This window comes from Aptenodytes patagonicus, chromosome 10 (assembly GCF_965638725.1).
Source record: "Aptenodytes patagonicus chromosome 10, bAptPat1.pri.cur, whole genome shotgun sequence".
NCBI lineage: Eukaryota > Metazoa > Chordata > Aves > Sphenisciformes > Spheniscidae > Aptenodytes > Aptenodytes patagonicus.
Window position 1 is genome coordinate 9,687,078 of NC_134958.1, and position 130,786 is coordinate 9,817,863.

Below are 130,786 nucleotides of genomic sequence, written 5' to 3' on the forward strand. Positions count from 1 at the left end.
ACACATTAAAGCTCAGGAACCCCCTCTCCTCCCTGCCCTCTCAGTTGCCACTGTTCGAAACAATCTCCTGGAGGATAAATTCTTCAAGAATAATAGACTTTAAAAAGGCCATGAAGATAAAACTTTGTAAAGAAGGAAGGAAAACCAACAATGGGAAACTGCCCTATCTAGGTTAAATACATATTTTGGTATACATACTATTTACGCAATAGAGCCTAATGGCTTCTTCAAAAGCCATTAATGTGTATTAAGTAAATACATAATTTGGTACGTGAGCTAATTTTGAAAGCACATTATTCTGTTTACAATACATTCTTTCAGGTCTGAAATCTACTCTTCTGAAGTGCCTGAAGAGTGACTCACAAATGGATCCTTAATCCATAGCAAGGAAATCACCTCCTAAAACCAGACCGGCTGTCTTAAAGTTTACATAGATGGTTGGAAAGAAAAGAGAAAAGAATCCAAATGAAATATTAACCAGCTGAGTGCTCTCTAGTGTGCTGAGTCTATGGGATAAATCATACCACCAGTGATACTCTATCCACCTAATACAGAACATGCCATCTGAAATACCACTGCATGTGAGATCCACATGTGAGGGCATGCACTCAGATACAGCAGGAGAAGGGTTAGAGGAATGCTGCCTTTCACTGTGAAGTAAAATAAATGAAATGAAAAGTGATGTTTCAGGAAAGATCTCTTTTGTATTGCATAGTATGTGAATCAATGTAATAAATGACAACAGTAATTCCTTTTTAGGGATTCATCCAAGCTAAGACTGCAGATCCAAATACTCAGACTTTCAAAAAGTTTGGATCTAGGTCTGAATTTTTCAGTTTAGGTCACCTGTAGTAACAGTAAACATGCTGCTTGTCTCTTACATAGAGGATTGTGTACCAACGCTGAGATCTCCATGAACCTCCTAACTTTTTTTTGAGGGTGAGACACAAATATCCTTTCTTCTTACGGTGTGCATTTTGCAGCAGGAATTCTCATTTCATGATGAGTGTGCACATCATTACAAACGTACAACTTGGCCCAGTCCCCAGCTGTGCCTATGATTTAAAGGTCAAATAAAAATAAGGATAATCCACATGCATTTCTGGGGAAGGTTATGGACTTCCTTCCACTGATGGCAGCACACATGGCCGTAGATTGTAGACTGAAGAATGAGTAACTAATCAATCTGTATTTTATGACAGAGGGGAGCAATATTTGTTTTTGAAAGCCATGATGCGGGCTGAGAGATAAAATTTTAATCTCCTGATCTGTCTGAGCACAAGTTTGGGAGCCAGGAAGTTCTGTGCTCCAAATCCAATTATCCAGAAATATGGATCTGTCCTCTTATACAGATGACTCTAGCTATTTATCCTAAAACTTATCACGGTAATATCTGATATACAGAAGTACTATTTTTCCATTCTACAGATGGGGAACTGAAATAGAAAGAGATGAAATAACTTGCATTAAGTCACATAGGAAGTTGTTAGAGGATCTGGGGACCAGATTACCTCAATTTTGCCTGAATACCTTGATTACAGGGCATTCCTCAGAAAGGCCATGCTGGTTAGAAAACAGCGTATTAAACCAGATGTGATTAAACTCAATATAAATGATACGTACTAATAAAACAGATTTCTTTGTCTGAAAAACAGGAGAAATTTAAGACAAGGAATGGGGTGGGAGGCCTAGATTGAAGGAATAATATTCAATGTTAAGAAAATGAAGTCGTAAAATCTTTGTCAAGCATTGCTCAACTCTTCAAACCATATGGAGCATGACTGCTGGGCTTCATATAATGCCCCAAATGTTTTTCATTTTCTATTCCACCATTCAGAGCAAAGGCACAGTGCTGTAATCCCATCCTTCCGTTAACTACCAATTGTTTCTTTTGCCAACCTTTTTGCTTTAAAATATCATTTTTTATGAAAGATAATGTTATATAGTGGAAAACTGTAAAAATTTTATGGATAGCCTTGGTGCTGAGAAAATGCATTCTTTCAACAGTTTTATTATATATATTTTTTTTTGTCCATTACACATTTACAGGTTTTTCTCCATTGTATATATGTGTGTTTTATAGTTCATTCTAGACAAAAGGCATTATGTTAACAGTCCTATCATTTAGAACTTTAATTCACTATTATGTTTTTACCTTTTTGTGGAAAGAATGATATTTTTTGTCCTTCTTGGTAGTGCTCGCTGTTGTTAATAAGAATAATGGGTGATCCTAAAAAGGGTTAGGTGTGAATAACCACTCAATGGTTCAAATGTGTCTCTGAGCCACAAGAACAAGTGTGGAGATCCAGCTCCCAAAGCATCAGATGGGATGATTTGACTCCAGTATAAGGCAGGCTTACACGTTATGTGCCCTCAGTCAAATGTTAACCGGTCTCCCAGTCTCTGTGCTTCCCCCATGTCATTTCAAGCATCTGTTAACCAACTCTAGCTCTTGTGACGTTCATTCACAGGTAAATCAAGAAGAACTGTGGTCATATCAAAGGAATTAAATGCATTTATTTCAACTTTAGGAGAAGTCTATAAACTCTCTTTTGACATTCCTTCCTACTCACCAGCCCAGTCCGCTCTTTTAAAGACTGACATTTCTTTGCTCTACATCAGGCCTCAAGCCTTTAAATGTCAGCCTGGACTCCAAAAGTCTACTTATAATCTCTGCTGGTTCACAACCACCCCACTGCAACCCCTACCTTTCTTTGAAGCTGAACTCTGAGGCACGGCTGAGCTGCTGGTGCCTCTTCTCTTTCCTGCGTGTTCTGTTGAACAGTCCAGTCCAATGCAACATGAGCCCATGGAGGATTTCACACTGGTAACAGAGCAACCTAGCCCAGAGACAGCTAGGGTACTACAGCTAGAGTGAATCCAGAAGATGAGAAACTGAGACAACAGAGGGTCAAGAATGCCAATCAGAGAGCATGACCTCCTGAAAGCCTCCTGTTATCCGAGTTCTTTGGCCAAATGGTTTTGAAACTTTTACAGTGATTAATGGGGTCCAATTTGAGAAGAAAATTAAGAGCAAGTTTCTTTTTATGGTATGGGATTTTGATATGATATGGTCCTTAAGTTTTCAAACAGCTAATCACATTCACAAGTAATTAAATACTGTAACTTGTCTTCTTTCTTTTCACCATAAATTGATATTTGCAGCAACACAGAACAACTGTTATACTTATATGGTTGTGAGCTATTTTTAGCTCCATTGTTCATTGTCTTTCATAAATGCTAGTTAATGGGCAGTCCCTGAGCACCTTCTTTCCCCCACTAGCAGCAAGGGAGTCCATGAAAAATAGTCATGGCAGATAAATCCTTTTTTTTTCCTTTTTTTTCATGAACATCTAAGGGAAGCAAAGGACTTTCTGATCATAAAAAACATGAAACCTTAGAATCAAAATATGATGGAAGCCAAACAGTGCACTAATAAACATAAGAAGCATACATTCATAATAACTTTGATATACTTTATTTGAAACTAGTTAGCTTGAATTATTTACACAAGGGTCTGAAGAAAAAAATCTTCATAAGCCCAGAGTATGAATTCATACACATAACCTTAAAAATCACTCACAGAAATCTGTGAAAACAATTTTTACTGTCTCAGACTCACAACATTGCACTATTTACCACCAGCAACTCTTCTGTTACCAGACATTGAGGCAGGGAGAAAAAGCTTGTCCAGACTCATGGACAATCTTAGTGACTAGTTGCTATATTTTCCCTACTAGCCAGAATTACCTTTAACCACTTCAGTTATCTATGTCCTCCAGTAGTTATTCCCACTAGCTGCCTCTGCAGCTCTGCTTTTATATGTTGAGTCACTCCAGCTTTCTGGAGTGTTTCTGTTATTTCAGAAAGGATGAAGGGTGTCCTGAATCCAGACAGGGTCTTTATCACAAGGGTATTCTTTTCCATCTTCCTCTTTCACCTTAGTGCTGAAGACTTTATTAGGATGAGTGCCTCAATAGTGACACACTGGGGCTCTTCACAAGAAGACATATGTCTTATCTTCCCCACTTTTGTAACTTAGCAGTTTGGAACAGAAGGATGCAAAGATATTATGAAATGGATGTAAACCAAATGGATGTTCCACTCCAACCCTCTGGTCCTTCAAGAGAAATCAACAGAATGTTTCTGCACCTATGGACCGATGATGTTCCACCCCTCGCAGGAGGGAATCAAACCCCTGCTTACATGAGCACACAATAACACAATGTCAGACTCCACCAGAGCAAGCACTGGGCCTGGAGAAGGCTAATGCAGCAAATCAGAAGATTGTGTTAAATTCCCTTCTCATTTAAATATGCCCTCTGTGACAGTTGTTCTACTTGGTTTGTGCAGGCAGGACCAATACCTTATGATGATACATAGGGACCATACTGTCTGATAACCAGTTTCAGAAAGCTTCAACCTCTACTAGGATAAGTTGACCATGCAAGACTCAAACACAGAGGTGGGAGACATCAGTTGGATTTCCTACCTAGAGGTGGCTAAATCATCAAGAAAAATTTCACATAGTAATTAAAGTAAACGTAGCAGGATATTTGGAAAGGAAAAACCCTAAATTTCCATTTGCACAAGAAAAGACTTGCACTACTCAAGTCAGACTCTAGTTATGTGTTCACTTCATTGAAGTAACAGGAGTTATAAATTGTGAATACTCACAGCAAACTGTTCTCAAATAACCTACAAGCCAGATCAGAAATTATTTAACTAATAATTTGAAACAACAAACAGAACCAAAACAAAACCCCAGCAGGGTATTTGCAGACCATTCATAAACAGGAGAAAGAGATTAAATGTCAGATAAATGATTCATTATGGATTATTCATTCAGCCTATGTGTGAACATGTGACCAGAGAAAACCAGTTATATCCATTCCCTACTTTTTTGCTTTAAATGAGCATGCTCAGTATAGGCTATTGTTTACTTGGGTTACAGAAGCATTTCATAAGAAGGGCTTCCCCATTTATCACTCAAAAAAAAAATTAGAATTAAAAAAAAAAAGGTAAGGACAACGATCCTTCTGGAGTCTGAATGCATATGTTCAAAGTAACTCTGCTGTATAAGCCAACAGAAAATTGGCCCCCAAAATGACTTATAAAGGGATTTTGTAAGACATGAACAGAACAGCATGGGATCTGGCTAGGCAAAGAATTCAGAGTTGTAATAGAAAACATTTATTTGGCTACAGCTAAACATCCCAACACATGTTAGCATTTGCTGCCAATATGCTTCCTAATTAAGAACAACATAAAATCATAGGAAATCCTGTATCCCTGTCTTCATGCACTTTCCTTGTATCTTCGGTGTCCTGGCTCTGTTTCTCAAGTATAGCCTGCACAAGAGAAAGGTTAATTCAAAAGTAATGTTTTGCCAGCCATTAACTGTGTTGTCATTAACAAGATTAATGTACATTCCACTATGCATCACCAAGTGCATTCCCCCTCCTGCCCCCACCCACCCTTTAAACAACTGCTCCTATTAAAACCTAATGAGCACAGCACAATTTAAAGAATAGCACCATTTCTGCTGGGCAAAGTGTCGTCTGTAAACCATATAAAGCTGCAGGATTATTATGGATCTAATTGAAGGGCAGCTGAAAAAAAATCTGTTCTCTCTTGGACTGTGAAATCTTGGCCATGTTTATATATTTTATCACAATGAACAGATTTCAAGACGAAGGACAGACTAGTATCTGTTTTTCTTCCTACCCCCCTCTTCCTTCAATCTCTACTCTTTCTTCATCTGAAACCATTCAGAGACTCCCGCTATGCAGAGTCCCACACCCAGGCTACCTCCAACTCATCATCCAGTGATTACTGCACAGATAAACAGTTGACTGGATCCTTCTAAACAATCATGAGATACATTTTTTTATAAGCTGCTCTTAGGGGACCTTAATTCATCACCATGGATGGAACCTGGACTCTCTAGCCCAGCCAAACTCACTCTGTTTTTTTCCAGCGGAAGCAGCAGACAAATTGCTGGGCAATTATACAGAGTGCTCCTCCTTCGTTTTCATATTGAAGTGGCCACCAGTTTGGAGATCAAGAGATCAGCCATGAGATGCTTCCAGTTTTTCATCAGGCTTTTGAGAAATTTCAGAATTTTTTATTTTATTTCCAGAAAATCCATACTCTCTGCCCTGCTCTTTTCCTGCTTGGTCGCTTTACATTTCTGTTCCCCCCCCCCAACTTTTTTCTTTAATCTATTTATTGCCTGTTTTTCTTGGCTCATTCTCACTTTCCATTTTTCATTATTAGTTCTTTATGATCTTCTGTTTCCTTTTTTTTTTTCTCTGTCATGGCTGCTCTCCCAGTTGTTCTCCTCTGGGGCCCTGAGTTTCCCTTAGCTAATGAAACAAGAGCTGCCTACCTCCCTTGCTTTTGCAATCCAGCTGTTTCCTTTTTAAAATATAAACTCATCTTTATTCAGTGAAGTTCCTGTGCGGGGTCTGATCCTTTAAGAGGAGATTGCATTTTGTGACAGCAAGAGAGAGGGAAAAAATAAACTTTGCTGGAGGAAAAGCCCTTTGGGTAGAAATCCAACCAGCTTGCTCTTGAAAGGCAGAGCCTTCTCCAGTAAAACTGGGTCGTTATTTTACTTAGCACCTCTTGGCACCTTGACATTGCAAAAGTCTCCTTGACAGTCTCCCCTCCCTTTTCCTCCTTTAGCTCCTAAAACCTCCCACCTTGAAAGCTTAACGTTTCCTGGCCTCTGTGAAAGTGTAGTCTAACTAACACCACAAACCTGGATTTTATATGATTAGTTAGTGAAAACTTGCCAACTTTAGATGCAGCCTGCCAAGTCAAGTCAATTTACTGTGATGCTTTGACTGTGCAAGTAGGCCTTAATCCCCCTTTAATCTCCAGTGTACCCTTGACATCATGGAAATTACTTACAAAGCTAATGTCATCAGATGATCCATGTTAGCTATTTCAGTGAATGTTCTTCTGCACAATAGAGCAAGTTTACCTTGTAAGACACAGGCCCCAAAATATTTTTGCTCAATGAGCCCAGCAGATATCATCTTACAAATGGGGAATGAAAACTCCCTCTTCTGCACTATAACTCCCCAGGCCTCATGTGACTTGGAATTTACATGCTAGCCAAGCATCAGGTCAGTGTATTTTATTTCATGTCTGATTGATTGGATAAAGAGATTTACATAGTAGCCACAACAGCTATGAGTTATTAGGAAGGCAAGTTTCCCTTTTCAACTCTGCAAGGCCCCTCCTGTGCCGAAAATGTTTGGCCGACACAAAAATTTCTACAAGAATCATTTTTGATAACGTGTTCAGCCATCAAGAGCATAAAGGAAATAGAAAAATAATGCCATGTTGTGCATGCGGCAACCAAGGTGAAAGTTAGCATGTCTAACAGCAAGGAGCTAACTCTGTTATTATTTATTGATTTAATAATAAGGACTTCCATTTATATAGTACCCTTTATCTCAAAATGACCCAAAGTGCTCCATACAACCCAAAAAAATGATGTGCAACCTGTGTAAAAGGATCGTTTCGCCCATTACAGGAGTGTTGCCAGTGCTGGAAGAGGGACAGGAGGCACAGCAGTCTCCTGGGCAGCCTGCACTAAGGCTAAGACCAGGGTTTAAGACAGGAAGTGAAAAGAATATTATATCCCCTCGCATCTCTAGGTTGAGCTCATGATTTGGAGAGGAGCAAGGTCACTGGGGTCAGCTATCTCCTGTAAAAGAAAGAAAGCCTAGAGGACTTATTTTAAAGGTCTGCAGAGGTGAAGCTTGCTCTTGTGTCAGGAGGGTAGTGCTCTGCATAAACAGTTTGTGATTAAGGAGAGACTCATTAGTGTCTTAGAGGGAAGAGGAACACTTACGAATGCTCTTTCCTGGATTACTTAAGAGGCTTTTAGGAGTGTCTCGCCCCAGCACCGTTCTAACTCTTCCTCATTTAGGTTTGACATTGCCCTTTGGAAGCCAAGGAGATGTCTAACATTCATTTGCACGGGAACAGGACCAGATACTTCACTTGTGATACAAGATGAGAAAATAACACACAGCAGAACATCTATAAGCAGCCAGACACTGAGAAAAAAACACGTACATCTTTCAAAATGAAGGTGTAAAAGATTATATGTGCTCTGTATCTGTCTACAAAGCTGCTTCTTCACTTGCAAAGTGCAAAAGTGGATGTGCAGTACCAGTATTTACATATGCTCTTAGCCCATTTGAGAAAAAAATGCCAACTTTGCTTCAACATATCTCTCCAGTCAACTAAAACTTTGCCCACTGTGAGAGGAGATCTCTTTTCTTCCCCAGACATGGGGCCCCTGGAACAGAAAGTGGCGGCTCCATGTCGAAGGACCTTAAAACATTTGAGGAAGAGAGCAAGATATGAATTCAGATTCAAAGTTTACACAGTGAATAGGTGTCTCCATCGATAGCACTAATCCATGTCAGCTTGTGAGAGAAAGGGGAAGTAAAAATTAACCTGAGCAACAAAAACTAAGAGGGAGTTTAATTAGGAAGGTAAAGTGCAGCCACCCTATTTGAGATTTAGCTAAAATACTGAGCTAGCAGCCTCCCAAGCTCTCACAGCAATTTTTAACTAACAGATGCAGTCAAGCTTTCAGTTTTATATTGCCATCATAATTCATGATACACAATCTTGGGCTGTTTTCAGAAGGTCCGTAGAATGAGCCAGCTTGCGATTTCATACCAGGGGGCTGCAGCGCTGCTCCGCTGCCAGCACCTGTGCCCGACATTTGATCTTAGGGCTGGAGCACATCCTCTCCCCCCTCTTGCCTCTGCGGGACTGGCTATGCCAAGCCAGCAAAGAAGCATTCCAGCAGATTATGAAGTACAACTATCTTGGCCCTCGCAGCTCAGAAGAAACTGGACCTAATAGGAATTTCGCACGCCGTTCTCATGGATCTAAAGCGAGCTATATGGGTAGGTCTGTAAGGCAGTTTCTGTCCATGTGCTCATCTGTGACCATGAGACACGCAGATCCCTAAATGCTATGATTAGGTCAAGGATAATGGCAGGGACAACTGCTGTGTTGAAACATGGGATCAATGAAATGAACACATTCTTAGAAAAGGTGGCAAAGACGTAAATGGGAGTCACTGATGCTTCCAGAGAATGGCTTGGGTTACTGAATTCATACGAGGAAGAGTGTACCAAATATGAGGGAGAGAGGCAATGTGAAAACACATCACCTCAAGTACTGCCTTAGGAATATTAAGGCCTCCTAAACAAAGACCGTTATCTCTGAGGCAGGCATTTGGATAGAGGGAAGTATGAGCCTAACTCTAAGCTTCCGCAACTCTAATCCTCCTGGGACAGTGACAGGAACGAAACAGTCTGTTCAGAAATCCCTCAACACTCTCGCTCTTTTTATAGATCCCAAAGCGATGGAATGAAGAATGGAAAAGCACTTTGGTGTCACTAAGTGTACAGGAGGGGTCACGACAGATCAGATGATTGAAAAGAAAAATATGAAATTCACCTTCTCCTGAACTGTAAAAAGGGGGGAAAAAAAGGAAGTTCACCACCCTCTCCCAACTGAAGGATCCAAAAAGGGTTCTTCCCTGAACACTTTATTACAGAGTCCCCACAAAAATTCAACAGCTGTTTTAAAGGGAATCAGTGGGCATTTCCCATCAGTTTTGGAGGTCAGTGCTCTGACTCCTGGCTGTCAGGCAGGTGTGCTAAATGCAGTTAGGGCCAGTCCCACAAAAGGTATTCAGGCACCTCATTCCTATTGAAGTGCCTAAATATCTTTCTGGATATGGCTTTTAATCTTTGCATGAGCTGCGATCCCAACAGAGAAATCTGAGTCCTCTAGACAAGATCTTCACTTCTGCCTGATCCAGGGTAATTCCAAGGATTACTACTCAGAATATTGGGAGGATGGGCTGTCATGCTGTTTCCAGGCAGACAGCACTTTAAAATACCCAGCTAATACTACATGCACACCAAGCTCCAGTGCCAAGCTAAAGGATAGGAATTGCAGTGAAATCCTATTAACCAAGGGCATTACAGTCATTAAGTGAACCACTGAATGCAATTTTGTGTTGAGGAACAAGGGGAAGGAGATAAAAAAGGAAACTACATCTCATGACGGAAGGGAATTCCCTGTCCTCTCAGAGGTAAACTTCAGGCTTCGGTGACGTCTAGCAGAAGTTTCAGAAGCTAGACGTACAAGAAATGACACGTGCTATTTTTCTTAATCTCTTTTTTTTTAGTGCAAGACTTCATGCTTGGTCTTGTTTGCAACCCTGATACTTTATGTTCCCTTGTGCCCTTTAATGCTAAGGGTACTGATAGGCTTTATAGTAATGCAAACAGAGAGCATTCCACCTGCATCTGCCAATGCATTTAAAATTCTATTAATCTGATGTCTTAATTGTTTTTGAGATTAGGAAACAGCAGAGCCTTTGTTCCCACAGCCTGGGTGCTCTCCTAGAGAAGTGGCAGAGGTTGTTTGGTTTTTGTATATTGAGGTTGTTGATATGACAGGGAAAGGAGCATGACTCAGTGCAGGTGATTCATAAGGGTCACCGACTAGAAGCCAATTTCTTTGAAAGCTCATGACGTTTTACAGATCAGGAATAAAAATGCTCTACTGGGTTGTCTCTGCACAGTAGCTCTGTGGCCACAGTGCTCCTGTTCCACCCGTCTATCTGCTGTTGTCAGCCAAAAGTAGAAATTATGTTGGCTCACAGTTCAGGGCTGTTAAATTAGGAGCAAAGGACTTTCCCTCTTGGATCTTACTCCAAGTAGGACATTCAGACTGATCATGACTCTTTCCTAATGTCAAGACAGGGTCAGAGTGGGATGAGAATGAGATTACCAGAGGGAACAAGAACAGAGAGGGATCAAAAAGAGAGAAAGAAATAGTGTTGGGAGGAAAATGGAAACCAAAGCGGGAAAAAGTAGGCTACCAAATCGCCTCCCTCGGGCTGTTCAGGCAAGAAGGCTAGAAATTAGTGAACAAGATAGTCCATAGCCACTGCATAAGCAGTGTCCCTGCTATTCACCATAAAGGTACTGAAGCAAGCAATAACAAGAAAAGGACATCGTAAAAGTGTTACCCAACTTGGGCAATGCCCTGCTCAAACCAGAAGAGAACATGATGGAGATAAGGAACTGCAAAGGGAGGCAATAAGAAGATCTAAGCATCTGTAAAATATTTCATGGGGAGGTATCTAGCAACATAGCTTGGATGAACCAGAAATGATTTGGCATTGGGTCTTAGGTGATAGTGGTGGGTCCTGGGCCAGAGTGAAGAAGTTGACTTTCCAGATATCACCTGGAAAGATCAAATAGTACAAGTAAGATCAGATCTGGCTGCTGTATGGACACCACCTGATTTGTAAATGTACCTGTGAGCTCCAGGATGGTCCCTCCTTTTTCCATGCTTGTCTTTTTCTACGAAACCCAAGGTGAATTATTTCACATATGGGGTAGTCCAAGCTGACAACATTTTGAGTGTCACTTACCATGTATGCATGAGCACCTGCTGGGTTTTGTTGCTAGAAATGCTTCTCAGCCATTATCCAGCCACAAGGAGTTTTACAGTAGAGCAGACACTTTATGGAGTGGCATAGCTAACTCACCCTGTAGACTTTCTAGTAGCAATAGATTTTTTTTTCTTCACTTGAGACGCCTATGAGCTTATTTACAGAGTCAATTAACAAAAGATAACCTCCCATTGTGCAATCATCAATAAATCAATTGTGTTAATACTATCTTGGAATGTCCTCCACTATTTACTTTAATATTGTTGACTCTTGGCACTTAAGAAAGTCAGCAACTTCAAGTTTCACTTGATTATGGGTAAATGGATTTTGTAGTAGCCATTAATAAATATAAATTGTTTTGGAAAATATTTAAGTTTGTTGAATTTAACCGCTTGCTGAGCATTAAAAACTACCCCTTATTGACAGTGTTTGACAATTATTTCAAGAGAGACAGTCCTACATTATAAGATTATGCTACTGCACGTATGTATTTTGTTGGCTTACTATTGTTACAGCTCCTTCCAACTGTGAAGTGTGATTATTGACATAAATGTGTAAGTTAAGACTTAATTAAACCATCCAGCTCAGTAAAGTGCTTTTCTATTATTTGGCAGATTCCTACCCCAAATAGTTTACTTACCCACAGGTGATGTGTTGCTGCATTTACTCACAGTGAGTAGCACTTTACTCCATGAGCAGTCCCACTGATTTCAGCTCTACAAGCATGTATGATGCCACATCCATTAATGTTCATCAGCACAGAAGGGTCCGTTAGTCACGCTGAATTGTGCCTGTTTCCACAGCAGAATGATTTATATCTATGGGACTGCTCAGCATGAGCAAGGACAGTGGAATGTTTCCCTAAATAGACAATATATAGGCATAGGAATGGGGCAGGGTCATGTTAAGGAAATCCGATGCCCTCAGCTCATTCTGCAAGGACCTCCACCCAAAACTTCAACAGGAACATGCTGTTTTCAGGGCAGGATATAATTAATGCCAAAGGGGCAGTTTAGATTCTGTTGCAGGCTGTTTGCAGTCTCAGGCAGACAACATAACCTGTTTTTTCGTAGGCATATATTTTAGTTTTTTCTTTGCAACCTTGATACACTAAGAAATTTTTTTTTCATGGTATGGCTCCAAGATAGCCTTAAGAACTTCTACTTTTTCAAGGACTAAAATAGAATCAGGAAAGTTGTTTAAAAAAAAGACAACTGAACATAGCTAGTGTAATTCTGATGCCATATTACCTCTGAGGTAAGAAATCAATTATTTCACTTATTCTTCTGTTGCTTCAGAAGTCAGTAACCTTGGCAGTAAATTGAATATTATGCTGCCACAGACAGCATCTTCCTTGTCAAGCATCTAGCTCCATTCTTCTCTTGATGATGATTGGTGACTTTAAAACTCACATGACTTCCAGATAATAAATGAAAACTGTCATTGTTCTGGGGCTGCTGGGATTCATTTTTTTTCCGTTTCCTCTGCTTTGACCTCATTGTGATGTATTGTCTACTTCAGGGTGTTTGGAAAAGTAAGGGAAATACTAAGCAAGGACTTTTAAAGAAAAAACAGACCTCTAATTAGATCCCTCCAACAGACCCTGCAATGACCCTGTTTAGACAGACATTAATGGATAGGCCTAACTTCCATGACTGTAGTGCTGTCCTGGCCAAAACTGAGCACAGACGGAGGCTTTTTGCTGGTGCCCAGGCTGCTGCCAATCTCATCTTCATCTTCACCACGGGCTGCATGTCCCTGAAGTACCCATTGTATCAGTGCCGGCAGTTGTGTGAATGCACACTCAGCAGGGTCAGCTCATTGAGTAATCTGAAAACCAACCTTACTGAGGGATAGAAAAGACAGTAGCTCTCAGTCAGGTTAATCTGGCCAGATAACTGGTTTAAATGCGAATTAGATTGCAAGAATATGTAACTAAGGCCAGAGCTGCCTTTTATCAGCAGCCTACAGCTAGATTGACCATGCACTGACCATGTAACCACTCCTGTAACTATCTGCACACTTCTGCAACTCAAACATTTGACATTCATCCATTCCTCTTTCAATCAGGAAAAATTTTTGCTTAAGTAGTTTTGTTCAGAGAATACCTTTGGCTCAAACCCCACACTAGACAGTCCCTGTACTTCAGGAATTTTCAGTTCTTGTAACTCAGTATAACTTCAAAACCCAAACTATGTTTCACTGTTCATATGCTTTTTGAGTTGCTCATCTGGGATATAAATCAGAATGAGCTCTCTAGAAGAAAGAAAATATTTTGTGTTTTTGGAGGCCTGTAGTGGAGCTGGAACTGAACCAGCTGAATATGGGGAGGCATGAGCAGAACATGACAGAGGACTGGGAACTTGCTGACAGGGCATTTTCTTTGAAGAAAGGGGCTGTGGAAGAAAGGAGTCACAGAGCTGGAAGAAATGTATAATGTGAAAAACAAGAAATTCAACAGTTTAGCCATCCTGCAGTTCAGTCATCATCACATGTAGGCGAAAAATGCAATCATACCATGCAACATCTTTGGTTAACCTCTTAAAAGAAGGAAACCATGGACACCGCATATGGCCTTTACCTCTGCTTGTATGGCTGCATATTGACAGCTGTGAGGACATACTGGCTAAAGGAGGTGCAAAGTCTAGAAAAAATAAGTTAGAGAAGGGAATAAGCTGATGGATCGTATCTTTCATCACAAGTTAAAATGGGTTGGATATGTATTGCTCTTAGTTCCATAATGGTTACATTTGACTCTCTGTATTAATTCATTATAAAACAAAAATATTAAAAGAAATCAAAGGAAGAATAAGTCCTGATCAAAAATAAGGGAATATGATGCAGATAAAATGTTTCTTTTAAATATGGGAAGAGAGATTATGAATTAAGTGATATAAAAGGGCATGTAAAATATATGTAAATAGCCATCGTTTAGCATCAGGGAACCCCAAGGCAACCACTGATGACAATGATAGTTGTTAATTTTCCTCGGTGGGTAAATCAATCCCCAGGTTTTTGAAAGTCTAAGGCAGCATTGCCCGCACAAGAAGAAACCACTGCAGCAGTAACATCTCCGTTATACCACTAGGAAGTGCTTCTGAACACGTATCTCCTCTGCTGCAGTCCATATGGTATCAAGCACTCTGTTGGCTCTTCACAAATAAATAACAAGATAGCGCATATCCCCGCTGTATGGATTTATGCTCCTGCGTTCTGACGTCATACAAAAATAAAGCAGGAAAGTAATAATCATGGAAATTATACTTGTGCTTTCATATATATATACACACATGCACATATATATGTATATAATAAAATCATGCCCTAACCACTCACCTTGTCAGTATACAGGCATTTAAAATATCTCCCACCCGCAATGCACAGAACACATGGCTGAATAACCCACTCTCCCACTGAACTAGATGGAGAACTGAACGATACATTATAAATAAAAATAGTCATGGAAGCCATCAGTTCTTAATCTCTTCCTATTACATCTAGATCTTTGAACAGTGTTTCAGAAGATGATGGGATGCATGAGACAACCCCTGCCCCTTTTACTTACTCACCCAAGTGATTCCCATCCACTTGGGTACAAAATAAGTAATGCAAGCAGAATGTATTTAAATAATTGTGGTATAATAGAGGGAGTAAAGGCTAAGAAGGAGCTGTTCTGGTCCATTGGGTAAATATTATGATCTTTATAGAGGAAAATAAATGCCCAGCTATCTATGAAACCAATAGAGCTGTTCCAGTCTATCAAATTATAATTTGTGTTTTTAAAAAACAATTTTAAATGGAGTTTCTCTGATCTATAGAGCACATTATATAGCTTGGAAAGACTCTGAATACATACTTATCTGGAAAATTTAAACAGCTCCCTATAAATAATAAGCATCTTGAGGGGCGAAAAAAACCCTGATTAAATATGTCATTGTTTTGCACAGAAAAGCAGATGAACACAGAACACCACTTCCCACAGGAATATTACATTTGAGCCTTGTCCCTTGTCTCACAAGCTAAGATGTGTCAAGTTAGGTCAGTCTTAGATGAGACACCTCCAAGGAAGACCTAGTTATTGCAAAGAATGGTGCTGACGATTCTAGTTTATGCACTGTCCTCTGAGTCAGCACTGAATTCATTTTCTAGCTTGATGCTGAGGTGTGCTGAGTTGTTGTCTTTCAATGATATCTAAAAGAAAGCCTACCCTCTACAACTGCAGCTCATTAAAGTTTCCACGGCATGCTTTGCAAGACTGGGGTGCCAAGCCAATGTTCTGAAGAAGTTCCAACAGAAATAATTAAATTCTCTCTCAGGTCTCCCTGCAGTTTCAATCGGATGTGGTATGCTTCTTCAGTTTCTACCCTGGTGTGTAGTGTCACTATACAGCATTAGACAGCTGTTGTGCTTGAACCTTGGGATAGCTCCATGTCAGTGGCGGGTGACGCTAATTCAATGTAACACTTATCCAACTCACAAGGCTTTTGGCGGCTTAATTAAGGTGCTGGTTGAAAGATTCTTGAGAAAGTGTAGCGTATTATTATTTTTCCCTTTTAGTCATATATTCACGTTTATCAAATAAACCATGGGATTATCTCAATAAAAAGCAAGGAACGCAGCGTATATTAATGGCTGCAGCACCACTTGTCCACATCTCTAGGCTAAGATGGATTTGACCAAGTCCTGCCCCTCAGTCTTTCAAGATAATAATGCACATTTTAACGAGTATTTGTTTCCACAGTGCTGTAACTTCAGGTCAAAATGTCAGAAGAACTTGATATTCTTGCCTTTTCTCAGGTTTTGTCATACCGTTATTTAAACATAGGTTTTTGGATTTAATTTGACAATCTTTATGTAGTTGCTGGCATGGTAATTGAGTCTACTTGTCTTTTTCAGGACACCAGAAGATCTAACTAAGTCAGAATGTCTCAGTTACAGTCCAGATTTCTATTTATTACCTACCTCACCAAGAAAGACAAGGTGAGTTATCATTCAGTACAGAAAACGTGAAAGGCATTTATATACTTGAAGTACTGTATAACCATCCTGTACAGAAGCACAGTGTTTAAGTAAACGTGTTACAGCCCAGACAAATCCCTTTGAAACAATACTATTGAGCCCAAATGGTCTATGCCACTGAGGGTAGAAATCTAGAAAGCTTGCTTCCCACCCAGGACCAAAACAAACCCCTTCAGAGATTATTGATACAATGGCTTATGACAGATTGCTCCTCAGCCTTACAACTTCATTCTGTATGATAAATTCAACATGAAGTGACAGTCACAGCAAGTGTTCAAGGCTGTAGCTAAAAAAAAAAACCTAATTTTTACTGAAGTTAGAACTCCAATGAACGAGAAAATGTGAACATATACTTACGTATATATCAAAGCTGCAAGTTCTGTCAATGCCATCACCATTACTTATGGCTGGGATGATGCTAATATTTGAAAATATTTCAATAGGAAGCCAATTTCAGACCTGCAAATTGTAATCACAAAGACAATATTTCAAGGCTCTTCTTGGGAAAGGATGTTAGTGGACCAAGGAAGAAGAAACCTGCCTGTTCCACTTATCTCCGTAGCAGATTGGATGAGGCCATCCTACACATCAATTTGAGTGGGAAGTGCCCTCAAATTCTTTTTCGTCCTGGGCTACTGCTTGTCTTTTTAAATTAGGCACATTTAGTGAGCAAAAATATACATAGAGTTTGTAATCATGGGTAAAAATTAACGTCACCACTTTCAGCTTTAATCCAATCGTGTCCCCAGTGTAACCTTTAGCTATTAGTAGAATATATGGAAGAGATATCTTATTTGTGCTCAGTTTAATACTGAAAATCTGAAGGAAAAAAAATGAAGATTTGCCTATGGTAATTCTTTTTGAAAAGCATTTTATTATTCCTGCATGATGGACCTATAACTTTTCCTGTTGTAATGTATTTTAAAACAAAACCAGAAGAAAAGAGTATCAGTGAAGATTTTGTTTTCTTTGACTTCCACTGTGCCATTTGGCTCAAACAGCCTTGTACAAGTGTCTGTGAATTATAAGTGGTATTTAATTTCGCTTTTTCATGTCAAAAAAATTTTAGGTAGATAATCTTAAGCTATGAAGAGTATTCTTAGATTATTAAAAAATGTTGACATTTACTGGCCAAGAGCCTGGCATGTAGTTGCAAAGGTCATCAATGAGTAAACAGAAATTAATGGTTAGCTGGATAACTGGTACATAAACAGGTCATATTAATAATTAACACAGAGGAAAACTGGCAGTTTACAGCAAGCTTAGGAAAATAGCTAAGAGAAATAACTTTGGAAAGGGCAAGGACCAATATTTTAAAAGCATCTAAAAATTAAACCTAGAGGAGCCTAATTTTAAGGCATCCATTTCTCATTCTTTCTTCTCTCTCTCAACTTATGAACAAATTATTTTTTAATTCATGGAGAGTAAAGTTATTTGAATTGCTGAAAAAAGTATTGCACAGCAGTTCATTCTGCAATTGATTCTCAGACTGATGCTGTCTTGTTGACAACTCTGCAGAATATAAAATATTTAAAGACTTTATTTCATCCCCAAATATACCTCGTTAAAAAAAAAGATAGCTCCTCCCTTTGTTCATTACTGGAAAGATATTAAAATGTATGAATATTTGGATTTAACATTCCATCAATGCTCACTAGAGCTGCCTATTGATTCTAAGTGAAATATACTTTAAATTGCCAATGGTAGAAGTTTTACCAACATCTTTTTTCTAAAATATAACAATACCAAAATTACCATGAAGCCAGGCCTCACTCTTAGGTCCACAATTAGTCCTAGTTGACTTGACTGTAAATAGGTCCCTGGTTATTCAGGCTAGGAAACAAAGGCAGCCAGATCTGAGACTAATTGCATCTCTCCTGACATGTTTTCATAATGTAAACTTCAATGGACACAAATCAGTTGGCTTCTTACTTTTAATTATTATTTTAACTAAAAATGGTACAAAGCATATAGAACTGCATATTAGAAGGGAGTGGAATTTCCCAATACTTCAACAATAATCATCGTGGTACTCACACTACAGGAAAATGTAGAAAAATATTTCTATGGATAAATATTACACTTTTCTAGTGTTTAAAAAAAATGCTGCTTTTGAATATTAAGTAAAATAGTGCTATCTGAACATTGAGTAAAATTGTAGAAACATCTAAGATCATCTAGAAGGTACAGTCAGAGAGCAGAGCAGTAGGAGAGAGGACATATTAAGGAAGCCAGAGAAAAGTAGATGGAATATTTCATGGTGCGATAGAAAGGGTTTCTGATGATGGACTTGGAGAACCAGAAGTCTTCTGTGGACCTGCAGATGTAACACAAAATTCATGCTACAATGGCAGGAGAAGAGCCTTTCTCCCTGACTTTTACCAAAATGTAATTTATTAAAGTTTTCTTAATGATATGCAGAAGTCACCATCTCTGTGTGCTAGCATATGGATTTTACAAATGCAGAAGTATTTATGTGTGCATATAGTTTATAGGCAGTCTCAGGCTTACAATACAACTCAGCCTTGTAACTGGACTAAAGAACTGAGAATTAACATCATTTCTATCATCTCATGAACATGTAACCATTTTATTTTGTGGTTCCTGTTCCCTGTTTGTCAAATGAGATCTACTTCATGATACTGAAGTCTAGTTAATGATAGTGAGCTGTTAATTAATACCTGTTTTATCCACCACTGTAAAAATATTTCTTGTTACAGTAGAATAAGAGGGGACAAGCTGTAGATACATCCTTATCCATAATGTTTTTAAGATGCAGACAACTATATGCCAAATATGCCTCATCTTTCGGTATCCTGTTTGGTATGACCTGAGGCTCAATCCCACCTAAGCACTTCACTCACTCCCTCCCCTCATCCCATGAACTCTAGTTCTGTCTGAAGACTAACACATGCAAAGCTGGTACTAAAGGCCTCTGTTTGATCTAGATTTGAAAATACATATTCACACAGTAGAAATCTCTGTGAAGGATGAAGAGCTCTCCATTTGGAGTGGGTGTTTGATTTGTTAACTGCTTGTTTCTGTGGCTCAGAAGATTCATGGTCGCAAAAGGTCAATAGTTATTGGTAGGCATTGCAACAAAAGTCTGCTTAACATTTTTAGAGATAGACCATCTTCTATTTGTCCAAATTCCTTATTCAATACAGCTAAGGTTCTCAAAACATTTAATGGTTACACTTTAATATACAACCTATTCTTATCCTTGGACAGCTGTATTTCTTCACCCTGTTCTTTCTTACCGTGTATCTTTTTCTCATAGATTTACCTTTAAAAAAATCTATCTTTAATTAACTATGGCATTCTTTAATGCTTTTAACGCCACTAAAATATATACTGAAGAACTTTACAGTCTGAGTCAAAAGGGCATTTTGGCAAAAGAATATAGCAGTTGTGTTGTCCGAATCGTCTTGGAAGGTAGTGTCCACAGGGAGTGGGAGAGCTCGGTAAAATACTGACAGATGTAAATAACAGTGTCACATTTTGGGATGAAAACCAGTCCATGGTCGTGCTTATTAAGAGCAATTTCTGTGTCTCTGCGAGGCTCCACGGAAATGGGGAGGTCTGCACCCCAGGCAGCAGATACCGCAGCAGCAGAGAAAGGAGACTCGCTTTGCACTGCTAATCCAGTTAATCCTGGTTATTTCAAGGTTCCTTCTGCAGCAATGCAGAGAGTGATGTGGCTGGGAGGAAGGGATGAGCTTGAAAGAGATAGTGGGCAAGGGCAGAGGAAGCAGATCCCCCCGGTCCTCCCATTTTTCCAGGGGAGAGCTGCCGATCCGGGGTGACCCAGCCGTCAGGCCAGAACAGCTAACACGAAGCGACACTTTCGTCCTCTGAAAATTTTACTGCTCAGCAGAAATAACGAAGCTGTGCATGGTGGACACAATTTCCCCCCTAGGCCCTCATTTGGCAATCCTTCCTCTGCTAAGCCCGCCGAGGAGATCCAAAATAGACGCTCTCCGGAGGATGGGACAAAGGAGCACATGTAGGGGTTCAGCTCCACCACCCAAACTCCAGCCTCTTGTCCCTGTCAGCGGGGCAGGAAACTGCAGCACGGACTGGAAACGTCTGGAGAAAAATGTGTTCAGGACTTCAAGGAAGAAAAATAAAAAATAAAAAAATAAAAAACCCACCAAGAAAATAAACGGAGATATAAAAATGTGAAAGCCATTAAAAATGCGGTTTAAACTTAAGAATAAATGCGATGGCACAGTCACATTCTTTAAAAGCTTTGCTCCGCTCAGAATAGCTTTGTTATTAGTGATTCTTAATGCATGAGATAGTGGTTTGGAATAAATCTTTAAGTAATTCAAAACAAGGACTCTTCAGTAAATAGTTGAAATTAAAGGGGGAGTTAGAGTCATCTGGTTTCCATTAGGATGATAAAATAGTTCACTTGAAACCTTTTACAAGATGCTTTGTTACTGGGAGGTGTCTGTGCATCTCACTCCATCACTAGCCATTTGACACAACATAAAAGGCTTCAAAAGCCATGCTAGGCCTCTTAATCAAAAACTAATTGTAATAGATATTGGGGAGTGTTAACACTGTGACCGCTAGGTTGTATCTTCAGTATATAAGCAGGAGTGAACATTAAACACAACCCTGAGTTGATAGGGCTTATCAGAATTTCAGAGTTAAGTGCTAAGTACTGCAGCCCGGTATCTGCGTGCTGTTGCTTTGTACCACTTTTAGAGTTAATTGCACTGTAAGACTTCATCTTCCCAACAAAATTTATAGCATCGTCAGAGAAATTGGAAGCCCGCTGAAGAAACTGCTGCAGTTTACAGGAGTTCAGTGAAACCACAGGGAAAAAAAATGTGGTTTCTTCTTCAGCATCTAACACATTTGCTGAGGAAGAGGAGTTCCCCCCTCCGCCCCTCCCCAGTTTACCCCATAATAAAAATGAGCTGTTTCTCTCTCTTGAAGCTTTACTTGCTGTTAATGCTGTGGCAGAAGAATTACGGCACCAGCTCCCCAAAACAATGCTGCCCCTAAAATTGTCACTAAATTGGCATACATGCTTGCTTTGCATTCCCATATGCCTTATTATGATTGTTGACATGAATATTCACAGTGCTCGTGGAAACAGCTTTATTGACTTTACTGATACAGGGTGGGATCGGAGTTACTGATTTTAACTTAATTCATGCATTTTTCCAGATAACAGATGACCTTAATATTTACACACTATTGCACCATCATAAACCCAGGCCAGATCCTCTTCTGTTATATGAACTGTTGAAAATAAGAGTTCATTTTTTTAAGCAAGGAGCTCAGAACCAGACTGTCGTACAGTGAGGAAATCAGAGATATGGCAATTTACTCCAGCTGAGAATGCAGCCCACAGTGTAAAATTCCTTGTTCAGCACAGTAAAGTACATTAAAAAGACTGCTGCTGTTATTTCTCAGGAGTTCATTATAACCTGTATGCTACCAAAATCTCTAGACAGCTGTGTTCCTTTTTACTCCAATTTCAAACAATATAATTAAAAAAGCATTTGATGAAATGTAGACTCTTCTACCATTTACACTGGAATGCTGGCACCATCCAATATCAGCTAGTCTGTAAATACCAGATTAGGATCTGTGTAGCCAAGGTTTTTATTCTAGGAAAGCATATTCAAAAGAAAATCTCAACCTTTCTTGGTGAAGAATAAGCTTTATTTGTAAAACCCATAATTATCTCAAATGTTCTGAGAAGCTGGGAGAGCTGCAAATGTTAAAACAAAACATAAGGAAACACTTTTGGACATTTAAGTGGTGGCAAATAAGGATGATGTACTTTTCCCCTATTAGTTTACTATATAAATGAGAAGACATTACAGAGTGAAATTTAATTAAAGTAATTGACCAAATTGCATTTTGTAGTAGTTATTGTCGTTAGCAGCCCTGACTCCTCTGTCAAAAGGATTTGCTGAAGATTATTTCTAAGGGGTATTTATTATGAATATTAATCTCTTCAGTAAGTACCATCAACATATTAAAATTCATTTGAAGCACTTTATGGAAGACTGCAAACAGAAATGACTGGTGAAAAACAAGGTGTCTAATCATGTTAGCTTGGTTCACACATGGTTAAACCAGAAGTAGAACAGGGAGAGGAAATGTAATAAAAGGTATATTGGTTATGTTATGATGAAAATGTGCTTAAAGGGTACCTGATTTCCAAAGAAATTCAGACTGCACTACCAGGAACGCTGATGACTTTGCTGTTTAAGGCAGGTTTTTATATAGTCTTGCACTGTCTCACTGGAAAAGTCTGATTCTTCAGCCCGTGTGTTAATTCCTGTTTGATCTTTGTAGTGATTGTTTGCAGAAAGTATATAATTAAGGAGGCCCAGAATTCCTGCAGAGAACTTGGTTCACAGGTACTACCCACGCTACTTATACCAACAACAGACAACTTGGGTTCGGTATTCGATACCCCAAGTTGTATCCATCAAGCCCTTCTCTTCATTAGGGGGAAGGACACACTTTTTAATTACAGTGAATGCATGAAGGGCTGTATAGAGTTGCATCGCTGTCTCTTCCAGCAGCTTAGATGATGCAGGTTCGTCTCTTCAATGCTGCTTGGTCTTCTTGTTGAGAAAAAGAAAAAAGTGGAGGTGAGATGAGAAGGTAGGGATTGGCAATGAAAGAAAAACACAAAGGGAGAAAAAATAGGAATTCTTGACCCACACTTTTCAATTTTCCGTGCTCTGGAGACAGGGTTTGAAGACTAATGGCTGTATGCCAGAGGGAGAAAAGGCATTTATGAGACTGCCAGCGTTGCAGGTTGCAGGTTGGGTCAGTCTTGGTCCTCCTCAGCCTCACCTCATCCTTCCTCTCCTCCACCTCTTTGCTTGGAACATTTTTTCCTTCCCTTTCAACAATGCCATATGCAACTTTCATACCACTTGTGTTTAAAAGAAACTCCTGACAGCAAATAAGCCCTAAGTATACACAAGTTGGACATCCCAAGTTGTGTTGCAGCTCCAGACATCAGCTTCTCTTGTCCTTTTAATAAAGGCTCAGATCCCTATCATCTCAGTGCTCTGCCTCCGTTTTGCCAGGAGGTATTCCTTTCCCTTCCTTACGAAATAGGCTGAACATTTTCCCTGTGTAAACATTGTTCCACATCTGTTCACGCTGAAGAACATCAGAGCACCATTTCTCAGAAACCGTTCTGGCTACATGTGACCAAATGTACTGCAGAAGAACCAGCGCGAGATCAGGAATTTCCTCAAAGTCAGGGCTGGGAAGAGTTGCTTCACCCCATTGCTGCAGTTCCTACAATAACTTTTTTATAGGCTTTATCCACCTATTAGCACCAGTCAGCGTGACTGTGGCTGCACAATCCTTCTGCACAGACCAGGGCTGTGGCAGCCACTGAACTACTGACCTGGAAGTAAAAACCCCAAACTAACTCTATTCCTGAGTAGAGTAAAAAAGAGAAACCATTTCTATTGCTGAACATGGCAAAAATCCTTAAGGGAGTCCACTGATTACACTACTGAGATTTGTATGAACTAACTAGGGTAAATAATTAGACTATATTTTAATTAATATATCAGTGCCTGCTAGCACAATATAGTTAAATTTGTGCCACTATTAGAGCTGAATGAAAGAAAATTGTCCTATTCATGGTGAAATTATAATCATGACCTTTCCAAGAAAAAGAGAAGGCACGAAAAATCCTGCAACTCTTTTTTGTGCTGAAAGAAGTCAAGAGGGGCCTTTAGTTCACCAAGTGCCCATGTGCCTCTTCTCTAGGTAGCAAACCTGAATATGGCAAAAGCGTCTCTGCTGAACAGGGAAATGAGACACACACACACATATATATATATGTGACACAGATCACAAAATGAGGGCTAAAAATACAGCTCAATTATTCAAAGTATATAATTTTTTTTTCAAGCTTGACCTTGTTATTACATTAAAGCACCCATGTCACTCGAAAGGGGCCTTCTTGCACAAACAAGAAAAAAATATCTACGCATCACAACACAGTCTTTCCCCAAACCCTTGCTCCCTGGATAACATTGCAGTTTTGGGGAACAGACAACTCCCTTCTCATGGAGCATTAGCAGTGGTTTTGCAGGACCAAAAATGATCAAGCTACAGGGTGGGGTTTTTTCCTGCCTCCACTACGAATCAGACTTTCTCCTTCAGTGCCTGAGGGGGCAACTCCTCACCATCTTTCCATCAGGAGCAAGGAATGGAGGGATAATTAATTCTTTGGACTTCTCTGTACAAAAGAGGTGGCCTTTGCAACAGCAAAGTGGGTCCAGCCTGCATCCCTGTGCCCACGGCGAGGCCGGGATCCAGAGCTCTTATCTGAAAGTGAAGCCTGTTGGAGCTCATTTATCTGGGGGATCAGCAGGAGCCAAGGGTAAGGGATGTGGAGGGAGGGCTTGCCAGCAGAAAAATGTGATGGTGAGCCCTTTGCAGCTACCATTCTGATACACCTGAGGACCATGGTGGCCCACACCAAGGCTCCAAAGACATCATGGAGGTGCACCAATGGGTGAGCCTGAGACAGGGAACTGCTTTCCACCAGCAAAGAGCCCAACCCTGCAAAGCAAGCCTCGCTGTGCTGGCTTTGCAGGAGGAGAAGCTTTCTGAGCCTACACTTCCCAAGGTGGCAGCTGATCTCCGCTCTGTGGCAGCCAGCGTGAAACACGAGGGCTTGATTTTCAGAAAGTGGGAGGCTTAGCACTTGCTGAAAATAAGACCCATTTAAGTTGTCACGACAGCAGACACCTTGAAAGATTTAGGCCACGCTGCCTGGTTAGCTGGCCGTTCCCCTAGCACTGTCGCATTTATCAACCCCCCGCAACAATTCCCTCTCCTTCAAAAAGCTGTTAATTTTTTGATCTCCCCATGAATGTTAAGGTGTCACATTGGTTAATATTATTGCTCCTCCAAACTTCTCCCACTTTTGGCCCACACAAGGCAGAGGATAACCCCTTCGCTTCTGCCCCAGCATCACTTATCAAAAACACAGAGTGAAGGAGGCACCACACAATTCAGCTTTAACATTAATCTTCCCACTGGCTTCTCATTACTTTGCCAATAAGATGATCTTCCTCACACCACATTTCGATATATTTGACATCTGTCATAAAACTCAGGTCACACATATCTGTCTTCTGGTAAAATGAGTCATCCTACAGAGACCCATACTATACTGTTCGGGTCTTGCCAGAAATAATTATTGACATATTGTCAACACATCCAGCCTACTGTATTAATAGGAGTCATAAATTACCAGCCTTTTTTCTTCCCTCTACCTAGCAAGGAAATGAGGGGACATACAGCAGGAAAGCAGGTACATGACATTCAGGTGATGGATCCAGGCATGGCCATTCACTGCTTTCTAGAAGCTTTGCATGATTTAAATCGTGTTTAAGAAAGTAACTAGTTTCAGAAATCATTCAAAACTAGTAATGACTTTCCCTTTGGTTTGGTACCTTTTGGTACCATATAGGTTATGATCTCTCATTAAAACAACCAGCTACTAACTCCCCAAAACTTGTAGCTCATAAACAGTAGCTATTTAGGGGAGAGAGGTTACAGACAGATAGATGTTGGACTATCCTTAGCGTAATGTCATTGCCTGCATTGAAGAGAGAAGTTTAACCTGTTCTTGTTACTTTCTGCGCGAGACAGATGCAACTTTTCTGTTTCATAACTTATATGCAGCGCTCCCGTTGATTTCATTAACAACTTAGGTATACTTTAAGTTATTGTCCTGCTTTTTTTCTTTTAAAGTGTAAGCTCCCATAGCTAAAGGTGAAAGAACAGAGATTACAGACATAGCTAGAGGAGACAAATAGCCTTTCCCACAAGCAGTATGCTCCTGCAGAACAGTCACTGGATTTAAACACTGCCACAGTTCCTTCCTGGGGTTGCTAAAGTGGGTTCAGTTACCACCTACTTGCAGCTTAGGGTATCACAGGTTCCCTTTGCTCCACGTTTTGGTATCAGAGGCACAAGGTCGAGGTGGTTAAAGCATCTTCTTGCAGACCCAGAGAGAGGAGCACAAGCTTTGCTTTAGAGCCATGACTGAGCTGTAAATGGTACCTGGGAAGTCAGTGATAGACATCACATGATGTTCTGCTCCATCGGCTACAGAAAAAGGCCATTAGGCTTGTGTGATTAAGGTATGCCGACCTACAGCCAGGCAGGCTTTGACCTTGACCTTTAGCAGGTGAATACCGTGGTTTGCAGCACTCTACTTTTGCTCTCTGGAGTAGGGACTATGATTGCCTTGTTAGAGACCAGGGAGAACGGAGACCACCTTGGGAGGACATTCATTTTGTACTAGCAAGTCTCCGAAGGCTGCTATGCTAGAGAACATGAAGTACCCCCAGCAAGAAGGCTTTGGCATAGGGTTTTGCTGAGGATCGGGACAGGGGAGGGCAAACCTACCAAATGTCACCTGCACATAGTGGACATGTTGTGGGAGAATATTCCTTCTTGTACAAATCCCGCACAAATCCCGATCCCCAGCCTCAGTGCCAAAACCTCAAATCTTTTTGTGCAACCTTCATTTGTTTTTGTATGACCCCAACTGGCATGACACCGAGAGTGAGTTACGCAGGCAAAGGGGGTCTGCACATCACAGTAATGTTCCACAGGCCCAGCAGCAGCAAAATATCACCTCAGTATTTTATGGTTTTAGCCCTTCCATATATACAGGAGCATTGAGAGCACCTCAAACTAATTAATAAGCTGCTCTGTATCCTTGTGCATTACCTTTCTTTTCCCCCTTTGATTCACACACAAATTATTTTTAGAAAAGGGAAAAAAGTTTCTTTTTTCTTTAAAAAAGCAATGAACTGAGGTCTGGCACTGCTCATCTGCTCTGTTCATTGCCTCAGCGGTGTATTAGGTTTGTGGGAAGGTGGAGGAGGGAGAAAACGTGGAGCGTGCCTTCAATCCTGTAACCTCCCTCACCCCAAAACCTCCCAGGTCCTCAACAAGCACAACTCCCTTCCTTCCTCCCCCTCAAAAAGCCCTGGTGGTTATATTCACAAAATCCTGGTATGTATCTCTGACCTGTACTCTGTCCACTTTCCATCATTTTTGTAAGGGAAAGATGTTGTTACAAGGCAGTTTGGTTTTATGGAGTACCTGTGGGTGGCATATACCTGGGTTAACTGACTTGGTGGCACTTCTAGCCTTACGCTGTAGGCATCATGTGATGGCACAGGCACATCAAATACTCGGTTCAGGTGTTGAGTTCTTGGGCACTTCTGGGCCAAGAAAAGTGACCTGAAGAGACCATTTTAAATCCTGCTAATTACAGTATCCCTGAATTTGCTCTAGTTTTTTTCCAGGATGAATTTAGCAAAGATAGGAGTGCAGAAAGCCACTTATGCTTTTCTGCTTGGGCACGGAGCTCTGACACACCGGAGGATGTCGTCTTTCATTATTAACTTTGGCAGCATTTAAATTAAGTAATATCTTGACAGGGGAAAGGAAGGGAATGAAGGGCCCTGGGAATATTTTTTTCTCCTGTTTAATTGTACTGTATTTGATGTGTTCCAAAAAACACTAGAAGATCTGCTCTTCAGAGACAAAAAAAAAGTTTATAAACCCCCACTAGTTGAGGTAGTTTGGCAGCACATAGAAGGATAGAGAATTATCATCCGTCCAGGGAAATCCACCCCCCGCTTCTCCCAACCCTCTTTCAGCTGGTGCATGCAAGATGTTCCTGCTCACTTCATCCTCGAACATTTAAACACTTTGAGGACCACACACCTACAGTGCGTTATTTGCAGGGCTTTCTAAGCTGAAATCCAGTGTGCGTGTATCTGTGGGTGGGAATGGCTGGATAATGTTACCGTGATAGCTGATGATAATATTTCTACCAATTGCTAAGCTTCCTAAGTCTCCACTTTGTGAATGCTTCAGCGTATCGTTTTCTGAAAAATGCAGCCTTCCTTGCCTAGGGAAAGGTACAAGTCAATAATGTGTTCTTGCAAGATTATCTAGGAGCCTCTGATTTACTCCAGAGAAAAAAGTCTCCCTTACACAAATGCACCTTTCTAAACACTTCAGGGGTCGCATGGTTCACTGAAGGATTGTGTCAGTACAGCCATAAAATAAGGCGGCAGTTCAAGCTGTCTTGGACTAGCAGCATAGCAGGTACTGCAGAAACACAGATGTGGTGTAGTCTGAGCTGTTTAAAAGCGGCTGCTTGCTTGTGAGCACTCTGCTTTTAGTCCGAATAGACATTAGGAAAATGTGTGAGGGACGAAGGAGTGTGTTTCTTCAATGTTTCAGAAAAAAAAGTGTGGGAGGAGAGATAATTTCGATGAGTCAAATTCCTAATTCCCTTCAGACCTGTAAAGTCAGTAGGAGTTGCTTCACTTTCATCTTAACATGTAAAGATGGGTGAAGTTAGAACAAAGGAAGGTGGAAAAAAAATAAATGAGCTTTTTTATAAAGTGAGTTTAAAGAAGACCAAAAGAAACAGCGGTGTTCTTGGTGTAAGGGCAAAAGCAAAAGAAAACTATTATTTTGCATAACATACTATTTATCTCAGAATACTTAATCAGGCCTTGGCTTCTGGGAAGTCCTCTGCTCATCTTTTTTCCATTTCCTCTGCCATGGTGACTCTTCTGGGCTGTAGCATGCCTCGAACAAAGCACAATACCCTCTGGGACTTTGTTAAAAATACTGTTTAAGACCAACTTATGGCCCAATTTTTCTGACTTTATCATGCCTTTGCTTCATATTTTCCATCAGTTCCTCCTCTTCGTCCAGTGCATCAAGGCACAAAATTCTTGTTTTAATTCAAGACATTTACAAGTTAGACCCTCCATAACCATTCCCTTGTCTTAGTTGTTTTTGTCCCAAATCAATCAAACCTGACTCTCCACTTCTCCCTCAAGCAGTAGCAGTCTCAAAACTCCTCAAACTCCATAAATTAACCATAGTTTCACCCCTCAAAACACTCCATTGCATTCTTACTCTGCAGCACATAGAAAATCTCCATCTTAGACTTCTTGCTTGTAACCTGCTCATTACATTTACAAAATTGTACACACAATAGCATTTGGTAAAGCATTCTTTTAATCCTTCCAGTTTTCCATGTCTTTCTTATACAATGCCTTCTGCTTGCTTACCCCTTTAGGTCTGCTCCAAAATCCAGTAAGTTTTGGGGTAGGGGGGGAAATACTGATTTCCAAGGCTTTATGGATCAAGCTCTTATCCCACCAATTCTTTTGGGGCAAGGATTCTTTTACTACCATTCCCAATTTACCTTAAATTTAGTCCCCAGCTTTCCCTAACTATAGTTATGATACTCAGCAGTTTTGCACCTCAAGTTCTGCATGAATGATCTGGGTAGTCCTGGGGCAGAGAACTTCCTTTAAGAGATCTGTGGGAGGTGATTTAGAAATGTAAACCTACTGTTAGGGTGTTTAAATTTGCCATAGAAGAGAAAATTCCTATGGATTCACAATTCAAAATGAGTTGAAAAATCACAGTTGTAGATACTTGTAGATTGCCGGATACTAAAAGGTTCTGACTTTAATAAAACCATCTGGATTCTACCGTAAAATAAACAGTAAAAATTATACTGTTCCCATCATCGTGTTAGGCTCCCATACTCTTATCCTGAGAGCTCCCCTGGCTTGAAGGAGCACTCTTTCTTCTGGAGAACACTGAAGAAATAGCTTATACAAAAAGTCAGTCTATGCACAAGAGAGAAAAAAAACAGCACTAAGGAAAAGCTAAACAACAGCAATGAATCATGCATTTCATTCAGAAAGCAGAGATCTCTAGTTTTTTTATCTTTTGTGTGAACGAGTTTCTTGGTCTGGGTTCCTATTTTTTTTCAAAGTCCCATCCCCCATCACGGCAAGCCTCTTGCCCCAGCTGACAGTCTCATTGTCCCCATGGCTGTCGTGGGAAGTCATGATAGATGGCTACACCGTGACCCTTTTAGGAGGTGCGTATTCATATTATGCTCAGAGACCTTTTTTGATCAATAGTCAATTCAAAGCTTTTCACTTGTGTATACACACAAATATATTTATGTTTGTAATAAACGTATGTATAAGCAAGTGGCTGGAGAATTGTTAAGATGAGCAAAACTGCTTCGACAGGTTTCAGCGTTTTGGAACCCAAAGCAGAGGTATCTCATGAGTAAATGTGATCATTTGCAGCGTGTGCAATATTTTTTTAATATTTTAGTCAAAGGAAAAACAGCCAGAATATTTTCATTGTGGGGAGCACAGAGACTTGAAATAACTAGGTTTTGATACTAGCCATATTGCACTTCACTTTTCCTCAGCACAGAATGCCAGCTTGTTTCTTCAAATTAAGACAATATGCTTATAGTGATGAACCTTATTGGCCATCTATCTTCCTTTTGTAATCTGGCTCTCATCAAGCTGAAATGAAGCCATTTCTTCTGACTGTGGCTGATTAAACACAGAGTAAACCTAGATCTCTGAGGAGGCTCTAATGATTCTCCACAGGCCTAGTGTCAGCCTGGCACCTGTAGCATTCAGCTTCCCTATTTCCATCATAAAATGAAGCATCTGTTACAGAGAAGTGTTATCTTTTTATCATCGATGGTATCTTTCTGTTTGAATTCACCTACCCCATTTGGTATAAATTACAGCCATTTCATATGTAATGAATGGTCACACAGGATGCACTCTGGTTATTGGGGGTTAAAAGGGCAGAAAATCCTTTTACTAAACCTTTATTTAACTTGGTGAAAGTTAAGACTACATGGCTTGTGTAAAACCTTCTTTCTTACAACAAACAGGAGGAAATACTTATCACAGCTTAATGCTGAAGCATTTTGATATTGCTTATCTAAATACTGGCCTTTGAGTTTTTTGAAAGCAATTTCTGGAGAAACATTATTAGTTGCAGGGAAAAGAAACAGAGAAACATGTTAGTGCCAAAGACATTTCTGCCTGGGTAACTTGATTAACTATAAGCCTGAAATGTAAAAGTAGACAAGATTTGTTTGCTGGAAAGGGTAGTTGCCAACTTAGAACCTGCTGTAAATCCCACAGAAGTCAACTGGCATATTTTCAATGATTTCAACAGCGTCTGTTTGGATCAGGCCAAAGATCAGCTAGCTGTTTACATTTTGTGCGGTCCACATGCTCCTCTATGTTTTACCTTCTTCAGTTTTCCATCTGAGCTGAAATAGGCAACTTCATCTTAGAAACAATTTATTTTCAGCTGATGGGGATTTGGGGCATAACTTTGCCAAGAATTTCGTCTCCCACCTACAACATGGATAGTCTGGACAACTTCACATCTCAAAGAATAAAAGAAAAACTTCCAAAGATGCTAACTCGGAAGTAAAATTTAGCTCATTGCTCCTTGAAGTAGTAGTATAACTGATGGGAACAAAACAGTTGTGAAACAGCCAAATAATTCCATCTATTAACATGTAGCTACAAGATATAGAAGTGGGGGCAACAACTGCACAACAGCCTTCCTGGTCGCATGAATCTGATAGATGTTGTTGCAACATAACAACCACTTCAATAACATCTAAAGATTGCAAATAAGAGGTGGCTTTCTGTGTTTGATGTCGTAAATCTAGATACAGTCTTCAGTGAACTAAAGAACAGCATAGAGATACGCTAAAGTAGCTTGCTCGGGTATTGGTATGAGACTATTTGAAGGAGACCAAAGATCAGCACCACCTATTTCTTGGCAAATTCTTGGGGTGTTTAATCATTGAGGTGTTAGATTACACTGGGATAGGAAAGGCAGTTACAGTCCAAAGCATTTAATTTGACTCATCGTCCTATGCCATGCTCTGAACAGGACGTGCCACCACTGAAGTCACTATGATCTACAGCCCAGCATAGTTTAGTAGTCTCCCCAGGCTTCACATTTCTCCTGTATGATGAGTGTTAATATGTACTCCATCTCATCAGGATTGCCTAGGATTTCTTTTCCTCATTTTTGTTAACAGGTATAGAAGATGCAATGGACATAAAGTAGTATTGTCAATGTTCTATTGAATTACAGATGCTGAACGATCAAAAAGGAAATTGTAATCACAAAAAAAAAATTATAACCACAGCCCCTTTGGTGGATCATTTGACTAGTTATTTTTCATAGCGCATTACAGGTGAAATAATTCTACAGCATAAAAGTAACTTAAAAGCATGTGTTTTATTTTCAGGTTTAAACTTTCAAGTACCTGTTATCTACAGAGAGGCGGGGGTTGCTTAATGGACCCATTGGGGGAAAAAAAAATCATCCTTGTGAAAATAAGGAAGAGTGAACGATTTTGTACCAACATGCATTTTCATGATCACTTTGCAAGCCTGCATTATGTGGCCACTTTCTGCTGATCCATTTTGTAGCAAGCAAAATCATATTGTCCTACGACAAGAGCACACTTGTTATTCAAAATAATTAGGACATGAGTCATCTTAGTATCAAAGTTGGCATTAGTGATATATGGGGCTGATGACTGATGAGTCCAATGAACGTTTGACTCATGTAGACTTAAAATATGCAGCTGAAAAGCTCAGTTAATTCAGAAGAGACACAGCATAGCAGTGATAGCATCTTGTAAAAGCAAGATCCAAGACAAGTAGAAATGCAGTAACACTAGTGATGAAAACAGCTGAGGTCTTTGGATTTCTCAGAGCAGCTGAAAAATGGAAGAACTTTTTCATTAAAAAATTCAAAACTCAAATGTTTTCCCCTTGAGAAGGTATAAAATGTAGTAATTTTTTTTTCTACTGTTTACATATTTTTGTAAGTGCTGGAATTGTTTTTGTTCCCTGTCCATTTCCTTTCATTTTTCCTTTTTGTTACTTTAGTTGAATAAGTGAACGATATCCAAAATTTCAGTTTGGTTTGGAAAAGTTATAACAGCAGAAAGAAAAATGAAACTAGCTCAACCACTTTAGAGAGTTTCAGTTTTCCTTTGTTCCCTTCTGTAACTTCTCCAGAATTAAAGAATTGGAAGAGTGAGTCAAAAAATAGGGAAAATAGGGAGAAGAAGGATGAGGAGTGCAAAAGGAGGAAACAGAAAAATTATGGAAAAAATCCAAACCACTACTTGTTCTCTTAGAGGGGAAAAAAAAAACCCAAAAAATGAAGAAATAGGTGTTTAATATTTATTTCAAACAATAGCTAGAAATAGGAAAATCTGAAAAGAAGCTTTTGCTTTATTCCCTTCTCGTGGATACCAACCATTTCCCTTTCAGTAACTGCTTAATTGACTAATACAGTTAACATGTGGCAACTATTTTCAACTGTATTTAGCTAAGTCTGCTGCTGCGTTTCAGACATAAGGAAGGCTTCCAATGCCCAATAGCTCTGTTTTTTCCAGCTGTACTATGGGATCTAACAAAAGCCATTACACCTAATAGCCTTTGACTTAGTTTAAGAAGTAGCAATGTTTCCATCTAAATATGTTTTAGGACAATATCAAGGTATAAATCTGTGTCAGATACAATTTGTTTTGAACGCCAGCTTCTGTAAGGACTTCCACTTGGTATCCCAGTCAAAAAGGTGCCCCAAAATCAACTGTCTTCAAAGCTGCTTCATAGAGTGGTAAAACTAATAAGAGCTTGTATTTCAGCAGCTGGACACCCTGAGGGCAAACAGAAAGCAATCAGAGCCAGAGCCTCCAGTTAGTGTTTTCTTCCTTCACGGGACAGCTTTGGGTGATGCGAGGATGTTCTCCACCTTTGTGTTAGATCCAAATGTTGACTGTTATTTGAGTTAACAGGCTATAAAGCAGTGGAGACCATCACAAGCTGCATATTAACTGGTGACTGTGAGATTTAAAGGACCTTGTTTCTATCTGACACCTCAAATAGAAACCTAATTTGCAATGGGTCAAAAATAGACATTTAAAAATTGGGAGAAGAATACATTATTATCTCCCCAACAATTCTAAACACCAAAGCATCTAATTACAAGCTTAATGTTCAGATTTGAAATCTCTGGAACCAGTCTTAGGTTTATAATTAGGCATATAGTACAGTGTTCCCCTAGAAAAAAATCTGACTGTTTCACTCCTTTTATTCTTCTTTAAAGAGCTGCTCTTTTTAGGTTTAAAATCTAATAGTGACACAATCATATTTGTGATCAAGTATCTTCTTGCTGTAAGATTTTTTTCTTCACTGATTCAAATGCTCCATTAATGGACTGAGGCCATTCAACGCTTTTTTCCAAGCCATCAAATCATTCTGTACTTATTCTGGGGAAGAAAAAAAAAAAACAGCTAGAATGAAATATCAGAGGTGGGTACCAGCTTACATGATTGTGAAGAACAATATGTGAAAAATGTTGTGATCACCACAGATGAAAAAACTTTGAGATGAAGTTGGTCTTTCACAGTAATATCAGTTCGCTTCATCAACAACAGTGTATCTGACAATGAGCCAGTGTCATTGACTTTCACCATTTTAAAGGCCTTTAATACTGATTACTGCACAGTGAACAAAAGCTTTTCTTGTGAGAAGTCTGAAAAGGTTGATTATATGTACATTACAGCTGAAAATGGATCAGACAAGTAGTAAGTTATGAAAGTATTAACACAAGAGAATAAAACCATTCACTGGGCTTGAATTACTTTAGTTTATCTTCTTAGGCTGAATTGTGGCTGTGGTCTTTTGCAACTCAAATAAAAAGCATAGATCAAGATGAGATAAAGATAACTGAGTATTGCCAGCATTAGGCAATAAAATCAGTAACTGGAATGGAAGAAAACTTTGATAACCACACAGGAAAATTTTTAAATGTTACAGTAATACAGGCAGAAGTCCTCTGTAGCTACTACAGTCAAGTAAATTAGGCACTAAGGCAATAAAAAGATGCAAGCATCTGCTCTTGCATTTCGTTATAAAGATGTTTGGAATCAAAATTATTCTGGCCAGCTGAAGGGACTGTCTCTAATGTTGCAGTTAAACATGGTTTGAAAGCTTCCAAGAGATGACAGTGGGTAACAACCTTCATATTAAGGCCCACACAAGAGGGTAAACTTCATTCAAAATTCAAAGTTCTGCTTTACACTGGGGAAAAAAAACACTCCTATTAAAAAAAAGCAGTTTGTTTCTCAAAAGAATTTTCCAAGGTGCTTTAGAATCATGTTTCTTTCCATATCTTGCAAAGAAAATTAAGTTTTAATTACTTTATGCTTGTTTTAGCATGAAAGAGGCAACACAGCCATCGCTGGAAGGATGCGATATCAGAATTCGTGTTGGTAGCAAAAGCTCAGACCTCAGGAGGAACACAGTCTGGTCTGCAAGGCTGAGTAGAGTTTGCAGATTGAGCAGTCAGGAAAAAAATCTGACCATTTTCTGTAAAAACTGCATTTTTTCTCTAAAAGTCACAATAAAAAAACATGGAACCCCCAGTGTTATTCCTGTGAAACAAAGCTCACACTTTTTAGAACAAAATGTCCTAAATTAAATTTTAGCCACTACATTAAAGGGTCATTTCCAAAAGATGAAAGTATATTCTGTGGCAGTGTAAAAGGATAATAGAGGGCAAAAAAGAATTACAACACACTCGTATTGCTCAAAAAAAGCGTGAGTTGTGATATCCATGAAATGTTAAATTTTCCGCTATTCACAAGGCTCTGCATTCTTAATATCTGTAAAGAACGGTCATCTCAGTTGCTAAAATATAACCCAAACGCTCAAGCCACAGGGCTAAAATACTCAAAAGTAGCCACTACATCCAGCTGATTCTGCCATTTAGCACTTCTCCTGTAACATCAGTGGTGTAACCTTAGTCCCCAAAAATTGGAGGGCAAGTTATGCCATTGACCTCAGCCTGATCTGGCTCTAGGACAAGCAACCATGCAGTCCCTTGGGGCTACAAGCCATGGGGAAACTCCGGGGCTCTGGAAGATAGAAATAGGCCCAGATGCCTCAGCTGGAGGAGAAAGTCAGAGCTGCAACCTCTCCCTGGGGCTGTCAGGAGCCTGAAGCAGTGGGGCCAGGTTTTCACCCAGTTTGTCTCAGCTTAGGCACACGAAAATGGAGAAATCCCAAATCGGTGCCCACCTGGTGAACCACTGAAAGGTGCCAGATGCAGCCTCATGTACAAATGGCTCATGTTAGCCACCGGCTTTTTGGTGCTTATGTATGCTAAGTGCACCCTGTCATGCGTGCATGTGTTTTACACATTGCTTAGACACCAGACAACCTTGTATTAAATATTGCAGGATATGTGAGAACCCTCATGCTTTTTCACTAGATGTCACACGCTCCTACATGCACATATATACATACACATGCGCATATACTTGCATGCAACAACTATCTTCTCAGCTACAGACAAAAACTTGCTAATTAATGTTTGTTAAAATTAATATTTTTGCCAGTCAGAATTAGTCACACATGAAGCATCCTCAGTTTCCAGCAGGCTGTCTTAATTAAAGTTTTATCTGTCACTTAATGGAAGAATTATTATCAATTTTGATCACTCTGTTTTTCTTTCAGATTACAGTAGTGTTATATCAGTCTTTGTATCCCTGTATATAAAGCAAAATTTCTTTCTGATTTCAGATGCAGGCTGATTTATTTTACAATGTTTTTACTGCATCCTAGGCTATCTCGGATACAATGCTCTCAACCCACATAGCACAGAAGCCACGCAAACAGGTGAACCCACAAAAGGAAAGGACACTGCACATGCCAGATATTTTCGTGAAATGTAATACCAATTGCACAGCTTTGCTTTCACCTGCTTCAGACATTTTCAACTGCAAAAGGCCATAAGAGTACTGCTTCTAGGGACAAAAGAAGGTTCTACTTTTTTTTTTTTAAATCAACTAATCGTTCAGTAACACTGATTTCTCTAAAGTATGGTCTATTACCCTTACGCAAATCTGGAATAGCAACACTGACATGAATGGAATTAAATCTGGAGTCATTCAGGAGCAGCTGAGATCCAAATTCCCCAATCAGTAACATTTAGTTCCAGATTGAAAAACTTCTTGTTAGAACACAAACACTCTTTTTACGAGAAGAGTTTAAATGAGTTGTTAGTGACGTCTTCACAGAGAGAGCTGGAGAATTTATTTGTGCTTTACAAAGAACGTCTTCCTCTCTTTAAAAGCACAAGTTGTTTTAATTTAAACTAATACTAAAAGTTTATTGCCCTGAGTCTGGTGTCAGCTATACAACTGTACAGCGTCTCTTTATCAGTGTAGGAGTGCAATGGCATAAAGACCATGCACGTGAGTGAGAAGTATAAGTATCCTTGTATTGCTTCCCTCAGATTGCTAGAATTAATCCAGATTTTCATGCCACTCATCTATAAGGGACAGTTAGTGCCCAAGTCTTTCCTCGTAACCGTGGAGTCAATCCAAATTGCAGGGAAGACAAGCAGCTCTGTATATTTTAATAGAAAAGAGTGGATTGGCAAATCAAAATCTCCCTTTTTCCGAATAGTCACAGGTTCAGAAAGCTGAATCAAGTAACAACACGTCCCAGAAACTGCATCATCACCAATACAGCGGCATAAATCTGGAATGCTTTGGTGGTTCTTCTAGGCAGTTCTTTTTCTCTTAAAAAAACCCCACATAGCAGCCAATCTTCCTTTTGTGCCACGCTGACGTCAGTAAACACAGAAATCTACAGAATTCTCTTTAAAGTATTTTGGCTGCATGCAGTGGAGCTTTAATAGGATCAGCCCTTTCCTGACAGGTCACAGTATGCTGACTAAGTTTAGTTACACTTTATGATTTCAATGGCTTCTTCCCAAAAGATACTCCCCTCTCTCCTGCCTTTTTTTTTTTTTTTTTAAGGAGCACTATGATCAAAGTGCTTTTAAAAATGCTATTCATGACTACTTCGATTTAAAAAATGAAACCTAAAGTGATTCCAAGCAACATTTCATTTTAATTTTAGGGAGGCATAGATTTTGCGTGACTGTTCAGCTTCCCCCATTCAAACACTATAGGTAAAAAACAGTTAGTTAAAATATTTACCGTTACGTATCAAACTGCAGTTTAATATGCGAATAGTTCTATCAGTGTGAAATGGTACCACATGCACACTGAAAACTGAAGAGGTGCTCAAGAACTTTAGACCAGCACAAGGGTGCTGGCTGCCATGCAGAATTAAGCCGACAAGATACAAGTGAAACAGAGTCGTCTTCTTTGGTTTAATTGCTATCATTTTATTCAAGCTTTAAGCTGTATGCAACAAAGTTTAAAGAACTGGTGAGTTTAATTATTGCAAATGAAAGGGAGAAAGAGGAATATTTCCACCACTTTCACAGAATATCTCGAGCATGTAATGCTTAATGCAGCCAATATACAGGACTTCAGCGTAGATGACAAGCACTTTAGGCTCCACACCAAGTTTATATTTTTATGGTATTATCTAAAATACCTACTCAATGCAAACTGCGTATTTAGCTTGGAAAGAAAAGCCAAGCAGTTTCTGCCAGGATTTAAACATACTGTTCCTGGGGAGTGTGTGTTTTCCATGCTTTATGCTCAGACTACCAAACGTCCTGCACCAGCACTCATTACGTGGTCCAGTGAGACTTAAGAGCAATCTACCTCCCCCCCAAAAAAACAGATTTTTGTGCATTTCACCACTTTTTCTGAAATATAGGGCTTCTCCAGGGGACCAGCTTCGGTTTATAAGTAGGTAGTATATAATGACATAATCTTCTGGGCATAGTGACTGCAAAGGTACACTCATCACATATGAAAGATTGTTACCAGAAAACATTGTCATTCCTTTGCTATCCTTGGAAAAATGAAGGGAAAAAACACATTATTGGTTATGGTAGAGAGGGGAGAGCCACTCGCGTTTGTGCCCTTGATTGTCTCCAGTTTGGAGGCCGAGAAGTTAATGTATTCAACTCCTCCTTAATGCCAGCCTTCCCTCGCATTATTCATACAACTTAACTCCGGCTGCCTCCTCCTCATCCCTCCTGCTTTGCCTCATGCTTCTCAAAAGCCATTTCTCTGCACGGCACATCAGAAACTAAAAATCTAAGTTGCTATCTTACTTCCAAACCAAGCTGTTGTCAACATTAAACCTACACAATGCATTACAATATAATCCATTTACAGGGTGTCTTATCATGCAAATAACTCAAGGTGCCTCACAATAAAATAAAAAGGACAAGAGGAATAAAACTCGGCCATTGGAACACACAAAAAGGAAACCTTGAAATTTACTTTTAAACACACTAATGGCTCTTTTCTCCCAGTGAGGCATGAAGAGGGACGGGACAGAGGATTTGACCAAGGAATTCTTATTAGCATTTGATGGGACTTAAATGTGCAAATCCTCCCCAAGATCACTGAGAGACTAGACTCCTTAAAAGGAAAAACTTCCTTGATATCTTGAAGGGAGAAAATTCATAAAGGCACAAGCATTAGAGAAAAGCTTGGTCACAAGAACATCATCTTGTTGGCTTAGATCTAAAGAAGTGTAAGGCCTGGATGATCTGGCTTAGGGGCAGGAGCCATAAAAGCTCCCTGCAACACAGAAGCAGAAATACTGTTTAAAAGTAAGACTGGATTTGACCAGGGCTTACTTCTGACTCATTTCCAAAAGGGTCCTGGTTTAAATTAATGTTCCATTATCGGTGTAGAAATAGCAAATAAAAGGCACTTTAACCCCTTCCTACTTAATTTGTTTTCATTTTCCATAGTTCTTCCTTAGACTGTTATAAACCGCTCTTTGGAAGAGATGGATCGGTAGTTTCCTCCCTCTCCTTTGCTCCCCTGGGTTGGAGCATGAAGCAGTCAGAGGCGCTGAACAGAATGGCTGTCCCGGGAGCAGAGCAGGGGAGGAACAAGGACCAAACCACGCTTTGGATAGTTGTTCTCCCTCTCTCCCTGAAGGAAGTGCCAGCTCACGTCATGGCCCACGTTATTCCCCCAGTCAAGCCAAACGAGCTATACCAAAATGACAACCAGAGGATGGGGTAAAGCAAATATGCCTATTCCTCACGTGGGCACAGGACCAGCAATAGATGCCACACGCCTCATATGGCACCCAGAAATAAAACCACCGTAGGAGAGGCGACAATTTGAGTCACTATTTTCCTGCTCCTAAGACCCCAAATTTTAATACAGTAAATATGTCAAATACTAGAGATATGACCTAGCACTAGGAATGAACGGGTGATGGTGCCAGCTCTTCTGACAGGTTGTCTAATGCAACCACATCAAATTCAACCATTTAGCCCACTGGCTACTACCCAGCTGGAGACTGTGGCTGAAATCTGTCTGAGGAGCGGAAAGACTTGTCGCACCAAACTCAGGCTGTTGAAGAATCTCTGACTTACAATAATAGAGTACAGGTTTAAAATGGTCAGAGGTGGAGCTTTATTAGTCAAATATTAGCCAATATTAGCCAAACACTTCAGCAGGACTCAGCACTGGCCTGCTGTTCTTTGATCTAAATAGTCACATTCAAGGTATTTCCTTTATTTTCTCTTCAGCATTGACCAGATGTACATGCAGGTTCAAATTCAAAATATTTAGCGTGTGTTCAGCTTTGGGGCACTCAGGAACAGAATAAAGAGGACTGGAGCACCTCAAGCATCAGTAGATAACTACTATCATAGAATGGAAAGTCTGTGGATATCCTGGCTGAACATTTCTTCCTGCTCCCCAAAAAAACATTTCCAGTATCCAAAATTTGTCATATTTGTTTTAATTAGTGGGCATTAACACAGCATCAGAACCATAATACAGCTAGCATCCATCTATCACATTCTAATTTTACTGAAGAATGTATAACCTATTTCCAAATCTATATTAGCTGCCATTATAGAATATTATTATTATGCACCAACATTTGCTCTACTTCTGGATTCATTGCAGCCAGCCTTGCCTACAAGCTGGGTTAAGTCTACAGTCAAATAAGCAGAAATCTAAATTGTAATTTTACATTTTTAAGACCGCTTCCTTTCTTTCGGGGTCACAATAGCCATGGTTTCTATGTTGCTCTGAACATTGGCTGTACTCAGATTTGATTGATCATTTTCTTCAGGATACCCACTCCTACATTCATTCCCACTGATTTAAATCCAGAGTAATACTTAAATAGTGAATGATATTCCACATTTCTAACTGCTATCAGATTGTTGCCTATGGCCCAGGCTAAGAAGTAATGAACTCCTAAAGTTACTTTAAGAAATAAAAGACTAAAGTAAAAATGCAATTTAAATTGGAAAGCACTGTGTTGTTTGACTCCTCTTGCTTCAAAGTAAAAAGACCAATTTATTTGCCATTTGAAGACGATGAAAGCCTTTCTAAGACACTATTCCCTCTTCATCTATCATATATTGCTGGACTTGTATGGCACCCATGGTTTGTGAGAGCCCTTCCTTGGGGATCATAGCTAATTTGAGAAGAGACAGAGGGATATGTATCATCTGCCTTTCCAAGATCAGAATCAGGTCTGTCTTGGTAAGCTAAGCTTTAGCTTGGAGAGAGTTTTTATGGCTGAGTTATAAAAACCCTGGAAACAAGGGAGTTTATGATAGAACCACTGACAGACCCTTAACTATAGCAGTATTCATGGTTACCACTACAAGACAGGCATTATGTTGGAGGGCAGTAAAGTTAAACCTGCCCATAGGGCATTCTGAAATGTTAACTGCCGGTGCATATAGTAAGATTTTTAGCACAGGTGTACTCTCCAAATAAACTTGGCTTCCAGAAACCTCCTCCTTTTCAAAAAAGGAAAGGGAAAAAAAAAAAAAAAAGGTTTTCATCTATGACACTGGAAACATTTCTATAGTTGTGAACAACTACATTTGATTAAAATCTGTCAGATTTATCTTCTTAGCAGGAGGGAAGAAATATGTGTTTTCCTCTGAAAGGAAATCAATGTGTCTTTATGATAGATGCAGAGTGAAAACGGGGATGGTGTCACTTTAAATGGTGAGGGAGGAAGGACGGGTAACCCACTGGATATTACCATTAGCTGCTGGCATAATTGTTGCGAGGCAATGCCCCTGTTCAGATCTTCTTATATTCTGCATTTATAGGACTGTTTTATGGTCACTGACCCAACAGTTATTACTCAGACTCTCAAGGCAGAACATCTTCAGTGCAGAGGCACTGTGATTTTTTGTTCTTTTCACATTTCTTAATTATCACACCTTAGTGAAATCTCAGGAAAAAAGTCCTTGGCTTTTTTGCTGACATTATTAGTGCTGGAGTCCAACTAGCTTCTTTAAAACAGCAGAATAATAGCAAAATAATTTTACTTGAAATAACACAGAATTTGAAAACTGCTTACGGCATGCTGGTTGATTTAGTGGCCGAAACAAATATTCCCATTGAGATAATGTATCACTAAAATTCGAAAAAATGTATTAATTGAAAGAGTGAAATAGAGCTTGATTAAAAGCAGTAACCTAATGCCCTTATCAAACTATTTGACCTTAACAAATGCATTATCAGCTTGGATTATGACATTATCCAGAGTTACCAAACAAAATGGTTTAAAGAAATGTACATATAAGTATGCTGCCCCTATCCTGGTAACCTTAGAAGCTAAATAGAGGAGAAGGAAGAAATAAGTAATGATTGCACCCCTGAGCAACTGCACCACAGAAAGATGAAACAACTTGCTCAGTAAGACAGATTTTTAGCAGAGGAGTAGTATAACCTGTATATCCTGAATGCCAGACCACGGTCCTAAGTAGAAAGCCATGCTCTCCTTTTGAAATTATCTTAAATTTAACTAAGTAAAGCAAAACTGCCACAATTTTTAATGCCAAGAGATATTCAGCACCATTCCTTGGTCTGCACAAACCCCTTTTAATAAAGTTCTATCAAAGGAATCAGCAAATGCACGTGCATCTCCAGGAAGGTACTCAGATTTTTAGAAAGATTTTGAGAAGGTTTCACAGCAAAGGCCCTTAAACTGAGCTATTATGAGTTGGTTACAAAAATAAATACCCAGTTTTCAGGCCGCGGAGAGTTTTTGAGCAGGGTCACCCCAGGAGCCTATGTTACCAACTATGCTGATCAGATATGGACAAATGATAGAGAATTATTCAAGAAAACAGAAGAAAATTGCTGTCACTGAGTGAAGAGCAATGCAAGTATGATACAGACACACACAGGCTCTAGACACATCTGTGGCAGAAAGATCTCAGTGATTGTGAATAATTCACTGTAAAGCATCAATTCAGTGCTCCACAAAAGGGAAAATAAGATACAAGAATATGAGTAAAGAATGAAAACCAGAAAATATCCTCATGCCATGTATAAATCCATGGTAGTTCTGGTCATTCTGACTCAAAAGAGATACAGAAGATTATAACACATTGCTGTCTTTTTTAAGTAAAGAATGCCTGAAAAAAGAGAGGGGACATGATATCTGGCCTATAAAATCTGGACTAGAGTAGAAAATAATTATTTACTACTTTTCGTAATACAATATAGGGCACCTGTTACAAGAAAGTATTTTTCTCCTCAACACGAATTAAATGATGGAACTTATTTTCATAGATGTTGCAGAGAACAAAAGTATATATGGATTTAAAAAAACTTGAAACTTCACTGAGTAATATTATACATCAGCTTTGGATGTCTCTTAACTGCTGATTATGAAACCAGGAGGGTACAAAGTCCTACTTCTAATAATCTTTCCCTAAGCATCTGTCACAGACTATGCTTGGGTCAGGTTTTGCTTTGGTTTGACCCAACTTGCAGTTGACAATATAATGAACTTTATTATGAAATTTTCACATAGTACATAAAATTATGCTAATAAAATCTGTAGATGACAGGAAGAATTATTATGTTAGCAAATGATGGGAGAGGACAAGATTCTGATTCAGAGCAGTCTGTTATCCTGTATTTACTGTAATATAGCTAAATACGGCAAAAGTCAGGGAACAAGGCTACTTTTATAGAATGGGAAACTGTCTCAAAACAGTTGAACCTGAAGGATTTAATCTCCACCTCTATTCAATGCTATAGCATAAAGAGGGCAAAACCCTCTGGAGTCTAGAGCTAGAATAAAAAAAGAAAGATCCAAGTAGAAACAAGGAAATTACCTTGTCTCTGGAAAAAAAACCACTGGTAAGATAAATCATTAGGCGGCTGGGTCCAACCCTACTTTCAAAAGGGAGACAAATACTGAAGACCATAGGAGATGAAAATAATCTAGGTACTAGAAACAAGCATTATCGTGCAACGTATAAACAAAAAGGAAGGAGGAGGACTTGATTTCTAAGCAGCAGTGCCTGTATGCAGGGAGAATATTGGATAATGTGGGGCATTTGACCTTGCTGCCAACACAACAAGATGCAAAAGTGGAAACAGAAGTTACAGAAACCCAGCTTTCAAGATGCAGTTTCCCAGTACTGAAAACTGCTAAACCTGGAGACCAGTGGGCTTGAAGTGTTTAAGACAAAATTTGTTCTCTAAAAAGGAAAAAAAAAAAAGGGGTTCTGCTGTAGCTCTTAGGAGAAATTCTTCAATCTATAGATACAACAGTACAGCTGAAGATAAACATAGGTGAAGGGTGTTTACCCACTTTAATTGAGACAAAAAGTTTATCTTCTTCACGGTCTGCCTTGGAACACCCAGTGATTTATACACACTCACATTTGAGAAAATATGGGGAAAGGAGGATGCTTAAGCAAGTGAGAGAAGTGCATTGCCAGGCTCAGCATCCATAGGCCAAAGTCTTCCTCTTACTACTCCATGAATTTGGGGCCTTGCTTTCTTTTATTACCCTTGTGGTTCAACATTGAGAAAATATTTATGCTTCAGAGTCCTGAGCATTAGTCAGGTACTTGCAACATCAAGAATAATTCTCACACCTTGGTAATATAATTCAGCTTCCGCTCTTGCTTTATTCCAGTATTTTTTCCCTTGGCTACTTCAAAGATTTTGCAATGCTAGGTATGAAATACTGAAAAGGTGGTCAAAATTTTCGGGGGCAAGGGAGAGATCTCACAGGTAGTAGCTGGTGTCTGTTCTTTTCAGGATCAGGATCACGCTGATGACCAGATTCAGATCTGAGAAGGAAATTAACCCCAGATCAGATTACCAGGGACAGTGAGGGAATTCTTACTGTGTGGGATTACCTGGATATATTTCAGCCCGTTTCTCTAGACATTAGTGCTACCTTGCTATGACCTATTCTGTGCCTACACTTAATATTTGGGCAACAAGAAAGGGCAGAGCAGAGGGAAAAATTGTACGGTTTTAAATAGGTTGCAATCTCTGGTCTTATCATAGGTAATTTGTAGTATTTAATAGCCCTGATATACAGGAGGTCACATGAAATCATTTAGAAGTCCTGTCTGGATTCAATTTCTAAGAATGTATTAATCTCTGCCTGGCACAGGAAAGATAATGGCATTTCCTTCAGCAGAGCCTCAGTCAGTGCCAAGCGCAGGAGTCTGACTGTCATCAAATCAGCCAGTGAAAACAAGAGGGGTATTTGGTTGTTTATTTTTTGAGTCATTCCAGCTTGATATTGGTTTTATGCCAATGCGTATAAGTTCAGAGATAAAGAGTTATTCCTAACGATAGCAGGACAATCCATTTCTCCCCATTACAGCACAGAAATCTAGTGCTAAATTAAATCCAATCCCAGATATGCAGGTAACCTGAACCTCGACTTTCACAAGGGAGAAAAGGTTCAGGAGACAAGCTGGGACAAATCCCAAGAAGGGTCATAAAGGTGCAACGAGCCAGATCCCTGCACAAAAGTTTTGCTGTCTTTCAACAGCCCCGCGCAGATTTGAACCTGGAAAGGTCCAAAGGAAACTATTTAAACCCAGGTCCCAGAATGCAGAGTGAGCTAGTGGGATTGCTCAGGAGCCTGAAGTGGCATTTTTTCATAGAGCAAACAATATAAAGTAAATAAGGGAGAATGACAACCCTCCGTGTACTCTAAAAGAAAACTAAAAGTCCCACTGGTGTGCTCTGCTTGTCAGAGAATACAGGAGCAAAATGCAAGCGTGTTAAAAGGCTCTAGCCTGGAAGAACCTTTTTTTTTTCTTCTTCTTTAACGCAATGAAACGGTTCAACAACCTTCTGAGAAGGTGAAAAATCTTGCCTGTCTACATTTGTAAGAGAAGCCTGAATTACCTGCCTTTCCCTTTAAGCATTTTCAGATACAAATCAAACACAGATGGCCCATTATGTTTATGACCTCACTGTCAATTGCTCTAGATAGTGCATGCATTAATTATTGAAATATTTTCATAGTATACAACTTTTTAGTGTTCACATTGTCACAGATAATTTCAACTTTCTGATTAGGAGATATAAACAGTGTTATTTATGAGAATTAATCTCTCGAATGCCATAAAAGCCACAAATATACTGGACTTTTTTTTTTATAATGAATCCAGCCTAAAAGGAAAAAAAAAAAAACCAACAACCACCAAAAAACCTGGCCTCAGTTCTGAAAGTCAACATTATGTTAACATTCCCTGCAATACATAAACGATGCCAAAACCTATTACAATTGCAGTAAATTTTGATTACCGGAGTTGTTTGTTATTTATGTCTAGAAGATAAAGATAATATTGGGAATAGCCCTCTTCTTTTCTGTGTATAAATTACATCCATAAAATATTGTGTTTTTTTAAACAGTAAAAAAACTTGATTGAGGTTTTGAAATTGTTGTGTCTATTCTGCTTCAAGAAAACCACTTTTGGCGAGTGAGCAGGCAGTGGCATTCCTTTAATTCTCATTTACTTTCATTAGTAAAAATTGAGCAACTCTAGACCGACTCCAGAAAAGTCCACAGAGCAGCAAATAGCTCCTAAGAGCAGCAAAGTGATCGTTTTCAGAATACAGTCATCAAAAACACCAGTTACCCTAGAAACAGCCCATGGACTGAGAGTTAAGGCATTCTCCTGGAGGTAAGATTTAAGTTTACACCCTCATGAGCAAGGAAGAGGAATAAATCCAAACCTCCACTTCCTTGGGGATATAGAGCATAAAAGGTGGGGAATGGCCTTTCTGCTAGCTGAGTTTTGGGGAGTATCTCGAGAGCATCACTCAACTGCAGATCTCTTGACATCAAACTGTGATGTCCTGCGTGTGAACAGCCACTAGCCCCAGGCGCAAGCTCTGCACTGCCCACTCGTCACTGGATCCACATGCTGAATTCCTTAAAAAAAAAAAAAAAAAAAAATTTGAACCTTGAGTTCCTATACTATTTTTCTCCTCCCAAAATCTTAGATTCATATTGTGAGAAACTTTTCCAGGTAGGACCTGCCTTCCTCCAGCAGAAAAGCATAGATATTTTATTCCAGTTACTATTTAAAAAAAAACCCAGCAGATCACCTGGTGATTAAGATTGCAATCGGTGTATCTCTACCTAGAAGAAAAAAAAAAAGCTGCAGCTTCTTTTACTTACACTTTTATTGCCTTAACATTTCTGCAAGACAAAACTAGAAAGGGAGCCCCAAATTTATGGGGTGAAGAATTAAATTAGTTAATCTCTCCTAGAATATTCCAGATGAGCAAACAGAAAACATGCCTTTTTAATATTACTGTTTTCAGCAAACCCTTCCAATAAGCTGATGCCATCCAAAGCAGCGAAGGTAGAACGAGGGGGGGGAAGGAAGAGAAAGAAACATCTCATGGAAGTAGCCCAAGGGAGAAATAAGTTCATGACTAGCACATTTACACCTTTCTTGATTTATTTAAGGTACAAGAATAGCGTAATATGACCTGTTTGCTTCCCTAACAAGCTTTTATATTTGCAGCAGATCAAGTCCAGACCCACTTCTTGTGGCACAGACACCTCTCACAGCCCTACAGAAGACCAAGAGCACAGACCTAAGCCCTCTCCAGCTTCCCATAATCATGGGGAAGAAAAGAGCAACTAAAGAAGAAGAAAAAAAAATAAAGCCCCACTATTTTTAGCTAAACTTTGTGGTGAAGCAGCAGCATCTCCTTTAACTAAGGCCCCCAACTTCACACACAATCTCCATCTCTAATTTTTCTAGTTAAGTGGGGTTTGGCTTTTTATAGAGCCCAGATTTATTCTCCCCACTCCAAGGAAGAATCACACCAAACAGGGGAGTGCTTTTGGGTACCTCCATGAAACCCTCCCAAGCAAATATTTCCCATCCCCTTGTGTGACTCTTCGCAAAAGCTCACCATCTGCTGCAGATGCTCTGATAGTTGAAATAACTGAAAAAGAGAAACAGCTGGCAAACAAAAGCCTAAATTTTCCATGACACCCCCTGTCTCATGAGATGGAGAATTCTAAGTCCTCCAAGGTCCCAGCATTCCTTTGGGCCAATTTACATGCCAGGTCCCAACTGGCTATAAATTCAGTGCAGCCCCAGGGCTGCTCCCCTCAATGTATCGCCTTTCCTGGGGTATTATATGTGTTGTTAGAAGGGAGCTGGGAAGGAAAGGAGAGGTCATCTTCTAGGCAGAAACTGCTCTGTCCCTGAAAGAAAGGAAGGTGCTCTCCTGTAGGTTTTCTGTAGCTCTGTTTCTATACAAAACTGCTCTTAATCCATCCTGCTTATTTTATTTATTCCAAAATCGTTAGCACTACCTTTTGCTAAATCTATGAAATAGCAGTAGGAAGATGAGGTTTCTTAATTTGTTGGGGGGAGAGGGGAGGTGTCCGTAGAGGTTTGCTAAGGTTTTTCTACAGCTTGAAGGGCTAAAGCTCACACTTCTGATCACTTCAAATGGATAGTCTCTATCCACTCTTCCAGGACTAGTGCCTATGAGAGATAGTAAATATTAACTCTTCCTTTTTTCTCTTCTCTTTTTTTTCTGCTTCTATATATAAAGCGGAGGCCAGGTTAAGCTTCTGTCCTCCTAGATAAATAGGAAACATATTGTTTAACTGCACAAAACTTTACTGCTTTTTGCCTATATACCGTGAAGAAAAGTGGATGTTCGGGAAAGGACATATCCTACTGAAACATGTTTGGGGCTGGTGGAGGCGGGCTGGCTGTGCAAACAGATCTTTAGGGATTTATGATGATCAGTTTTTCAAGCATTAGAAAAGCCTGAGAGCACATTATTTTTAAATGAGTTATATATTTAGCGCTATGCCCACCATTCTTTCAGTTCTAATTTTAGAGGGCAGGGGACAACTCTGGCACTATTGTAGCCTTGTCTAAATTTAATATAGTTGAGCAGCTGATGATTATCAGAGAGATTGCCTTTTTGCTCCTTCAGGAATTTTTCACTCTGGGAAAAAAGTCATTGTGTAGTACTCTGCTTAGGATATTGTACAAGCTGTTGTAGTACATGAGACAAAAGTGTGCTCTGAAACAGTCCTTTAAGCCCTACCTCTTACTCCAGGTAGGGATTTCAGATACAGGAGAAGTGAATGAGGTTGGTTTGGACAGTATTTTCTTTTACCTCCTGTAGGAAGGGTAGTAACTTGTGCTGGCATATACCAGTAGACCAGTCCTATCCCATCTTCTTATGAGTACAGATGCCACTAGATAAAGAACAGAGCTAAGGATCTTCCAGTTCACCAGTTGCCTCGTGGAAGGGGTGAGGACTGTTGTTCTCTTCTGCTTGCCCAATGCAAGGGTCAGACAGTCCATCCAGAGCCATGGTTTGAAGAACTCTTCTAATCCTTCAGTTCAGTCTCTTACAAGTTAAAGCCCCCAGATGGTTCCCCCAGTTACAGTCATGGGTAAGTGTGACTTTTAACTCTTACATGGGCTTCAAGACAGTCTAGACCTCAATGTGTTGTTTTTCTTATTCTGGCCATAGTGAGCAGTACCGTCTCAAGCAGTGTCTCTCTGAATTCGTCAAATGATATGCTATTCATATTTTATGGAAACAGGGACTTGTGATGCAGGGAGGTTTTTTAAGTGTTCGTAAGTGATTAAAGGCAACATACACAAACACTTTAGTATTAGAGGCAAGCTTAATCTGCATAACTGTACACAGTGTCAAAGACTCATTCTAGACAAAGGGTTTTTAATGAAAAACTCTGTAAAAAGAGGCCTTGCAACTTCCTATAAATATTAGGCTTTCTGCCTTCCTTCTGAAATATATTAACAGCCTCAAGAGGGATTATTGATGCTGGCAAGTAAGTTTAAGCAGCCCTCAGAAGTTCCTGACACTGTGTACAACATTAGATTTTTGCATATGGTTCCCCCCACATGCACTTAAGTGTTTTGAGGTTGGGGTGACTGCAGGTCTCTGAGAAAGCAAGATTGATAAAGCAAAGCAATCGGAGTTATTTCCTATGCATGAAATTGATTAAATGCTTCACTAAATGGCTTATAAATTTGGCTCTCATATTTCTGTCACCCACTGCAAAGATTACAGAAACTCCTTCTATAACCATGTTGTATACAATACCAAATTACAAAAGGTTGTAAAAACTAATGTTTTGTTTAAAGTTTTGAGCAGGACCATATGCCTTCGGTGACCTTGAGTAAGCTATTTTAATTCAAAACATTTTAAAGAGTAGAAGAGAAGGAAAAAAATCCATCTGCATAACAAAACTGAACTAACACAATTTAATACTTAGTATGCTGCATACCATTTTTTACTTCTTACCAGAAAAAATGTTGATTCCCCTTCTACCAGAGTATTCTAATTTTATAGCTACTAAGTGTATGTGGCATGAAACCTGGAAGCTCAGGTTTCCCCAGATTGAATTTGCTTTTCTTATTTTATGAACTCTGTTATCAAATCTACCTGGGAACTTACATGGTCCCCTTTACTCTAGAACCCATATGCATCAGGCACTAGTGGTTTTGACCTCATCACACCCTTTAAAGTGAAGCTTTATTGATTTCTGCCTTAACATAGAGTTTCATTACCTCCCAAAATAGGATGAGAAACTGAGGCACAGAGACACTGAGGATCTCAAGATGCCAAAAGCAGGTGTGAGCACAGTTTGCACCCAGATCTGCTTGCTTCCCTTTCACATGGGACAGCCAAAGGATTTCCTGCAGTTTGGGCACTGGGGTATAGCTGTATGAGCATAGTCAGCTGCTGGAGATCTGCTGGTGCAATATTAATTTCCTGACTATGCTTAGTCACATGCAGTGTCCTGCACACATTTAATAACAGCTGCTGGTTACACCCAGTTATGGACTCAGTCCACAGCAGAATAAACTTTGGGCCAAATGAGTCTTCTGTTATTTTAAAATCTTGTGTTGGCTTATGCCTTGGCTGCCCTGGTGTAAACACCTGACCTGGAAACTTGAGCTCACCCAAAACTATCTAATTTTAGGAAAGGACATTACTTGTAAAGTCATAGATATATAGTTAGCCACACTAAAATAGGTATATTGCTTTATAAATCCAATAAACACTGTTCTTCTGACAGTCATAAATAAAACTTTACAGGATCCTTTTTACATGCAGCTCCATTTTACAGATGGGAAAACTAAGGTACAGCAAGCAAACAGGCTTTGCCCAGTGTCAAAGTAAGTCCTCTGGCAAAACTTGAGGCTGAGCTCTGGCTCTTCTGCTCCCCAGTGCTTTGAGAACTCAACCATACTCTCCTTAGCTATACAAATAAAGATCTCAAGCGATTAAATGTAAGTACTGAAGCGAAGCTCATAGCAAGCAAGAGTGAATCGGCATGAAATGCAAACGTAAGCATGAGAAAATAATCCCTGTGTTTTAACCATAAATGCCTGTTTTCTACAGGAAAAGCTATGTTCTCCTATAACATTTACAAGCCATCTTGTCCCCGGCAAGGATTAACATTTGGCATCGAAGTACTGATCTGGCAAAGAGCTGCCAGTAATGTAATCTTTTTTACAACCAACGACATGCTTAAAGTCTTGACAGACTTGACCTCTGCCCATTGCTAATCCCTAACTTTCTTGCCCATTCAGATGTACATCTTTAAAGAGATGGCACCAAATGTATAGCAAACAGCTAAACTTTAACTAAAGGTGAAACAAGAGCTGCCCAGAGAAAAGCATTGGGCGAAGGGAAATCTGAGTGTTCCTTACCCAGCTTCATGCTGGGATTTTGACCCCATCGTGGGGGAAGAGGTGTCTGCTCAGTTATACGCGTGCAGTGACTTTGTTTCTGCCCGGATGGGAGAACACACCTTTTGGCAAGAGAGGATGTAATGTATTTGCTTGGATTACAGGAGCACTGAAGAGCCCTAACTATAATCAGACTCTATGCTCAGACTGCCTGAACAGTCCTTGATCCCAAAAGATAAAGATAAACAAAGTTGATGAAGCTCACACACAGAAAAATGAGGTATAAAGAGACATTATATTTTACTGAATCAGTTTCTCCACTCCCAGTTCAGGCGTTCGGTTGAAAAACCAAAGTGATAGATTTACACTATGTTCAGAGAAAATAACAGTCAATCCAAAAAGATTCCAGCTGTCTTTTCTTTCATTTGTGTGACAACCAGTCCTGGGACACACGCCAGCTCCTCAGCTATTGCTGCTCCACAGTCTAGTTATTCTAACTTCTGGCAACTGGTTATTTGACCTCTTGGTGGCTTGTCATTTTAATATCACTTTCTCTATGTGGATAATCTAGCGGGAATCCCTCCTTTATAATGCAACAGTCTATACATGGTAATTAGCCAGAACACTGAAGTATTGTGCTGTTAAGTCCAGTCTTGAGCTACAGCTGAGGAGCACTTATTGTGGTTGGGAAGCACAAAAATATGGTTTAGTCTCTTGTTCATAAATTAGTGGTCCCCAGACACTGGGAGAAAAGTCTAATCTTTTCTATGCCATGTGTTATATACCAGTTTTGGATCACTCTCTAAAACCATGTGTTGGCAATCTCCCTCTCCCAGATGAGCACAGTCCTGGCTCCAAAGGACATACAAAGAGGAGATCAGCTGAGTGGCATCAGCCCTCATAGCTTTCGCTGGCTTGTGGGTGATGAGTTACACCACTTTTGTGTGAGAAACCAGCCAGGTGTAAAAACTTATCTGTATTCCTCTGTCCCATTACCAGTGATTACAAAGTGGCATTTTACAAGCCAGCAGAGTGCTCTGTATGCCATAGAGATCCTCCGGTGAGTGGCCAGCACTGTTGGATGAGGGTTGCTTTTCATTAGTTTCCAAAGCAGCCTGAAAGCATCTCAGAAGAGCCTGGTGTCTCTAGACAGTCTAATCTTCTGACGCTGTACTTGGTGAAAAAGCATGCAAGCAATCCAAACAAAAGCAGCCATATATCTTTAATTTAAGGCGATATTCCATTGTAAGCCCTTTGTCCACCTTGAGCACTCAGAGCACAGCCACAGATTTTTCCAGTAGTCTGGGAATGGGATCTCAGAAAATGGTGTACTCAGTCTGACATGGACTTAAATAGGTTTCAGAATAATCCATTATGCATCAAGTGTTTAATTGACATAATTAATATTTTTAAGGAGAGCCATTTACATTGTAAGTTCTATACACATTATTTACAATTTCAACAGTAACAGTTAATGCTCTGTGACAAACTATATTGTTTCCAGCTTGTTATCCATTCATAACAAGGTCAATCTATTACCATTATTTTTGTGAATGTAGCTGTTACCTCGAGGCAAAAAGTTAATTGTAAATTACAGAGAAGGGATTACTGATTTGTTTTTTTAACTGTATTCACTGTAATGTATGGTACTGGTGCTATTTTATGAAACATTTACATTTAAAAGCATTTTGTTATTCATATCAGACGTGCTGCACAAATTCACTTCCAAACTTTTCAAGAACTTACTAAATGGAAAGGGAAGAGCCATTTGAAAGGACCCAGCTGAACATTTCATAACCGTTGCAGTTAAACCAGACGCTGTCGCATGTATTTTTCCCCTTCGTCTGAGACCGGTCCTTCTGCCATTACTGTCCAACACAACTCTGAGAAGTGCTTAGTGCTCTGAGAAGCAGGAGTAGATTTGATTGTAATTTAGAGTAACACTTCAGCCTTAAATCACAAAAGTGATCTGTAAAAGATGTATCTTAAGACTTTTATTCAGCCCCTGATACACAGTAAGTACACAGTGCCAGTCTGATGTCTGAACTCTGCTACCTCCCTACTTTTGCACAATGTCTACAGCATTGGCTAATGCCCTGGCAAGCAAAGTTGAATTTTATTTTTATGCCCTGCCTTGTTTGCTCCCACCTGAGCAAAAGTCAAAGGGTATGTAGCACTGCTGCTTCCCAGATCACAGTAAAGGTTGACATTCATAGGCTACACAGAAAAGGATGCATTTTAATGATGCATTCAGGGCAAAACCCATGAGCTTTCCATTAGATCACGGACTTGTCCATCTTAATGGACAATGGAGAGTTGTCCATTTAACTTCAATCTAGACAATGCTTTTGCTATGCCCACAGACACAGCAGGTCTGCGTGCCACATAGATTTCCACCTTAGCTGTTTTCTATATTTGTACTTTAAATTAGGTGACTTATTTAACTGCATTTTATTCTGGCTTCAATTATAACACTGGCATTGAATTTTCACAATCACTTCCAGAATAACAGAAGACAAACTCATAAACACTGAATATTTTGAGCTGACTAAAGGAAGTAAGAAGGTGATCACTGATCAGATGCAGAAATGCATTTCTAGTAGCACAGGAATAAGAAAAGTACGTTAGAGTTTTATCTTCCTTTCTCTACTGCAGAATAAGCAGGTGAGAGCTGTTGGGGTATTTGCCTAACCATCCTATAAAAGATATGTTCTAACTTCTTGGTGATGAAGTTTGTGTAGTATGCTAGTGGTGTTTGGGTGAAAAGAAATTGATTTCCTCCGAAATTTTATAGAGAACAATTTAAATTTGTTAGAATCCATTGTCCCAACACCCAACAGCTCACTTGAAATATCTATTCCTTTTTTCTTCACATCCTAATGAAAAAGAAATTTGTCGGGCTTATGTCTTCTATTTGAGAGTCTTAATACGCAAAATCAGACCAGGTTTTCTTTTACTGCACGCTCTCGGAAACTTCAAGGTATCGTCAGGTATTAGCATATCTAGCTTGCGAAGGGTTAAGTAACATTATTTCTGTGGTCTCCATCGCTGGTAGTATATTCAAAGTGCACAAAGCTCAAGACATGTGCATTCTTCGTCCAATAACTTGTCCAGTAATTGGTATATTGATTGCTAATGTCATCATGTTTTAGTATATATAAACCCTCTCACTCTATCATACAGCCGCCAACAATCCAAGAAGTCATTGTTTATTCATTGTAACTCCCAAACTGGCTGTGTCAGATTCTGCTTGAGGCCTTGCTGATAAAAATCAGCAGATGATTGGGCACACACATTCTTGACATGGCTGACCCATGACATCTTAGGGCCAGCAGGGAGCCTGTCATTATGTGTACAATACTCTTCTTTCTTTCCCCTTATCTATTCCCAGATGACTTTGAGATTTTTATTAACTCATTAATGACTGAAGATGTCATTAAAGAAAGTGGGGAGGAGAGGGAAGAAGGACATTTTGTTTGTTTGTTTAAAAGTGGGGAGCAGCAAGCCATTGGCTCCACATAGAGAAAGGTGGAGAAAGCTTAAAGACAAAGCTGAAGTCTATCCAGAGGAAAAGATCATTAGTTCATTAGGATGACTAAATCTAAGCTTTGGAAGGAGAAAAAAATGTTTAGGCCATGTTTGAAACACAACTGAGGAAGGAGGGATGGATTTTGCCACAAAAAGAAACAGCAAAAAAAGACTAATCTGGTTTATGGTAGTACAACCAATAGACTTTACAAGCACAGAAGAATATCTGTCTGGCACTACCTAGGTATTCAAATACTTAAGTATTCACTCAGAATGAGTTTTGTGTTCAGGGTTAGCATTTTATCATGTCTTTAAAAATATGTTGTTTTATACAGGGAAATAGAATCTGCTTTTTTATTTTTTCTTGTAAATACATCAATTGAACAGATATTGAACAGCATTATATAGTAATCACACCTGCAGTTCTTTTCCAGGTTTTTTTGCATCTTAAGTTTGTGAATTCTATCGGTAAATGTAGCAAACTACTGAATATAACTTTGCATATTTTTACTATGTGCTCAGGATTTGATTGCATTAAAATGTACATTTGGAGCAGCAAATGTACAGCTGATCCTACAGCAGTCACTAAACTTCCCCTGAATTCAGGATAAACAACTAGTCCCACATTATAGGCTTCTCTTCCATTTTAAAATCTTGTCTATATTTCTTAATTTCTCTTTGAAACAATTTCACAGCTGATTTTTTTTAACGGAAGGTGGGTTCATGTCACAATGAAAGTCATCTTTTTTCCTCCTGAAATTTGGGTGTTTCCTATCATTAGAGGCCTGTTGGTTTAGAACCAAGGACCTAATATTTTAAGGATTGCAATTATTTTAATGATTGCCATTTGTGGATTGACTGAGGAATAGTGAGTGCTTTTCCGTCTTAGGCAGCTGCCCTCCATATGGTGGTTGATCGCAACCTAGAAATCTCTGACGTGATTGTAGTCATACTGGACGCTAAAGTGACATAGAGCTAGATGTCATCTGCATTGGCTGGCCTTTAATAATCTTTGTTTCAGCGTCTATCTTTTTGATGAGGTTAGTGGAAGAAAGATGAGCTTGTTTCCCTGAGGGACCTGCAAATATTGGTATAAAATAATAGAATAAGCTCCCTGCATGGGACCTGTGAATTACTAAAACCAACTCAAACAGGAATCCGAGTATTCCATCACATAAACTGCAGATAATGGCTCGTTAATCAGGCATATCAATCTGACCTTATAGACTGACTATAGTAAGTTTTAGAACTCCTAATAGGAGTTTAAAAAGAACAATTTAATTATGCCATATTGTTTCTGACAACTCTCCATTCTCTCCACTCAATAGATGATCCAGATCACCTGGGTCATAGGGCAAACATTTAGTCTTAGGAATAATGATAATATTTGCTGTGTCCTGAGTCTCTGCAATGGCAGTGGACACTTTCTGCAATATTAGCAGTCGTTTCTGGTTAGCTTCTTTAAGAGAGATTTCTTTTCCTCTTTTGTCTCCTGGTAATTAATAGAACATCATTTGTATTGCAGTGGGAGCTGGGGTTCTCCATCAAAGGTCACGGACTTGTGCAAGGTGCTGTCTAGGGCTTTAAAAAACATCTATATATTCCAAAAGAACACGGATGGGTTTGAAAAGGAAAAAGGAAAAAAATAAGTGGCAAGAACACATCAGCATGTGCTGGCCTAATCAGCTATGCCCAGCTTAATCAAGGTGTGCCATTTACCTAATGCACCTTTTTGAGAGCAAGCTTTCCTTTCTCCTCACTTTCTGACATCCAGACTCTCTTCCATCGTGTACCGAAGTGGGAACGTGTGATGAATCTTTGGATAATGGACTGTTGCTTTGACAAACTACTCCCCTAGTGAAACACGTGCCTGTCTTGGCGACAATAATAGCAAAGTGCGGATTTTGTGGAAGAAATAGAGGCTTTGAGGGCTACAGCACCAGACTCTGAGCCTATAAATTGCTGGATTGGGATGTTAGATGCCTTTTAATATTTTCAAACATCCAGTAGAGTAATGAAAGAACTGTAGGACTATCCTGATGTAAGACCTCGGGAGAGTTGTTTTTGGAGATCATGGGAGCTCACAACTTGTTTAAGAACATGAAGGCCTATCCAAGTAATAGCTGGAAATAAGTTGCTTGATTTTTCTATCCCTAAAGACAAATTCTTGTAATAGCAAAAGTGTAAAATCCAACAAAGAGAGGCTTGATACTTTCAGATACTCCAGCCACTTCATAGTGGAAAAAAGGCATACTGACAGTGAAACTATTTGGGGTAAATAATGAGGACAGACTTCTCAGAAATAAACTGGCATGCATTTGGCCATGAGATGTCAGATTCATAACTTGGGAAATGAAAGCCTCTATATACTAGAGCACAGGCCCTAGCCCAGCAATGGCAATTCAGCCTTCTGAGCCACAGGGATTTCTTTATAAGCAGTGGTATATTAAATGTGGAATGGGGTAGGCCAAAGGGACAGCAGTAAAACAGAGACAACGTGCAGTGACCAAAAATGAGCTAAAGCCAGACACTAATTACTTTGCAGTAATTTTGTTTTCCTTTAGAGTTGACTAATATCTCTTGCTCCTAGAAGGTAAATGCTTTTCCTATCACTTAGGTTTTACATCTAGTACTTTTTTTTTAGTTTAACTGAAGCTGGGGAGAAAGCAGGTTTTGTCTACTTATCCAGTTTAGTACCTTTATCAACATAAAGATGAAAGGTGGATTTTTATACTGTGCACATCGCTGGAGTGGTCTGAGGAAGAGCACTTTTAGACAGGCCTAGGTCAACAAAACAGATTCATCCATCACATCTGCCAGAATGGAAAGATATTTGTCTCGATGCTCGGTCAATCTGAGACATTTCTGCTGAGTCAACTGACAAGATTGCAGATATTTGTGACAATGAGGACACTTATCCACTGGTAAGTGGACTGAAGACCACCAACACATCTGGCGGTGGGTCTTCAGCTTAGGAAGCTCTAAGCTTTTGAACACCAGCATATTGTTATTTGCAGTCCTCTTCCTCTTATCAGTTGAGAATTGTTACCAAAAACTAAGCTAGAATAAGATAAAATAACAAAAGGAAGGGATTCTGAGGTGATAATGGTGGAAGGTGCGAGAGTCAGTAGAAAGTACAGTAAAGAAACCCATGACAAGTCATGATAAATGGGTCGTTATAAAATTCATGTTTAGGCTGCACCAGTCTGGGGATAATGCCATTCGTCATGGCAACACTGGGGCACTAATGAGCCCTCATTGCATATTCATGGCTTTGGCGCCTCTCTTCTCTCTCTGCCTCCCTCCCACCCCGAACCAATGCCTGGTAAATATCTCCACCTCAAGCTGAAACTCGACTTAGGCTGCTTTTTTTTTATTTGTTATGTTGCAGCAATTACACTGTAAAAGTGCTGCACAAGATTGATTGCTCTGATCTGTAGTTCAATTGTAAATTAGAATACACATCCCCCTGGGGACACACGGCCCCTATTTGTGATTAAGAAAAAAGCCCCATAATAGACTAATAGCTAAAGTTCTCTCTCTTTTACTTTCAGGCAATTAGCTTGATGAAATGGCCTCTTTTTGTGTACCCTGGAAGTGTAAACCGATATCATAATGAAGTATATGATGTTTATTCTATTATTTTCACCTTGCCATGTATGCAGGAATGCATAAATAATGGCTGCTTTGTCTAGTACATTTACTGATTCAGAAGTAAACTATGTCTTAAAGATGCAGTGTGTGATCCTGAAGCCTTATGTTAAAGCGGGGCACTGTGACTAGTCCCTATAAAAACTAATGTTCTGCCTAAAGAAGTTGGAGACCATTTTTAGTCAGGTGATTAAATACTGTTTGCAAGACACTTTCATTTATAAAGAGCCTTAATTGGAAAATCCTCCTAATAACCTTGTGAGAAAAATAAGGTATCTCCATTTTACAGAAAGGAAAACTGATGGGGAGATGCTGAACATGTTACACAAGCCCACACAGGACCTCGGTAAGTGCTTAAGAAATCCTAGCTCCTTGAACTTTTTTTTCAGGCAATCAGAAGCTCCCTTTGCTCTCTCTTGTAAAGTGTTATTAATGCTGTCCTGGATGGTTCATGGAGTGGCTCTGACCTTAGCTTGCCTCAAAGACGTAAAACTCCGTGGTGTCACGGATGCCTTCATTCCCATGTGACATACATGGCTAAAGCTCTTTCACCTGAATCCAAAGTGGATATGGTCATGCCCGTACTCAATATCATGTGTTGGATGTTGGCTTTCCCAAGGCTCAATTTGAGCTGTCAGTCTGAGCAAATGAGTCATGTTGTGCAATAGAGTTATAACACTGATGGTGTTCGTGCGGCTGAGCTCAAGATAAATATCTGGGAAGAAAGCTGCCATATGATGATAGCTCTGGGCATACCTGCTTTGTGACAAAAGGTGCTTCTTCATTAGTATTTCACTTTGGCCCAGGAGTGCACTTTTGAAGTGAATCCTCCAAATGACCCTGCTTACCCTGCCCCACAATGCGAGGCAGTCTTGGAGCACGCAAACTGAATTCTTTTGCGTGAAATTAAACCAGATGACATGGTCTGGGAGCTCCAGTAGCTAATGGGAACTCAGTCCACAGGAGCATGCTAGAGCTAGTCGGAGTAAACCTCTGACATGTAGTGACCTGGGGCCAGTCCTTGCTCTTCAGTGCATAGTGTAGACATATCTTTATTTGCCTATCTGTTAAGTGAAGCGGGGTTCCTATCCAAGAAGCTATGAGAAGCTCAGGTAGTATGGCAGGGGGGATATGTGAAATAGCCTGAAAAACCTGTGTGAGAAAATGCGCTGGTTTATGTATAACCCCATCAGTTTATCTGCAATAGAACTATTTCCATTTAGTTTAAATTCTGTGTGAGTGAGGTTCTGTAGGGGAATATAACAGAGTTCGGAAACATTTTGCTAAGAAGCACTACCAGTGCAAACCTCTAAAGGGTAACACTCTGTACATGGCTACAATACCATATTCTGTTTAAACTTGTTCATCATTGTCTTCTTGCATGACAGCCTTGGCATTTAAAATATGTTAGGGGTGACACAATACTTTCGCCTGGTGCAGACATATATCACTGGAAGGATGTTCTCATAAACAAAGTGCTGCAGGCTATGATCTTATCATTCTCCTCTTCCTTCTTCTCAGTTCAGTTCAATGACAAACACGTATTTCTCTTCTTTGCTCCAGTTTCTGGTCTAGAGAAGCCTGGTGTTGGAGCAACAGGTGATGTTGCAAATCAGGAATGACAAGCATTGGTGGTGGCAAGCAACGGAGGGGGCAGCAAGCATGCAACATATTTTATAATGCTTTGGCTCGTGCACGAATTCTACACAGAGCTGCAATGTTATAGCATGAGCAAAAGTTTACTCACATGCATGCCTGCACACGCACCTTTTTTTTGAGAAAGACATAAAGCAAATTAGAGTGTTCACATGTAATTAGCTGACTATTAGTGTGGTTCAGCCAAGGCGATAGACAGACAGTAAACTTTGAGATAGCTCACAGATAAAAGGACCGAGGGTGTTCTGGAGAAAGCTGGAGTTCAGAAGAGAAATTCCTGACAAATTGAGCAGGCATCTAAGGATGTTCTTGCCCTACACCATTAGCACAGCACAGTGTAGCTACACAGGCTTCCCTCTCCCCCCTACAAGGCTTAACCTTTCCTCGCATCCAGGGCTCTTTCTCCTTGGATAGCCCACTTTTAAAGTATTTAGGAATTAATCTTAATTTTCTGTTTGAACACGTTTGTCTGAACTAAAACTGTGTGAAATTCCCTGCTCATGCTTCCTGCCCTCCTTCTTGTAGCAGCTTATGAAACAGGGACTATAACCCCTGTGGAGGCTGGAACACCTCCAGTTATTTATCTGAGTGTACGTGACCAGGTCTAGTAAAAACGTTATCAGTTACCATATGTAAGCATCACACTTGGAAAGAAACCCAAAGTGCGTCCAAGTTCAAGCCTCTGCAACTTCTATGAAAATGTGGGTATTTTACTAAATCTTTGTGCTAAATGAAAATGTCATTATATATTTTTCTCATTTTATAGCTGTCAGGGAAGTGCTTTTTTCTGTTCTTCGGGAGTTTTCAAGATTTCACATTTTTTCAACTAATTCTCTGGCCAACCAATAAGCTGCTGAAAAAAATAAAAAATCAGACTGAGTCATTTGCTTCAGTAATTTCAAACTATTTCATTTTTTGTTTTCACTAATAAATTAAAAATTAAAACCAAAACATTTCAAAGCAAATAAATGTTCATTTAGAAAAATATCTATTGGGACACTTGCAATGCTTTTGAAACGTCTTTAACATCTTTTTTTCAGTTGAGAAGCCTCATGAAAACAACGTTGTTCCCTTTTTGCCTGTTTGGCATTTTCCAATACAAAGTTTTCATGGAAAAAGCTAAACATAATCCACTTTCATCATCAATTCAGTATCTCGGGGTGTCCTCTTTGGGATGGCTTCTGAGGAGGAATAATTGAGAACTTCATGGTCTGAGCTGATCCAGCACTGAAAATTTCAAATACTCCTGAAATTATCCATACTTCTGAGTATCCGTTCATGTAAAAGCTTACATTTCTCAAGGCCTGTACACCTATGGCCTCTTGTCCCTTCCATTACTCTCAAATAGGACTCATCTAAAGTGTTTCTGTTGAAGTAAAAATTTGTCATAGGTTTTGCACAACTTGTACACTATTTCTTTGCCAGTGTGTAAACTCCGTAGCAAGTCCGTTAGGACTCCATCCTGCAAAGAAAATGCATACCTGATATATCAGAGGAAATTTTCTTTTCTGTCATACCAGACACAGAATTCACCAAACAGGCAGAAGAACTAGCACTGTTGGAGTGGGTAAAGACATATTCACTAAAGAACATGCTGTTTTTTGCAGACAAGGAATCAATTCTCAGCATACAATTAGCAACATTCAGTAAATTGTAATTCTTTAACCCCCAAAGAAAATTACCACTTCTAGTTTTAACGCTCATTTGTTCAAGGCTTATGTAAGCATTTGTCATGAACAAAAGTTGGAGTAAATTCTCTACAGAAGAAATATTGAATCAAGAGTGCAAGACTCTGTTGATGTTTCGGTTCATCTTGAAGGAGGGAACCTTCTGCTGTAGCTCTCAAGTGATGCTCAGGGGGAAGAACAGCACGTACGAGGAGGAGAGCCAGCATGCCGGTGGCCAAGAGCCTACCACTAGAGATAAAGTCTGGGGATCACGTCAAGGTAAGGGCCCTCACAAGCCACTCAGCAAATGCTTTCTTTGCAACTCTTGCTGCCTTTCTTCCCAAGGCCCATTCTGTTTGTTTTCCTCATCCCACTCTGCAGAATGACGAGAAAACCTGAGGTTTTTCACAGGTTTCTGGAGAGAGGAGCGAGCTTTCAAACAACAATTTGTCTTGCCTAGAAGTAGCTGTGCTGGGTTAGACCAAAGGTCCAGCTAACCCCTAGCAGTTACACAGACAAATGTCAGAAGTCAAACACAAAGTAATTCTGCTCCCGATGTGTTTTCCTTGTTCCTATCACTCGGTGCATTTCAGAGCCTGACAGTAGAAGTTGCATAAAACAAGAATGTTTAATGTTATCAAAGGAACTATCTTACATGAATTTCTAGTCCTTTTTTGATCTGGTTATATTTTTGGTATTCTGTGGCAGAAAGTCCCGCAATTTAATTGTGCTGCATAACAAATAGAAAATTTTGTTCACTTTAAACCTCTTTTGCTCCATGTACTAACATAGTGAATAAGTATTCCCCTCTTCAGAAGATTCTTCGTAACTTTTGTCATTGTATAAACCTCAGCCACCTTTTATCAGAGTTCTAAATTTATCTAGTTTTTCCTCACATGGAAACAGATACATACAATTACCCACAAGACAACCACTATCAAACCCAACTGTTGTTTCTGAGACTGAAACTCTTCCAAAAAATTAATTTATTTAAAATAATCCTAACGGTGCAAATATCCGAAGATCAGGCAGACCTATAAAACCTGCCCGCAGCAAAATCATGCAATTAGAATCATGCTCATAAGTGTTGGAGTCTTAAAACATTAATAGATCATTTTAATGGAAGGAGTTATTAAAATTGTATTTGATTTGCATTATTACAACACTGAATGCATTATGGAAAACTGAGTTCATGAAAGAAGTACAGCACAAAACAGATTCTTATTATCTAAGTTGGAACTTTAAAATAGACCATGCTTTACAGTTCTGCCTGAATTTTCTTTAGTTTTATTTCTCTTCTAAATTGATAAGAACTCCTGTTTTTATATTAGAAATAAAAAATGAGGAGGAGGATAAGAAAATATCTGGAGATTGAAATAAAGCCTCAGAAAAGTAATTTGAGGAGCAAAAAATCCTTCCCAACTTTAAGTAATTTTTATCATATATGAGATGTGTTGTTCTGATCATAACCACTATCAAAAGTCCCATGAATTGCAGGGTTTCTGTAGATGATTTAGGAAGAAGTTGCCCCAAATGTGGAAGCAATTGTAAAGAAATTCATGACTCATTAGTAAGCATTCTTTGTTTTATTTCTGTTACAAGTAGACTGTAATTTCTGGATCTCTATCTGACATCTCTTCTATTGGGCACTTACCCTCCCTGATGTGTTTATAAAATTCCCCATTTCATTAGTGGGACATCACCAGCAAATCTGATGTACAAACGTCTTAATCCAGTAGAAAGCAGAGTTTGTTGGAGTTAATGGAATCATTTCCATCATCTCTAACAGACTTAGGAATAAACCTGCAAGGGTTAAAAAATATATATATAACCATAATCACAAAGTGGAGGAAGGAATACAGTGAATTTGCTCTGCAACTGAGATATTTTTAGTTTTGTATTCTTTAGAATCCCTGTAAAGGTACGTCCCTCATGCACAGTTGTCAAAAATAGTGTTTAGACGTTTAGACTTGAGTTGATTTAAGCCAGTACAGAAGTGTGCTCTAAATTTTTCAGGGCAGTGCAAATGTGCAAAAACGGTATCTTCATGCTCAAAAGCTCCCTATCGTTTAGAAGAACTGTCCCAATAAATTAAACAAAGGAGGTTATTTCTATTAAAAATAGAAAGTGTCCTGCAGAAAAAATATTCTCTATCTTTTGAACTTAAAATATGGTTTAAAATTCAATGATCAGACCCTTAGCAGGTGTAAATCATCACAGAAATGATGCTGTAACACTTTACATGATATTACCAAATTGTCTTGCTGGTAATTAAAAATATCCTCGATGGAATAAGGACCAATGACAAGAGAAAGTATAAGTTGATATTGTCTCAGCACACAAAAGTGGTAGACAGAAATATTCATGTGCATAATCTTACACCTTGCCTACAAGATACCCAGTGGGCTAAAGTAATAGCATACAGAATTATCTTGGAAAAGGCAATTCTCAACAGAAACTAAAAATCTTATGAGTTGTCTGTAAGTTTCTCATAATTATGCATGGCAAAAATTAGAAAAAAACTAACAGGCATGCACTTAGAAAATGTTTCTTTAAACTTTCTTTAAAAATCCAGAGCATATTATACTCAAATATTTTTTAAGCCAAATTTTTCTGTCTTTCATCCCAAGAAAATCAGTATCTCTTATTTTTCCCCATCTCTTTTCATGGGTTTATTATGTCTATATTCTACAGCCCAGGGAAACATATGTAATTTCTATAACTTGGGAAGGTAATGAAGTCAGTCTGATGAAACATGACCAACTTTTGCTCTGAATTTCTGGTGTAAGTTTCAGAGGAAAAGGACACTTCTTAATTCAATAGCCGCTTCCATGAAGAGCCATACAAGCCACACTGTCTGCTACAGCGCGGTTTCTTTAACTTACCAACATAATGAGTCTTTTCCAGAATCAAACCTTTCTTTGAAAAGCAAGTGCTTCCCTTTCTCAGTATGAAAAGCGCATCTCTTCCGATCCTTGTGAAAATTATTTAACAGCTTTCTTCAGGAGATGTCTGTTTTGAGCAGCATAGTCTCAGGGTTGGGATCTCAGATGTTCATGAAACCTACTCTGACCTATGTGTTCTGCACGTGGCTTTCCCCAGTATGCCACGGGTTTTTGAAATCATTTGGTTTTAATTCAAATTAAGTCACTGTGGGGATGGTAGGTCTAAATTCCATTTAATGAAACATACAGCTGATGACCAATTCCCTGTTTTCTCATTTTGGATATTAAGATCAATTTTGGTTCCACTATCCCAAAAAAACTTTAGAAATATTAAACTGAGGGTGCATAGTGGTGAATGATGCTTGGAGGCATGTGTTTAAAATGTCCTATAAGTCCAGAATAACCAGAATCATGATGCCATAACCAGATGACATTAAAAGGCCAAGTATTTACCATACATGAAGACAAAAAAATAGTCTGTATAGATTAGTCGTGGGAATATTTATTGCAGATAGTGAAGGATATTTTAGATTAGCAGAAATCAAGAAAGAATTAGGCATATATATATGATTAGTCTTTGATCACATGTAAAATGTAGAAGGCAGAAAATACTGTGTGTTAGATGTCACTGAGCAAGAACCATTATCTAGGCATCAAGTGGAAACACATAACAATCGGAAGACTTCTTCTGAGGTATGAAAAAAATCCACTAACAGCAGGATGTAGAAATACTTGGATGCTTCTCTTGAAGCCCTCAAAACCAAATCTGGATGCCTCTGTGTACAGCAGGCTCCAGGAGCATCGTCCCTCCAGGAGCTCTGATCTGCTCCTGATCTCAATATCTGCACAGTCCAAGCAGGGAGACACTGAATATTAGCATCTTTCTGAAGCTGCTTAACGTATTAGGCTCTTTTTTCACCTGTTGGTATCCTGACTTCTCCTGTATCATGTAACGTGGAGGGGTGTAGTCTTTTTCCTTATTAATATAGAACATATGAGTATCCATATATGAAGACTAGCAAAATGCTGCCTGTTGTAAAACACCAAAGATTTTGTATAGAGACAAAATTCTGTGACCTGTCTACTAAATGAGAAGCACAAACATGTACGGACCCCAGTGAACTTGTCCCATTTTGTGCATATTGGAGCTTTGCAAACCTCCAGTTTTGTGTTTAGCAAAGCAGATGTGCAAATGTAGATCCTGGTGACCTCACCTCTGAGAATCAGGCCTTTGACATACATTACTCTCCTGCTGACAGCAAGAGAAGTGTGGATCAGTTGGCATTTCACACCTGCAACTAATGTAGAAATTGTAACGGTATAAGTGAGCATTAGGAATAGAAATGATGCTTTGGATATGAATCAGCTATATTTAACGGGAAAGGTGCAAATCCACATTATGACTTAGGATATGTATTAGCTGCAGCCCTTCTTTAACCTGGAAAGAAAGAATTATATCCAAGTGAACTTACCTCAAAGAGTTTCTCTTTCCTCCGGCAGAAGTGATGATTAGGCTAAAATTGGACACTGGTTTTATCTCTGGTGGAGGAATATTTGATTTAGTTCATCCAGCTTCAGCTTGGTAGGCCAGTCCCAGTGCAAGATCCTGATCTACTGTGAATACCTCTTCACAATCAATAGAGGAATGAACTTACAGTAGAGCTGAGGACCTTGCCCCACTCCTTTGGCCTGGACTGAGCTGACCTGGTAAATCTGCGGGAGGATGAGATCTTGCTGAAAATACTGAGTTCTCCAGCTCCTCTCTACCTTGGGAAGTCTGTGCCTCCAGACAGGATCCTGGGGCCAGGAATTACAACAGCTTTTCACCCACTATTTTCTTGTTGGTAACAGATGCTCTGCACTGCTCCTTGGGCCATTTGGACTTCTACTAATGCTGCAGTATGTATTATCCTATAATACTCATCACTGATCAGGGCTCTCTTCACTAAAGCAGATCTACCAACTGCAGAGCATATGGGGTTGGATATGTTTGCTGCCTCATCTAGGAGTAACAAATCTTGTTGGGTGGGTTGAAAGGCACCACCACCCTTTATATCAGTTTGCTTTAGCCCCGGGAATTCATCTCCACTTGATGGTTTTTGGAAGTTTCTTTGTCAGTGTCTAACAGGTGGCTGCTCTGATGCCTCCCAGCCTACAGTCTGATGCCTCGTGCCTTTCTTCCTGGCTGAGAAATGTCACAGATGGAAGTGAGCAGTTTTGTCTCCACCTGCCAAGCGTACAGGGTGGGAACGGGTCACACCGGCACATCTCTCCTTGAAAAGTCAGGAGACGCTACTGCCACCAAAACAGGCCCCTGGGCAGTTATGTGACATTCAGCTTGAGAAAGGAAACCGGTTTGTCACCTCATTGCTTAACGGTGTGATCTCAAGCCAGAGCTGCAGTGTACCTATGGGCGTAAGAGATAAGATTACATTATTAACACTATACTCATCATGTTCTGAAGATATTCTAGTTTCCAACCTCAGAATGTGACACAACATTAAAAATGTGGTGGGATTCTTGGTTACAAGAATACTAATTTATAGGTTCTCCTACCAAAGAAAACAAAGCATGTCTCCCTACACATCCTCCTGATTTCTGTTAGAAGCCACAACAGCTCCAAAGTAGGTGAGAGCTGTCATAATCCACAAGCCCTTGACCTGAAAATTGTATATAAATGTAGGAAACACATTCTTACCTAGAATAGTGTAAGCTATACATGAAGTATGTGTGAATATTTTTTGTGTAACATGATTGTATGTTTATACTCTGCAAAATGTATTTTGGATGTAGTTGAGAATAGTAGTGTATGTGAGTCAAAGTAGTTGGGTACATTAGAACATGTAGGAAGGGCACAGAAAAGGCAAGGGGAGGTATAGATAGAGGCAGGAAAAAAGGAAAGAGAACAGATGTGGAGACGGCTAAAAGGATGATAGGTGTGACAGGCAGGATCAGGTAGGACAAATCCAAATAGTTTATAAGAAGATGGAAAAATGCCTCTCCGGCACTGTACCTTTAGTGTTTCTCCACAATGATGTTATAGTGCTTTTTCTACTCTTGATGCAAGTGAAGCACTGAAGTTCTGATTTCCTCCCCCCCTTGTTTAAGGCGTCCTTTATGCTGTGATGAGATCACTGGTGTATTAGTTCATTTTAATTTTTTCAGAAAGGATCCAGGAACTGCGGTGAGGTCATGACTGCAGTAATGTCTAAAAGAATGGCTTTATGGAGAAAATGAGAAATTTTTCCTCTCATTCAGCAAAACTGTAACAGAATTTGTGGCTCTCAAGTGTGTTGGACAAGTTAAGGTTTGTTTATTTTTCTGTTGCATGTTTTTGCAAAAGGCAGCCTGCTTCATATTCTTTTTTTCCTAAGTATTGCATAAATCCAACAAAGCTTGCAGACAAAGCACCCTGCTAGAGCAGTGCTCCATTTGAACAATCATCTAGAAGCGTCTTTACCCATGGTATCTCCCCAGTCATACAGACAAGAGGGAGGTAAAAAAAAAAATCAGACTCCTGCGATGACCTGAATGTCCCCACGTTAGGCCTTCTGCATCACTCGGGGCGGATGCCTCACTGAGAACATCCTAGCTCCCATTTCTTTCAAGGAGAAAAATCCTTGGGGCATCCCCCAGGGCCACGGTATCACTGTTTAATATGATGTATTTGTGCCTCACTGATCAATGGAGTAATGCCAGGTGTGAATTTGGACTGTGACATTTCAGGCAATGACAGTGACTCAGAAGTGCCGAACTTTCACTGTTATTCTGATTTTACCTCCAGTCTTTTCCACTCTCTGTTTGCTAAGTGAAGTGGCAAGACTTAATGATACAATTCTGAAAGGTCTCCGGATGGGTTTAGTACTGGAAAGAAATATGTAGACAGATGGAATCATATGCCTCGCTTTACCATGGCCAATGTATTGTATTTTAATGTGTTCTAATGAACTTATAAATGACTCCCCGGTGTGCTTGCTGCCTGGGTCAAAGGGGTTATTTTGAGTTTGCCGTCTTCCTGGATTCTTGAGATAATTCCCTCCGGATTTCTTGGGTCAACAACAAAGTGGTGATAACAAATACACTGTTGCTTTAATCCAGTGCTATACTTTCTCCCTCTTTGCAATGTGGATTTGTTCATACTAACAGTTACACTGCTCCTAGTTTAACAATTTCGGGGTATTAGTGACGTGCAGCATAAAACCAGTTCCCCTTTCATACCTAGAGACCAAACGTCCTGGATGATCTCTGTGACGCAGAGGATGTCACAGGTTTAGTTTTGCCCAAAAGAGTTTAAGAGCTTTAGTTACCCAGAGAGGAGTGGGAGATTAATGGTATTAATTGATAGTGATAGGGAATTGTGGGCTGTAAATCCCATTGCAAGCAAAGAGCTCACCTCTACATACTACTAATATACATAACTATAGAAAGCCTTTCTATTTAAAAAGACTAATTAATAATGCTTAGTGGTCTGGATTTCTAAGTATGAATTGTCAGGGATTTCAGCAGGCTTAGAGAGGTGGGGAACTGGGTTAATATTATATTGTTTAAAATTACAGGGGTTTAAATTGTTTAAAACGATAAGCAGTTACGGTTTCCATGCCAGATTTGAGACATTTGTTCTCTTTTATTCGTACTAAAATTTTGGCTTGAGCTCACGTTGTCATTCTACCCAGACTGCTTCCCCGATGAGCTAATTTGTCTACCTGTGTTCCATTTTAGGCCTTGGTTTTAATTTGAGGATGATTCCTGCTAATACCAAAGGCTGGATAGGACATCCATTAAAAGTCTACACAGCAATTGAAATGGAAAATTCCAAAAGAAACCCTATTAGAGTTTTTCTCCATCAAATCAACATTACAGACTTCTTATGCATTTCTTAATTAGACATTGATATTAACTGGACTGTTGCATGATTTAAATCTAGCTCTTAATCTCAGCTATTCTATGCTGCTGTAGTTTTTATGACATCCAACTAGCGACTGCTTTATGCATTAATCTATCTGGAAAACCACCTTCACATTTTTTTGTCTTTTTTTAGAAGAATAAAGGCCCCAAGAAGGAAATGAAAGCTTTTGGGTTCAGCCATTAGTAATTTTCTGCTTAGTATTTGAAAAATTGCTTATTTTAATTGCTTCATAGAAGAAAAAGATATCAAAGCTAACGTTCTTTCTCTCCAAACTTTGTAATTATTTCTCTCAGACTCTTATTTGAAATGCCTTGAAAGGATTTTCATTGAAATGTAGATTTCTTCTCTTTCAAAAGTACTTTTATTCCCCCATGCTTCTTTCCCTTTTTTCCAGTGACTTCATCTCTAGATTTAGAGCAAAATACATAGACTCCAATCTCTGGACACTGTAGCATGTGTCACACAGATGTCCCTTAAGTGCCATCTTCTTTAAAACTAACCTTCCCATGGCCTAGAGACTGTGCTGACAATCAGCCATAGGTCTTAGACAGCCTGGTATCCTTGGGCTTCCTCCACGGACGGTGAAGAAGAGTCATGGGTGTTATAGGAGTTTGCTATATCAGAGTCCTACTCATTCTGAAAATTGCTGTGTGATTTGCTTATTAAGATCACTACCAAAATCAGGGAAGCCTAATGGAAAAGCTTCATAAATGTTAGTGAGCGTGTCAGTGAACAGAAGTTTGGGGCTTGTGATAAAGTCTAGGTAAGTTTTGTATAGTTTCAGGTTCTGTTTCCAGCAGTATAAATCCTGAATATCCTAATCCAGGAAGGAGTTTGCTCACCAAACCCTGTAGTTAGTTCTACATTGTATTTAAACATCAGTAGCACAAAGCTTCAGGATCACGTTGGCCTCATCAGTCATCCTTGATACCAATATAGCAATAGTAGCAAGAAGTTCCTTACTTCACCTATACATTTTCAGGGAACATTATTTACTAATAGATTATGATCTGGTCAAAATGATCTATACATTCATTACATATAGAGTGAGCTTTCATAACTCTCAGTATCTAAGAATGAGGCAAAACTCGCATTTGTTTATAGTGCAGCAATTCTGCTCAGCAAAAAAAGGTGCAGAGGAAATATTGTCCTAAGCACCTTGTGATCTGCTCTGAGTCCCAGGTGATTTCTCATGCAAGCTCAAAAGCATCTTCAAGAGCCTCAGAAGAGTGGGGAGCTGGCTACCTCAGAGACTCCTCAAAATATAGCTGTTCTCTCTGCAAATAAGTGGCCCTGCAAGTCTAGTGCGGTCATGGCTAAGGTTATCTCATAGGGGGAATCTTCGCAGTGGAACAAAACCTTTTGAGAAGAGAAGATTGAAATGAAGCTAAAGCATTCTCAATATCAGATTTTACAGGCATTTTTTGCAATAACACGAAAGAAAGAAAGAGAACAAGAAAATGAGTTAGAGGAAGATGGAGAGAGAGTTGGGTCTATTAAGCAAAGCTACTTTTTTACTCTCTGAATTTACAGTCCTGATAGACATCTTTATTCAAAATTACTAATTTTTTATATTCAGATCCTACAGTTTTCAATACTAGTTCCTAGATTTGTCTGGACAGATTACCCTCTTATTCCCACAATGAAACTTAATTATCCTTTTTATACCATCAGATACTTTCAGTCATTTCCTGAACTGTTTCTGGGGACAGAAAGCAGCTGATGGGTCAGTCAGTAAAGCAAGTATTGTGCATCCCTGTTGGCCACACATTTTTGAAGGCAGAAGTCCTTTGGCCCTAGGTGTCCTTAGAAAGATTTTGAGCAATCGTACAAGCATTTTGCTCCTATCTACTTTTGCTGAGCTTTTTTTTGACTAGGCAGAGACGTGTCATTTTCTCAGCACCTTTCTGTGTATTACTTGGAAGCATCTAAACGTGAGTAACTCACCTGGAATCTGTAGAAGGATATTTGAATGATTCATCTCTGAGACAAGAATAAACCCTGTTGAAATCCAGGATGGAAATGACTGCATGGTTTAAAACACACCTTCCTGTATCACTGCTGTTGCAGCAGGAAGGAATGCGTCTGAGTAGTTAAAGTCCAAATGACTAAATAAATTGTTTCAAAGCAGTAGTAGTAGCAGCACAGAGGGTCATATAAGTTGCTGGTATTGAGTAGTTACTAGACTTCAGGACACTTCATTGATTTCATCTGTAAAGCAAACCTATAACACGCATTATCTGTTATCACTACCTTCTGTGTCTGAGCAAAGCTACCAAAGTGCTTTACAAAGAGTAAAGCACTAGTCAAAGTAGAAAAGTTGCATAAGATAACCCAAGACTTGCAAGTACTAAAGAAAAAATTATAATGAGTATCCGTTCGGTCTTTGAGAGCTATTTTTTAGCTCTTCTTATTTTTTTAAACATTATTTTCTTGGTCTCAATTATTCAAATGAGAAAGTAGAGAAATATTACAATAAATTAAAATATAAATAGCCTTCAGAAAATCACCCAATTCATCAGAAAGTAGAGAGACAGCACAACTGATGTGTGTTATAGAATCCTTTATGAATGAAATGCTAAATCCCAAAGGGCTGACCTGGTAAAATAATTTAAATATATAAATAGAGCAAGTGTTGCTATGGTACACAGGTATGCTTTATTGGATTAAACAAGTAGTGGTCAAACAGTTTCACAACTAGGCTGGGATTAACAAACTTTGTACAGACTTTATGCATTGTATAAAACCCATATTGAACAAAAATCCACTTACCCTGGAATAGTATTCATATTCCAGTCACATATCTGCATGAAAGTTGCTTCTTCCAAATCCAGCTTGTGACCCCAGCCTGAAAGCAGAGAACAGGATGGTGCAGTATCACTGAGACCACATAGTCTGTCATACCACAACCAGAGATTAAGACGGCATTGCGGAATAAAACACAAGTTTCTCCGTCACACCCAACCTACATTTTTTCCTGATGCGTTTATCACTCTTAATAATCTACACTAGCCTGAGAGAACAGATAATCTGTTTTCTATAAATATGATAAATAGTGCCTCAAAGGACATGGCATTTATTCCATTCATCATTTCAGTGATTCAAAAGAAACGTAAAAATAAAAGTTGTCTAAAGCAACGAGCAGCAGGATCCCAGGATAGAGAGTCTCAGGCTGAGTCCCCATTTTTGCTGCTGATGGATTCTGCCATCTTAGACCAGTCACTTCAACCTTCAACCTGGGTGCATTTATCTGCCTCCATAAAGCAGATAGTTAGCACCTTTTATAGGGATTTTACAGTAGAGTGTACTGTGCAATCTGTACAGTGCATGGCAATAACCTAGGTCCTGATCTCATCTGTGCCCTCACTCCGTGTGACTGAAAAATGAGTGATAAAAAATAATAATAAGCTCTGAATAATTATGTATTGTCTTTATAGTGAAGCAGGCCTTGAGCATTGTGAGCTCTCCACTGGGAGAAGTCCCATTTAAAAAAATCTCCCTGGCATAAAAATGAATCAGATCCTGTCACATGAATGGCCTGCATTTACTATTCTTTCCACTTACCTTCTAGTCGTTCATTTTCTCAGTTGACTTGTGCCTGTTCCCTGGTTTTCAGCAGGAACCGGGTAACAAGAACTTACTGGAGATGGAGTATTAAATAAATAAACAAACAAACACAGAAAGAACTGCCGACTCGGCAGATGCACTATTACAACCATGATGTAAAACTATCAAACAACAAATGCAACTTCTGAACATCTCATGATTCACATCACAAACAGCAAGGGAGAAAAGTGAAAGAGGATTTTGACCAGTGCTAACGAATTTGGAACAACGCTGGATTTTGAGGTCATAAGAAATTCAGGATGGGTCCAGGTTGAATTCTTGGTCTGTCTGAGCAGCAGATGTCCTCCTTCCTGTAACTGCTGCAGCATTAAGCACTGCATCATCCACCATCTGTAAAAAGGCAACACTTGGACTACCCTGATAGTAAGGACCACTCCACTATAACCAAGAAAAATCAATCAGCATCTTGGCTCTAGGACATTGGAAATGTTTGGGAAGTTCAGGAGAACACTTCTCTCCTCCCGAGCTCCCGACAGCTTTAAGTGTGATACCAGGGCTGCTTGTTTCATCTGGGAGACAGCGAAGGCGCATGCTGCCTAGACTTTGAAGCTCTTAGGAAAGGTAACAGTTCATACCTGCTGCATTGGGTTTGCCCCAGGTATGGGGCATCTCCCCAGGGGAGATGGAGCAAAACAGAATAGGGCAGAGGCAGAAACACCATGAGTAACCTAATGGATGTTTTGGTGGGAAGAAGGGGAGATTAATTATGGGAAAAATCTGCTGGCCATTAAGCGTCCTGGAGCAACTATTGCAACACTGAAGCAGTGAGTTTCCATGTGGCTTTAAGACATCTGCCCTAAGGAAGCATTTGCAATTGAAACTGCATCTTCTTTTTCTTAACATTCTGGTTCCCATGGGCAAGCAGTTGCCTTGCTAAATGAAATGCTTCTTTAGGGAGACTGGCTGGCCCCAGGGATTGGTAATGCAATATAGTGCCTTTCATCTCTCAACCATGAACCCAAGTCAAACAGAGTTTGGTAAATGGCCAATAACCCTTACCATCCCAGGGGCTGTTTGGTGACCTGTGTGAAATGAGGAGGGTCATCTCTGTGTATGTTTACTAGAAGGCAAATGTGAACTTCACCATAAAAAGGAACACAGTTACTACTCATTATCGCCCAATTTAACGTTCTTAAGCCAAGAGAATGAGCCTGGAAAACTCAACCATCTCCTTATCCAACAACAGTTGTCCCAGTACATCAGGGCTTGAAGAACATTAATGAGGACAGTTGCATTGTAGCAAACCAGGCTGTGCCTCTCCTGCGGACAAGAAATCCAAGTCTGAACTACTCACAGTGGCATGTGATTGTAGTTCTCTCCAGATCTACGTGGAAATCCCCAGGAAGAATGGTTCAGTTTTTAGGTGCTGCAGGCACTGAAGCATGGCCATGAAGTTACAGAAAGCTGCAGACTTCTGCAAATCTGCATTCAGGGTCTTAAATAGACACAGGTAACCTGCATAGGGACACAGCAACCAGCACCGACAGAGTTAATGTGCTGAGAAATCCTTCACTGGAAGGCTCTGTTCCCTCACCATCATGAATATACTGTTCTGGTTACCAAAATAGCTGTATTTGGAAGGGTTGAAGGCCAGAAGCTCACTGAGCTATTCTTGCCCTATGCACTGCTCATTTTAAGGTCAGACCTTGAGCATCAGGAACCTGTTAGAAGAAGGAGGAATCGCTTTAAAAGTTGTTGCCATGCTGGGGGTTACCCTGGAAGGTCCAAGAGGGGAAAGGGAAGGGCAGGGCAGATAAACACTTGGCCACATGAAAAATCAGCTGCCCCTAAATTTCAATAGATCTGCATAAACCTCCAAAACCCACCCAAAACCCCAGCCAGCTTGTTCTTACCCACAATGTTTCTAATCACCATTATAATTTTCTAGCCCTTCTATGCCATAGCAATGATAACATTGTTGTTGTCAACTCTGAGTTACTGTTTAATCCCTACTATCTTGATTAATTGCATTAAATTGGTATACCAGTGTTAATTAAACAGAAGATGGCACAGGCAGCTTTTACTCATTCTTTTGTGTAGATCATTTCCCAGGGCTTCACAGGTTGTGGAAAAATAACAATACAGACACACCACACACCGTATTTCAGCTCAGCTGATAAAGCTATTTTACTCGTACAGTGGTCCATGATTTTTTTGCATATCACAGTATAGGTTTAATTACCATGCTGCTGCTGCATGGCAGCTCCCCTCACTTTTTTTTTTTTATTTGTATTATTTGCAAGTCGTAATCATGTTTTCCTGTCATCCCCGAGCAATGTGCGTGCATGCGTACAGGCAAATGCCAAGCCTGGAAAGGAAATTTGATGCGTGTCCATGAATTGGAGTTTTCAGACTTTGGCTGAAGATTAGTACATGTAAACATAGCTCTGCCCCCTTCATCTTGGATAATTGGTCACAAATGCTACTTGACACTTCTCAAATCAGACACTTTACATACTTCTGAGCATAGCTGAACTTTTTTGGCAGGAATTAATTTGCTTTGCAACTCAGCTGCTCATTCCTGGCCCGATCCCTACTCCAGTGATTTCAGTGCAATGTTCTGCCAGTGCAAGAAGCACAGAGGCAGGACCAGATCTGTTTGCTAGCGCTGACGAGCCTGGCTTTGTTGACTCCCTCAGAAATACAATTACTGCAGCTAATGTTCTGCCCTTTGCCAGACTTGATTAACAGTGGGATTTTTACCTTCGGGTCCCTCTCTCTGTTCCAATGTAACTGTACAAGTTACATTGCATCGGGGGACATCTCAGAAAAATGAAGAAGGCAATGTAGCATCACCAGAAAATGCAACTTCTGACACGTCAGGACCCTTCCGCAGCAGCATCAGCTTTATGGGAGATGGCTACAGACACCATCCACCCCCAAAGAGATTGTCTCGGTTTTGTCCTACCTCTCCTGCAAACGGTGCACACTCCAGCAGAGAAGGGGAATCCATTTCTGAAGTACTGATGAAGTTTGAAGTAGCTACAGAACTTTATGCTATTAAACAGCCTCCTGTTTGCTCTGACATTGCTGTGTGTTTACTCACCGTGCACCGGTACTGCAAGAGCTGAGCAGACCATATGCTCACTTAGAAGGGCTGCCAGGTCTCAGGGAGCATTACTGTGCCTATTCCACGAGGGGTTTGGGGCAAGAACACGTTCCATAAAGGTTTTCACTAGGAATAATGTATTTTATCTGGTGATTTATTTCTGTCCAGCCTCTGGACTAAATGGCAGTTTATCAGCATATCCATGTACATCTATGAATAACCAATGGAAAATATCATTCACCCTTTATTCACTGGGATGTTGATAAGCTGCAGCATATTAAAAATGTTTGTCAGTTTGTTCTTTTCAGCTATCAAGTGGGATGTGTGCCAGCATGCCCTCCTCGTGCTGGCTGCTTCTCCAGAAAATAGAGAGAAAATAATGAAACAATGTCAGTTCTAGAAGAGGGCAAAGGTTCACATGGGTTATTTTAGCATTATTGTCTTGCTCATCACTAACGCTGAATCTGTAAATTAGATTGAGCTCCTACCTGCAGAAGCAAAGGATGAAACTTTGCGCTGTGCTTCAGGTATAGGCCATGAGAGAAGCAAATGCCTGGTCATGCGCTCACATTGGCTTGGTTCTCAGGACTTCACACAGCTCAAAGCACTGATGAGGAGGAGCCAGGACAGGAACAGTCCATGCGATGTTTCTCTGGCCTCTGGTAGCTTGTGCCATGACTGAGAGCTGAACCACCGCCCAGCGACAGTCAGGGAATCAGCTGCATCAACCACCTCTCTGTGTGCTTGGTCCCCACACTTTCCAATCATGGTCTTGCAATGGTTCATCCCTAGAAAAGAAGAGTATCTGGTGTTACAAGAGATATGGCAGATTCACTGTGGAGAAGCAAATGCCTTTATTGCCCCTGAATTTGCCATGGAATAATGGAAGAGAAGATATTGCATGCTAGTATGTCTTGGGTTTTCACAGATTCTTTCCTTAAATTAAACAGATGGAGACGTATCTTGCTTCCTCCTGTTTAACTCTGATATTGGAACCATTATAGGAGTGGTGGGTATGGTATTTATAGGTGAACAGGGCACTAATTGGCAAAGAGGTGCAACATAGCTCTAAAGCCTGAGCTAAGGAGGAGGCTTAGTTTCCATTGCTATTATATATCACTATATAAATTTAGCTTTCGGATCCTAGACATTTTAAAATAACATGTCTACTGTTAGAATAGAAGAGTATCAGAAAAAGTGAATTACAAGTTACAGGCTTCTAGTATTTGCAGTAAGAGAACTATTCTTGTAATTACACCTATAGAGTACTCATTTATGTTGTTATTAGGGGAAAAAGATGGTAGAATTAGGATGTATGGAAAGAAAATCCTGCAGAAGAGGAGCCAAATAATTTAGCTGGGACAAAGAACTATGATGGCTATTCAACGCACTTCTGTTTTCAGCACCTGAGCTCACCGTGTGTGTGTGGATCTGCAATGTCCAGTGATTTAGGAGAAACCACTATAGGTCACTGATATCTGGTACAAATGGGAACAAAACACAACCTACAGAAAGGCCTGACCTCACACACAAACCCCCAGATCAGGAGCTGGATGCCTTTTTGTACCATCAAACATCTCCATAGTCTTTGCTAGGTGAGAATGGAAATTGCCCAAACGATTCCGTGACCTCGATACTTTGCAGACAAAAATCCTTTCCCACTACCAAAAAAAGCAAACCCAGACTCTTGAACATTTGAAGTGAGAATAAAATAAATTTTAAAAAAATATTTTTTTTCAGGGGAAAGGTAAACCTCCGTTTTGAGTCATTATTTTGTGGTTGGGGCTAACTGGCCATAGGTACCTGCTGTTGTAAAGCCACTGCATTGCCTCCTGGATGTCATTACTGAAAGTAAGCGAACTGCTGCTTCAGTGGCTAAAGATTTACTTGCTTAATGCCTGGTGTCATCAACAAATTCAGGCTAGCAATGACATCCTACTTGTCTAAGCTAATATACAGCTTTGCACTCTCCTTGGTTTTCTTCCCATTCAAACTTATGGCTTAGTGTTAATGTCTACCACTAACCAACATTACAGCTGAAGTGAATGAAGTGATGAATGAACACACAGTTTGCGTGTAGATAATTGGAAGTCCGGCTGAGTAGATCACATTATTTAATGTATCATCATTATGTTTGCATTTAAAAAGCATCTAAACAATATTATTTCTTCTGTAACTCCATCCCTTCAGTGCTCTGACACCAGGAATGAATTGCGCTATGCATTTTAGTAGAGATTTGTTTTCTAAAAAATAATGGAACCACTCAGAGCTTAAATCATTGCTGTAATAAGTTAGTAAGTTGTCCCTACTTGAGAAAACTCTTGTGTCAGGAGTAAAACTCCTTGTTTGGCTGTGCTGCAAAAAAATAGGACGATATTTAATTATGACAATTCAAACTCATCTGGTTTCTCCAAGTGCAGACTACATTGATTTACAGTACTAATATAGAAAAGACTGAATTAAAAAGCTGGTTTATTTAGAAACTTACTTATTCCTAAAAATGTCTGTTCAGCTCATTTTTAAATTTGATTTCTTATCCCAGGTGAATTACACTGCATTTCTGAACCTCAAAAACTGCCTGTGCATGATAACAGCTGATAGAAGTACCAGCATAGCTTGGTCGTTTTGATTGTAAGATTTTTGTTTGTTTCTTTGTTAGAAAATGGTGTTTGCAAAAGAGAAATTAAGAGCACCAGAGACAGAATTACAGATCACGGGTAGTTTATGAGACTTAGTATTAGTATAGGACCAGAGTCTGTAAGATCAGTGGCAAATGAAACCAGCTTTCAGGCAGAATCAATGTCTTGTTCTGAAAAAACAGTAAGGAAAATCCGTGCCAGTGTTTCAGCATGACAAATGAACTTAGGCAAGTTGAAGATAATCATGATTATTTAATATTCCACAGCTTTACAACTCGATACTCCGTGGACAAAAGATCAGAAGGCTGCTGAGTCCAAAGTTTTGAATCTTTGGGTCAATATCCTTCTCATGTCTTCAGCATTTAGTTTAATTTAGGAGGAAACAGTTCTGAGCTAAGATAAGATCTGAAACAAAATTGACATGGACTCACAACATGGCCTAACATAACAATTTAATCTATCCTGTGCTTCCCCTGAAAGAAGGCTTAATAACTGTGGTATGATTTCACCTGCTGCTTCTAACATTTGCTCATTCTTTTTTCCTGAGCAAATTTGGATTATCAGATGGCGAGCAGCTTTGTTCATGGTAGACAAACTTGAATTCATTTAGGATTAATAACAATGGGTTCAAGCCTGGATTCAACGGCAGTCTTAATGAATGGAGTCTTTGGAAGACAAATATTTGTTTGTGTTAAAGAGAAATAATTAATTCTCAATTTTGCTGGATATCAGGTGATTACAGCACATATCACAAAACATTTTCCCTATGTATCCAGCCTTGGGCGTACGAACTGCAGGAACATTCCCCGAGCCCTGGCATTGCAGATACAGGCCATTTTGACCTTGTCATTTCAAAATCTGAAGTTTCACAATGAATTATTTGGTGTGAGGAAAAACGTGTCTCTTACTCACAGTATTTTCTCAGGCCCTCTTGGTGATCTGATGCTGGGGAGTAAGGAGAGAGAAAGGTCCATGTCACTGTGATCCATCAGCAGTCGCAGGTCGAGATAGGACTACTCAGATGGAGGAACCCAGGCTGGATCTGGATTTTGGCCCAATCCTCACCATTTTCTTAGACGTGAGCATCTTCCAAATTCCTGTGGGAAATCCTGCACTCTTTACTACTTTCCCTGTCCCTTGGGAAGCAACCGGAGCACACACCACCACCGTGCCTGGCCAGGGAGGAGCCGGCTGAGCTGCCAGGCTGGGCTGCGCTGCCCAAAACTGAGTACCCGCTCACCTCGGCAAAAATTAGCAGACCTCAGTAAATTTACCCTGCAGGCAATTTTACCCTGGCAAAACATCGCCCACACTGCTAGAGTTTAGGACAACAAATTAGAGCTTTTCATATGCACTGGAAGCTTTTTTCTTTTTTCTTTGCCTCCCCCCCCCCCCCCCCCCGCCCCCAAGTAACATCCAGTTGCTTAATTCCATTTGAAATCACCCGGGGTAGGCACCTAAATACCTAAATAATCTTGTCCTTCATGCCTGTCAACATCTTGAGGCACCTAACCACCTTTAGAGATGTGGTGTGAAAGCTTGTGAACGATGCAATCGAGGAGGGAAACAAAAGACAAGTATCCCTATTTGCTGCCCAAGAATCCACAAAGAATGCTGCTTCAGCTCTGCTCTGATTTCTAATTAGATTATGAGTGATGTAGGACTCTGAAGCCAAGCTGGAGTTTGTGCTAGCACTTTGCATGTATGAATGACAAAGGGACATCACTTTCATATTGATTTAAGCAAGCCAGTGGAAGAATGTTTAAACATCAAGTGCTTGATGCCCCAGTTTGCTAGAGCACCTGGAAATATCAAATTAATTCCAGGTGTTCTGCCATTAAGACAGGCTTGCTGCTTTTACAGCCACACACACAAAATGTGGCTCCCAGTTCCACAAATAAAAACTGAGTGGTTTCTGCTCCTAATGCCTCGATAACTCCGACATATTGCAAGTTCTGGAAAGAATTTTAATCTACATAGTTTTTTAAATGGGGAGGGGAGCGAGGGGGGAGGGATTTTAAATATGCTGCATACAATTTGTGATGGTCATCTCTAAAATGCAGCTCCATTATCCTTTTCCATTTGGAATGAATGAGGCTAATTAATTTCAGGCCATACTTGATGAGGTCAGCACCATACGAAGGGTGCGTGCTAGACATTGCTAATCTCTTTCAGCTGAGAGTGATGAATTAAAGATGAAGCATTCCTTTGCAGGCCTAATTTAGAATGTATATCAAAAACCTACAGCAAATAACACTATACCCTACAACAAAGGAAAACTTGTTCTCTCAGGCTCCCATGTAGGGTTGATTTTAAAGGCATTTTCATTTCACTTTGGAATTCCAGCTGTGGATGGGTGAAACAGTTCAGAAAATTCAAGCTTTCTCTCTTTCTATTGCTTTTATGGACAAAAGTAGGCAAGGGGGGGGCTAAGGGGAGAGAGAAACTAGTCAGTGTTTGATCCTGTATATACTGTGATTCTGACTGTATACGCGACATTTAGGAAAGCTGCCAGGGTCTTGTGCTACCCAAGTACCTGTGACGCGACACCCCCCCCCACGGTGCACGCAGAAATTTTACTGTTGGGTTTTTTAAGTCTAAGGGGAAAGCTATCAAGTGTCCCATTTTGTTCAGCATCATCTCAAGGATGTTTTGTTGGACATCGCAGGCTTTTCCCTAGGAAGCAGGATGGGTCCGGCAATTCTGCTGGGTCACCCAACGAGGACACAAGAGCTTCCAAGCCAGCACGGATCTGTATTTCTCCAGATGCTTTTGCAGGGAAAACACCTCCCTATGCAAAAAGGTTCTGTTACATCTAGGAGCACAGGTAGCAAAATCTAACAGAAAAAGTCACTGCAAAAGCAACCACACCAGGTCTGGAAGCAGTACAAATTGCTACAGAGCTCTCAAATTTGCTGGACTTGGGGCTCAGCCAAACTTTGCCGCCTTTCCCTTAGGCAAAGCCCCCCATAAAGTCCATAGGGGTTTCCCCCAAGTGAGGGACTGCAGGATTCGGCCCCGTGGACAGCAAGGAAATAACCTTGATTGTCATTTCAGTAAAATAGAGACTATGAAATCCTAATCTATCCTCTGAAGGAGGCTGAAAACAATAGACCACCAGCTTCCCCACCACTTTGCTCTTTAATACCTGGCAGTTTCTTGAAACTCTTGACAGGTTGCCGCAGCGAGTCGAAGTTCCCAACTGGTGACCATAAGCGGCTGCCGTCTTTGTATCCCAGTAGTCCTCATTAGAACAAAGCTGCTTCGAATTAAATCCAATCTACATGCCGAATCAATCTTTCAACCCTTTGATTGCTTCTGAAAATATTTATATTTCTTAATAATGCACATTTTGTCCCACAGCCTGTGATTAAACCCAGACAAGGTCCGGAGAAGCCTGAAGTATATGTGGAAGGGGTTATTTTGGACAGGAAAAGAAAGATAAAGAACACAGGTTTTTCCTATTGTGAAACCATTAGAGTGTATAAATCTAGCAATTGCAGTTGTATAAGCATCAGAGTGGGGTTGTAATAAATACAGATTGGGGTATTATAGTAACCAAATGGAGTTTATGGATTATGTTCACTAGTTCATATTTCTCAGCTACTACAATCTAACTAGCATCGTGCTGCACTCAGCTCTATTAATATTCCCTATTAATATTCTCTTTACATGTTTGTGGGGAAAAAAAAAGTTAGAAATCAACTGCTGCTCTGTGTAAAACAAACATGTTTAAAGAATCATGCCCTCCAAAGAGAAAAATAAACAAGGGGATGCTGCAAAGCAACTGTGTTAGAAGGGCACGGGTTGTGGCTGGCTGAAATCGGCTCCGTTCTGCTTAAAGTTAATAACTTCCATCTGAGTGAGAATCTGGCCCTAATGCAGGGCATTTGCTGCATGAAAATTAGGATTTAAAAATGAAGACAATAACTGCTACTATCCCTTACCCGGGTAAATTTTTAAGGTGGTAAATAATGAGCTTTGGCTGGAGATGAGAAACACACAAAGGCTTTGAAGCTGTGCTTTGTGGTAAATAGCATATTACTCCCTCCTCAAAAAATAGCATACATCGCAGGTAAGATATGTGGAGTTGAAGGGAAGGATACATTCCTTGGCTGAGAAGTAGCCCAGATAGGGCCTGATCCTCCAGAGTGGGAATTTGCCATCGATTAAGAAGGTGGCTGTGGCTGGGGACACAGATCAGATAAAGGCACTGTACCTGTCTCCCTCCCTAAACATAAATGACTGCCCTTGTCTATAATAAAAGGGAAAAATTGACTTTGGAAAACATGCCACGATAAGTCCCCTTGGATAAAGTAGTACAATGCCTGGGTGAGAGGGAAAGAAATCCTAGAAACTAAAAATATGTAATGCTTATTTAATATCATTGTCATCATCAGCATCACATACTAAATACATCTAATATACTGGTAAATGCTTGTGATAGTTTTGCTTGTGACAGTTTCCCCTTTTGTAAAGGAGAGAAGGAAATATTTTCCAGTTAAAATATTATTCATTGATTCTTTCATCACATATTTCATTATACTAAGCTGTAATTTCCTAAATATGTTGGGGCGGTGGTATTATTATTATACATATATCCTGAGTCTTGACAGCTATTTTGCATTAATATACGATTTGGATGCTCAGTCTTTAAGGTAGAGAGAAGTTTTTTATCATCACCAAAAATAAGGGGAGAGGAGTGATGAAAAAAACCTCTCACAAATAGGGACGGATCCAAAATCTAATGACATGCATGAAAATCCATTTTGGATCAGGCCCCTGGCAGAACATTATATTGCATAACCAGTATTTTCTGAATATCTTCTATTGTTTGACAACCCTGATTTCACACTAAACTTGGAGTTTGTTTCCGAACAGAAGCTTTTTGTATAGAAACTTTAAATCATATCCCTTCATGAACACACACATACCACAGAGGATATTGTCTTATTAAAGAGTTTAAGCCTAAAGGTGTATGCCTATTTTTAAAAGAAATTTTCTGATTGTAGATAACTGCTCAATTTGATTTAGTGTCCAATGATAGTGATGGGGTTGATAACTGAGCATTCATCGGTAATTCATCTTGTGCTAGTAGAAATTTACAGCAAAGCAGTGCTTTCCCAACACTGACAAGTCCTATTAATCTTCTTCAGACACATTTCAATAGGTGTCTCCATCTGTGCCCAACATCTAAACACTCTGGCATCACTAGGGACTTGGAGACACCTTCATTTCAGGTTACACTGGTGAAAATGTGATACTAGATTGTACTCTATTTTTAACCTAATTCTCTCTTTTCATTCAATTAGCCTTTCTTGCCTGCATTTTTCTACTCATGTGTAACATCCTTTTCCCAGGAAGAGCTTAAAAATGAGATTTAGTTACTTAAAGAGACAGAATCTGTCAGGGCAAGAGCAACCAAGAGCTTAATACATAAAAGCAGAATAATAAAGCTCACGCATACAGTGTGGAGACCGTATCGCAGCCGCAAAACACGTCCTGTGTTGCATGCCCACGATATTCCCCTCCCGATGCACCTCTTACAGGCATTGTTCAGTTAGGACCGGTCTGAAACTAAACACCCCACCTCCAGCTTCCCAAATTTTAAAACAATTGCAGAGTATTTGGGGTTTGAAATCCAGTATGTACCAAAACATCTCTGTTTGTTCAGGCTGCGTGGGCATCACCACCATACCTCCCCACTTCACTTTACATATACGGCTAATGCATGAACAAACACAGCACAGTCAAATTACAGCAATGACATTTATGGGTGGATTATGTTCCAACTTCCTCGCTTATTATTAAAAGCAAGTAAATTGCACAGCACATGGAAGAGATAGGGTGCAAATGCAGGCGAATTTCCACTCGGGACCAAATGTTGTTTTTTCACTTTCAAAGCTGCGATAAGTTTGCTAGCAGACGCAGCACAGCTTTAAAGCTTACTCATTCAAAAATGTGTGTTTGGGTTCTTTTCTTCCCTCCTTACTCCATTTGCGTTTGCCTTTCAAAGAAGAGCAGATGCACACCGTTTGGGTTTGGGTGGCTCCTCCTGCTCTGAACTTTCTTCTGAAAAGAGCAAACCATGAGCTGTGCGTCTGCTCCACAACTCGGAGGCAGTTTCAAACTTTGTTTCTGGCTTTATGAAGTTCTCTTGCGAGTCTTATTATAGATCTAAATGACCTTATTGTAGGTGGCAAGTTTAAATGTGCCATATTAATAACTTGTTATCCAAGACAAATTAAGTCCTTATGTGTCAAAAGCACTCTGCTCTGGATTACCTACAAGACAAGTATTTATTGAATAAACGTTGGATCCAATTTCATTTTAATGTGACTGACTGTATGCTTCAGCCCCTTAGAATGAGATAAAAACACTCAAACCTATAACTGTATTGCAACTTTACACCTACCTTGTCTATTTCTATTATTGTCTTTTTAATGTGGGATATCAAAAGTGTTTGGGGGTTTTAAGGAAGAATTATTATTATTATTATTATTATTATTATTATTATTATTATTATTTATTAATTATTATTATTGTTATGAGCAAGGAGAGAGATAGAAAAAAAGACTGGCATTCAGCCTAAAGAGAAATCATTGAAACAAATTAATCCTATGCCGTTTAAATTGACATGGTAATCCATCATCAGCAAAGGGAAACTCTGAAAGCAATCTAGAATCTGCAGTGTTCTTTCACTGGCCCTCAGGCGCAAAGACAGATAGTAAAAGAGGAAGAGGGGGAAAAAAAAGAAATCATAAAAGTTAGCAGCGCCTTAGCAAAGGGAAGAGCTAGAGAGAGCAGCTTTCACTTTTTCCTGCTTTCAACCGTCCAGTTCAGAAAGCAATGCTGATTAACCTTCAGCCGTTGCCTACTAACGTTTACTTCTGTATGTCAAATCCTCAGCTGCTGAGATATGAGTAATTTCAAATAGTGCAGAGCCCCCATCCTATATAAACTCCCCCATTGAAAACTCGGCCAAACATCAACTTGGACATTTCTGCTTACAGAGGGCCTTTTATTAGCCTAAACTTGATCGTTCCAAATAGACAATAAATTCTATCTTCACAGCCCCGGAGAAAAGAGCCGTGCTATCCCAGGGAGTTTAACAGCCAGGATTTTCATACAGCTAGCATGAAAAAGCTGGAGTTTCTTATTTGGGTTTGGGGTATTTTTTTTGTCTATCCCCCATTCTCTCAGCAGGGCTGTCCACTATAATGTATGCTTCCCAAGGGTTTTTCAATCTAGTTTTAAATATCTAAAGTGACGAGACTTTGTGCACCTTTAAACTTTTATTATACTTATGGTCAGAAGAAAACATAAACCTCTTGGGCCTTGAAAGCCCGTTGCAATACAGCCATTATCCCTATAATGTCAACAGAGTACAAAACTCTCTAGAAATAAACCTTTTAAGAACAGCTTTCCCTGCCTCGTGTTTTCTTTTAAGGTCAGTGGTGCATCACTTTTTGGAAAACGTTTCCCCTCTCTGGCCAGGTTTAGCAATCTAAAATAGAATGTATATTACTAAATGAATAGGTTTAATTTTAGATGCTGAAAAAATAAATAGAAGATGAGAGCTAGGGCAGGAATAATACCTTTCAGTTAGAAACAGACATAGTAGAAAGAAAAAGTCAGAACTTTAGTGCCAGGGGCAAAGGGGTGAAAGGCTGGCTAATATGAACCATATCCAACATCTGCCCTATTTTAATTTAGCAGGGATAAAGTTTCTTCTTTTTTATTATTAAGAAAACTTTATGTGGCAGAGAAACCCATGAGCTATGTTATCAAAACTGTTTTATTGTCACACTGAAACTTAGAACTATTAAGAATTGGCGGGGCAAAGAGATAAAAACTCCCCTTCTCTCTCCTTTTATTCTCTGTGACAAGCCTGGGCTCAGGTCCTGGTGTCTGGGATGTCCTTTTCATGTCTTTATGAAGTACTGCACTTGGGGCTGTAATAGAAAGGGGAGGTTAATTGTTCAGGATGGGTCCAAATGATTGATTCTCCAGGTTAAAAAATACATAAATAAATAAATATGAAGATTTAAAACAAAATACCGCTGCGAAGACGTTCGCGGTAGTCGCCCTCAGAGATGAGCGATGGTGGTGGTGTGCAGCAAGTGTAAAGAAGGGCTGGACTGGGGACCTGTATGAGAAACAGCCCAAATTGCCAGGCTGGAACAAGATCTCGCTCCATGGAAAAGTGTTCCACCTCGATAGTGCAAATTCTACTATAAACTAACAAAGTATGCTAAAACACATGTGAGTAGCTGCAGGAGTAAAAGAGCAAATTGGTTTCTGACAAAAGAAGGATGAATACCTTTGGATAATCTAAAGTTAGAATTTGATTGAAAGCATAACATTCCTTTAAGCATCAATATGCTTAGGATCCAAAATACGGTTATTTTATTACCGGTTAATACTTAGATCAAAGCAAAACACTGTAGCTGGAAGGGACATTCTCTCTGGAAATAAAGTTCCATGTAATTATTTCCTATTAAAAACTAAAACTGGTCTTAGATTCAAAAATTTGTGCTTCCTTACATGTGATATAATACAAGCTTGTCAAGAGACGTGCCATTTTTCACTGTTTGCTGATATCCCTTTCCTTTAAAGTTTTCAGTTTAGCTTTAACCCTTTGAACGTGAAAAATTTTCATCCGATTTACCTCAGTCAAACACAGGGGATTATTTTGGATAATATTGACTAATTTCTTACAAACAAGAATTAGAATTTGATATAAATTAACACCATTTTAAATAAAGCCTCCAAACATAAGGAGGTAAAATATAAAGAAAATGAGATGACGATTGATAGGCAGTTGAAACTTAAACCTTAAATTGCAAACAAGTATTTTACTCTTGGGTAAAACAGCTCATCTTAATTCAACTCGGGACATGGAGTTTAAAATATGCACTCAAAATATTTCCAAGAAAGCTGCAACCTTTCAGAGGAGAGAGATAAGAATGTATTTTAATTATGAGGTTATAAATATGCGATCTATTTATTTCTTTTTACCATCCCCTAATGTGGTACGTAACATTGTTCAGATGCAGTTATACATCTATCCGTCTGTCTCTATTCCTGTCCAGGGTTTTGTTTTTATTTTATTTTTTCTTTTCTTTTCCTGATAGTTCAATCCCTATTTATGTCATCTCTGAAGCAGGCCCTGGGAAAAAAGGGATCTATCTTTCTGTATTTATAATCTACCGTAGAATAAATAGGGAATGGTTCCTTTTTACAACTGGTGGGCTAGTATTAGGAGTAGCAATATGAAATATTTAGACACATTATTTCAAGCTTTCCAGCTGCTTCTGATTCTGCTAATTATTTTTGATCTGTCACTCAGAAATAAAAAAAAAACTTTAAAGAGTTCATTAGGACTGCGGAAGGGAAGAGGAGTCAGATATAAGGCAGCAATTATAATTTGGTTTTAACATTTTTTTTATTTTTTGCTGACTGCTCAGCTATATTGTTTAGTAGAAGGATGGCTACAATATAATTCTATATTAAGAGCTAGTTAAATAGGGAAGGAGCTGAGACATTCAGCTGGGATATTGTTTGCTAGCTCAATTAGTATCCAAAGAATTTGAAAGTACAATAAATGTATCTGAAGATCATATCTAAATATACTTACCAAAAAGTACCCACCTCTCTCAGCAGTTCACATATTTCTGCCTTCTGACTGGGAGGGGAAAAAAAAGAAAAAAAGCAGTTCAGATGCATAGGTTAAGATTGGCATATGCAAGGTTTGTGTGAAATACAAAGAAACCTGTATTGCACTCAATTTCATTGCTTAAACATATAGTTTAGAAGCATCTTTTCCTTAAACATGTGGTTCAATAGTGTTTTCTTCAAAGGAACAATTCAATGCGTTAAAAGATTTAAGAACAAAGAATGTGCTGCAAAATGCAAATTCTTACAGTGTTATACTGTGTATGCAATTATGTATGTAGGCAGATAGATATAATTTGAGAGTTATTAACTTTCAACATCAATGATGTACCCTGAATCAATACAGTGTAACTACCTATTAAAATATAAACCAGGTGTGTTACCAGGCAAATACAGTCTGAGAAGCTTTTCCAGGTTTTTTTTTTTTCTTTAAAGATTGCAGCTCTACTATAGACAAGAAGCTCAAGAGATTGCTGCTGGTCTTAAAGATGGAGATTGCTTTGCGTTTTGCAATATCTGACGTTTCTAGAATGTTTCATTTCCTCCACGTTTGAAAAAAAAATAAAAAAATAAAAAAACCCCAAACCTCTGAAATGGTGTAAAGGGAATGAATTGTCTCACAAATATCCGTACATTTATGCACCTCCCAGCGCATGGGAAAGAGAAAAGTTTCCTTTCCATTTCCATTTTTCCTCTGGATCGAGGGAGGGGAACAGAGGGAGCAGAAATAATTTTAAGCCTTGCCTCCCCGTCGGATCGACCCCTCTTGCAAATCCCTTTCTTCTGCCCTCCCTCCCCCAAACACACAGCCTGGCGCAGTTAACCTTGGAGCAGCGCTGGGGAGGGAAGGGTTAATGAAACCAAGCTCTTTACGACCTCCAGGGTCAGACTCTTCCTATCTGCAATCTAAGGAATTAGGTAAGGAGGTTATAAGATTATAGTGAAAGGAGTTATAGGCCCTCGTAGCCTCACACCTGAACATATTGGGCTAATCCACTGGGATTCTTAAAAATCGCTTCAGCTATGGAAAACTGTTAATTAGGCTGAGTCTATCCCGAGGTTTCCTGTTGCATTAGTGATCCAGCCGAGCTGCCTGCGCTCTATAGGCTCACATGAAATGCGCTTGATATGCCTATTTTTTTTCCCCCTTCTCCCCAGCTAAAAACAGCATCAGCCACTGATTTCGGGAGAAAGCAAAGTTTGGGTGAAATTCAGCCCCAGAGATGAACAAAAGTCATTTTTTCCCCCCTCGTCCCTGAGCCCGGAGTGCCCGGCAGGCTATTTGCAGCTGTTTCTAACTTCAGTGTTTGTTTACAGTAGCAAAATTAGCACTTGGAGGAGAAGTGAAAAGCTGTTTTCACATCAGTTTTACTCCTCGGTTCCTAGCTTTAGATGTCTTTCCTCCCTCCCAGCAATCAGCATCGTTTAAAGTGCGGCTCAAACTTTTTCTCGCTCCTTCGACTCAGTTCTCTGCGGTCGCATCCTATTTTCTGCTAAAGAAAAATACACAGAGAGAAGGTAGCGTTTGAACACGGCCCAAACATCAGTGATTCGAGGCCAAAAAAAAAAAAAAAATCCCGAGCACCCCTAAAAAACGTATTTTAACGTCGCTTGGCAGAGCCCTGCCCTGCTCCCAGTTTTCTGCCCTTTGGCACTTAGACATTTGCTTGTCTCCAGCAAAGTTCTCTTTAATCCGCCGAGACACCCAGGGCTGTACCTGAGCCACGGCTGAATTGCTCCCTAAGACCGGTAAAATCCTGCAGCAGCAACCCCCCAACTTCAATACTTAAAGCACGGGCTGGTTTTAGTCATTTTGTCATCTGCAGAAATGCTGATTTTTTTTTTATGCCACTTGTGGTCACCCTCGAATGGCAGTAATCTGTAGATTACATATTACGAGCCTTGTCATTACGTGGATAAAATGAGGTGGTTAAACGCTAAAATCCATTTTACTCACCACATTTGCTTGGGGGGGGGAAGGAGAGGGGAGAACGAACTTGTAGGAGAAGGATTTAAACCCCTCGCATCTGAGCTGGATGCGCCCTCGCTTCTGCTGCTAGAGACCCCCCTGCCTGGTGGACGCCCGGGGCTGGAGACCCCTCAACTTCACCTCGAAGTCAGGCGCCCGTTTACCCCAGCCCTCGCCTTCCCCTCGCTCCTGGGTCTTTTGTCCCCATTTTCGTGGTGTCTCAGCATTGCTCCACAGAGGCGACTTTTCTCTGCCTCTCCTGGATTTGCTCTGTAGCATTTCTAGGCTCCTACTCGCCTGCTCTCCCCCCGTTTGCCTCTTTCATGTGTGTCCCTGATCCCTCTCCAGCTGATGTGATTCTTTAGAAATGTGGGTCTTATCCCGTCCCTACCTTTGCCGGGTCTGATTAGATATTATTTTTTCATTGGCTGTGCTGCAATGGGTTCCTCCCTTTAATCTCTCGATATATTTTCCCCCTCCCGGTATAACCAAATCCGTGAAATTCACAGCCTCTCTCTTTGACACGACTGGCTCGTCTAATCACTCCATATCGATTTCCCTAACTCTTTTCATCCAGCTGAAGACACATCTTAAAACACTCCAAGCCAGAGTGTGCTCTTTGCTTTATACACACTAATAAAATGATTTACCCTTCTCTCTCTGCTCTCCTCACAGGAGAAAATCGTTCAAGTCCCGGCTATTTGTGTGTGATCAGTAAATATTTAGTGTGGCGACATCTTCAGCTCCTCTCCTGATCAATACGCAGCCCAACAGGAGGTGGACTATTGTCCGGGTAGTGACTTGCTGAGATCTCCTCTAGATGAATTCTTTGCCCCCCATACAGTCTGTTATGATTTATCCTCGAAGGTAACCAGTAAAGAGAAATTGAGGCTTTAAAAACGTCTGTTTCTAACCTGTTTACCGTGACATTAAAGCACCTAAGCAAGGAATGGCTTATTCCTCCCCGTCTCCCATCTCTCTTTGACGGGCTAACACATCCAAAGCGCTGCTAGAAAATGAATACCAAACCGGGCAGCCGTCGCACGGTTGCTTCGCATCCCTGTACCCTTCTGTCCCCTCTTCCCCGGCCCCTCCAGCAAAAACCCGTCCTGGCGCTGCGGTGCAATGTCACGATAAAGGGGCGATTCCCCGGTCCCACTCTGCAGCATCTCCGGGCACTGGACTTGCTCCCACAGCTCTGCCTCGGCGGGTGGGTGACGAAGTGCCCAGGGATGGAGGGTGCCCCAGCAACTTCCAGCCCAACTCCCTGCTCCTCCGCACCGCATCCCGCAGCTCTGCCTGCCCCAGGTTCAGGCTGAGGCAGGGCTGGGGGCTGAATCCTTTTTTGTTTGTTTGTCTGTTTAGGGGAGGTTTTGAACGACATGGAAAATCTGCAGTGAAGGGAAAAAAAAAAATGGAAATTGAGAAGAGCTTAAAGCCCAGTTCTTGTGGTTAACCATACACGAGAGCTTTCCCAGGGTGATAAAATGGGCAGAAAGAGAAGTTCGTGTGTGTATGTGTATGTTTTATCCTGATCTGTTATTTCACTCCTGGGAAAGCCTATGCCTCGAACAGGATATATTTCCACTTGTAATTACCCCAGGACTGTACGCTGTGTGCCCGCTGATCTCCGGTTAGATGTCTGTGCAGCACACCCAGGCGAGACAGCTACGCCTTGTGTGCGTGTGTCTGTCTTTGATGCAGGGCTGGGTGCCTATACACAATGGATACGCAGTTATATCTGTAATGTGTGTGTGCGCTTACTCACACCGTGTGCTGTAGCCCACAGAAGTGCACAGCTATGTATTTTGTTTCCGTGTGTGTGCATTCGCACATCAGCTATAGGTCGACGGCATTTATCTCTGTAAACGTACGTTGCATGCATACGTGCTGCATAAATGTATGGCTGTGCATTATAGATGTGCGACTCCTATTCAAATCTAAAACCAGCTACATCCACCTGTTAACTTTGTTTAGAAACCACTTTCGCTAATGGCTTTTCGCTAACTTATTCAGTCCGTTACCCGAGTATAGGAGGCAATGGAGGGGAAAAACCCATATGAAACCCTGCTTACAGCCTCTCTTCGAGAGGACACTTTACACACCTTGCCTAGACAGAGCCCCTATAGAGCGCTTATCTCTCGAATATATCTTTATACTAATGCATACTTAATTGGTCTGTCTTGACTGTCCATATAAAACAATTTAATTAGGGTGCTTTCTGCTTTGGAAAGAAAGAAAAAAAATCTGCCCGGCATTTATTGTATTTAGCACCAATACAGGCAGAAAATGTTGCACAAGTTTTTGGTTGAAAGAGCACCTATGTGTCCATTGAAGGGCGTTGATCCGAAAAGACAGAGAGGACAAGTAAAATCGATTTGAAGCGACCCTCTCTGTCCCTTTCACACCATTCAGACACTCCATTCCTTCTAAGACAAAGACCCAGCGCCTTGGGAATGCTGGCAAGGGGGAAAAAAAGGAGGAAAAAAAAAAAGGGGGAAAAAAAAAAAAGGCTTCAATCCCCCCAAGCAAAAGGGAGAGCTCTGAAATTCCTTCATATTGCTGTTATTTACCCCCCAAGATATGTTCAACTCCAGGATTTTCTTCAATTCGGCGCCTAACACTGCTGCTGCGAGGAATGTCCCTGGAAGGGGAGGAGGTAATTATGGCTATTAGTGCTGCGAGCCCAGCCTCAACCTTGGTCACTCGCAGGCTTTTAGGGTTAAAATAGCCCTCACCTCTGACCCCTGCGGAGCAAAGTTGTAGCTATCGCCACAAGTTGGGCCAAAGTTTTCAAATCCAGGGCTGTGCAACACCGGAGGGGGGAAACTTCTCCCCCGAATTATTTTTGGTTGGGATTTAAATCATCTTTAGTCTGTTTAATTGCCTTTCCCTCCTCCTTTTACCAAACAATCCCTTTCGGAGAGGTGGGGGGGGGATCTCGAAATGCCCTGCTCCCACTACCTTTCCCACTGCTCTTTCCATTTAGGTTTAATTTGGCAGTTTGTTTTCAAGCATGAAAATGGTTATCATCAAACTGAATTACTAGGTCATCCTTTCATCCACGGATCTCAACAATAAACGGGTGGGGGGGCTCCCCCCTTTAGGCTTTCCCCACCCGTTCAGCTTTGCAGAAAATGAGCGTTTGGAAAAGGGGAGAGAGGATGAAAAGCTTGAATTTGTCTCCTGTGCTTTCTGCGCACCTTCACGATCCTCCTCTGCAAGGGGGGATTTTGGAGCCGGGGGGGGGGGGGCGCAAAGTGAGGAGGGAAGAGAGTCCACAGATGCAAGTACCCCTCTGGCAATAATAAAAACTCATTCAAGTGGGCTATGTCTCCATCTTCCATGTACTGATTAGACTTAACAAGAGTGGAAACTTGTGTAGACCATATTTATGGTATTAACGAGCAGTTAAAAGATTTACCCTTCTTCTGATCAATATTGTTCGTGCCCGGCCCCCCCCCTCCCCGCCCCGGCCCTCCCCGAAGGCTGCAATGACAATCGCCTTCATACTTTTTCATCACGGATCGAGGTGGCAAAACCCTTTTGTAATTTTCATTAGCCCAGTAAACATGCAATTAACATGCAGCACTGTGGTTAACTTAATTCCTGTTTTAAGGCAAGGACAAGCAAGAAATGGAAGAGCGTTTGTTCCATTTGTCAAGTATGACACACTTCTTACCCTAACAGTTTCTTAAAATAAAAGCTCGGCTCCCCACCACCACGACCACCACCCCTCTTTCCAGAAACCCCCCACACTGATACACACACACACAAAAAGGAGCAGGAATCCATTAGTTGGAGAGTATTCTCCTGCCAAAGGCGGTATAATGTATTCCAAATTTTCCCAAGCCCTCACTGTACTGGGGTCCCGTTCCCCCCCCCGGGGAAGGGGGCTGACGAGCTGATATTTCTCGTGGGTGAAAGATTCAGCCTCTTCCTAGCCGTATTTTTTTTTTTAATAAAATAAAACTAAACGTGCTTCCCATGTCTAAAAGTTGCCATGTTTGTGAAGGGGGTGGGGAAAAATGTCTCCAAGGGTTTCAATTAGCAACAAATGATTATTGCAACGGATTTTTGGTAATGAAAAAATGTGGAGTACCTCTTTCGAGCTGGGATCTCAGGGGCAGTGAAAGAGAGAGAGAGGGGGAGAGGGAGAGAAGGAGAGAGAGAGAAAGAGATTGCTGATTAGCTCGGATTCTTTCCCAACTTGCTTTAGCGTGTGCTTGCGTTCCCTGCCGACCCTACACAGGACACTATATATTTTTTCCCCTTCGGTGCATGTGTTGATAGTTCAGCCTGTAGTTGTTTGCGGTTGGCTTTTTTTTTTTGCTTTTGCTTTTTTTTTTTTTCCCCCCCTGCCGGGGAGGGGGGAGGTGGGAGGGGGGGGGCTGAAATCGGTCGCATCCATCCTACCCCCACAGTCATTAAGTTAGGAGATTTCCCTCTCTTATTTTTTTTTTTTTCCTCCCCAATTGGAAGGGTGGGTTGTGAATATTTTTTCTTTTTTTTTTTTTTTCCTTAAGTCTCGCCTTTCCAGCTCCAAACAAGGTGTAGCGAGACGCTCTTCCTTCTAAGGAATGAAATGAGAGACAAGGATCACTCAAAGACATCTCCTACCTTGGGCTTGGGGATTTTTTCTTAAAGGCGAGGCGCACATTCCTAAGCAGCTATGTACAAAGCCCCCCCTGAAATCTTGTCTGTGTAAAGTTAGAGTGTGTTCAGGATTTTTTTTTTTCCTCTCTCCCAAGGCTGATCGCTAATAATACATCGAAAGCACTTCCCTTTAGGTTGTGGGAAATCTATTCCCTTCACCTTGCCTCCTTTTTTTTTCCCCCTGAAGGCTGTAACTTTACTTTTTTTTTTCCTTCTTTTTTTTTTTTTTATCAGTGTGCACAATCGCTTAGATAAACACCAAGAAGGAGACTTCTCTTTAATTACCCAACGCACATCTTTCTGGGGGGCAAACAGCGGTCTGATTATTTTTTTTTGTTTGTTTGTTTCACCTGCCAAACTAAAGGAGAGGTAGAAAAAGGAAGATGCAAGCGATTTGGGACCTTGAACAAGGCAAATATGGTTTTGGTATGTTTACTTATAGTTTTTTTTCTTCTTCTTTGACACTTTTTTCGGGCAATGTGTTGTGATTCTTGTGTTTCTCTTTTAAGGAAAACAAAAAATCCAAAAAAGCAAATGTTAGCTAACGTACGTCTTAAACGATCGTTTCTAAGGTTACGTGGGTTGCTCTAAGGAGGGGAAGAGGGGAGGGGGGGAGACCCAAGTATGTGTAATTGCAGCACCATCAGTTAGCACGTCCTTTAGCTAAATAAAGCAAGCAGCAAACAAACAAACAAGCGAACAAACCCAACGACCGGAATCGGCTTCCAGGTCCGAGGCGAGGCAAAGCGCCTCAAAGTCATTTCCAAAGCAGCGTCCAGGAGGCAGAGCCCGGTCGCAGCCTCCCCTGCCTGGGTTTCAGGCTGCTCGGGGGGGAGCGGCGGACTGACCTGCTCGGGAGGGTGGGGAGGGGAGGACAAGTCTCTTAACTTAAGTGATAGGTATTAAACTGCACGGAATTGTGTCGCCGTGTGCAGCTGGCAGCATTTATTTAGGGAAAAAAAAAAAAAAAAAAAGAGGTCGGTGGTGAAGGTATAGCGCTGAGATCCCCGCTCCCCCTCCGGTCCCTTCTCTGGCTAAGCAAGTACAATGGAAAGAAGCTGGAATATACTCACCATCCGAAGGTGTGGTTGGCAGTTCGGCTGAGGCTTTAAGGCAATTATTTATCCTTTTTTTTTTTTTTTTTAAGTATTATTGCAAAAAACGTAGATCTGACTTTAAGCAGCCAAAGTGTTTTGCTCTGACAACAGCACGCGAGGCACGGTTCCTCGTTTAAAAAAAAAAAAATCACAAAACAGGATTCTCTCCCCCCCCCCCCCCCCCCCCATATCCCTTACCACTATCCCTTAAAAATACCTATTCGGCACAGCGCTCGCAGAAACCCTGATGCAGAAATCTTATAGTCCGGTCTAGGAGTGCCCAAGCCAATTAATTTTAAATCCTTAGGAATTAATCAGATTAAAATGTACAGAAGTTTCATTCTCGTATGCATACGTGAGCCAAAAGTCGTTTCCCTTTAAGAGATCCTTTTCTTTTAAAGTTGGATTTTAGGCAGATAAGAGACTTACACTAGGGGGCAGCCAGATACTGTACTTGCTCCAATCTTAAGCAATTTTTTTTCCTCTCTCACAGCATATGCTCTGATTTAGCACTGTAAATTTTTCAGAGGACCCAACTCTGACAGCCCCTGGTGATTTTCAAAGTACCACAAGCCAGTGGTTAAAAATTGCATTGACTTGGAAGTTCAGAGGCACACAATAGGAGCCACTTTCCCTATTCATGGAACTTCAGTGTGGTGGAAGAGAAAAACACACACATACTACATTGAGGGAGAAGAGGAATTCATTGAATTCTGTTAGACGTAACTGCTTTCCACTGAGTTCAGAGCGAAACTCGGTATTTGTTCGATGCTGTATTCATATTGCGATTTAATCTAGAAAGAATTAGAGGACTGTTAGGCAGCTTTCTGCCAGGAAAGCAGCTTCCCCCTCCTTCCTCCTCTTTTTTAAAACCTAAAGATTTACACCGGCTCTATCACCAACTCTATTTTAGCAAAATAAATCCTTCCACTCCCTCTCATTAAAATAAATTTACATCTGCAGTAAAATGGCAGGAGGGATGCATTTGTTTATTTGGAAAACCAATACGGTCTTACTTCTAAACCAGAGCGTTTCTATTGTCATTAGGCTCGGAGAAGGACAGTTGAGAATCTCCCCCTTCTTTGCGAGGCGCTCAGGTTTCGAGTATTATTTAGCGAAATTAGCTGCAGTTCATTTTTACATTCATCTGTTCTGCCTCAACCCACTCGCAGGGGTGTTTTCAAATAAATAGCAAAGCATCTAATGGTGCTAATAGATAGTTATATTGCTGCATCCCTCGAAGAGCAAATAGTTAATCTGGGGCATTCTTCATTAATGCTTGAGCAATCAGCGTATACGGCGGCTTTTAAGCGTGTATCAATGGCTTTTCATTTTTACGATCATACGTTCAAACTGTTAATATTGTACGTCCTGTTAAAACCGCTTTCTCTTCTGATTTCCGCGTTTGTTAAGACGGCGCTAATGTTTTTTCATACGGCGAATTAATCCTGTTTACTTTGTCAGATTCGAGACAGGAAAGGTTGGTGTTGGGTTGTTGTTGGGTTTGGGTTTGGTTTTTTTTTTTTTCCCTCAGGAAATTCAACATCAGCAACAATCTGTGACTATTCTGCATTTTGAACCCCCACCTTCTCCCACCCTCCCCGAAAGGTGACCTCCTCGGCTCTGGGTTATTTGGAAATCATAAAGCAGCTCCCCACATTTTAACGGGGAAAGATTCCTTTCCCCCCTTCTTGTCTTTCCAGTCCCTCCTGGTCCCCGTTTCGGAGAAAGGTTGTTTTTGCTCCGTCGGGATCAGTGGGAATGCTGCAGCCTTGTCTTTGAAATTGAGCCGCAGCACATCTTCCTTCGTGGGGTCTTAATACACCAGGTTTCTAAGCAGGACATTGTCAAGTCTAGGTGCTTTTTACAACTTTCCAATCATCTCAGCACCTGCGGCTTTAGCCACTTGTATGACTTCTGCGGCAGAAGGGGGTGGGCATGTGGCAACATGAAAAAGTGCGTGCGGGGAGGTGAGGGGCAATTAATCCTTTACAGAGTCGTGCACAGGTCTGTGTCCCCACGTCCGTACTTGGCGACCAGCTCAAACGTGAGCGTACACACACGCGTGTGTTTGCAGAGGAGGAATTGTCCGGCCGGGCATTTCTCTCTCTATTTTAACATGTTTTCTTTTTTATCTCTCCGTCCCTTCGCCTGTTCGAGTGTCTTTTGGCCATTTGCACTAGGAGGTGAACTCAAAGTCCCCGGTCCGCTGCCCCGTAGCTGTGTTCAGCGGGAAATAAACGGCCGTCCCCGCGTCCTGAGACGGGTTATCTATGCAGTGGTGCTCCCGCTACAGCCCAGCGGTTGTGTTACCGTGTCAGGGTACGCGTGATCCAAACAAAACCCCCGCAAAGCCCCCAAATAAAGTTACAGGGGTTGAGGTGAGCTGCGTTATAGCGGTGCCGTGGAGGTTGCGAGGGAAAAGACACGAGTGTCACACTCTGCGGAGCGGCGTTGCGGGTTTTTTCCTCCACCGTCCTAAGGGGAAGGGGTGGACGGTGTCTTGCGTGAAACCGCGGTGCTCTCGGCCGGTCCGCCGGCTGCCCGGGGCGGCGGGGGAAGAGGCGCCCGCTCGGGGAGGAGAGGTCGGGCGGAGCGGCGATGCCCCGTTACCCCGCCGGGGACGGGGCTGTGCGAGCGGCCGGCCCCGGAGCGCCGGGGCGGGGAATGGGGGGGACGCTCAGCACCCCGCGGCTCCGCGGGCGGCCGGGGCACGGTGCGGCCGGGGCGAGCGCAGGTGCCGCCGCCCCCCCCGCCGGCCCCGTCTCCCGCCGGCCAGCCCGGAGCGGGGCCGAGGGCAACGGCGCCCGGCGGGACCTCCGGGGGCGGGAGCCCGCGTACCTGCGCAGCCCTACCCCCGCCAGGGAGAGGGCGGCCGCTCCCCTCCCCCAGGCGGCGGCGGGGCTCGTTTTTATTTTATTCGGTGGAGTTTTACCTCATTTTAGCGTCAATTTTCCGATTTTCCCCCGCCGCCCCCCCCTCACGACCCCCGAGGCCGTGCCCCGGCGGGCGGCCCCAGGTGAGGCGGCGGCGCTCCGCTCCCCTCGCCGAGCTCGCCTTAACCCCTCGCCCCGGGGGGGGGGGGGGGGCACGGCGAGGGGAAGCGGGGCGAGGAGTAACGAGCCAGAGGAGCGCGGAGCGGGCGAGGGGCCGGCGTGCGCGGGGGGACGCCCCGGCCCCGGCCCCGGTGGCGGCGGCGGCGGGGCGGCGCCTGCCTCTAGGACCGCGCGGGCGGCGGCGGCGGCCATGGCAGGCCGCGCAGGGCGTCGCGGCCCAATGAGGGCCGAGGGGCGGGGCGCGAGCTTTTGACCAGTCAAACGCCGGTCGGGTTGCCTTATAAGGCGCGCGGTCGCCATGGCAACGTGCGCTAAGTTGCAGCAGTCGTGTCAAAGTTCACTCTCCCGCCAGCGGGGCGAGCGGCCGGCGGGGAGCGCGCTCGCCACTCGGCCCACACGCCGCCCGCCCGCCCGCGCCGCCGCGCCCCGCCCCGCCCCTCCCCTCACCGCCGCCGGGGGGGGGGGAGCCCCCGCTTTTTTTTTTGGGGGGGGGGGGAAGGGCTGGCGCTCTCCCCCCGCTCTCCCCGTGGTGATTTTCCCCTTCCCCCCCCCGGCTGAGGAGCGATGCTGCGCGCTGGGTTATGATCCTTCCCTCTCTCCCTCCTCCTCCTCCTCCTCCTCCTCCTCCTCCTCCTCCTCCTCCTCCTCCTCCTCTCCTCCTCCTCCTCCTCCTCCCGCTCCCCTCTTTTATCATCCTGGCTGGCTGGGCGCTGCGCTGGCGAGTTGACTCCTTCCCTCCCCCCCGCCCCGCGGCCCCCCTCCCCCCGCCCGCGCCGTGAGCACCGGCGGCGCGGAGGCGAGAGCCCACTTGCGAGGCGGCAGAAGCAGCATAAGGCAGCGCGGCGGCGGCGGCGGCGGCGGCGGCAGCGGCGGCAGCACCCGAGCGGCGGCGGCGGCGGGAGCGGCGGCGGGAGCGGCGGCGGCGGCGGCGGCGGCGGGGACACGGCGCGGCGGGAGCGGCGAACCGGCTGAGCGGGGCAGAGCAGAGCGGAGCGCGGCGCGGCGGGGACGGAGAGGAGGAACAAATAAACAATCACAATAACAATAATTAATAATAATAACAATAATAATAATAAAAAAAAGCGAGGAGAGGAGGAGGAAAAAAACCAAACAGCCAGCCCCCCCACCCCCGAGCCAAAAAGAGGGAGAGAGAGAGAGAAAGAGAGCAGCGCCCGGGCGGAGCGGCGGAGAGGAAGAATTAAAGCGAGCGAAGGAGGGAGGAGAGACAGAGGAGAGAGAGAGAGAGGAGGAAAGAGGAGGAGGAGGAGGAAAAAAAAAAAAAAGCCCACAAAAACAAAGCGATCGCAGTTGATGTTGCTGCTGCAAGCTGGACTTCCAAAAACTACGGCGAGACCGTCCGCTCTCCGCGCCGAGAAAAGTCTCCTCAGCTGTGCGTGTTTTTTTCCGCTGTGTGTGTAATCTTTAACCTTTTATTCATTCTTATTTTGATGGCTTTCCTGAATGGCTGACTGCGAGCTTCCCTGGACCTGGCCCCCAGACACCCGCCTCTCCTCCTTCAACTACTCTGCTGCAGATCAGCTCTAAGAGAGAGAGAGGGAGATCTTTGAAGAGATTTTTTTTTTTTCCTCCTCTCTCTCTCTCTCTCTCCCCCTCTCTCCCCCACCCCCACCACCCCTTTACTTTGCTCTCCTGGAGCCCAGACAATCGACTCGCAACTCGCCCCCCCGCACACACACCTCCATCGCCCCGTGCTTCTGCACCTTCGCCGGTACCGGGAGATCCCCCCCACCCCGACCCTCCTAAAAAAAAAAAAAAAAAAAAAAAAAAAGGGGGGGGGGCAAAACAACAAAAGAGAGAGGGGGAAAGAGAGAGAGAGAGAGGGGAGGAGGAAAAAAAAGACTGCTGCAAAGCTGATCTGAAAAGCAAAGCAAACAAACTTTGAAAATAAAGGGGGAACAGGAAGTTTGGCAACGGTGTCCAATAGATATGGCAATGGTAGTCGGTGCGTGGCGAGACCCCCAGGACGATGTGCCCGGAGCTCAGGGAACGCAGCCTTCACAAGCCCCGCCGGTGCAGGGACCTCCGGCCGGGGCCCCGCACACCCCACAGACCCCGGGGCCCGGGGGCCCTCCCAGTACGCCAGCCCAGACCAACCCGCCAAGCCAGCAGAACCAAGGAGACAAACAGCAGCAGCAGCAGCACATTGAATGTGTGGTTTGTGGGGACAAGTCTAGTGGCAAACATTATGGCCAGTTTACCTGCGAGGGTTGCAAGAGTTTCTTCAAGCGGAGTGTAAGGAGGAATCTCAGCTACACTTGTCGTGCCAACAGGAACTGTCCCATTGACCAGCACCACCGCAATCAGTGTCAGTACTGCCGCCTCAAAAAATGCCTCAAAGTTGGCATGAGACGGGAAGGTATTGGGATTTCATTTGTTTTGCAATTTTTTTCACTCGCTGCGTTTTGGGGTTTGTTTTGTGGTTTGTTTTTTTTTTTTTTTTAATTATTATTATTTTTAACCTCCCTCCCCAAACCCCAAACCCAACCAGAACCTTTCCTCCCCCTGCTCCCTCCCACCCCCCGAATAAACAGACAGAAACTTTCTCGTAGTGAAAGAAAGAGGTGTTGGAGAGGGTGGGCAGGGGAGGCAGGGGCTCTTGCATGCTTTCTCCTGCACTCGTAATTGATTTGTGTTTGTTTTGATTTTGCTGATGGAGGTTTATTGGAAGTGGATTTTTAGTTTCACGCTGCTTAGGAGCGAGATGATTATTCTGACGTGTGGTTACTTTTCCTTCATGTTTCCTCCTGCATGTTCAGCGTTACCCCCCGTCCCCCGAGCAGCCCTGTGTGTCTCTCTGCCTGTGTGTACACACACACGGAGCCTCACGAGATGCACACGCACACATATATATATCCCCCAGCACCCTGCCTTAGATTGCAATTTTACACAGGCGGTTCAAATTACTATTACAATGGGACTCACCCTACTGAGGCTCTACAGCACTCCACTGTGGATTCCCAGCCGGATTTTTCCTCCTTTGAAAATATATAGACACTCACACATCCGCGCGTGTGTGTGTGTGTGTGTGTGTGTGTGTATATTGCCGTGTGCCTGCCTTTCCTGATTGTTATTATCTCACTTTTCTCTTCTTCCTCTTATTTTCGTGTCCCTCCGGGAGAGGCAGGAGGGGGTAGAAGGGACGGGCGGGGGGAAGGAGCAGCCCAGAAGTAAGTGTGGGGTGCTCGGGTCTCTGCAAGTCGAGTCTTTGTGATATAAAATTAGACGAGAAATGTGAGCCTGCAGTTTTCCAGTGCGTGCTCTGTGTCTGGACGCTGCTATGTAGGTTAAGGGTTAGGGGGCTTGGGACTTGCCGGGCTCCTCTCTTTGTGTTTCTGCAAGAGTAACTAACCTTGTAATGCGTGCGATAACAAATATAAATCAAGCATATTTTTAGGCGTTCTCCCTTCTTGCCGTCTCTCTGCCTCTGAGCCCTTTTTCTCTCTCCTTTTTCTCTCGCTGTCACCGTGTAAATTTATTAACAAAATGAAAGGCCCACTTTCCATGGGCAGCTGAGGAAGGTGCCTTTGGATAATGCCCCCAGCCTCGCCGGGGGACCTGCCGGGGACGTTGTGGGGTGATCTCGCCTCCTCTGATATTTTTTAGGGGGGGGGGGGGGGATATAATAACAGCAGCAACAATATATTCAGTGGGCGAGAAACGCGTGTGGGACCAGCGCCGGGGATTTTGAACTGAAGTGTTTCTTCCTTCTCCCCCGCTCCCTCCCCATCCCGTTCCCCCAGCCTCAAATCAATAAGCCGTTTTAGGTGTAATGAAGAAAAATACCCGGGCACACAAAGACGTATCCCGCATCTCTTGAAGGAGGGGTGGCGGTGGAAGGGGGGGGGGAAATAACTGAATTGTGGTGTGTTTTGGGAAGTGAGGATCTCGGGCTCCTTCGGGCAGCCCTGGCCGAGCGGACAGCATTGCTCAGCTTTTATTGTTGCTTTTGCTTGACCCGGGAACTGCGGAGCCTCAAAACCGGGTACGGGCTGAACTCTGGCTGGAAAAATGCATGTTCCCCCTTAAGCTGACTTGGTACGGTGTCACACACGCACGCACAAGCACACAAAGCAGGCTGTATTTGAATCGATGGTCGCAATTCAGATATTAATAGCTGTAGTTTCTTCTTTATTTACTGCAGCGGTCCAGAGGGGCAGAATGCCACCCACACAGCCAACTCATGGTCAGTTCGCCTTGACAAACGGGGACCCTCTCAACTGCCATTCCTACCTATCCGGATATATCTCCCTTCTTCTGAGAGCAGAGCCCTACCCCACCTCCCGCTTTGGCAGTCAGTGCATGCAACCCAACAACATCATGGGCATCGAGAACATTTGTGAACTGGCAGCTAGGATGCTCTTCAGCGCGGTGGAGTGGGCCAGGAATATCCCCTTCTTCCCAGACCTCCAGATCACAGACCAGGTGGCCCTCCTGAGGCTGACCTGGAGCGAGTTATTTGTCCTCAACGCTGCCCAGTGCTCCATGCCCCTCCACGTAGCTCCGCTCCTGGCAGCTGCTGGCCTCCACGCTTCGCCAATGTCTGCTGACCGAGTGGTCGCCTTTATGGACCACATACGAATCTTCCAAGAGCAAGTAGAAAAACTGAAAGCATTGCATGTCGACTCTGCAGAATATAGCTGTTTGAAGGCCATAGTCCTCTTCACCTCAGGTAGGCAGCAGTTCTTTGCTCTTCCTTTTTCCTTCCCCCGGCCCCCCTGAGAACTGTTTGCTCTTGCAAAGTGTTATTGCCTGCACCCCATCACTGCTCCCTGCCCCCCCGAGAACCAGCGTGGTCTCTTTCCTTTTAGGAAACGGTGCCCTGTGGTCTCCCCTTCAGGGCCTCGGATCTGAGCATCCCACCTTCGAGGGAGTGCAAAATTAAAAAACAAAAAACAAAAAACAAATAAAACACACACACACAAAAAGGCAACCAAAACACACCCCAACCCTAGTTGAATAATGCTGGGGATGGGGAAAGAGGGGGCTCGGGGAGAGGCACCCATTCGCCACAAGAGACTGCGCTTTTCCCATTGAAAATAATATTTTATTTAACAGTATAGCTCTGGGTTGTTGCATTTAATGACACGCATCCGAACAGCAGCAAAATCTGTTTGATGTTGTTAAATACAAGTCGTCCTATCAGTGAAACCACTTTAAAAAGAGGATCATTTTATGGGCAGCCAGGAAAGGAAAAAAGCCCTGCAGGATTAAAAATTGAATTAAAAAAAAAAAGTTAAATGTGCAAAGCTGAGTTTAAAATATGTTCCCTGCCATCCCATAAAATAAAATAAATCAACTTTCCAAAGAGCTGTCTCTGATTTAAACAGAATGTGGCAGCGAGCAGTTCTGTGTCATTTAAGCTAAGGGGGAAAGTTTGCATTTGTACCCAGCAGGAACTGCATAGTCCAAGGCGAGTAGCGGGTGCGAAAAGATCATTACCATAAGTAGACAGGGATAGTATGAAAAAGTAAGAGGAGACTGAAGCTGCCGCTCCGCAGTGTAATTCCGGGGTGGCACAACCATGCCTCTCCCGAGGAAAAGACCTCGAGGTGTTTCTTAGATAATCAAAGAGAGGGGGGGGGGAAATATGTGTCAACTTTTGCTGCCTAGAAATAGTGCATGAGTTATAAAGCAATAATTGAGTGCGTTGTGAAATCTAATTAGCTTGCACTAGAGTTTAACCTGGGTGAGTAATAAACCTGATATTAACTCTGGAGGCTAAATTTTTTTTTTTTTGAGGAAAAAAAAAAATCTGCTCGCTAATTTGTGCAATACGTTATCTCAGATTGCTAACTTTAAGGCTGCATCGGCAACCTAACGTGCTGGAGCCCTAGAAGTTTTGGGATTGAGTTTAAAAATACATATATTTCTTCTGTAACTCATTTGAAAGCTTGGGAAATTGGCCACGCGATAAACATATGAATGGAAGCAGGACCTGTAAAATAATTACTCATCGGAGTTTTTTAAAGCCTGATATCAGGAAACAGGAAAAAAAATGTAGTTTATGTGGGAAAAGAAGGGCTCACAATCCGTTCCTTGTTGTGTTAAAGGGGGTCTGGGGAACGAAGTCATTTTCTGGACTTTGTCCAGGTTCTGGGTCGTGACCTAAACTTCCTTTTATATATTATTGCTTTACACATTAAAAACTTCTCTTCTTTTTTTTTTTTCCTCCACCCCCCCCCCCCCAAATTACTCGTGCTAGAGTCCTAAGGTGATCAATGAGCAGGGCGCATCTAGCTACAGGGAGACGGGGGTCCCGCGTGGGAAGGGGTGTACGTGGGGTGCTTATGTTATTTTTCTATCGTTTTCTAGGATGCATTTTCCTCTCCCTCGCTCAAACGCTCAGCGAGGATCCCACACACGCTCACATCCCTTCCCAGCCCCTGGCCAGCTCACACCCACACCGAGGAGTTTATTTCCAATCCTGCCTTTTCTCCCAAATCACTTTTTTTTTTTTTTTTTTAGCCTTCTGAGAAAACAATCGTCCGATCCTGTCGTAACTGTTTAATTTATTACTATTTTCAAAATGTGAGGCCTGGCGTGTAAATTGCCTCCCAACTAGATAAACGTTTCTTGTTATCTGATTCTGGGGAAGATAGCCGCATGCAAAAAAATAGGGTGATGCATGCAGCTTCTGCAGCACCCCAATAACACTCCCTGATGTAAAGCAGACGCACGTAGATGCATATAATGTTTGCTGCAGCCTCTTTTAAGAGAAAAAAAAAAAAATCTGGGTTCTAATGACTCGCAGAATATGCATGTGTTAGCCCTGTGCCTAGGAAAGCCACAGGGAGGTCAGGTCACAACCTGTGCTCTTTCAGCACAGACGTCTCTGATTTAAAGGGAACTTATTGTATTTTAGCGTATCAGGAAAAAAAAGGGAAAAAAATGTCCAGACCCTATCAGGGAGTTTTCTTCTTGTAAGGGCCTTTAGGTTTAAAAAGAAGAAGAAGAGGAAAAAAAAGAGGGGGGAGTGGAGGGGGGGGAAGAAAGAAAGAGAAAAGAAAAGAGGGGGGAAAAGAAACAGCTCAAATGAACAGAGAGATCACAGTTTGCATGGCTGCCTCTGAATAGGCTAAACTGACAAGATCAGTTTTAAAGGGCCACTTAAATCAGTTTCAAAGACTGAAGAAAAACGCGTTGTCTTCTTTGGGGGAGAATCTGTTGCTGGATCCGGGGCGCCATTATCTTTGGCTGGGCCAGTTTTTTATTACTGTAAGGATTTCTAGCACTATTATTAATATTCCTTCTCGTCACATGGTTAGGCTCTCCCCAATTATTTTCTAAGGGGGGGGCGGGGGGGAGAAATAGTGGCTCCCTTTCCCCCCTTTTGACTCAAGCCTTCCCCGCCCCCCCAGCCTTTCCCCCTAAAAATATAGATACACGAAATTCCGCTTGGCCAGCACCTCCTCGTCAACCCCTCAAGTCTGCTGTGCCATTAGGAATCTCGGATCTTGGAGATTCTCAATCCTAAAGGAGACCCTCCAGAAGAGAGAGAAATACAAACACACACACATACACAGAAAGAGAGAGGTTGTCCCTTTTGGTAAAACCTACTTAAACTCTGGGGGGCGAGGTGATGGCGCACCATCTACACGTAATTCTAGCAATAAAAAAAGATCAAATTAAAAATTAAAAAAAAACCACAACTTTTTAATCTGATGATTGCTTTCTTTTTTTCTTTTCTTTCTTTTTTTTTTTTTTTTTTTAATACACTTTCTTCTAGATGCCTGTGGTCTCTCTGATGTAGCCCATGTTGAAAGTTTACAGGAGAAGTCACAGTGTGCTTTGGAAGAGTATGTTAGGAGCCAGTATCCCAACCAGCCAACACGATTCGGGAAGCTATTACTACGTCTCCCCTCCCTTCGCACTGTCTCCTCTTCTGTCATAGAGCAATTGTTTTTCGTCCGTTTGGTAGGTAAAACCCCCATAGAAACCCTAATCAGGGATATGTTACTGTCTGGCAGCAGTTTTAACTGGCCTTATATGTCCATTCAATAAAATATTCGAGAGAGGAAAAAAAAAATTAAAAAAAAAATTAAAAATTGAGAAGGGAGATGAAAGAGAGTGAAAGGAAAGCAAATGACATTTGGGTTCTGGTTGTTTCTTAAATTTCCTTCTGCTAAGAAAGGATGTAAAAGGATGTTACAAGTTTGCTAAGAGAAGACAGGAAAAAATTAATGGACTGTGAATTAAAAAAAGAGACTGTCAAATGAACTTTTACAGAATGCATTAAAAACTCCCGTGTCGTTCAGAAAAAAAAAACTTGCTACTTATCATTTTTTGTAAAAAATAAAAAAGAGAGAAAGAAAAAAGAAAGAAAGAAAAAAGAGAAAGAAGAAGAAAAGAAACGATGGTGGGATTTTTCTTTTTTCTTCTTTTTTTTCTTTTTTTGGGGTAAACTTTTTAAAAAAATCTCGCTTAAAGTGCATTTAAAGGAAATTTGGAGAAAATTAGCAGAACGGAAGAAAGTAAGTCTTTTTTTTCCAAATTATTAATTGTCCTATGTGTCTATGTACCTATAGCTGTTCTTTTTTGTATTTTTCTGGTTTCAAACCAGTTTATTCTGTGGTTCTATAATAATTTTTGATATAACCTTGGCTTCTTTAAAAAAAAAAAAACTGTGTATCCTTAAAATATATGTTCTGAAAGAATTAAAACTGAGTCCACGAAAGTATCATAGGAAGAAAGGAAAAGAGAAAAAAAAACCCTCAACAACACAATGATGGAAGCGCACTTAAGGTGGTGACCCAAAATCTAGCTTGAAGCTGAGAGAGCTATAATTATATAGACCCGAATGAACCACACGTGTCATATAACTACCCCCAAATCTAGGTTTTTTGGTATTTCGGACAGAAAATGAACTGTGGGGTTTTATTATAGGTAGAAGGAATTTGTGTCCAAGACACACTACGGTTTTGATTTAAAAAACAAACAAACAAGCAAAGTGAACTTTTGTAATTTGAATTGGGTTCCACATAGTTCATCATGAATTGTTATTAAACTCCTCTATCTGTTTGTATATTTGCAAGCCCTTTGTATTATAATAATTGTTGATATTTTCCCTTTTTAAAAAATACCATTGAAATCAGCATGACAAAATAACACTGTTGGCACTTATAGATAACGTGATTGATTCAGTATCTTAGAGTTTACAGTTTTGTGTTTAAAAAAACTGAAGGTTTTTTTTTTAAGTGCAACATTTCTGTATACTGTAAAAGTTATAATAACTGAACTGTTTGGTCGAGTCTTTGTGTGTTATATTCCAAGGAAAATTGAAAGTATTCAGAAATTAAAATATTATTTGATATCTGAAACTTGTTTGGCTGTCATAAATGTCTTTCAGAAACCGCATTACTTCTCTATAGTTTGCAGTCATTTAAGTCCATAGGCGATTGGTTTGTTTACTTGTCACAGTAAGTTTGTAGCAGATGTATTGTAGTGTATTTACCTGTTTAATTCCGGGATGGGGGTGGAGGACTTAAGTTCGTGGTTTATCTCTGGTTTTAGGAAGTACTATGCTGAAATGGTAAACCATCACCCCCCATTCGTCTAATCCTCCTGTTAATTAAAAATGGATTTTCTGGAAAAAAAAGGCCCTTATTTTTGTCACACTTAAGTGCCTGCGTAGGAAAGGTATTGTTGTGAAAAAGTATTAGAAATCTGGAGATCAGTATCTATTTTGTGATCAGAATGGGGCGAAAAATCTTTTGTAAATGTCTGACATAGGCGCACAAGATCATTCAAGCAAAGTAATAGCAGTATTGTAAATATAGGTCAGTTGTTTGCAATGAGTTTTCTTTAAGTATGTGATTTTTTATAATACTCCGTAGTTGCCATCTATCGTTGTCATTGAGAGGTCTTCAAATGGAGTGGCTTTAGCTTCTAGCACTGAGGAGTCGGTTTTTAATGTATATATACTCTCAAGCGGATTTTTTTTACCTTAGACTGTGAAAGCATGACCACAGGTCATCTCTATATTTTACATATGGGACATGTGTCTGTATGTATACCTGCATACATACATGCGTAGGCGTACATGCATCTTTCCTGTGTAGCTGCAGGGCCCTCTCTTGCAGTCCTCGCACAGGCACAGCTCCCACTGGTGCGGTGGGAACCCGCCTGGGCGAGTGGCATAGGGTCGGACACACCATTCGTGAATTTAGTGCTATCCCGAGCAGGCAAAAAAACCAAAATCTGAAGGGAGGCAAGATGATGTGGTTTTGCAAGGGTTGATATTTTGTTTTGTGTGCGTGCGTGTCATTCCCCCCCCCTCCCCCCCCGCCCCCCCCCCCGCCCTCCCCTTGGTCTATAGCAGATGCTTTGTATGTGAAAGCTTGCAATTTTGTTCTTGTCTGAGGCTTCCCCCTCTCCCTTTTTACCACACGTAACTACACCATGTTGTGGTTTCACGAAAAGGGAGAGAGGGAGGGAGAGAGATCATTCTGTAAAGTCGATTAAACCCTGATCTTTAGTGTGTTCCAGTTAGACACATCTGTACTGGGGCTGAGGGGTGTATGACTGTGAATTTGAGCAGAGTTTTACATCTGAATCATGGCTCCTTTTCTATAAATATATAAATATATATAAATATATAAATATACTATTATTGCAGGGGATTGCTGACCTCTAGATTTAGCTTTTTCTATTGCAAGTGCTATCCATGTGAGTGTGTGTGTGTGAAGTTTTTATGCTTACTAAGAACACAGGATCTTGACTTGTTTGTTTTGTGTTAGTTTATTGTAAACAACCATTTGTTGTAAATTGTTATTGGCATTAAATTATAATTTATGATTTTCAAATCCAAAACATTCTCTGCTTTTTATGTTTTAAAGCCTGTAAGCTATCTCTGTATTTATAAGTTTCTTGCAGCGAGCTTTGGTTCACAGAGAATAATAGTAAACAGAAAATGCACCAGGATTAAATAAAAACACACACACACACACGCACGCACACACACACACACACAAGCCCCATGTATATATGTTTGGAATGCTCAGAGGAGGATTTGTTTAGGGACTTCAGTTAGTTTTAAGTTTATAGCATTTAAAGAAAGTTTTTCTTTTCATGCTGAGTTAGAACAAAAGATGTCTCCAAAGATTGAATTGAACAAAAGAGGAGGGTTGGGATCGAGAAGCTTGTTCTATGTGGAATTGAGGAGATCTTTTTTTTTTTTTTTTTTAAGGAAAAAAAAAAAAAGCTGCTAAACATGGCGACTCTTTCCCTTTAAGTCTCTAATTTTTTTTTTTTTTTCCCTTGCGGTTCCCCCTTTCCCAACCCTCCCTTTTATTTTTTCTTTAACCTGGTCTTCGTTCGCTTTATTCCTTCCCCACCACCCCTGCCACCGGCGCGGGGACTGGCGGGGACAGACCCAAATGCGACCCGGAACGACAGCGAAAGCTGCAGAGCCGCCCGCGGTGCAAACCACATCTCGGGAAAGGTCTTCTTCGCATCCCCCCCCCCCCCCGCTCTTCCTCCTCCTTCTCCTCCTCTTCCCCCCCGCCGCCGCTCTCCCGGCGGGGTCGGGGGAGGTTTGGGAGAGCGGCGGCGGGGGATGGGGGGGGGTCGCCCGCGCTGTGCGTGCGCGGGGCGCGGAGGGGGCGCGGAGAGGAGGCGGCTCTCCCAAGTTCAGACAAAAGCGGAGGGCTGGGGCGAGAGGAGGCGCTTGGCGGGCGGTGCCAGCCCGCGTGTGGGGCTGGCGGGGCCGGGCAGCGCCCGCAGCCCGCGGGCTCGCCCGTGGGGCCGCGCCGCCGGCGGCCGGGGAAGGGGCGGGGGGGGGGGGGACGGGACGACGGCGGGGACGGCGGGTGGGTGGGAGGGGAGGGGGGCCGCGGAGCGCTGCGCGGCCGCGGGGGCGACGCGTGGGAAAGTCCGCCGCGGGGTCCGATGAGCTCAGCCAACATGGCGTCCCCGGCCCTGCTCGCTCGCTCCGCGCCGCGCGGAACCGGGGGGGGGGGGGGGCGGGGGGCCCGGCGTGCCCCCCCCTCCGCGCAGGGTCCCCGCGGCGGGGAGCGGTCGGGGGGCTGCCGGGCCGGCCGGCGGGAAGAGTTGCCGGGCCGTCGGCCGGGGCCGGCGGGCGTATCTTCCCCCGGAGCTCGTATCCCATCTGCATGTAAATGACCTGTGGAAGCATCTCCCCCGTGCGAGCGCGGCTCAATGGCCATTGAAGCGGAGTCAGACCTACCCCGGGGTGTTATATTTAGGGTTTGCGCCCGCAGAGACAGCGGGATCCTCGGGAAGGTGCCTTAAAAAGAAAAAAGCCAGGGGAACGAGGGGAAGGGGGGAAGAGGGAAGGAGAAAGGGGGATGTTTCGAGGCGCTCCGTAAACCGCCGCCGCTGATAGATAACGAGCGGGCTGTGGAAATGGAGACGGGTTTTATTATTTTTTTTTTTTATTTGTATTTTTTAATTAAAACTTTAGCGGGTCCTGGGGATCGTGCTCGCTTCGCTCTGCTTTGTAGAATGGAAAGAGATACACGGAGAAATGCAGGCCTTGTCAGGATTTATTGAAGTTGGGTTTAAAAAACGTGCTTCAGATGATTTTTCCCATTTTCTCAGATTTCAAAGGCTCCCCGCAGTGCGGCTGCCTAATTAATGGTGAAATTCAACTAAATCTAATTATGCAGTAATTTTAAAGCAGTTAGTCCTGGGCGCTGCTTTGTAATAGGAACCCAGTTTTAAAGTTTGCTTAATGTGTTGGTTTAGGGAGCTGGGGAGGAGAGGGGTGTAAGAGACAGGGCTGTGGGTTTGTTTTTTTTTCCTCCCCCCCCCCCCCTTGTTTTTTTCCTTTTGTAAAGCAAAGAAATGCAAAATATAACCCCGAAACACCCAGCGAAAGGCAAGGAGAGAGGCTGTGTTATCCATCGTATGTGATAGGGGTATTGAGTGAGAAGCACCAGCGAAAGTGTAAATAACACAGTAGTTAATAGGGACCATAAAGGTATTCCTGGCCTGCGGATTTCCAAGTGCCAAGCTGTTTTAGAGAGGATCTTGAATCCCGCGGTAATAAAGGGGCAACGGAGACACACAGCGTCTCTTCTTGGAAAATAGAAACCAGATTTCTGCTATTGAACATCTATTGTCATTAAGAGGAGAGGCTTGTGCTCACGAAGTTATAAATCTTATCACCCTTTTGATAACACAGTTGTAATCAGTTAGCATCGCATTCAAACCCAATTGTAAAACTGCCTAATTTAATATGTCATACATGTCATTAAAACTTTATTTTTCCCCCTTCTCTTTTTTTTCCCCCCTCTCTCTACCCATCCCCCCTAAGTAAAATGTCAACAGATCTGGCGTGGTAACGTGCAGCAGGGAGAGCTCGGGGTGGCTGTGCGGCTCGGGGGCCAGCCCGGTGCTATGCTGAAGAGGGTTTGCGTTCTTCCCATCTAGGTAATCGGAAGCGTTTATGTCATATTAGAAGGAGTTTAAGAAAAATAATAATAAAAATAGAGGGGGGTGGGAGACAAGGGAGAGGAAAATGAAATCCTTCTCCTCCCTTCACAATTGCAATCGCTCAATGAAGTTCTTTGAAAGAAACTTGTCTTATGATTAGCTAAGCAAACACATCTGCTTTCCTAGTTTGGGCTTAGCTAATTATCAAAACAAAGGGGCCGTTTCTTCTTCTACCTTGCTGGAAAGAAGATGTTATTTCAGGAGTCCCGTCCCTCCTCCCCCCCTCATCCACACACGCACACACAGCCCCTATCCCAGCCCTTCCCAGCGAAGCACCACGCTCGTTTTATTGGGATTACCGATGGGGAAATGAGTTTGCGCACTCCTCTTCCTAATGTTAAGCTTTATCATTACCTTCCTTGGAACAATATTTTCCCAACCAAATGTCCCTGCGGCAGGGCGGAGGGTGGAGGTGGGGTGGGAAGGGGAAGGGGGGAGGGGGAAGGTGGTTTTGAATTGCGGACCAACTTCGCAGCTATTTGAATCAAGCCTGCACTCGGTTGATTTTAGTTGACAGAGCGTGTGTTGAAGCTGAACTCTATAATTTGTACTTCTGTTCTTTTATTAGAGTTGGACAACGAACTAATGAGCTTTCCCCCAGCACAGTGTCACTTGTATTTATTTTCTTTTGGAAACTTTGAGATAGAAGGGAGTGTTCTTGGAAAAGGGCAGAGGTGAGGGGAAGGTTTCGCGTGGTTTGGGGGTTTTGGGTTTTTTTTTTTCTGGAGGTGCGGGGATCAACTCCGTGTTTGTGTGGATGCGCGTGTGTGTGTCACTGGTCTCCCCGCGAAAGGCGACCCACGGGGTGTTAGAGGAGGATAAGCTCCGAGCTAGATGTGAAATCCGGGCGATGCTGTCCTTGGCATGACTCGGATGGTGGGAAGGTAACGCAGAGGCGATCCTCGCAAGACACCCGAAAAAACCCCCCAAATAAATCACTGCTCCCAAGGCGGAGGCTCCGCGGTGCGGGCGCGCTGCGGTGCGGAGCGATGGGCGGTGAGCGGCGTTAACCCGAATTTGATCAGGTTTCTGCAGGAGCGGGTTAACTTTAGAAAAGCAAGAGGTGGCTTTAAACATGTACCTGAGAGACAGTGGAAGAAGGGATATTTTGAGAGAAACAGAAATGTTTAAAAAAATAATAAAAGAGAGAGAGAAAAAGCCCAAAGCAAGCATTTCCACACACAAAAAGAAGGGCGAAATGTTTATCACTACGTGCCCACCAACGCATGAAACTGCATACATTGCTCCGAGCCTGCTCGATCCCTGTGAGCCGTGAGATATTTTGAATTTTGATTCCAGTGTGTTTTCTTTGAACTGGGCCTTTCGGTTTATTAAGGCAGGAAGAGGAACTCAGCAACCCTCTTTGAAACACGCTTGGTTTAACTATTTTACACAAGTTTGCCCAGGTCCCTGGAGATTCTCCAGTTGAAGAAGATTGAAATTAGAGTTAAAAGCTGGCGGGGGGGGTGGAGGGCGAGTGTGAAAGAGGGTGATGAATCTATTGTAAATCCTCTCCTGTATTCTGATGTGTTGGTGAACGGAACAGAAATATGCGTCGCCTTGTTTGATTCATACGCACGCATCTGCATGTATGCGGGTGTATGTCATATACTCTCTATATGTATACATGCACACACATATATAGGCCACGATTAATATTCTGAGAAATGCAGGAGGAGAAGCTGGTATTTAGCGGCCGTACGGAAAGGCGCACGCTGACTGTTTCCCAGCAGCTTTACTCCCAAACTTTGCCTTTTCTTTTGTTTTCTTTTCTTTATTCTTTTTTTTCCCCCTTCTTGTAAATTGCTGTTAACGTGTGTCTTTATGTTCTGTCTATAACTAGGATGTAATCAGGCGCCCCATGTCTCTCTCTAAAAGCATTTAATAAATGTCTATTAAAGCGCTACAAATGTAAGATAAATTTAGTGGCGCTGCTGTCTCCCTGTATCCAAACGGTAATGATGGATTTATCAACAGGGATTCGCCTTCAGCGCAGTGAGAGAGATTTACTCAACAAATAAGTCGGAAAAGCACCCACCCAAATACAATCATTTATACGGAAACTGATTTCTTTACAGCACCACAGATTCGAGGGAACATACCGCTTGCTGCCTTTTTTTTTTTTTTGCTTTTTCTCCCCCCCCCCCCCCCCCCGTCCTCCTCTTATTTCCCCCCTTTTTAACATAATCAGTGGAGCTGGGAGCGTGTGTCTGTCTCTGTTTTGGGAGTGTTTGCCTGCTTATTGCTAGTGGAAGCTCCCAGACTCGATCAAACCCGGATCAATGCCTAATTTCTCAGCATCACCCTCTCTCTTCTCCCCCCCCCCTTCACTTATTTCTTTTCCTTCAGCCCCAAAATGTCGACGATATGTGCATTCGGTATCAAAAGTCGTCGAGTTTTGGAGTCCAAGATGGATGATAAAAGGGGGGGAAATTGTCCCCGAATTATCTGTGTGTCGCTTCCTAAATGCTCGCGAGCGGCTCTTAGGAGCCGCTTCGCCCCGGAGAGACGCTGCCTACCTCTGCTGAAATTTCTCTCTCCTTTTTCTTAGCCCTTGCTTTGAACCCTACCCATTAGCCTGTATGCGAATAAAAGGGATGAACTCAGAAAGAACCACCATTCATTGTTGAATTCAAGCACTGTAAAAAATTACTGAAATGCAGCCACATAGCGCCCTTAAGATTATTTCCCTTTCCTAGAAAGTAGCTCCTAACCTCAGATTTCTCCTCCCCCCCCCCCCCCCCCCCGGCCCTTCCCTGGTCTTATTTCCCCCCTTGACCACATCTTTCTCCGATTCGCCTTGGGAAAAAAAAAAAAAAATGCATGTGCTGATTTGATGGAGTCCTTTAAACAACGGGCATGCGAGAGCTGTATTCATTCTGAAACATTAACCCTATTTTCTGAATTTCCTTCCTTTCAAATAGCTGCTCGTATTTTACTATCCTGGATCCCCGATTTAAACATCCGCACTTCTAGGAGCTTGTTAGATACATCTATATTTTAATTTAATTTAATTTAATTTCGGTATTGTACTTAAAATAACAATAAATAAACCCGAGAACTTGTATTTTCCTTTGCAGAGAGTTTTTTATTCTTCTCTAGAAATTTCATTGAGATGTCTCTGTACTTTGTTTGTCAGTTATCTTTGTTCCTTTTAAATAAAGGGCTTTTAAATGGACTTATTGCTCCCAGCGTGGGTTCTTCTCTCTAAATGTTAGAAAATTGTGCCATCTACCCGCTATTCTAAGTACTGTCACACTCAGAGACCTCCAAGGACCTTCCAGCCCCAACTTCAATACAACTGTGTCAAAGGGTGCCTAGTAGCGAGAGGAGAAAGGTTTGCGTGGATTTTACAGATTTCCAGCCTGAATCGCTCTCTGAAGCGCCAAAATGATCTGCAAAGATGCAGTTGGCTTCCTTTGATGGCTGGCTCTCCGGCCCCAGCTCCAACCCAAGCCTTTGCAGGGACTAATGAAGCCTCCCTGCCTTAGCTACATTGCACTTTCTCTCCAGTGCATAGTTTTCCTGCTAATTTTAGACACGAAAAGTGTGGGTGTGCGGGGAAAGGGGGGGGGGGGGGGGGGGAGGCAGCGAGTCTTCTGTTGGTTTTTTTTTTTTTTTAAGAGAAATAGTCAGTTATTTATAGCCATGGCCTCTAATGATGAAAATATATTGTTGTTAATTCAAAAAAAAAAAGTTCGCTTTTCGAGGTTGATCCTGGCTGATTAGCTAGGGATGCTGCTGGCTGAGTTTCCAAGTGAGGGATGAGGAAAACAGAGATGTATATAAACTTTACAGGCCTTTTTATCTCCACCTATCTTACTTTGCACGGTAACCCAGTTCCACCCCCTTAGCCGGACTGGAACATTAGTGTTCAGGTTTAAAATTAGATTTCGAAGTCTTTCTTGCTCGTGGGTAAGTAGAAATAGTTGGGAGAGTGTCTTAATTTTATTTTTTTTTTACTTTTTCCCCTAAAAAATAAAATCAGAAGTGCCTTCTAAATCAGTTAAAACGGATTAACAGTTTCCAAGTTTATGGTGTAGTTACATGTCTTCGAAATTATTTTTGCACCCCTTAGGAGTATCAGGAGAGAATTGCGAGTGCCGGCTGACTATTATGGGTGGGGGAAAAAACAGTGATACGCTTTATGACTTTTATGACTTGTTTCACACTGCTCGAGAAATGGAGTTTTAAGCAACATACAATTAAAACTATATTGCTCTTTGGATAAATTCCAAGAAACTCCAGAATCAATTAGTTTAGATCCTTGGATACTTGTTGCTAAAAAAAAAAAAAATAAATCGAAGTGTAAAAACGGCCAGCCAAGGACAGCTCTGCTCCAGATGTAATTTTTTAAGTCCCTGCTATATAGACCAGACAGGCTGCACAGACTCGCTTCTCCGATTTCTCAGTTTGCATTTACTCCTGTCGGAATATCCAGGCATCACAGAATCATTTTTCTCTCCTTTTTTCCGTGCGTTCCCCGGTTCGTTCCCTTTCGGGCTCTTCGGGCAGCTCCGCGGTTTGCTTCCCCCCCCCCCCCCCCGGGTTGATTCTTCCCAGTGTCTTTTTAACTGTTCCGGTGATTATTCCTGTTTGTCAGGTACCAGGGTTAAAACTTTATCCTTCGCTTCCCGCAAACTACCGCCCCGCAGGCGAAGCCAGATTCAGCCACTCTTAATTCCCAGGTTTAAAGATAATCCTAATTTTGAAAGCGGCTTCACCAGCCGCTCTCTTCCCTCGATTACAAACTGGTCAATCACCTCAAGTGCGGTCTTCCCCCCTTCCCCGTTTTTTTGTTCCTTGCCCCAGAGCCTTTTCCACACCACATGTCTCGGAGCTGCCGTTCGCCGTGGGAGTGGGGCTGCTCCCCACTCGCTGCAGCCGCAGGGCTGTGGCGTTGGTCGGCTCCGCTCCGGGCATCCCAAGTCATCCCACCGCCCTCCATTTCTTCCCTGGAGATCATTGTCTGTCCCTATTCTCTGCAACGTTTATTTTACTGGAGAAGAAAGTCATCCCCGCCTGTAGATGTAATGGAGTCCACTCGCGGGTTTTCCTTCCTACATAATCTAATCTCAGCCAAGAAGTTTCTGCCTTAACTCCTGCAACATTACTAATTAAGGACCCCTGGAAATTAACTGTACGGTGACCTAAAATGTCATCCTCTCGGCTGACAGTTACACTTAGCCTTGAAAAGAAACTTTAAAAAAAAAGGGGGGGGTGTCACAAAAGTATTATTATTATTATTATTATTATTATTATTATTATTATTACTACTACTACTACTACTACTACTACTACTATTATTACTACTACAACTCTGGGAGAAACATATGCGAAATATCTTGCGGGAAAAGCCTTAAAAGAGGCATTTGACATCCAGACTAGTTTTACATCGACTCTGAATGAAGCTCAAAGGAGGAGGGAGAGGAAGGGCTGCCATCCAGCAAAGTTCGCTGGACTTTATTCAGATAAAACTCGATCTTCCCCTCGCTGAAGCCAACGGCGAGCTTGTACAATAGGAGGCAGGTCAGAGCACATCACGCTGCCCGTATTGTCTCCTGAAACACGGGGAGAACCCCGCCACCTTCTTCAGCTGCCTTTTTAAAAAAAATATTTTTATTGTGATCCACGCCTGATAGACACCCCCTTCCCCGCTCGTATTTTGTACTTCCTCTTCCCTTTATAGGAGGATGATTCATTCCGCGCTGTCACTATTTCCAGTTTTGTGGGTTTACTGATGTCTTACTTAAAAAAAAAAAAAAAAAAAGTACACTATTCCTACCCCAAAGGTCTCATTAGCCTCCGCTGGCTGCTTTTAAGACAGCAGCTCGCTCTCTCTCCTCCAGCTGAATCTGTCCAACCCCTTCATCTTCTCATGTTTTATTTCGAGGTTTCACTGGAAAACATTAAATCCCAGAAAGGTCAGCTTCTCCCCGCTCTAATATCCCCGCAACCCGCTCGCAGCCCTGAGGTGCCGTCCCTCCTCCCGTTAGGAGCGGGGCTGCTGGAAGTTGGCAGCCCCCGGGAAGCGGCGGCGCTGCTGCCCCCCGCACCCCGCGCATCCCCCGCGGGGAGGCCGCTCCCCGCCCGCCCGGCGCCCCGGCCCCGCACCGTCCCCCGGGGCAGCCCCAGCCGGAGCCCCCGCACCCCGCCAGCGCTGCAGAGCCTGTAAACACCTTCCGCTCTTTATCTCCTAGCACGCTCTGGCGAGAGGATTATTGTTATTATTATTGTTATTGTTATTATTATTATTAGACGCGGTATTCAAATGGTCCCTGTTTGTCTTCGCCACCAGTGTGTTTCAGAGCGATTATCTCATATCTTCCCTACAGAAGTAAGCTATCCCTCAGCCCTGGGTCATGCATTGATCTCTCTGCAATGTAACAAACGGCCGGGTTAATTTTCCCTCATTACCATTTCCATAGCTCAGGCTCCACACACAGGACGGAGCCCTCCAGCCCGGAGCCCCGGCTGCCGCTGTGTGCGGCTCCCGGGCGGGCACACACGCACGCACACACACACACACACTGCATGTGTCATGACGGCACCCCAAAGCCTCACACCCCGCTTCAAGCACCCCTAGCAGCGTGGGGCGGGTTCGCTGCCTTTCTCTCCCCTGCCGTCACCTTGCCTGACCCCCCCTCTTTGTACAGATTTGGGGTTTTCTTTGGCGTTGTATTATTTTTTAAACGTTGTTCTGCTCGCTATAAATTAGAAGGATTTTTTTTTTCCTCACCCCGTTTACTTCTTAATCTTTTTTTTTTTTTTTTCTTGAGTCTTTTCATTCACTGGTTGCAAAAGAAAAGGGGGTTGGTCAACACCAAAATGGCAAAGTTCAGCTTGGAAAAAAAAAAAAAAAAAACCCTCCAGCTACCTACAAAGGGGCTCAGGGCTTTGTAATGGCAGAAAGAAACAAAAATGAAAAGAAAATTGCAGTTGAGGCTAAAGTGTGAGAGTGTGTTTGTGTGTATGTATATCTGTGTGTATTTTTAAAGGTTTCTTTGAACTGCCTTTGTGCTGACTAGGCAAAGCTCCTTGCCAATGCTAGTCACGGTTTAAGGAACTTTGAGTTAACCTCTTATATCGAATGAATCTTTTCATTTGGAAACCAATAAATCTCAATCTCTAGCCACCTTTTGTAGAACAGGCTGGGGCTTACCAAGGCAAGGCTGAAGCTTATAATAAAGAAGAGATAAAGTTTGCCAAAGTTGGGTTTTTTTTTTCCCCTTCCCCTTCTTCTTCTTCCTCTTCTTCTCTTGTAAATAAAAGTTTTGGAGATGGCAGCATTTGGAAGCAATCCGGAGAAGGACTTGGATCTATGCATTGTTTCACAGTAAGCCTATTTACTTAAATAGCGTCTTCAGGGATTCAAACACGAAAATGATTTATAGTTTTCCAACAAGTCATTATTTTGGTCAGTTGTTGAGGGTGGGGTTGCGGAGAAGGAGGGGGGTCCATACAGTCTAATAATCAATGTGTGTCTATGGAAAGTGAAAAGGGAGGGGTGGGGAGGGGAGGGTTCTGCAGATAAGTAGGGTTAACACTATAAACATTACAGACAATTGAGTTTTCCCATCTGAGCGGGAGTTGGGGAGAAAAGGGGTCTTCACATTTATCAGGCGTTGGAGAGAGCGTGTGCGGGTGAATGAGAGAGAGGGGGGGGAAATACATTTCTCAAATCAGTTTGGAGTCACTCCTTTGGTTTCTGACTTGCACTTTTGCATATTGGGTATCATTTCTTTGAAGTACTTTGAAATCCAGCGTCGCGTCTAATCTTTGGATGGGAGATGTGACCACGAGAATCAATGTTTTGATTTATTTTTCAGTACTTATTTCCTGTCTAGTCTCGCTCGCTCGCTCGCCCGCTCGCTGATTATGCCATATTTATACGTGTGTATACATTATATACATATTATATATATAATGCCCCTGTAGACATCTTTTAAAAAATCATTTGCAATTTCTCTTTCACGGAGGCGCAGTTCACTTCTCAACCCCTCTCTTTATCCTGCTTTATTTTCAAGACGCTGTCTTCTCGCCGTCTCCAAATCGTTCCCATCCAGGAGTTATTAATTACTCTTACAAGGCGGGAGATTCTTAACTAATAACAAAGTTGTAAATTACCACCTTCCCTCAAATATTTCTCATTTGTCAACCATGATTGATTTGATTAATATTCCACCGGCTGAGATCATTTCAAGTTGCACTATATAATCAGCAGCACCAGGCTGCTCAGCAGAGCTTCTGCTTTCGGAGAAGATTTCTCTCCAGCCCTTAAGTTGAAGTGTATTTTGCATTTGCTCCAGAGGAGGTAAACGCGGACCTATCGCTTAAAGGACTTTAAGGCGCAGAGGCTGAATACGGTGTCGGGAAATAAAATGAACCAAGCGTGTCTGTTTGTTTTTGGTTTGTGGTTTTGTGGTTTTGTTTTGTTGTTTTTTGTTTTTTTTTTTAAAGGGGGGGGGGGAATCAGGGGGGGAAAAATCAGAAGAAAAAAAGAAACGAATGCTAACCCCGCGTGTAAGCCTGGAAGAAAACACGGGTTTCAGCCCTGCTTGCGAGGCTGGTTTCAGCTCTCGCCTGAACTCTCCCACGGTCCCTCCTTGCCTTGCACCCAGACTGTCACAGTGCCTGCAATAAACACCCAGCACCTCGATTTGTGCTTTGCTTGTGGCCTCAGACACACAGAAATAATAATAATAGCGCGTAAATTACGCTTCCCCCCTCCCCCTGAAATGATAGTCAATAAACTTGGCTTCAGCCCCTCTCGCTCCACCGCGAAGTGGGACTGGGTTTCTGGTTCAAAACCATCGTATTGGCTTAATTATGTGACTGTAAATAACGGCGCGGCGACCATTTTTCTCTGCTTTTAAGAAAAAAAAAGAGTCATCTGGGTGAGTTTTCTGCCCAGTGCCAGAGCCGAACCTACGCGCGCCGCTGCGCGTATGCGTAGCACACGCCTACCGACCCGTATATACGATATAACGTGGACATCACTATACGTAAAAGTGACCCCTGCCCGTCTGAGCTCGGGCATCAGATCCCGGCTGCTGTCCTTGCCAATCATCGATAGCCGCTCCCTCCGCCACCACTTGAGTTTTAATCTTAATTATATTAAGTGAAGTAGCGGGCTTGCCATGGAATTGAACATGATGCACGACGGCTGCCTGTTAAACGATCGATTGTGAATATCGCCTTTCTCCTCTCTATCGATATGCACAATACGCCTTATCTGCGGCCGGGGAGGTAGCGCCGGGGTTGGGTTTGGGTTTTGTTTTCGGTTTTGGTTTTTTTTTTTTTTGTGGAAATGTAAAAATGAGAGACTAGAGTGAAATAACATTCCGCCCAGTCACCTGCAATTCAATATGCACACAAGAGACGCCGATGTATATGAGACGATTTTAATTATGATTAGAAGACACACTCTGAGCACGAGAATAGATTTGGAGGGAGGGGAGGGGGGGCCGGAGGAGCATTAATGAAATCTTTCCCCGCGATACTAAAAGAAACAAGTGGTTGATACAACGGAGGTGATTTGTCACCCAGCTCCAAAGAGGGGTGGGCGATCGGATCTGAGCATCAGTCCTTTTCTCCCCCCCCCCCCCCCATCTCTTTGAAGCAAATGATATGCCACGATGCCTGCCTAACAGGCAGAGCCTCAGACCACGCCTTTGCCGGGCTCTTCACCCCGGCGCTGCCGGAGCGGCTCCCCCCCCTCCCGCCGCCCCCCCCCCCCGCCGCCCCGCCCGCCTTTCCCCGGCTGATCGGCCCGGAGCGGCGGCGAGCCCGGCCGCCGGCATGCGGCATCAGCTCGGAGCGGCGCCGTGCTTAGGCCTGAAGTAGATTGTATTTGTGCACATGAAACCTTTTGTCTCGGCCTGCGGATTGCCGGCCTTTCCAAACACAGCCGAGAAACAGTTCAGGGTCACTGGCAATTTCCAGCCCCGGTGACAGGAGCGGGGGACGCAGGCAGAGGTGACCCTGGCCGGTCGTCTCCCGGACACTTGTCGCCTTCGGAGACGGAGCGGAGGCGGTGGAGGTGCGGGGCGGCCCGGGGAGCTCGGCCCGGGGACTGGACGGGACCCCCCCCTCACCCCGGCTCTGCCCTCCGCAGCCTCCTCCCCGCACCCCCGGGCCCTCAGGGCAGCTCCCCACGGCCGCTCCCGGACGAGGGGCGCCGGCCCCGCCGCCCCGGCCAGACCCCCGCCCGCAGCCCTCCTCCCGCCCCGCGCCGGTGCCGTGCAATAGCCGGCTATTTTTCTCAGGATGTGACTTCCAAGTGGCATAATCTGTAGGAGTGTGAATCTGTTCTCGTTATGTTTGTCCCCTTCGGTATTTCTACAGGCTCTTCCCCCCCCCCCCCCCCCCCTTCTTTCTTTATTTTTTCTCCCCCCTCTCTTTTTTTTCCGGTATAAATTAACTCCGACTGAAACCACCAGATTGTTCCGAGGAGACTACCTCCCTAATGACTTCATCTCCAAAAGTTGACTGACACCCTAGCGAACTGCCAACACCTGTTTCCCAGCACCCAGACTCCAGAAACCCACCAGACCTCGTAAATTTAGCTTCTCCCTTCTCCGCCCCCCCCCCCCCCCTTAATAGATGACGTGAATATCTAAAGGGAAGGGGGAGGGGGAGATGGAACTAGGTCACATTTGAAACTTTTTATTTTTCATCTCTTCTGAGCGAAATCTGGAGATAAAAGGGCCGGACACCTCCTGCCCCTGCCCATCCCTGCGGGGTGCCTGGGGTTGGTGGCAGCCCCGGGGTCGGGGTCGGTCTCCAGGGCTGGGGGCTGCCCGCGGGTCCTGCTTAGGCGGGATTTAGGTGCAAAGCTCAGCCCTGGCCGGCAGGTCTCCGGGGCTGTAACCACGACCCGAGCCCTTTCCTCCCCGGTGCCTCGCCCCTGCCTTTTCCCGAGGATGCTCCGGGTCTCAGGCTCTTTGGTCCCACCTGGGCTCCGCAGCGCCTCTGCCCCGCAGGTCCCTCTCCAGCCCCCGCCGGGCCTGATCCGGCCTCGCTGCAAGGGTGGTGCCAGGCCGCGCCATGGGGACAGAGATGGGACCGGGAAACGAGCCACCCCGGGGAGCGGGACAGGGCCGGAGGGGCTGCCCCGGGAGGGGAGGAGGATGAGGACGGCGGCGGGCATCGCACCCGGAGCCTGCGGGAGGGATGTACCCGGCTCTAGCCCATGGGTGCCGGGGCAGAGGAGGTGGCAACGGCCGGTCCCTCCGCCCGGTTCCCCGGGCCGCCTGGGCACTGCCCGGCCCCCCGCGGCCCCCGTCGTTCCCCGCACAGGTTTCAGAAGTTCGCGCTCAGGAGGAGAAAAAAAAAAAGAAAAAGAAAAAAAAAAAAAGAAAAATGTCTCGTCAAAGGGGGAAAATCTTTTCCAGCTGCAGCTGCAACCTTGCCGGAGAGGCTGCGGAGAAAACGGGCCGTGCGGTTGGGAGCCGGCCGGGAACGGGCACCCAGAGCCCGGCTGCCCCTCAGCCCCCGCTCCGCTCCGGGGCGGCCACCCCCGGGGCCGGGGCTGAACCCGACCCCTAGCTCTGCTTGCTCACCGTGCAGCAGGGCTCTGCCATCCCGCTTCGGTGACATCCCTCCTCCCAAACCTCCCACCCTGCCCGGGGGAGCCTTTGCGACCGGGCCTGGAGCCCAGCGCAGGAGGAGGGCGAGAAAAGCCCCGCAGTGCCCTGTGGCATCTCTGCAGGATGCTCCTTAATCCCGGCAACATCTCCCCCTCCCAACCTCCCTCCTCATCGCTTCAGGGGAGCTGCACACCCGAGAGGAGCCAGCCCGCTGCCCGGAGCACCCCGGGCAAAGGGTTTGCCTGTTCTGGGGAGAGGGAGAGATTTTGGGGTGGCTGGGGCACGGTAACTTTGCAGCGGTCTCCATCCCGAGTCGAGACCCCCGGCTCCTGGAGGATCCCGCCCCCCCCCCCAAAGTTGGAAGTTGTCTTCTCTAGAAAAGAGCCTCCTGAAATTAATAGGCTGCAAACATAATTAATAGGTGGAATATGCAAAACGTTTGCGGTGTTTAAAAGGCTCATGGCAGATCCGCGTGTCTGTGCGAGAAACCGAGATGTTGCAAGTGCTGGATATTAATGGGTAGGTTTTACGTAGCTTTAAAAAAAAAAAAACCACAACCAAACCAGGTTTTCTTTTTCTCACTTCTCGCTCTCCCTCTCTCTAATCCAGGAATCATTAGCAACCCCTCTGGCTACATGTTTTGCATCAGTGAAACATTATGACATAGTTGTAATACAAACTCCGCTGACTTGCTCTGCATCTTGTGGTAGGAAGTGCAATAGCAATAAAAGCATTTTTTAAAAAAAGACTCCGGGCAGTAAGTTGTCTACCTGAAATACTCTTTTCTTAACCAAAAAAAAAAAAAAAAAAAAAAAAAAAAAAAAAAGCAAAGGGGTAGGACGGGCAAGGGGGAACGAGGCAACATCTCAGCCCGAGGGATCCGCTGTCCGCACCGGGCAGGGGGAATTTCTTCGACATCTTTTCTCCCTCCTGTTTTTTTTTCCCTTTTTTTTCCTACAATTTTGGGTGTTCTTCGTAATTTATGGGTGTTGCTGCATCCCCCCGCACTGCCCCTTCGCACCCCCGGCTCTGAACAAACCCGGACCGGGGACACGATCTCCCCGTAATATTAATTGCCAAAAGCAGCCTTTGCTCAATTATCTCTCTTCCACCTGTCGCAGCTGCTGGGTTATATTGTTCCGGGTAGAAATTCTCGCTGGAATTAAAAAATACAGCGATTTTTCTCTTCTTTTCTGCTTTCTTTGAAAGAATCCAATTGTGCTACCGGCGGCCGGGGGCCCGGCCGCTCCGCACCTCTCTTATTTTCTCCATTACTCATTAACTAATATTCGCTACTTTCTGGTAAAGTCAAATGGCTCTTAATAGCTCTTTATATTCTCGGAATAACGTGTGGATGCTCTTAATCAATACTTAATGGCACGTTTCATGCTAAACAACTGCCGTGTGTGCTGGTGGGCAGGAATTCTCTGTAAACAGGAGGGCGAAGAGGAACCGGGGGATATTCGCCCTCCGTTGTCACCCAAAGCCAGCTCTGGGGGACGGGGACTTGCCTTTCCATCGCCCTTTCTCTCCCTGCCTGTGCCACTGCTCCCTCCTCAGCGGGACCGAAAGGGACCCCCCAGCACCCACGTCCCCGCGCACCGCCCGCCTGCGAGCCGGCCCGCGCAGAGACCCGCGGAGCGCCTGGAAACGGGCATGTGACACTGTCCCTATTGTGAGCCGGGAGGGGGATCTTTCTCTCTTTTTTCTTTTTTTTTTTTTTTTTTTAATAATTTCCCCAAAGAGTCCTCCAAGTGCTGAAACTATTTCGAGACTTTACGTTTTCATCTTCTTCTTTACATTTACTTATTCACCGCTTATTATTCCCTCAAGCGATGCGGGAATTTCGGGCTGTATCAGCTAAGGCTGGTGGTTTTTTTCATCACTTACTTTTGTGTTTTTGGGTTTTTTTTCTGTTTTTTTCCTGGGGAAAACAAAGAGATTAAAAAACGTAAAAAGATGCCGAAAAAATGCCATAGTTATACGTGCTCCCTCTAGTTAAAGAAATGACTCTGCCTTCTAAGTGCCATTTTGATCATCCAAAACAAAGTAGATAAATGCCTTTTTTGTTTGTTTGTTTCTTTTCGTGCAGAAATTAGGGCAGGCGCTGCCTGTGCGCCCGTGTCAGAGGCCGGTGGAAAGTGATCCCTTCGCTTTTGCTCATTTTAACTGAACGTACGAGCCTGTCGTAGTTGTTTGCGTTACAGGACGCTTCTGATTTCAATCTCCCTGAAAGGTTAGGCACCACCATCAAAGAAAAAAAGGAAAGAAATAATAATAAAAAAACCAAAGGTCTTACAGGGAGGGCGAGAAAAACTATCTGTTATTTTTTACAGCTTCCCCGAAACCTTGCGGCTTGTGTTACCCCGTGAAACCGTACCCTCCGGTCTTGCCTTCCCCCCTGCCTCCCCACGCGCGGCCCCGCGCGGGAGGGCCCGCAGGTGCGTGGGCGGCGGGGCCGGCTGCGCGGCGCCCCGCGCCCTGCAGTTACGCCCTGCGCAGCGAGGTGGCGATAGGGAGCGCGGCGCCCGCGGCCCGGCGCGGGGACGGCCGCCCGGCGCCCCGCGGGTGCGCAGCGGGGAAGCGACCCCCGCCAAAAACCACCGCGGCGGTAATGAAAAATTATATATTTATAAAACAAAGCCCGGCCGGCGACAGCTATCGGCGCTCGGAACCGCCCCCCCCCCCCCCCTCCGGTGCTCGTTACCCTGGGAGAACCCACCCACCTTCCGCACCCGCGGACACTCCGCGGTCCTGCCCACCCCAACTTATCCCTGGCCCCTTGCGCGGCCGCGGAGCTCCGCAAGGCCCCGGGAGCGCGGGGGCCGGCTCCCTCCCGGGGCGAAGTCGGGCACCTCTGCTCCGTTTTCACGGGGGCCGCTATTATTTTAGCAGGCAAGGGATCACGCCCGCGGCACCGAGTGAAAGCAAAGCAGGGGAACAACCTGTGTAGTTTGTTTAAAATAAATCCTCCTCTCCCACGGCTTTGCCCCCTGAAAGCGCACAGCTGCCGTGGCACTTCGGTTGCGGATTTATTGATAAACGCCTGTTATTGGTAACAGTTTTATAAAGCAAAAGACACCGCGGAAACCTGAGCGCGCAGGCATAAAAACTCCCACAAAGGTGAATTCCCAGCATGGCAAGCGAACGCAAACTAGCCGGTTTTTATGGGGCCAGGGGAGTTCCTGAACGCTTTGACGAGTACTGTCATTTCGGATTGCATTTCTGTGATTTAGCTTTTTGTTTACTGTTTCGACGTACAGAAAAAAAAAAGATCGTTTAGGGGTCTGTTCTTTCCCCGCAACACCTGCAACCTTCTCCGAAACGATCGGTTGTAGGCTTGAAAAAAATAATGCCTCGATGGTGTATGGAAAGCACTCAGTGAGCTAAATGGATCCGAGGCACCTTTTCCTTTTTTTTTTTTTAAATTTTATTTTTATTTTTTTCCATATTTTAAACAGCTGTGACGGGAGTGCGAGGAAGAAACGGAGAGAATTATTCACCGCTAACCCGGTGCTAACGTCCACCTCTCTGGGCGCGGGCAGTACATGTATGATCATACATGACGCTTCGTCAGAGCGCGTGGTGCATCTCTGTCCCGGTCTTCCTCTGTCCCCTGCCACTTTCTCGCCTTTTCTGTAACTTTTGGAGCCTGGTGCGTTGATTTTCTTTTTATTATTGTTTTTAATCTCCGCGTTAGGCACACAGGTTCCCCATGCAGGTCAGGTCATTAGGAATGTTAACGTCGAGACAAAGAATTATAAACACGATCTCCAAGTCTCTCTCAATTCATTTCTTCAACCGTTTTATTCGGTTTAAGTGATGAAAAGTGACAGTTCTGAAATAGACAGCTTTTAAAAGTAATGAAGTCAGATGACGCTTTAACCTGTCGATTGCTATAAATCAACTTTGAAAAAGATGAATGAACAATATTATTTGCTGGCTTAACTAGGAGTTAATACAGTGTCGCATTAGGAGCCGCGGGGAGCTGAGCCGGCGTTGGGTGCTGCAGCCCTTCCCCAAGCCTCTCCCCGCCGCGAAAAATAACAACCTTAAAGCAGTAAATATTCCACCTTGTACGGAAACCAGTGTCATTTTCACCGCTTTTATTATGGACCCTCGAAGGGGAAAAGGGGTATTTAAACGATCCCAAACATCCAGCTGGGAAGGGGAGGCATCTGCTATTTTCTTTTTTTCATTTTTAGAGGCCTTCTGAGCACAAGTCTTCGCCGCGTTACTGTTTTTTAAGGCCAAACCGGTCCGAGTACTGCACCCACCACCTCCGTCGGGCAATGCACGCAGGAACCCAAAATAAATATGGGCCATTTCCTCTCTTTTACCTGATTAATTTATTACCTGCATGCTAATAAGCACGGGGGTGGGGTGGGGGGAAGAAAGGAAAAAAATATCAGGAGGAATAACAGAGGAGGAAAAGGTCGATTATTTTCGGGGAAAAAAAAAGGCAAAGCCTGTCTCCTTGCTCGGAGTGGGCAGGACATCGCCGGTCCCTCCCGTCCCTTCCCGGGCTCGCCTGCAACCCGCAAAATATTGCAAAGGAAGTAATTAACGCTCCTTTCTAATGAATTATTACGAATGAATTAATGACTGTGATTACACGTGCGGAGGGCTCGCTCCCGCAGGCCCCCCCGCGCCCTCCCCAAATCCTGCTTCGGTCTGGCGGCGGCGCGGGGCTCCTGCCCTGCTCCTGCTGCCCGGCCGGACCCGGGACGGGGCCGCCGCGATGCGCCCGGGCTGGGCCGGAGGGAGGGGTTGTCTTCGCTCTTGGAAAATACAAATACTTCTCGGATTTTTCTAAACTTTCTTTTTTTTTTGAGGTTGTAGAATGGTTTTTAAATGAGTTGTAATTAGAAAAACAAACGACGGGAACTCCGCCTGTGATATAGGGCCGGGATAGATTTTTTATTGCCTTTTCCCCCCTTCTTTTTCTTTCCTAAGATAGTATAAATCAAAGCGCTTGTCTTCGTTTCCCAGCGCTGTTAACTTTCCTGGATTTTTCCAGCGCTCGCTGTTTGTCCCCCAAGGTGGCGAGGGGCAGAGGTGTGCGCCCCGGCCCGGCGCTCCCCGGGCGGTGGCAGCGTGTGCGTGGGGCGGTCACGGCCCCGCCTCGGGACCAGCGACCACAAACGCGGT

At 42.4% G+C, this 130,786-nt stretch overlaps 1 protein-coding gene and 2 long non-coding RNA genes across 7 annotated transcripts; 1 reads left to right on the forward strand and 2 right to left on the reverse strand.

Annotated features, from left to right (window-relative positions):
- Positions 1-62,173: 62,173 nt before the first annotated feature.
- On the reverse strand, positions 62,174-75,523 carry LOC143164914 (uncharacterized). Of its 2 annotated transcripts, XR_012996163.1 has the most exons (4): positions 74,362-75,523; positions 73,570-73,645; positions 67,364-68,298; positions 62,174-62,741 (listed from the first exon to the last, which is right to left on the reverse strand). It is a non-coding gene; the product is annotated as an uncharacterized LOC143164914 (long non-coding RNA). The 2 variants fall into 2 exon arrangements; XR_012996162.1 differs by lacking the exon at positions 62,174-62,741 and having other exon boundaries at positions 65,505-68,298.
- An 820-nt stretch (positions 75,524-76,343) lies between these two features.
- On the reverse strand, positions 76,344-97,937 carry LOC143164913 (uncharacterized). The gene is made up of 5 exons (XR_012996161.1): positions 97,730-97,937; positions 97,489-97,640; positions 89,753-89,800; positions 81,025-81,209; positions 76,344-78,261 (listed from the first exon to the last, which is right to left on the reverse strand). It is a non-coding gene; the product is annotated as an uncharacterized LOC143164913 (long non-coding RNA).
- On the forward strand, positions 96,644-109,906 carry NR2F2 (nuclear receptor subfamily 2 group F member 2). Of its 4 annotated transcripts, none has more exons than XM_076347990.1 (3): positions 96,644-96,841; positions 104,731-105,258; positions 108,316-109,906. In XM_076347990.1, the coding sequence occupies exons 1-3, from the start codon at positions 96,799-96,801 to the stop codon at positions 108,588-108,590; spliced, it is 846 nt and encodes a 281-aa protein (XP_076204105.1). In that variant the 5' UTR covers positions 96,644-96,798; the 3' UTR covers positions 108,591-109,906. The 4 variants fall into 4 exon arrangements, with proteins under 4 accessions (XP_076204105.1, XP_076204102.1, XP_076204103.1 ...); XM_076347987.1 differs by lacking the exon at positions 96,644-96,841 and adding an exon at positions 101,506-102,945 and having other exon boundaries at positions 104,710-105,258; XM_076347988.1 differs by lacking the exon at positions 96,644-96,841 and adding an exon at positions 101,506-102,945.
- Positions 109,907-130,786: the final 20,880 nt, after the last annotated feature.

Bases quoted from the DNA above. Each gene is read 5' to 3' on its own strand.
- NR2F2 (XM_076347987.1), top strand. From the start codon at position 102,516: ATGGCAATGGTAGTCGGTGCGTGGCGAGACCCCCAGGACGATGTGCCC. The intron at 102,946-104,709 runs GTATTGGGATTT...TAATAGCTGTAG, and splicing joins AGTTGGCATGAGACGGGAAG to TTTCTTCTTTATTTACTGCA. The intron at 105,259-108,315 runs GTAGGCAGCAGT...ACTTTCTTCTAG, and splicing joins CATAGTCCTCTTCACCTCAG to ATGCCTGTGGTCTCTCTGAT.